This window comes from Amphibalanus amphitrite, unplaced genomic scaffold, assembly GCF_019059575.1.
Source record: "Amphibalanus amphitrite isolate SeventyFive unplaced genomic scaffold, NRLGWU_Aamphi_draft 000813F_arrow, whole genome shotgun sequence".
In the NCBI taxonomy this organism is placed as follows: Eukaryota; Metazoa; Arthropoda; class Thecostraca; order Balanomorpha; family Balanidae; genus Amphibalanus; species Amphibalanus amphitrite.
The window spans coordinates 47,154-191,332 of NW_024882307.1; the positions used below are offsets into that span (position 1 = coordinate 47,154).

The following is a 144,179-nucleotide window of genomic DNA, read 5'->3' on the forward strand; positions in this document are numbered from 1 at the left end:
GAGGCGCATCAGCGCCACCGGCCACTAGCAAAGCAACTGGCTTTGAATACGTAAGCGCCAGCCACAAGGATTGTGAATCAATAAGGGCAAAACTCCAACGCGACAGTTTGGGCCGCCGTTTCGTCAGCTGTGGACGGTATATAAGGCCTTGTTGCAGACACTCGTTACACTCGGTCCGCTCAGGAAAGTCAGCATGTCTCCCGCGCAGCTGTGTCTGCCACTGCTGCTGATGGCGCCACAGCTGATGACGAGCTCAGAGGCTCGGCTGGTACCGGTACTGCCTTGGGGCGACCACGGTAGCAGCACACTGGCCACCCCGGCCGCTGGCAGCTGCGTCCAATGCGGCATGCGTTGCTTGCTCGAGCCAGGCTGCCGTGCCGTTGCCTGCTCCGAACACACCGAGACAGGCACTTGTCAGTTGATTGGGGACAACAAGACCAAGATTTGCGACCCAGACTGGACAGAATTCGAATCGGGCAGAACCTGCTTCATTTTGCAAGCGGATAAGCTGGATTGGAACACATCGAAGACTGCCTGCCGCCAACTGCGCCCTGGCTCGAAGCTAGCCTCGATCCACTCGGAGGAGGAAAATGATTTTGTGAGGCACAATCTCCTGCACGAGAGCGCCTTCATCGGCCTGGAGCACACCGGACCGTCTACTACTCGGGACTTCCGCTGGCTGGACGGTACCCCGTTCGACTTCACCCACTGGCGCGACGATCAGCCCAACGACGTGGCAGAAAACCTCTGTGTGGTGGCTCTGCGAGAGACCGGGCTCTGGCTGGACTATACCGTTAGAGTTGGAATGTTCAACTATGGACGACTTTGCAAGTACACGCCCTAAGTGTAGTGTTAACCCGCGCGGGGCTGGGGGGGGGGGTAAATTTTACCCCCCCCTCGCGAATTTTTGCAATATCTCAAAACTTTCAGTACCTTTTCTTACATCAATTTGACACGTTCCCTGAAAATTTGAGCGAAATCCGTCGGAAAATTTTTGAGAAATTGGCGTTTTAGTGACGTCATGTTCGCCATTTTCGCCTCAAAAACGGCAAAAGTTCAAACGCCGCTAACATCTTCATTTTTAAAGGAATCAAGACGTAACAAAAAAGGATATACGTAATTTTACTTTGTCTATCAAATGGCTATCTCCGTTTTTTGAAAATTTTGGATTTTGGCCCACATTTTTTTCAAAAAACTGACTTTTTTGGGAAAATAATTATAAAATCCAAAATTTTGAGTGTATCGAAAAAACCGGAATACATTTCAGAGAAGTGGTCTATGTGCACATACATACCAAGTTTTAGAAGAATCGGTTCAAAAATGTGGGAGTTATTCAAAATTTTATGACGTAACGACACACAAATTTTTTGAAAAATGACTTTTCTGGAAGTTCTAGACCTCGTACGGAAACAAACATAGCACCATTCGATTCGCCGTGAAAAAACTGCATCAGATAGACACCTTTTTAGGCCTTAACAACCAACTTCAAAATTTGACCTCACTTGACCTGACCTTGACCTGACCTCGACCTGAAATTCATCCAGAGGTGGTCCATATCACTTATTGAATGTGCCTATTGAATTCTATGAGTAAAATGACCCATAAAACATGTATCGCACATGCCCTTTTCTATATTTTTTTTTTTGGTGACCTGACCTGACCTGACCTGACCTTGACCTTGACCTTGACCTCTGAATGATATTGTATGCAACGAATATTGTCTTGGTAGCCTAAGAACACGTTTTGGGCGATCAGTCTCAGTCCATGACTCCATTCTTCGGCAACTACGGTGCAAGGCCGATACTGTAGGAACTTGCAATTTGTACCCTTGACCTGACCTTGACCTTGACCTCAAACTTAAAATTATGTACATGTTTTTAGTTGTTCGTGATGAGATCTTTCGATTGGCGTTTGAATTTTCCAAATCTGACCATTAGTTCGGGAGATAACAGGGGGGTAAAATTTACCCCCCAGCCCCGCGTGTTCGGCTGGAGACCCCAGCCCCGCGCGGGTTAAAACATTACCTACGCATCTAACAAATTGACGAAACCAATTACTTCTTCGGGGATTAAATTTGATCGCCCGTATAGGGGGGGGGGGGTCGAACGGACCCCCCCAAATGGTTTTTCGCGAATAACTCACGTAAAAAGCGGCCGATCGCGACAAAACTTTCAGTACCCTCGCGTTCATCAATTTTACACCTACCCTGAACATTTCATGACCCTGACCCAAATGACCTTTGACCTGTGACCTACTTTTCGAGACCATGTTTGGCTGGAATCGCGATTCGGCGTGTGTCGGCTCGCATTAGCCGCGCGTTTGCAGTCTTTTCGTGGTTTCAAGCGTTCAAACATGTGATGTGATGTTGCCCCCATGCATTAGGGTGGGTGTCAAGGTCACCTGAAGGTCAGGTCAGGTCATTGACCTTTGATGACCTCGGTTCACTTTTTCGAGTTTTACATGTTTCTAGGCCAGTTTTTGGAGCTGAATTCGAATTTAGCAACCATATGAACATTTACGAAGTAGTTTTGGTGCCTTCGTAACATGTTGCGAAGCTGTCAGAGGCGGTTGCCACCTACTACGAATACCCTTACTGGTTGACCTGACCTGACCTGACCCGACCTGGCCTAAATACATGAAGACATCATATGTGATCAAAACCAACATGATATTCGTGATCAGCACCCCGAAAAACCCCATAGCAGCCACACTTTACGACGTTCTAACAGGTCCCGATTTTCCCGCCTTTGGGGTCATTGACCTGACCTGCAAGTTTAACCAATGACCTAGGACCTTAAAATGGGGTATCATCGGCTTCCTCTCGTCACGGGCAACACGCTCGTTTTTTCCGCGAAGCTCTAGCTCGATCAGGGGCGAAACGGCAAGGGGGGGGGGTCCGTTGGACCTCCCCCCCCCCTTATACGTTCGCGGCTGGAAAAACACCAATACGGGCGAGGGTTAACCCGCGCCCCAGTGGCGGTCTCAGCCAAGTTCGCCATAGTGGGGGTGGGGGGGGGGCATATGTTACCACCCACCTCTAACACGAAAACTAAGAGGGCTAGAAAGACGCGGTAAAAGCTGTCGATAGCACTCAACGCGTACGCTTGAAAGTATATCAGTCATTTTTCATCTTAGAGTAATATTGGGGTCACCAGAGGTCATCAAAGGTCAAAATTTGCCAATTTTCATTATATTTTTCAGAAAACATGGCGTTATCCCAGTAACTATGATAGCCAGAAAAACGCATAAAAAAGCAATCGATAGCTTTTAAACTCTTCTTTTGATAAGATTACTATCAAAATTGACGTCAGGTCAACGGTTTAGCCTCCAGAGGGCAAAAACTAAAAAATAGCTGTTTTTACGAAAAGTGTTTTTCGACAATTTTTGACTAAAAAGAGCCACGACATTTATATTTCCCGAATCGTGTTCCTCTCGCCGAAATGCGTCGAATGTTTGACCTTGAAAGGTCAACTTGAAAATTTAACCTCAGGTCAAGGTCATGACCTGACCGGAAAAGGTCATGTTGCATATCAGTCGATGCGTCTCAACAAGACAAACACAATGAGACCATCCCCAGCGTTCTATCTCTTTCCGATCAAGAGTTATTGGAAAAAAGTCTGTGTGTAGCCTCAAATGACCTCGGATGCCCTTTCTAGAGGCCATCAGCAAAAAAAAAGAAACACCTTGGTCGTCACTGGTGGTCCAAATCATTATGATTCTGCAATATTTGGACTGTTCCTATGCGTACGCACGGATCTAGAGGCATTTTCATTTTTCTCCATTGACTTATAATGGTAAGGTCACGCCACTGGCCTGACCTTAGGTCACGGATATTAAAAAAAAAATCCGAGAAATACAAAGTATAGGCGCCCATAACATCATGCAATCCACCACGTTTCTGACAAACACTGCAGGCTGGACATGATTGCAAACTTTTTAGGCTTGGCCAGTTAACTTGACCTGGTGACCTGACGTCCTGACATGCCCTGGGGTGAAAAATTTCACACATTGTCCAAAATTGATGTACAGAAAGCTACTCCAAGCGATGTGGGGCTACGCGCCGCGGTTTTTTATTCATACGCAAAAACGCGACAGGGTGGTAACATATGCCCCTCCCCCCACTGGGGCGAAGGTTACGCCGTTAACCGATATTGATGTAAGTAAAATGCACTTTGCAGCGGTCTTTGGATGAGTGAATACAGGGCTTTCGCAGTTACACGCTTTGGCGCAGCGCTTGTGGTGCGCCCAGGCATCGTGTAAAAATTAGAGTTGATATCCATAGTTGATACGCCTTGGTTGATGCCAGGCATTTGCAGGACGGCAAGTAAAATGATCTGGAATCTTTCCACCATGACTTTGGTTTTTCGTTCTATAAAATCATAGGTACCTACAGCTCTTCAAAGTTCTGTTTTGTCAGAGGTGTCTCTTTTATAGGTATGGCTAGCTAGTGACCACACCTTTTTTGTCAATGGATTAAAATATTTGTTTTTCATTGATTGTAAAGATTGCTTGTGCTTTCAAAATCCATTTGTAAGATATGCATTAGGTACATATATTTAGCAGCCAATACATGTAATAAGCTACTCGCACATTGATTTTTGCTTGAATTGCCGAACAAAACAGGCCACTCAGGCGGCTTCTGCCTCGGTTGCGGCCCCCGATGCTGTTGCCGGCGCCGCGGTAGGGAACTCCATGCTCCCTGTGAACGGCTGCGGCCCCGGCGCGGCGGCAGGCGGCAGCACAGCGGCGGCGAACGGCTGCAGCTCTGACCTCCAGAGCGTGCCGATCAGCACCGCCAACAGCACCATCAGCGCCACTGTGATGCTGAAGAACCAGCGCCACTCCTGCAGCGTCCCCTGGAGGCGGCAGGACGGGCAGACAGCGTGTAGGAGACGGCTGATCGGAGCGAATTCAGTTGAGATATGTGCTCACAGGCACTATGGGTATGCTGCCACGAAAAAACACGCTTTGCGAAAATAGAAATACTTTATAACTCTGAGACTACCAACAAAATACCATCAAATACCTAACATACGGCCTAACCGCGTTACCTAAGTGCTGCAATAAGAAAATATCAAATAAATATGCATCTCTGTTTCGATGCATTGGCCAAGGCCCTCACCTACCACAAACTACCATTCAACAATGTTCAAATGATAAAATCAACCCGTGGCCCACCGGTCGCTGCTCACTCACATTGGGCGTCATCGCGGCGGCGACCAGGGGCACCAGGAAGCCCGGTGTGTTGCCGATCGAGGCGGCGATTCCGCAGATGATGCCCGTGTACTGGGGAGCGAGGTCCCCGGCCGCAGTCACCGGACCTGCCCAACGGGGTCGCAAAACATTGACAGCCTTGTAAGAGCTGATTTTGATTAGGTGGTACGGAATACACTTGGTATGTACCTTCTGTCTCACGCTGACGTGGGTCATCGTGTATTGGTTTTGTGTGTTCCGATGATCATTTTAAGCAAAGCATTGAAGTCATCTAAGCATTCATTCAGTCATACATACAATCAAAAAGATGTCATTCATTCATTCATTCATTCATTCATTCATTCATTCATTCAGGAACGGTTTAGGCCACTTCTTGGTGGAGGTCAGGTCAAGGTCAGGTCAAATTGGGTCAAATTTCAAAGTTGATATTTTTGCATAAAATGTGTATCGATTCGATGCAGCTCGTCACGGGGAGTTCAATGGTGGTCTTTGTTTTGCGCTACGTGCTCTAGAATTGCCAAAATTGAGAAAAAAATTTGACGTCATCAATTTTGAACATTTTTTCCGCTATAACTTGGCCCAAAAAACAGGTTTTGATCTAAAAATTGGTATGTAGATAGAAGAGCGCAGGGACTATCACATATATTCCGGTTTTGTCGAAATTAAAAAAAAAACTTTGGGATTTTTTTTTTTGCGTTTTTCTAATAAAAATGAACTTTTTTAATTTTGGAGGGTCAAAACCTTTTTTTTGAAAATCCGAGATCCAGTTTTATAGCGCCTTTTTCTTCTACACGACCATATAAAGAACTCTGAAATTGCTTAGTAACTGTAGCTCTTGTGAGCGTTTCAAGATTTCATGTCTTTTGCTCATTTTTGCTCGAACATGACCTCAGTTTGACCTCAATAACTCCTGACCTAAGGTGACCTAAGACTTGAAATGTTGTGTGGAGGTGTCCACAGTCACACTGTCCAATTGATGCTCGGTAAGGTACTGAAAATTTGGCGGCGCTGCGCGCCGCCGTTTTCTTGCTATTCAGGAAAAACCACAGAGGGGGGGGGGGGTAAATTGGACCCCCCAGCGGGGCGAGAGTTAAGAAGAAATTACCTGGATGAGTGGTCCGACCTCACCCGACCCGGCCTGACCAAGCCCGTAACACTTTCCGCAGTCTTATGTAACCGCTCGGCCGGTTGATCTATTTGATGCAGCAGCATTCTGCCGTAAACAATAGCCATTAGCCACATCCTTTTAGTATGTTTGATGTGATTTCTTTTTCTTAATTAAGCTTTTTATGTGTATGGATAACTTCCACCGCACGTGACGCGTGCCAAATCGGAGGCATTAAACTTGTGCCACTTACAATAACACCGCAATTATTGGGCCAATTACGCTGAAGCCTGTGTCGCATAGATAGAACGACACCGGGCGATGCATTTTCATGTGCATTTTCATACTCGGTAGAAATGCTTCTGCACATTTGCACATGCTGGGGTCACTTCTTCGCTGTGAGAGTGGCTGGGCCGATTGTGCTCCAATTGGCAACACTCACCGTCACGCTTGACATTTCCAGCAAAAAAAGATTAAACAATGATAGCTAAAATCTAGGAGCTACACTTTTAGCCACTATTTGTCTTAGGATTTCTAAGTTATTCTAGAGTTGCGCAAAATGCTATTTAATTGTTTGATACGCTCGGGTTTAGTGGGTTTTATCAGGTCAAGAAGAATCTACGAGTTGAAAGGGGTTCAGAAATATGGCCAAAGACGATTTCGACTTTGTTGAGAGGATATCGGAAAAAATAAATTACCGTGCTTGTCAGTGTCGCATAAGCAAGAAAGGTTTTGGTTCGTGTTAAATACAACATGGCCATGAGGCTCGAACTCACGACATGACACTCAGCGCACGCAGACCACCCACCCAGAACGCTACGAGCACGTATTGCCCTCCGCGCGTATTTCGTTTTTGCAACCAAAGGAAGGCGCTACCCGGATAATGCTCGCGTGGTGCAGGGTGTTCCTTACCAGCACTGGTTACCAGACAAGAAGCCCCCACTGCCACGGAGGAAAGCAGCACACCAAGAATTCGCTGACTGGCCGGCAGAAGAATCAACACTGCCATACAACACGAGGGCAGCAGAAGGCCTGAAATTGGTCATGTTATTGTCAGTATATAATGCAAAACATTCCGGGGATCAAAAGAACAAGTTAAATGCCGAGTTTAGTTGATACCGATAAAATCAGTGCACTTCTTTTTTATTGTTCGTAATTGAACTTACTTATGCCCAGCTCCACACAAACTAGCGCAGTTTGGTTTAAAGCAGGGATGCGGAGCCGTGGAAATTTCAAACGGCTCCGGCTCCGGCTCCGGCTCCGGAGAAAAAAATCGGCTCCGGCTCCGGCTCCGGCTCCGGGTGAAATGTTATGGCGGCTCCGGCTCCGGCTCCGGCTCCGAGTAAAATGGTCCGGCTCCGGCGGCTCCGGCTCCGGCGGCTCCGGCTCCGACTCAGTACATCCCCTATGCAATCAATTAAATACGGGTGGAAGAAAAATTGGATTGGTTATACGCGTTATCCTACTCTTGCCATGACCGGCTCACCGCGTCCCCGCGCAAACGCACCTCGGAGAGAACTGGCAGAACAAAGGACTAGGAAGCGATGGCATTGGAAACGCAGTCGCCGCAAATCGGAGTTCACTGAACCATCGTAAGCTGACACCCATCTCGGCTGCATTGGGGGGTGGGGGGGGGGGATGGGAAGAGACGGTGCTGGGAGTCGCAGTCCACTGCACTGGCTTCAAAACAATGGCCGTCACCTGATGACCGGTCCTCATGTTCTGGGGATGCAATAGACGTGAGGGGGGGAGGAGCAGACAGGAAGTTGATTGCGTACTGTGGGATACTGGGGATATTCGGCTTTTTCATTCACTTGATGGCCCATGACGTACTATTGGTCTCAAGATAAGGGCCCAGGCGACCTGTAGTTTTGATGCGGTGAATATCCTTACCCTCGCCACAACTCGGGCCGAGTGCACCCCTCCTCCCAGCCAGCGCCACCCCCACTCGCATTGTGGCGAGGATGAGGGTATTCACCGCATCAAAACTACAGGTCGCCTGGGCACTTATATTGAGACCAATAGTACGATATGTTTTACTGCCTTGTACTTCTGTCAAACCGAACTAGGTCAATTATTTTTTCCTCTTCAAAAAATAAAAAGGAGCCGGAGTCGCCCCCTTTTTTGGCGGCTCCGGCTCCGGCTCCGGCTCCGGGCTATATTGTTTCACGGCTCCGGCTCCGGCTCCGGCTCCGGGCAAAATATGCCGGCTCCGGCGGCTCCGGCTCCGACTCCGGCTCCGGCTCCGCATCCCTGGTTTAAAGTTTAACATTTTATTTGATATTGACCGTGGGAGCCGAAAACAACACGTACATTTGGTAACAGAAAAACACTAGGGTGACCCACGTGCTCCGCAACGCGAAAAGGGATATTTTCGATCGGCGGGTGTTCGGTTGTTCTTGTGTCGGTTGGGTTATCTATCCATTTCGGTCGATTGCTTTTTGACGGCTAAACGTTTTGGTTTGTGGAAAAAATATCCACCGCATCAAGGTGCCTGTGTCTGATAAGCATGCTTTCCACTTCAGAATCTGTTAAATGTGCTTTATAATTTAGGCGCGTAGTTTTATGACAAATGAAAGGCGTAGATAATTTTCGCTAAAAATCGTTTTGCAGAGGTTTAAAACATTTATATTTTTAAGAATACTGTTGCTTGTCATGCAAACGTGATGATTGGATCTTGGAGAGAATTGAATGCTCTTTCCAATGATAGCATTTTCAATTGTCAAACGTATCAGGTTAACCCGCGCCCTGCTGGGGGGGGGGGTGTTTGAACACCCCCCTTGTGGTTTTTCGCAAATATCTCAAAAACGGCGGCGCGGAGCGCCGCCGTTTTTGGTACACCTTATCATACATCAATTCTACACATGTTGTAAAAATTTCAGACCAAGGTCATTCAAGGTCAGGTCACCAGGTCACTTGAAGTGACCTCACCTCATAAAAAGTTTCAATGTCTGTCATAGCTACACCGAGTGACCGATCGCTTTGAAACTTTCAGCGATTGCTAAGAGCAATAGCATGTACAAAATGTATATCTCAGAATTTTGATATCGATGACCTAAGGTCAGGTCAATTTTGCGACCTCCCCATTATAAGTCAATGGTAGAAAATTGAAATGCGCCTCCTTTGGACGAAAGACATTATAAACCCTCCCAAACACTGAATTACAAGTGGTTTAGACACACTGAACATGAAAATGGTGTCCGTGACCCCAGTTTATGCCCTGAGGTCATCTTAGGTCACGAATGGTATCTAACAGTTTTTCGCAAATAACTTTTGATAGAGGCATGCTAGAGCGATGAAAATGCCTTAGATGTGTTCAGCTCGACGATACGGATCGACTGATATGCAACATGACCCTTTCTGGTCAGGTCATGACCTTGACCTGAGGTCAAATTTTCAAGTTGACCTTTCAAGGTCAAGTTATAGTTCATTCGATGCGTCTTGACGAGAGGAACACGATGCCGGTAAAAGTAAGCTCGTACAATGCTTGGGTCAAAAGTTATTGCAGAAAAACTGTTTCCGAAAAAATCGGCTATTTTTGGAGTTTTTGCCCCCTGCAGGAAAAACCGTTGACGTTAGGTCAAATCTGAGAGAATTACTCAGAAAGGGCGTTAATAGGGCTATCGAATGCGCTTTTCCGCGGCGCTGTAGCTCTATTGGTTCCCGAGTTATGCGTTGGCTTCTTGGAAATTTTCGACATTCGACCTGGAAATCGGCGAAATTTTGCCTTCAATGACCTCTGGTGACCTGACCTTTGACCTGACCAAAAAATTGACCGAAGTGATTTCCTCATTATTTTTGACGCTCTTTCGAACGCCGCCTTCCGCGTATCGCTACGTGGCCCAGGAGCCGAGTTAGAAGGGGGGGTGTTCAAACACCCCCCCCCCCCCCCCAGCAGGGCGTGGAAATCCAGGACCCCCAGCAGGGCGCGGGTTAAGCAGCAAAATCCGTGTAATTATTTAGTGGCACATTTTGGACAAATACCATTTAATTCAGCGATTTTTTCCTCATTGTTTTTGATCAATTAGCTTTTCACAATTTTTCCATGAGAGACGGTACATTTTTATTGCTAATAGGCGCTGTTTCAACTCATTCCGTCTGACGATCACCTGAAATTAATATAAATTCCAAAATCCGTCCAAAACGTCCATTTTTCAAAAGAAAGTGTCCTCCCGGTGCACGTGACACGTGCCAACCCCTGCACCGCACATCATTCGATAGCCCGTTCGATTCTCTACACGATGCTGTTTTCCCCGTACCGGTCGGGCCCACGGTTACCGAGATATTGCACCGGGACCGGACCCGTGTCGGGCAAATTTGGCTGTTTTCGCCCGTTTTTGCCAGCCGATTAATACATGTAAAGTCTATGACGCGAATTTGCACTTTTTGGGCACGCGCCACGCGCTCGCTATCGATCCGATCGAGCTGAGACCCATCAAAGGCACGTTGTCCATCCTTGTTCTATGAGTTGCGCAAACTTCAGCGCGGTAGGTGCAACGGTGTGACCTGTAACCCGCGCTACGTAACACCATGTCGCGACCTTCGTAACGTCACCACAAATAGTAATATAGACAAGCGGCTGCGCCACTTGCTTCGCGGCGTAGCCAGAAAATGCGGCAGCAGCCAATTTGCTTCCGAATGGTGTTTGATTTAAATTGATCTGTCGTCTGGAAGCAGAGCTGTGGACGGAAACGTGCAGAGGAAAATTTTGAACATAATAATTATTCTGAGGGCTTAGGTGGATGAAATTTGGATCATACGGGGTCAATTCAGGTCAAGCTGGTTATCCCTGGTCACACTGGGTTAGGCCAGGTCACCTTCGGTGAGGCCAGGTCGTATAGGTCACCACGTCACATTGGATCGGCCTATACCACACTTCTACTACTTCTACTCATACCACTACTCCTACCACTACCCCTACCACTACTCCTACCACTATCCCTACCACTACCCCTACCACTACCCCTACCGCTACCCCTACCCCTACCACTACCCCAACCCCTACCCCTACCCCTACCACAACCCCTACCACTACCTCTACCACTACCCCTAACACTACCCCTACCACTACCCCTACCCTACCACTACCTCTACCACTACCCCTAACACTACCCCTACCACTACCCCTACCACTACTACTACCCCTACTACTACCCATACCACTACTACTACCCCTACCACTACTACTACTACCCCTACCAATACCCTACTACTACCCCTACTACTACCCCTACCACTACCCCTACCACTACCCCTACCACTACCCCTACCACTACCCCTACCACTACCCCTACCCTACAACTACCACTACCCCTACTAATACCCATACTACTACCACTACCCCTACCACTACCCCTACCAATACTACTACCACTACCACTACCACAACACCTACACCTACCACTACCACTGGGTCATGTGAGGTCACAAACTATCAGATTAACTGATTAACTAAAAAAGAGTTCCTAACCCTTCTCCTACTCGTGTCATTCCATTATTCTTAATCGTATTTGGTTGAAATGGCGCCTAGTGACAAATGTGGCGCATTGCGACAAAAGTGGTGCATTTATTCCTGTCGTTTTGCCATGCATCCTTCCACCGAATTGCACCTTTATCGGACCATATTTGACAAAGTTTTGCGATTTGCGGCAAAAATAGCGCATGTGGACAAATGTGGCGCACTGCGGCAAACGCGGTGCATTCGGTTAAGCGCATTGAAAACTGTCTTTATTTACCGAAAATCGACACCTTCATTCGCCTCTGTTTATCAAAATAAATAACTTGGCCAATCTGCAAATGAGAGGCACCCGCCGCCGATCGTCATGCATTTTATTGTCAAAGGCGATTGAACCCGGCTGCCGATGCCTTGAAGCAAGCTTGAGAGCCGAGCAAAATTTGGAGAAAAAACACCTTTTTCCAGCGCGTGCCACGTGCGACCCATCCACCCCCCGGGACTCGAACCTCGACACTGCACGTGCGCGTGACGTCATCAGAATCAGAATCAGAATCAGAATATATTTCATAACGAATCCATCGAATATGGTTTTTCATCGTCACACGTCAAAGGTTGAAAACATACGAGGTAAAATACATTCAGGCCAATACAATACACCGCGATACTTGATCAGGTCGGAGGGGAGGACGACTCCGGTAGCGTCTCAGGGTTGATTTGAAGTGGCGAGTGTTTGTGTCGAATGGCAGCTGGTTGTACTGCTGGACAGCACCGTAGCTGAGACGCCTGCGACCCGACTCAGAGTGTATCCTCGGTAGCGTGCGCTGAGAGGAGCCTCTCGTCTGATACACGTGGTCTCTACTGGGGCCGATGCACATAGCGATGCATTCGGGACTACCGGTCGTGATGGCAGCATGGGTGAGACACAGTCGGTGATACGTGACAAGGCCACGCGCGTCTAACCAGTTCAGGTCACGGAGAACGTCCGCTACATGGTCGTGCTTACGCCGGCCGCTAACCACTCTGGCACCAAAGTTTAGGAGCTTCTGTACTCTATGTAGCTGCGTTGCATTACATGTACCGTAAACTGAGATGCAGTATCTAATGATTGATGTCACAAGAGCCTGCACGATCGTCACGACAGCACTTTTCGGAACTACATGTTTGGCATGCATCATACCAAGAAGAATGCCCGTGCACTTTGATGTTACATGGTCCACATGCGACTGGAAGCTCAGATAATTGTCCATGATGACACCCAAGTTCTTCACTACTCTAGAGTCGGGTATGGTGGTTCCTAGGAAGTCTAGTGCCACTGGCGGTAAACCTCTCAGCATAGCAGGTGTACCGAGCACAAGTGCCTGGGTTTTGGACGCGTTTAGTTTCATCCCGTTTGAACAAAACCAGTCGTACACACTGACAAGGGCCTGCTCCATGCGGACAATTAAAGCAGGCAGCTCACTTTTCTTGCCGCTGACAAGCAACTGTGTGTCGTCCGCGTATTGTACCACTCGGACCCCGTCGGGCACAAACAAACTGAGCTCGTTCGTGAAGATGGTGTACAAGACACAGCTGAGCGATCCGCCCTGGAAGACCCCGATGGAGTTGGGCTTAGCAGCGGAACACATGGGAGTGCCGTCACCACCGATCACTTGCACTTGCTGAGTGTGGCCGCGCAAATAGTCTCCGAACCACTCTGTGTCTACGCCATACAGCGCCAGCTTATCGAGTAGTCTGGCGTGCGGTACCACATCGAAGCACTTCGATAGGTCAAGTAGCACGAGCACAGATATCTCGCGACAGTCCATAGCGCAGAGGACGTGTTCGGTGATGACGCTGAGAGCGGTCTCCGTGCTGTGACCCTTCCGATATCCGTGCTGGGCGCTGGAGAGCAGCTTTTGGTCTCCAGATACTGAGTGAGCTGGAGCTGCACTACTCTCTCAGTAATCTTCATCACTCCCGGCAGAATCGAGATTGGGCGGGTGTTGGCTGGAGCTGAAGGTCCTTTCCCCTTCGGGATTGGCGTGACAAGCGCGTGTTTCCACGCCGCCGGCACCTGACAGGTCACCAGGCTCGTGTTGATCATGTCGAGCAGAATCTGTCCAGTACCCCAGAAGTATCTCCTGAACATGTCGACACTGATCCCGTCAAGTCCGGTTGCTCTAGACGGCTTCATGGACCACAGGACCAGACACAGCGTGTCAAGATCGATGGGCTGTGGCCGGAACCCACTTGTCGTCACTCGTGGCAGGCGGACGGGCACCGGTGCAGCAGGTCTCGGGACGCTGGCGGCAGTGGCAGGGCCAATGCTGACATAATAGTCGTTGAGTGCATCAGGGGTAGCACTGGGCACGGCAGTTTCCTTCTTACTGCCAATGATAGGCCGCAGCACGCGCCAGACGCTGCCCGGCCCCGCCTTGTCCAGTTCGCGCTGATAGTGGGCAGTCTGGTCTCGCCGTATCGCTCCGCGGCACTGGCGGTTCAGCTCCTTGTAGCGGTCGCGCTGTCCGCCTGCCTGGAGCGCCTGTCTCCGCTCGGCTAGCAGCTGGCGGGTGTCAGCCGTCAGGGGCGGCGCGCCGGGTGGCGACAGCCGCACTCGGGTGACCGGGGCCACCCCGTCGAGCTGCGAGAGGAATATCGCGCGAAATTCCTCCCACTTGTCGGCAGGTCGCTCGCGCAAGAGCACAGGACTCCAGTCCGCTTCGGAGAGCTGCAGATTAAACTGCTCAGAGTCGACTTTCTGCAGGCATCTCCGCTGGACAGTCGGTCGGGACGGTCGCCCCGCTCCACCGCAGCGCAGCACCAGCCGTGTGAAGTCGTGCGGGGTGCCGTACTGGCAGCGGGTCACCCCAGCACGTGTCACCAGGTCGGGCCGGCTGGTTGCGATGACGTCAAGTAGTGAGTTGGCTGGTCGGTAAGTCGGGTGCTCGGTGTTGGCGATCCGCAGGCCGTACGTGGTCAGCAGGCGAGTCAGCCGGTGGCCGGGCGAGTCAGCAGCAGGCTTCAGCAGGCAGCAGTTCAGGTCACCGGCTAACACCAGTGTAGCGCCGGGGTGACTCGCAACCATATGCTGCACCTGACCTTCTATGTCCTCTAGGTCTGACGTCACTTGTGCTGCTGAATTCCGCGGCACACGGTACACGCTGGCGAACAAAATACCACGGTGGTTTCCTACGAACACTTTGGCCCACAGTATCTCGATATTAGAGTTCGGCACTCCGGTCACTGGCGTAGGTAAAACCTCCACCCGGTGCGCTTCACGGACCAACAGAGCTACACCACCGCGGCCGCTGGCTAGACCGCGACCGTCCTGTCGGTCACTCCTATACAGCCGGTAGCCACTGACCGTCAGGAGACGGTTCGGAACGTTAGGGGACAGCCAGGTTTCACATAGGACAAGCACATCAAAACCATACACGTCACATATGTCAGTGCGCAAGTCGGGCAGCTTAGGTTTAAGTGATTGAACGTTGAGCTGCCCCACCATCACAGAGCTTGCGGTGTAGTCACCGTGTCGGTGCCAGGTCACTCCTCCCCTCCTCCGCCGCGGTCGAGTCCTCTTCTGTCCTCCCCTCCGACCCCGGTATCGGGGTCGGGGTCATCAACACCCTGCGAAAATTTCAGCCCCATCGACCGCACCGTTTGACCTGTGCACGGCGTCAAAGCACCCCTCTGCACGGTGCAAACAGACAGAAACACATACCTACAGACAGAGTTTCATTTCACAAATAGTATAGTAGATAGACAAGCGGCTGCGCCACTTGCTTCGCGGCGTAGCGATAAAATACGGCAGCAGCCAATTTGCTTTCGAATGGTGTTTGATTTAAATTGATCAGTCGTCTGGAAGCAGAGATATGGACGGAAACGTGCAGAGGAAAATTTTGAACATAATAACTTAGTTGGATGAAATTTGGATCATATGGGGTCAAGTCAGGTCAAGTTGGCCATCCCTGGTCACACTGGGTCAGGCCAGGTCACCTTCGGTCAGGCCAGGTCGTATAGGTCACCATCGTCACATTGGATCGGCCTGTACCACACTTCTACTACTTCTACTCATACCACTACTCCTACCACTATCCCTACCACTACCCCTACCACTACCCCTACCACTACCCCTACCACTACCCCTACCCCTACCACTACCCCTACCACTACCCCTACCCCTACCCCTACCCCTACTACTACCCCAACCACTACTACTACCCCTACCACTACCCCTACCCCTACTACTACCCCTACTACTACCCCTACCACTACCCCTACCACTACCCCTACTACTACCCCTAACACTACCCCTACCACTACCCCTAATACTACCACTGCCCCTACCGCTACTCCTACCAATACTACTACCACAACACTACCACCACTATCGCTGGGTCATGTGAGGTCACAGACTATCATATAAACTGATGAACTAAAAAAAAGAGTTCCTAACCCTGCTCCTACTCGTGTCATTTCATTATTCTTATTCGTATTTGGTTGAAATGGCGCCTTGTGACAAATGTGGCGCATTGCGACAAAAGTGGTGCATTTATTCCTTTCGTTTTGCCATGCATCCTTCCACCGAATTGCACCTTTATCGGACCATATTTGACAAAGTTGTGCGATTTGCGGCAAAAATAGCGCATGTGGACAAATGTGGCGCACTGCGGCAAACGCGGTGCAGTCGGTTAAGCGCATTGAAAACTGTCTTTATTTACCGAAAATCAACACCTTCATTCGCCTCTGTTTATCAAAATAAATAACTTGGCCAATCTGTAAATGAGAGGCACCCACCGCCGATCGTCATGCATTTTATTGTCAAAGGCGATTGAACCCGGCTGCCGATGCCTTGAGATCCGAGCAAAATTTGGAGAAAAAACACCTTTTTCCAGCGCGCGCCACGCGCAAACCGTGCACCCCACCGACTGCAGACCTGCAGCAAAGGCACACGCCCGAAGCGTCGTCTACGCGGTGCGCAAGTTTCAGCCACCTCCTCGCAACCGTTTGACCTCCACGCACCGATAACTGACCCCATGTCACCGAAAATTTCACCAAAACTGCGAACTGCAATATATTGGGGAGACCAAGTGCGGACAGACAGAAAGACAGACAAACAGACGGACTGATCTCAAATAGTAATATAGACAAGCGGCTGCGCCACTTGCTTTGCTGCGTGGTAGGAAAAAAATGCGGCACCAGCCAATTTGCTTTCGAATGGTGTTCGTTTCAAATCGATGTGTTGGCTAGAAGCATAGATATGGACGGAAATGTGAAGAGAATTAAAAAAGAGCTGTTCTGGGGGCTTTGTTGGATGAAATTTGACTGATACGGGGTCAAGATGGGCCAAAGGGGTCAGCCCCGGTCACTTTGGGTCAGGCCAGGTCTCATAGGTCACCTCTCGTCCGATGGGATCAGCCCGGGCCACTGTTCTACTTTTGCCTCCACCACAACCCCTACCCCTACCCCTACCACTACCACTACCCCTACCACTACCCCTACCTCTACCCCTACCTCTACCACTACCCCTACCACTACCCCTACCTCTACCCCTACCTCTACCACTACCCCTACCACTACTCCTACCACTACCCCTACTACTACCCCTACCCTTACCACTACCACTACCCCTACCCCTACCCCTACTACTACCCATACTCCTACCCCTACCACTACCCCTACCACTACCTCTACTACTACCCCTACTACTACCCCTACCCCTACTACTACCCCTACCACTACCCCTACCCCTACCTCCTACCAGTACCACTACCACTACCCCTACCACTACCCTACCACTACCCCTACCACTACCCCTACCCCTACCCCTACCCCTACCCCTACCCCTACTCCTACCCCTACGAACACCGCTAGATCATGTCAGGTCACAGAATAATTGGATCCAATCAGTACTAAAATATCAGACTTAAAGTGTTCCCAGCCCTGCCCTTATTCGTACCATTCCATTGCGCTTAATCGTATTTGTCGGAAATGGCGCTTTGTGGCATATGTGGCGCATTGCGACAAACGCGGCGCATTTTCACCCGGCGATTGAGCATGCATCCTTGCACCAAATTGCACCCATATCGGACCATATTTGACAAAAACTGTGCGATTTGCTACAAAAATGACGCCCTAAGGTAATTGTGGCGCATTGCGGCAAACACGGTGCATTTGAAACTCGTATCACAAACTGTTGCCATTCAACGAAAATCTTCACATTCTCTCGCCACTTTTTATTCAAATTAAAACTTGCCCATCCGCCAATGCGAGGCACCCGCCACCGATCGGCATGGATTTAGTTCACAAAGTTTGTCGACCCCGGCTCTCAATGAAGATATACGAACCGATCAAAATTTCATTGGCGTTCTTCCAGCGCGCCCCACGCGCGAACCGTGCACCCCAGCGAGCCGAAACCCAGAAAAGGCGCTGACCCGTTACGTCACCTATAAGGTGTGCAAATTTCAACCCCCTACGATATACCGTCTGCCCTGTAGGCCGGCTAAATTGAACCCACTACACGGCGTGGCGGACAGACAAACAAACAAACAGATGGATCCTGTTCAAATAGTAGTATAGATGCTTACATAGCTTTCTGTATAAATAATGAGAGAAAAATTTAATATCAACGTACAATTTTGAGAAAGGGCATTATGTAAAGAAAACCTTTCTCCCGAAAAAAAATAGGGTTGCAGGCCTAGCTCAGAGTTCATTCCTGACTTAAAAATAATATTCCTTTTCGTAGCCTATTCAGTTTCCTGCGTTGCGATGTTCTTACCAATCATTGACATGATTTTTCTTCCGTTGGTTTTGGAGATGCCTCTGTTGACGTGTAGATAGGCAAACATTTTACCGCCGAGGACGACAAACAAACACATACACAGGCTAGGCAGCGCAGACAGAAAACCGTTCTGAAAAACAACAGCATGTGAGGATGACAGGAGCAGAATAGCAGGAAGTATCAATGAATTGAATCAGACCTTCATGAATCGATTGGGAGGAAATGAATGATGAAAATGGTACGCAGTGTCTGATCAAATGAAACCACACCTTTTCATAGAACAAAGTAGCCTCGTCATTAATATATGCGTATATTGCGTATGTGCTAAGTTCCGAAACTAGTTTTCTTTTCTTTTTTACGCATAGCTTCACAACTGAAATAACAACGCAACGCTCTTACTTCTTCAATGTCAAAATCGAACCCTTCTTTCATGAATGTTGGTAGTGTGATGTTCATTGCTGCGAAGAACCAAGCAACCACAAAGTAACTGAGGGATATGATCCACACTTGGAGATTTCTCATCAGGACACACAGCGATACTGGCAGCACCTGGAATAAAGCAGATACGTATTTAGCGTGTTGTTTTGTGGTTTTGAAAAAGGAAAGCAAAGGCACCGACCATTTATCGACCACCAATTCAACGATCAGAGCGCCTATTTACAATGGCGGCATGCCTACATAACATAACTTGCCCGTTCGGCAAATCCGTGTGGTAGTATGTGAACAAATAACGACAAGGTAGGGAATGTATCATACAATGGCGACGTTCATTTCGCTAAATGTAAGCACTAGTGGTGCCAATTTCATGAAATTTCAATTCCAATTCCGATCCAATTCCAAGAAATTGCCAAGTAAATTTCCAATTTTGTCCAAAGCGGGGGCTATTCCAATTTTTAACGATTTTTGCATTTTTTGCGTAAATTTTAAAAGTGTTTAAAAGCGTTTTAAAGGCCTCCGTTTTAAAATTTTAAATTTTAAAGGCCTTGTGTTCCGATTAATTTCCAAAAAATGTTAAGAATTCCGTCCAAATTCCGAATTGGAATTGGACAAAAATTGGAATTCCAAGAAAATAAATTCCGATTGGCACCAATAGTAAGCACGCAGATCGTGACCATGAATAGTTGCAACGTTTTCAAAAAAATTGGCAATGCCTTAAAATATCACCGAGCAATGATGATGCATTTTCTAAACCTGTTATCACCAACATCAATCACACTGAAGCCGTGCAATGGCAGTTGCATATTCTCACTGGAAAGGTAAAAGAGCGGTGCTGCCAAGTATATAGTTGCCCGATGATAATGAGTTGTAATATTCTACGGCGTAATAACCTTCATGCCTATGCTCTGGATCACTTGCTAGCTCTTTAATGATACTATTGAGGGCCATAAATTTAAAATATCGGAATAGTTGATATGGAGCTAGTGGGGCGGCACTCCTCCTTTCATTACGCGAACAGTCAACAGGGTCTTATAGTACCATTACACAGCGCGGTTTAGTGTATTATAACTATGATAACGCGGTACCTATTATAGTATATGGTACACCAGCACCAAGGGATATGCACACATGGGTTCCAACCCAATGTCCCTTAAAATTCCATTAGCTAACGAAGAAAAGAGAAAGTAATAAAGGTAGGATACGGGTAGTTTCAACGGCCTCCATTAGCGAGAAGTCACACATGCAAGTGACAATTACGCCATGCCGTAAAACTCACCTGCTCTTTGTTGGACCTAGAATCACCGTTGTGCGATGCCAGGAAGCTTTTCTCGACGCCAGAAATAAAACGCATATGTTGTGGCGTTTCATTTAGCATGACGCATGCTAATATGGCCCAGAGCGCTAATCCGAGCCCTGAAGACGAGCAAGATATTGCTTGTGAGTCTCTGGCATACGCAAAAGCTAAATCAGACTAAAGCGGGAACAAGTTCTCATATTAAATGTGCATGTATTTACATTAAATTATGCTTAATATTAGCGCAACGTAAGCAAATAAGGTGAACAAGATTATTGTTAGCCTGATAATTGGAATGGTTTTACTTCAGTTCGATGAGTCACCTGATCCATAGTAGATGGCGGTCCAGCCTCCCAGCTGGTGCTGCTGGCACAGCGTGCTGCTGAGAGGGAACGCGGCCGCACTGCCCAGGTAGGTGCCGCTCCAGGCCAGGCCGAACAGCAGTGGAAACTCGCCAGCACCGCTCCAGTTACGGATGACGACGTTGAACGCAGGAAAAAACACGGACTGGACGAGACACAGACACGTCGTCAACAAAATGTGATCGGAAGGGGCATGGACAAAATGCTACATATTTCACGACGGGATTTTCGGTAACTTTCCGATACTTTAGGGGGGAATTAAGCCTAAATGCCCCCCCCCCCTCCCCATACGGGTGGCGTGGCAGGGTCCGCCTGGCCACTATCCCCACGGGGCACGGGTTAATGGCTTTGAAGCACAGATGGCGAAAAATTGAATCAGATTGATCGCCTAAAATGTCTTATTTACATATAGGCTTCAAACGCTTCCCAATTTTCCCAAGAGAGTTGATACCATGCCCTACTACCGACCTCCTTCTCGTCCCCCGCCCCCCCCCCGAACTGCATCATTCTCACTCGTGCGCTGATCTTGGTTGCTGAATGTTAACCCTCGCCCATGTAGGGGGGGGTTGGTGCAACCCCCCCCCCCTGAGGTTTTTCGGAAATAGTGCAAAAACGGCGGCGCGCAGCGCCGCCAAATTTTGGGTACCTTATGGGGCAAACCTTGCGCATCTTTTGATAAAAAAAATTTGACCGGGTCATGTCAGGTCACGGAGTTATGACGTCACAAAGGGAACAGCCTCCGGCCGGATTTTCACAAACTGAGTGCCAACGCCCGAGGTTTCCTGCTGGTGGTACGGAGATCGGTTGATGGATCGTGATGAAACTTCCCATGCATGTTGGGGCAAGTATTGGCTATCATATGGTATAAGAAACTTGACCGGGTCAGGTCAGGTCACGGAGCTATGACGTCACAAGAGGAACAGCGTCCGGTACTATTTTTGAAAAGCGCCCGAACCACTATTTTGCTAATTCTTGTCACCTCAGTGGGAATATGCAGCAATATTAGCTTCTATAGGGAGCAAATGGACCTCCCAAATCCAAAAATACAATCAGATTTCAAAAATTTAAATTTTGATTTTTCGAATTTCTGCCGCCGACTGTGACCTTGCCGACCTCCGGCGCTCCCAACGCGCCATTTTTAGAGCTAGGGAAACGAAATACATACCAAACGATAGAGAATTGATCAAGGAACACGATAGTGAAGGTTTCAAGTCGATATCTCCCACCGTTTTGCCGCAATCGCCGCCGAAAGTTGAAAAAAGTCTATTTTTCCGAAAATTTGACCTTTGACCGGTCAAAAGTAGGTCAAATGTTGACCTAGGACCAAAAAATATACCACCAATCGCGAGATCTCGGCGAGAGCAATCCGTTGGTCTTTTCCGCTAAGCTCTACGACGCTCCGTTTTCAAACGCCAAGGGGGGGGGTCGCACCAACCCCCCCCCCCTGCATGGGCGAAGGTGGCAGATCGCCGTTTACGGGCGAGGGTTAACTTTAACCCTCGCATGTGTGCGGCGTTTGCCAGCTTGTAATGTGTAGGGGGGGGGTCGGTTGGACCCCCCCCCTTGCCGTTAGGCCCCTGATCGAGCTAGAGCTTCGCGGAAAAAACGAGCGTGTTGCCCGTGACGAGAGGAAGCCGATGATACCCAATTTTAAGGTCCTAGGTCATTGGGTGACCTTCCAGGTCAGGTCAATGACCCAAAGTCGGGAAAATCGGGACCTGTTAGAAAGTCGTAAAGTGTGTCTGCTAAGGGGTTTTTCGGGGTGCTGATCACGAATATCGTGTTGGTTTTGATCACAGATGATGTCTTTAAGCATTTAGACCAGGTCGGGTCAGGTCAGGTCAGGTCAACCAGTAGGCATCGTGACGGGTATTCGTAGTACGTGTAAACCGCCTCTGACAGCTTCGTAACATGTTACGAAGGCACCAAAAATACTTCGTAAATGTTCAAATGGCTGCTAAATTCGAATTCAGCTCCAAAAACTAGCCTAGAAACATGTACAGCTCGAAAAAGTGAGCCGAGGTCACCCGAGGTCACCAAAGGTCAATGACCTGACCTGACCTTCAGGTGACCTTGACACCCACCCTAATGCATGGAAGCAACATCAAATCACATGTTTGAACGTTTGAAACCACGAAAAGCTTGCAAACGCGCGGCTAATGCGAGCCGACATACGCAGAATCGCGATTCCGGCCAAACATGGTCTCGGAAAAGAGGTCACAGGTCAAAGGTCATTTGGGTCAGGGTCATGAAATTTTCAGGGTAGGTGTAAAATTGATCAATGTGAGGGTACTGAAAGTTTCGTCGCGATCAGCCGCTTTTTACGCGAGTAATTCGCGAAAAACCATGGGGGGGGTCCTCCCCCTATACATGCGAGGGTTAAATCCCGATTTTATGCAATGATTTTATCTAAGTTTATTTCAATATTCCATGCGATGCGATTGGAGTGCTTTTTAGTTAATGCATCATTATTTTTGTGTTCACATTCATATTGTGAATAATGTATCACAACGACCCAAACGTGCAACTAATCTGTTTGAAAGCATATCATAGGGTAAGGATTATCAAACAATATCACTAAGTAAACATGAGCGGTAGCAGCTCTGGGCTGAGGTTCTTCAAGTTGAGCAGTTCGAGCCGCCGTGTCGTCAGCTGCTGACGCTCTTTTGCTCGCTCCGCTTGGACATGTCTCCCGCGCCGCTGTGTCTGTCCCTGCTGCTGATGGTGCCACAGCTGGTGACGAGCTCAGAGGCTCGGCTGGTACCGGTACTGCCTTGGGCCGACCACGGCCGCGGCACGCTGGCCACCCCGACCGCCGGTAGCTGTGCCCAGTGCGGCGTGCTTTGCTTGCTCCAGCCAGGCTGCCGTGCTGTAGCGTGCTCCGAAAACACCGAGACAGGCACTTGTCAGTTGATTGGGGACAAGATCAGGATTTGCGACCCAGACTGGATAGAATTCGATTCGGGCAGAGCATGTTTTATTCTTCTGATGGATAAACTTGATTGTACCTCATCGAAAGCCGCCTGTCGTAATTTGCGCTCTGGCTCCGAGCTAGCATCAATCCACTCGGAGGAGGAAAATAACCTTGTCAAGTCGCTAATTCCGAGAGCAGGAGCCTACATCGGTCTGGAGCACACAGGTCCGTCTGCGACTCGGGAGTTTCGCTGGCTGGACGGCACCTCTTTGGACTTCACGTACTGGCGAGATGACCAGCCCAATGACAAGCCGACAAATGACCTCTGCGTGGCGGCCCAGACTGGGGATGCGTTTTGGCTGGATTTCCCCGTTACATCTGGAAAGTATCTTTACAGACAGATTTGTAAATACACCCCATAAACGCCGCAGCATCGTGCCCGTGGCCTGGTGACCGTATATGGCCGAAACAAGCCCAATGAGAAAGAGGATGCAAGAAAATAAGAAGAATAGAGGAATAAGCCCTGACAAAATGACAAAGCAAGGTCAAGTAACATCAATCTGTGATTGAACGATTTTGTTATACTGCCGTCACTTGTCTATTTCTGTTGAAAGAAAAGCAAGGATGGAGAAGGTACTTGAGCGAGGAACATGGCTAATGAAAATTGAAAATGTGTAATCATGACATTTTCCTCGGTAATTCACAAAAACTAAATATGTGCTGAAAAATATGCTTATGGTGATATTTCAGTCGCAAGCCTGTTTCAAACATTTATTGTATCGAAAGATCATCTTTCTGCGATCACCTTCGGCACATTTTTTTTAAAAAGGCCTGTGGCTGAAATATCCCAATACAGTATATTTTTGGCACAAATTTAGTCTTTTTTCGTTAATTATCAAGAAAAGGTCATTGGTGATGCCTACATTTTAAACTTATAAAGGAAGGATGCTTATAAAAATGCTATGAAAATGCCTCACATTGGACTTACCTGCACACTGCACAGTAAAAATCGATGTAGTAAATCGATCCAATTATCCCCAAATGTTTACTGGAAGAGGATGATAAAAGAAATGTATCTATTAACGTTTTCTTTATAAAAAAAAAAATTGCCGAATGGATGATTATGTGGCCTGTGGCCCCCGGTGCTAGCTAAGCAGTGCTTGCTGCGAACGACACCGGCACGGATCCACCACCCGACCTTGCCCGCGCCCAGTTTACCGGTAGTGTTTACCAGTTTACCGGTAGAGAAGTGATGTACTGTTTGTGGATGGCGGCACGGTCCTCCAGAGTCTATTGTGGCCCGTTCTGGCCAGTTGCCAGCTGGCGTAAAACATAGACATAGAAACGCGGGTCAAACCTTGTGGAGCTCCCCAGCCACGAACTCGCTGCCACCGAGTTAGGAGACGGTCGGCCATACGACAGACTTATGTGATTGGCAGCTAAGCCTGTTCTACGCACAGCTCCCTTTGCATTCTTGAAGCTGTTCGATCTTTTGGTTTGATTTGGAAGTGTATGTGTTTTTGTGTGGTTTGATTACTATTTCGTTCAACATGGTTGCTATACATCTGAATCAGATATGTATATCTGCGCCTGCTTACACATGCTGTTGGTTAAATACAATTAACCTTCGCCCCAGTGGGGGGGGGGGGGCATATGTTACCACCCTGTCGCGTTTTTTGCGTGTGAATAAAAACCGCGGCGCGTAGCGCCGCGCCGCTTGGGGTAGCTTTTGGTACGTACATCACTTTTGGACAATGTGTGAAATTTTTGACACCAGGTCATGTCAGGTCAGGTCACCAGATCAAGTTAACTGACCAAGCCTAAAAAAGTTTGCAATCATGTCCAGCCTGCAGTGTTTGTCAGAATGGTTTTAAACTTGGTGGATTGCATGCTGTTATGGGCGCCTACAATTTGTATATCTCGGATTTTTTTTTATATCCGTGACGAAGGTCAGGTCAGTGGCGTGACCTTTCCATTACAAGTCAATGGAGAAAAATGAAAATGCCTCTAGATCCGTGTGTGCGCATAGGAACAGTCCAAATATTTCAGAATCACAATGATTTAGTCCACTCGTTATGACCAAGGTGTCATTTTTGCTGATAGCCTCCAGAAAGGTCATCCGAGGTCATTTGAGGCTACAAACAGTTTTTTGCCAATAACTCGCGATTGGAAAGAGATAGAACGCTGGGGATGGTCTCATTGTGTTTGTCTTGTTGAGACGCATCGACTGATATGCAACATGACCTTTTCCGCTCAGGTCATGACCTTGACCTGAGGTCAAATTTTCAAGTTGACCTTTCAAGGTCAAATTATAGTTCATTCGACGCGTCTCGGCGAGGGGAACACGATTCTGGCAATAGAAATGTCGTGGCTTTTTGTAGTCGAAAGTTATAATCGAAAAACACTTTTCGTAAAAACAGCTATTTTTGGAGTTTTTGCCCTCTGGAGGCTAAACCGTTGACCTGAGGTCAATATTGATAATGACCTTTTCAAAAGAAGAGTTCAAAAGCTATCGATTGCTTCTTCATGCGTTTTTCTAGCTACCATAGTTCCTGAGATAGCGGCATGTTTTCTGAAAAATATAATGACAATTGGCAAATTTTGACCTTTGATGACCTCTGGTGACCCCAATATTGCTCTGACATGAAAAATGACGAAAATGCTTTCAAACGTACGCATTGAGAGCTATCGACTGCTTTTTACTGCGTCTTTCTAGCCCTCTTAGTTTTTGAGTTAGAGGTGGGTGGTAACATATGCCCCCCCCCCCCCCCCTAGGGCGAAGTTGGCTGAGACCGCCACTGGGGCGCGGGTTAATGCATACTTTGCGGTGCGTTATCGAATTCCGGAGAACCTGTACATACATTACTGACGCGAGCTTGCTCTAATCACCAATGCAATTGACCGTGGCTTAATCGAAAACCAATGCACATGTTTTCACGCTGGTTTATACCAGGGTATGATTTATACTCTAAGAATGTCATTCCCGAACGTACGTACGTACATACGTATGAAGTAAGTAGGCTGATAATGGTTGCCCAGTGTCCGTGTACAAGCCAGATTTTAGCAAATTGTTTTTCAGTTACCATTTCAATATTCCATGCTAAGCGATTGGAGTGCTTTTTAGTTATTGCATCATTATTCTTGTGTTCACACTCATATTGTGAATAATTTATTCCAACGACCGCAATATACAAACCAATATGTTTTAAAGTGTATCACAGGGTAAGGATTATCAAACAATAACTCAAAGTAAGCATGAGCAGTAGGGGCTCCGAGGTCCCTTCAGCGTGACAGTTCGAGCCGCCGTGCCGTCAGCAGCGGACGCTCTTTACACTCGCTCCGTCCAGACAAGTCAGCATGTCTCCCGTTCGGCTGTGTCTGTCCCTACTGCTGATGGTGCTATCCATGATGACATCATCAGGGATGGCCAGCTCAGAGGGTCGTCTGATACCGGTAGGGGAGAACGGGGCGATTTGGCCGCCCTTTTGTAAAAACGATATTTTGAGAAAACCAGTGCGCGTTTGGTCGATTTCTCCATGGAGGGGTGTGGGGCGTTCATTTGTTGTTCCGGCATATTACTTGCATCATGCCGGGACATCTCGTTTCGGTAGTAATTGACCGTTCTTTCAAAGATTGCACGGCGGCCAAATGACCCCGGTACCGGGGTCATTTGGCCGGGGGAGTGGGGTCATTTGGCCGGGCATGTGATTCAGAGATATACCCATTACAGAGCTGAGACAACCTGAAATATTGACGCCCAAGATTGTGCTTAACTCATGAATTCTGGATTGACTTGACGCATGACTGATGTGACGATCCAGATGCCCCAATGCTGACACAAATGATGAGCATCGTGACTCATCTTTGATTCGCCTGAAATCCTTAATTTTTCAAAAGACTAGGCTTACACTCGATTCATTTGAATCAGTGCAAGTGAGGAGCAACATTTGATTTACGAACTTACGACTCATGAGTTGAGCACTGCCCAGTGATAACAACAGCCAACTGTAATGGCTGCCAAATCGTAGATTGCTTTAGACGACAATCACACTGCAAAAAAAGTTATTTGTGTACGAGTTGTTTGTTTATTTCAAACTCTGTCGTAAACATGAAATATAAACGATTCCAGCAGGCCCCGTCTTCGACCCAGCATTTAAACACATCCACTGTAAAATACGGTCCCGACGGCATGGATGTCCAGTCATCACTGCGCTTCACTGTTTTTCACCTTTGCGCCCCTGTTTCTTCGACGGTCCAGCTCCCGACGTTCGATGGTTCGACGTCCAGCTCCCGACGTTCAACGGTTCGACGGTCCAGCTTGTGGACCCCGCTTTTTGCTCCTCGCCATACGTGCCTGTTGCTTGCCCTCCAAAGCCGTCCGCTCCGGGCTGTTAGTCATGATTTTAGAACGCCCTTTCTTCCGACCGGCTTTTTGAACGTTGATGCGCACCTGCGGAAGTGGTCGGATGGACTCTGGGCTTCCGACAAGCAACTAAGACACGGCGACAGCAGGCGGCTGGAGCACGGCCGCGGCAGGCAGCTGCAGCACGGCCGGCCCCGGGGCTGGCGGCTGGAGCACAGCCGCGGCAGGCGGCTGGAGCACGGCCGGGGCCGCGGCGTGCTTATCTGCCGTCACCATCTGCCGCCGGGTGCCGAAAGCCAATCAGCGGACACCTTGGTTAGGTCGTCCCTTGCATTTTAGACTCCGCCGCATTACCATCCTTAGTGGCAGAACTTAGCCAGCGCAGCGCGTCGCTCGCAGACTAGGCAAAAAATCAACTGAGTCGCTGGGCGGCCAATTCGCCCCGTATGGGGCGGCCAATTTACCCCAATATGACATTTTTAGGAAAAGAGGTCCGCAGACAAGCAAAAATTGTTACTTAAACTTGCAAAAGGGTCAGACAGCTCCTTGAATTACCAGATTGTTCTACCAATAGAGTTAAAATGTTGATGCCACCCAAATAAGGGACACCATGCAACTTTTCGTAAAGAAGAAAAAGTTACGTTTTTTAGCCAAAATTCAAATATCGTTGGCTTTACAAAAAACTGGGCGTCGCCGAGTTTCCTTAGTTTCTTTCCAAAGTAGTTCTTATGACGGCGGATGAAGTCATATTAAAAAATAATCGCTCGGGACCGTCAAAACGCGTAGGCATGGGGCGGCCAAAGTGACCCGGGCGGCCAAATGACCCCGCTCTCCCCTACTACACTGGAGCGACCACGGCCGCGGCACGCTGGCCACCCCGGCCGCCGGCAGCTGCGTCCAGTGCGGCATGCTTTGCTTACTGATGCCAGGCTGTCAAGCCATTGCCTGCTCTGAAATCGCTCAGACAGGCTTCTGCAAGCTGCTTGGAAACAGGACCAGTACTTGCGATACAAACTGGATAGAATACGCCATGGAAGGGACCTGTTTTTCCTTTTTATTAGAGAGACTGGATTTTAACGCATCAAAGGCAGCATGCCGCCAACTACGTTCTGGCTCTGAACTAGCCTCAATCCACTCGGAGGCGGAAAACAACTTTGTGAAGACGCTACTGAGAAAGACTGGAGCCTGGATCGGTTTGGAGCACACGGGACCGGCTATTTCTCGGGAGTTTCGCTGGCTGGATGGCACCCCGGTCAACTTCACCAACTGGCGCGACGATCAGCCCAACGACAACCCCCAGAACCACGTGGGAGTGGTGGCCGAGCAAGACACCGGCCTCTGGCTGGACTACACCATCCAAGAGGGAATGGCAGCTTACAAACAGGTGTGCAAGTATACCCCATAAGTCAGCAACAATTATTCGTGATTTGGTGACACCGGAAGAAGGAAAAAAGAAAGAAAAAGATGCTAAACATAATAAAGATTAACTTGTAGAAAGAAAGAGGGAGGGAAGAAACAGCACCTGCTAAGTTGGCTGGCAAGTCGTGGAAAGAAAAGAGGACGTGCGGAGCTGGTGCTGAACTTGATATCGAGCTGTGGACAGACACTAATAGATCAACATTTTTTTTTTGAATTTTGGATGATAAACACTTCTACAGAGCGATTTTTATGTCAAAACAATAAAAGAATTGTCATAATTGTGTCTTAAAGTACTAATTATGATATACTTCTGGTAATTTCATTCAAGTCAGGTTTTTACTTCATCAGCACCAACCTTTTTGATAGAAAAATCGCACTCATGTATGCCTAACCCGCGCCCCGTAGGGCCACCGGTGGACCCTACCACCCGTAGGGGGGGGGAGGGGGAAGTAGGGTCCGCCCCTAAGATCTCGGAAATTTACCGGCCGATTTTCAAAATTCAATCGGTGTTCGATAGCCCCATTGGGAAACTATCTTGTGACCAAATTTCATTGACCTAGGTCAAACCGATGACATCGCAGGTCAGGTCAAAGGTCGGATTTTCACCGTTCACAGGCATTTCAAGAAATGTGTTGTGAAATCGAGTAAATTTGTAAGTTATTGAAAACCATCGATGGTACATTGTTCGTTAAACATATACTTCGCTATCTGGGGTCACTGATACCAGGTCAGGTCACAGAGGTCAGGTCACTGGGGGTCACAATATGAAAGTGTCATGTGATGCATGTTTTATGGTCCATTTTACATGACAAATGCGATTATGTGGGTCAGGCAGCCTTTGGGGCCAGCTTAGGTCACATTTTTGGTGAAGGTCAGGTCAAGGTCAAGTCAAATCAGGTCAAATTTCAAAGTTAATATTTTTGCATACAATGGGTATCGATTCGATGCAGCGCGTCACGAAGAGTCCAATGGTGGTCTTTGGTTTGCCATACGTAGTCTAGAATTGCCATAAATTGAGTTTGAAAATTTGACGTCATCATTTTGGAACAGTTTTTTCGCTATAACTTGGCCAAATAACGAGATATCAGTCTGAAATTTGGTATGTAGATACAAAACGGTAGGTTCTATCACATATATTCCGGTTTTCCGAAACTCAAATTTTTGTGGATTTTTTGGCTAATATATCCAAAAAATCGCTTTTTTATTTTTGGGGGTCAAAACTCAAAATTTTTCAAAAATCCGAGATAAATTGTTGTAGCAGTATCAATTCTACACCTTTTATGTCCTGATCATTTTTCTCTATCTTTAAAGCTGTAGGCCTGATAGCTCTTCTCGCGAAGGTCTTTTTCGGTCGAAAATGGCAGAACCTGACGTCATTCCGACGTCATTTGTGGCCAACCTATCATAGCCTCAGAAAAAGTTGTTGGTCACAATGTGTAAAATTGATGCTCGTAGGGCCCTGAAAGTTTGGTGGCGATATCTCCAGCCGTTTAGGAGATATCGACGGAAAAGGACAGGGAGGGCCGTTTCGCCCCCCCCCCCTACGGGGCGCGGGTTAAGATGCATGACGATTCGTAACCTACGAGATATGGATATATTGCCATTTGTAAACTCGTACCTTCATTTTGTCCCACACCTCTCAGAATGTCATTGAAGGTGAAATATTTTTGTTTGGTATTGACGTGCATGTGTGCGTGTGTATTTTGATCTGACGGCTTGCTTTTATTATGACTTGGTTATCTGGTAATACATAAATCCATATCTTTCTGGCATGTTTTGGCATTGTTTTCCTAAGAAAAAAACAGTAGGTAGGTATATACAAGCTAACAAAGCAACACTGCGACTTCGTAGGATAGGATTATTATTTTTAATCAAGAACAAAATGATGTGTCAAAATGAAATGAAATGAAATGACCAACTGCTTAGCGTGGACTCTGGCTCCGTGATTCCGTCATTCAAACATTCGGGCCAAATTTATTTAAAAAAAAAAGATATTCGCATACAAAAATGTACGCTACTGCTCATGCAGCCTATTTAGGCAACTTAACCCTATTCCTGGCGGGCTCCGCCGGGACAAAAAACTGGCGGGGGGGGGGGCCGATTCGGCCCCCCCCCTCAGATCTTAAAAACTACACATCGCAGCGACAAACGGCGAACGGCATTTGATAGGTCGTTTAAAGATCTACAACTTTTACATAAAACATTTTCAGGTCAGGTCAATATTGAGGTCACCAGAGGTCATCAACGATAAAATGTTTTGGAATTAGTTACCTATATAACGTTTAAACAAGAAACATAGAGACATAAAACCAATACATTTTTTGTTGCTCTCGCCGAGGCGATGCGAAATAAGTATGTGATGACCTTCACAGGTCAATTTGAAATTTGACCTGAGGTCAGGGTCAGGTCATTCATCAATGAGGTTGTGGGGTATGGTCATGCTGCATACCAAACGACGCGCCTTGACCAGGCGAGCAGTTTGGTACCACTTACAAGTCTTTAGCACCATCATGTCGTGATTTATTGACAGAAAAACGATTTATGACGTCACATGACCTCAGATGACCTTTGCCGGTGCCCCTGTCAATTAGCGGCACCAGGATCATCACCGATGAGATAATCTTCCATAATACTGAAAGAATTGGGTGGTTTTGACTCGTTTACACGAAGCAGAAGGCGTTTCAATATTTTCCCATAGGCTTGCAATGGGAGTCACGAGTCTGGCCTGACCTCAGGTCACAGAATATGAGAATTCTGAGATATACAAATTGCACATACTGGTACCCTAATTAAAGCCTGAAGAGAAGAAATTGATCGGTCAAAAACTCTAGCTCTGGCGTGGTTGCAAACTTTTCTGAGGTAGGGTCACCGAAACCGCCTCTGGTGACCTTACCTGAGGTCAGATCAACTCAAAATTTTCAGCAATGTTGCGTAAAAGCCTTTTAGAAAAAGTCAGAAAATTTGAGCTCCCTAGCTCAAAGCGTTTGGGAGAAATAACCAAAAAACCTCAGGGGGGGGGGGGGCTCCTGAGGTCCCCCCCCCGCCAGGAATAGGGTTAAGTGGATTCCACTGTACACTGTTTTCAAATTCGACTGTTTATTTAGGAACTCCTGGTATTTTCAACACTAAACCAATCCGAAAATTTTCGTAAGCTTGAGCGTTAGATGTCAGGCAGTTGTCTATTGCAAATACAAATCTCAATACTTTGCCTAACTACATGCCAAATTGGAGCGCATTTTTTTTTTATAAATTTAGTCCGAACCTTTTGATGGGAAGGATTCACAAGGACAGAGCCACCGCTAAGCGAAGCTTGTTGCGATGACCCTGCCCTCTACCCTCCGATCGCGCAATTCCGATTCTATGGCAGAATTTAGAGTCCAAAGTTTAACGTGCGCACAAAGCCGCGCACGGCCGGTCCCCTCGCTGACTTCGCCTGGCTACGGCCTGCCACCAACCGCAACCATACCTGTCAGGAGGCCCATAAATGTCGAGCGCCCGTCGCGCTTCGAACCCGGACTGTCGTAACCGGGAACGCGTGCTCTCACCACGCGGAGTCCAACGCTCTAACCAACTGAGCTACGGGACCGGCTGGGCTAATCGGCTGGGTAATTGCCAAGTCATTGCGACAGTTACAAAAATGACACATATTCGTTTCACACGTGGCACGTGCATCAGGTGCCACCCATACGTATCAGGAAAAGTCCAATACTTGGTAAAAGGAATGAAGCTACCTATACCCAAAAAAGTACCGCAAATGAATCGGTCCAGTGCAGTGGTTGCGGAGATATAAGCCTCTTATAAACGTCCAGACGGCCGGTAGGCCGGCTTCACAACGTTCTGCTTTACGACGTAAGACTTCACTCGCGCTTCGCTCGCTCGTAACCACTCTGACTGTTGTTTGCTACTAAAAAGTGACCGTTACTACATCATAAACATTTAACCCTATTCCTGGCGGGGGGGCCTCAGGAGCCCCCCCTGATGTTTTTTGGTTATATCTCCCAAACGCTTTGAGCTAGGAAGCTCAAATTTTCTGACTTTTTCTAAAAGGCTTTTACGCAACATTTCTGAAAATTTTGAGTTGATCTGACCTCAGGTCAGGTCACCAGAGGCGGTTTGGTGACCCTACCTCAGAAAAGTTTGCAATCACGCCAGAGCTAGAGTTTTTGACCGATCAATTTCTTCTCTTGAGGCTTTAGTTAGGGTACCAGTATGTGCAATTTGTATATCTCAGAATTTTCATATCTGTGACCTGAGGTCAGGCCAGACTCGCGACCTTTACATTGCAAGCCTATGGGAAAATATTGAAACGCCTCCTGCTTCGTGTAAACGAGTCAAAACCACCCAGTTCTTTCAGTATTATGGAAGATTATCTCATCGGTGATGATCCTGGTGCCGCTAATTGACAGGGGCACCGGCAAAGGTCATCTGAGGTCATGTGACGTCATAAATCGTTTTTCTGTCAATAAATCACGACATGATGGTGCTAAAGACTTGTAAGTGGTACCAAACTGCTCGCCTGGTCAAGGCGCGTCGTTTGGTATGCAGCATGACCATACCCCACAATCTCATTGATGAATGACCTGACCTTGACCTCAGGTCAAATTTTAAATTGACCTGTGAATGCCATCACATACTTGTTTCGCATCGCCTCGGCGAGAGCAACAAAAAATGTATTGGTTTTATGTCTCTATGTTTCTTAGTTTAAACGTTATATTGGTAACTAATTCCAAAACATTTTATCGTTGATGACCTCTGGTGACCTCAGTATTGACCTGACCTGAAAATGTTTTTTTGTAAAAGTTGTAGATCTTTAAACGACCTATCAAACGCCGTTCGCCGTTTGTCGCTGCGATGTGTAGTTTTTGAGATCTGAAGCCAGTTTCTTGTCCCGGCGGAGCCCGCCAGGAATAGGGTTTAACTTGGTGGATTGCATGATTACGGAGCGAGCGAAGCGAGCGGAGTCTTTCCTTAGATTAACGGAAATTTCTGAGTATGAGCGGCCGGCCGGCCGTGGTCACGCTTTTACGAGGCTTATATCTCAGCAACCACTTGACCGATTTACACGCGGTAATTTTTGTAGGGTAGCTTCATTCCTTCTACCAAGTATTGGACTATTCCTGATGCATGTGGGTGACCCCTTATGCACGTGCCACGTGCAAAACGAAGAGGTGTCCGTTTTGTAATTGTTGCAATATCTCGGTAACTACTTGGCCGATTGCGCTGAAAGTTGGCATGTAGGTAGGCACCCACTAGGCACTACATATCCATGTGCCAGACATGGGGTGCTGCTGCGCGTGCGCACGTGCAGGGGTCGTTTCCAGATCTCGAGAACGGCTCGACCGATTGCGCTCAAATTTGGTACACAGTTAGGGACCGGTTAGTAGGGTGCCGTGCACAAGTCAGTTGGGACCCATTTTGCACGTGCGCACGTGCAGGGTGCCGCTTCCAGATCTCGAGAACGGCTGGGCCGATTGTGCCCAAATTTGGCACGTCGCTAGAGACCGGTTAGTAGGGTGCCGTGCACAAGTTAGTTGGAGGCACCCCCTCGCAATTTCGCACGTGCAAGGCCCACCCTCTCGCTCGCTCCGTTAGTCGCCCCAAAAGGCGTTATACTGGTGTTATGGGCGCCTACAATTTGTATATCTCGGATTTCTTATATCCGTGACCTAAGGTCAGGTCAGTGGCGTGACCTTTCCAGTACAAGTCAATGGAGAAAAATGAAAATGCCTCTAGATCCGTGTGTACGCATAGGAACAGTCCAAATATTTCAGAATCACAATGACTTGGACCACCCGTGATGACCAAGGTGTCATTTTTGCTGATAGCCTCTAGAGAGGTCATCCGAGGTCATTTGAGGCTACAAACAGATTTTTGCCAATAACTCGCGATTGGAAAGAGATAGAACGCTGGGGATGGTCTCATTGTGTTTGTCTTATTGAGACGCATCGACTGATATGCAACATGTCCTTTTCCGGTCAGGTCATGACATTGACCTGAGGTCAAATTTTCAAGTTGACCTTTCAAGTTCAAATTATAGTTCATTCGACGCGTCTCGGAGAGAGGAATACGATTCTGGCAATAGGCATGTCGTGGCTTTCAGAATCAGAATCAGAATGTATATTCACGAAGGTCCACTGCTCTCAGGGGCTTTTCACCATCGCACGTCAATAATACAAGCATACGGATATAGGGAGCATTTACACCGATACATTCAAAACAATGGGAAAATAAAATAAAATCAAATCAAACGTCACCACAACTCACTCGTCACGGCACGCAAACAGGTGTTGCTTGGTGGCTGTTTTGATAGACATGCCAGGCTTCCTAGGCACAGAGCTATATAACTTCACGGCACTGAAGCACAGCCGACTGCGTCCCGCTTCTGTGCGAATACGCGGCACTGTGAGGAGATCAGCAGTGCGAGTACTATGGCCAGGCGCGTAACCACCACTGGGGACACTGGGGACCGGTCCCCAGTAACTTTTGGGTTACTGGGGACCGTCCCCAGTAAAACCGACGACTTCCTCAATTTGTTTTAATAGCCAAATATTGTCCCTAAATCGACGTGAAGAGTAATATGTAGTCAGCGGAAGACAAAACTATGATGTTTTGTTAAGCCAACGCCCGGGTGGGTCTCTCAGCCAACTTCGCCATGGTGGGGTAAGGGGGGCTTTTTGGCCACACCAGATTATCTCGGAAAGTAAGCAAGCTAGAAAGACGCGATAAAAAGCAGCAGGTGGCTCGGTACAGTATCTTTCAGAACTGACTATGTCATTTTTGATCAGGTCATCGCTGAGGTCACTGGACGTCACCAAAGGCAAAATGTTCACGAACTTTTGCTCCCAAGTCCCAATTTTGATAACTATTTACAAATCGGCGCATAAGGCAGGAACCAATAGAGCTGCAGTGCTGCGGAAAAGCGCATTCGATAGCTCTTTCAAAGGCCTTTCTGAGTGATGTTCTCAGATTGGACCTAAAGTCAACGGCTTAGCTTCAAGGCTGGTGTTTTTGCGGAAAAGGTTTTTGTATCACAGCTTTTGACTCAAAACTTGTATGACGCTGATTTACCGGCATTGCGTTTGTCTCGTCGAGACGCCTCGAATGAACTTTAGGTTGACCTGTAAAGGTCAACTTGAAAATTTAACCTCTGGTCAAGGTCACGGAAACCTTGTCACGGATTCAAGGTCACATGACCTGAAATGGCCTCAGGGTCATAGAAGGGGCCACAGGTGCAATTTTCCGGTTCAGTGTGTTATGATTACCTGTGTCATGGTGTTTGAATGTGTTTTCGGCCAAAAGAAGAACATTTCAATTTTCTTCCAATGACTTATAATGGAGAGGTCGCGAAATTGACCGGACATTAGGTCACCGATGTGAAAACTTTGAGATATACGAATTGTTCATACTGATTTCCTCATGCAAAAGCTTGAGTTTCAAACTTCTGGGGTGCAAACTGTAGGAATGATCCGATAGTCACAAAGTTGTTTAGTGGCTTGGTTACTTTACTTGATCTGGTGACCTGACCTTAGGTGACCTGAGGTCAAAATTTTCACACATGATGCGATATTTAGGTATCAAAAGCTATACCAAGTTTCGCGGCGGTGCGCGCCGCGGTTTTCCGTTCACGCGCAAAAAAAAACAAACTAAGGTGTGGCCAAAAACGCCCTCCCCCACTTGAGCGAAGGCTGATCCTGAAATATAATATTCGGTCTTCGCGGCCCTCCATGTGGTCCCCAGTAACTTTAGACTCGTGGTTACGCGCCTGACTATGGCTGTGCTGCTCATGAGCGGGAGGGCGGATAGTCGCGACTACTGGCCTCGGTACATCATCGGTAAGCAGTCGGTGAATGGTGATGACTCTATGGTAAGTGATCAGTTCATCAGCATTTAGCCACCCGAGCGATCGCACAACATCTGATATGCTCTCATGCTTGCGGCGTCCACTGAGCACTCGTGCGGCAAAGTTAATCACCTTCTGAATGCGGTGGACTTGCGCCTTGTTACATATGCCGTAAACTGACATGCAATAGCGCAGCACGGGGAAGACTAGAGCTGTGATAAGATGTTTCAAGGTCGCGATCGGTATGACATGTTTGACATGGTTTAGGCCGAGGAGCATTCCTATACATTTCGGAACGAGTTGATCGACATGAGGTTGGAAGTCAAGGCTACGGTCGAAAATCACACCGAGGTTACGAACATGGTTTGACGATCTGATTGTTGCCTGGTTGAACTGAACGTTCACATGAGAAATACCTCTCAGCATCTGCTTCGTTCCCATGACCATCAGTTCAGTCTTTGCTTCGTTCACTTTCATACGGTGTGTGCAGAACCAGTTAAACATCGATTGGAGAGCTGTCTCGAGCCGGTTTATAAGTAACGGGAGGTCATGCTTTTTGCCAGTTGTCCAAATCTGGGTATCATCGGCGAACTGAACTATTTTTACATAATCGGGCACATGGAGACAGAGGTCGTTCGCGAAAATACACCAGAGTATGCAACTTAACGATCCGCCCTGATATACACCGATTGAGTTCGATCTCACGGACGATCGCACCAGCTGGCCCTCGTGACTTCTGACCTGGACCTGCTGTGTATGACCTCGGAGGTAGTCGTCAAGCCAGAAGGGATCGATACCATACACCGACAGCTTGTCGATCAGAAAATCGTGCGGCACCATGTCAAAACACTTGGACAAGTCCACCATTGCCCAGAGGGCAATCTCACTACTGTCCATCGCGCGCAATACATCATCTGAGACCACGTGCAGGGCAGTCTCACACGAGTGGCGCTTGCGGTAGCCATGCTGAGTCTCACTAAGAAGATAGTGCCTCTCCAGGTACTCGGTGAGCTGGAGCTGCACAGCTCTCTCGGCGATCTTGGTGATGGAAGGGAGAATGGAGATGGGCCGAGTGCGAGACGGGTCAGATGCAGTAAACTTCCCCTTGGGTATCGGGGTTATGATGGCATGTTTCCATGATGCTGGTACTCTGCCAGTCTCAAGGCTGGCATTCACCACATCCAGCACGATATGTCCAAGTCCATGGAAGTAGTCCTTTATCATGTTGACGCTGAGCCCGTCACTGCACTCTGCCCCAGATGGTTTCAGTCCCTGCACTATCGCCCACAGGGTCTCCATGCTAATCGGCTGAACTCTGAGCCCGTCAGCACAGACCCGGGGCAAACGCACATCGACTGGTCCGGCCGGTGCAGGAACAGCGGCGGCCAGGTCTGGCGCTATCGAGACGTAGTAGTCGTTTAAGGCGTCAGCCGTGATGCCGCTGATTGGAGACGAACTTTTTGTAGTCGAAAGTTATTGCCGAAAAACACTTTTCGTAAGAACAGCTATTTTTGGAGTTTTTGCCCTCTAGAGGCTAAACCGTTGACCTGAGGTCAATTTTGATGATGACCTTATCAAAAGAAGAGTTTAAAATCTATCGAGTGCTTCCCCATGCGTTTTTCTAGCTACCATAGTTCCTGAGATAATGGCATGTTTTCTGACAAATATAACGACCATTGGCAAATTTTGACCTTTGATGACTTCTGGTGACCCCAATATTGCTCAAAGATGAAAAACGACAGAAATACTTTCAAACGTACGCATTGAGAGCTATCGACTGCTTTTTACTGCGTCTTTCTAGCTCTCTTAGTTTTTGAGTTAGAGGTGGGTGGTATCATATGCCCCCCCCCCCCACACACACACACTAGGGCGAAGTTGGCTGAGACCGCCACTGGGGCGCGGGTTAACTTGTGCTATGGAAACATACCTAATAACCCAAAGTAAGCATGAGCAGTATAGGGGCTCCGAGGTCCCTTCACCGTGACAATTCGAGCCGCCGTGCCGTCAGCAGCGGACGCTCTTTACACTCGCTCCGTCCAGACATTAAGCCAGCATGTCTCCCACGCAGCTGTGTCTGTCCCTGCTGATGATGGTGCTATCCATGATGACATCGTCAGGGATGGCCAGCTCAGAGGCTCGTCTGATACCGGTACTACACTGGAGTGACCACGGCCGCGGCACGCTGGCCACCCCGGCCGCCGGCAGCTGCGTCCAGTGCGGCATGCTTTGCTTACTGATGCCAGGCTGTCAAGCCATTGCCTGCTCTGAAATCGCTCAGACAGGCTTCTGCAAGCTGCTTGGAAACAGGACCAGTACTTGCGATACAAACTGGATAGAATACGCCATGGAAGGGACCTGTTTTTCCTTTTTATTAGAGAGACTGGATTTTAACGCATCAAAGGCAGCATGCCGCCAACTACGTTCTGGCTCTGAACTAGCCTCAATCCACTCGGAGGCGGAAAACAACTTTGTGAAGACGCTACTGAGAAAGGCTGGAGCCTGGATCGGTTTGGAGCACACGGGACCGGCTATTTCTCGGGAGTTTCGCTGGCTGGATGGCACCCCGGTCAACTTCACCAACTGGCGCGACGATCAGCCCAACGACAACCCCCAGAACCACGTGGGAGTGGTGGCCGAGCAAGACACCGGCCTCTGGCTGGACTACACCATCCAAGAGGGAATGGCAGCTTACAAACAGGTGTGCAAGTATACCCCATAAGTCAGCAACAATTATTCGTGATTTGGTGACACCGGAAGAAGGAAAAAAGAAAGAAAAAGATGCTAAACATAATAAAGATTAACTTGTAGAAAGAAAGAGGGAGAGAAGAAAAAGCACCTGCTAAGTTGGCTGGCAAGTCGTGGAAAGAAAAGAGGACGTGCGGAGCTGGTGCTGAACTTGATATCGAGCTGCGGACAGACACTAATAGATGAACTTTTTTTTTGAATTTTGGATGATAAACACTTCTACAGAGCGATTTCTATGTCAAAACAATAAAAAATTGTCATAATTGTGTCTTAACAGTGTCCTAGAATTGGTTTTGAGCTAGGGTGTCGAGTGGAAAAATCAGACCAAAAACGAGCAAAATGAGTGGAAAATTAGGCATAACATAGAGCTTCATAACTGCCACCTACGGGCACAGCCGACAACAATTGACGCCTGAAGCTATGATTGCTGTCACCAATAACTTTGGTCTTCGTAACCAACTAAAAACCTTGAGGAGTGGACAATGTAAGGTTTAACTTAGTAGTATGGCATAGCACCTAATATTGGTGACGATGCCATTAAAAATGAAAACCTGCATTTCTCAGCAATTTGTTTTTCATCTACACAAGGCCAAAGGGCATTTACCCTGCAAAGGGGGCTAGAGAGTTCCAAGTGATGTGCCAATGCTGAATGGCTACATAAAATTCATACTAAATACAAAAAAGGTAATTCCTATTAGGTAGCTGCTAGCTGTGGGAACTGGTAGGTACCTACCTATTGTACAAAGACAATCAAATTGAAATGCCTATCAAATACCTCTGTCTCATATTGCCGGAACAACTGACCCTACTATCGAAGACTGATAATAATTTTAAAAGATGAAATAACACAAGCTTACACTCAGAATTATAAAGATATCAAGGCAGGGAACTGATTTTACGACTTATCTGTTGAAGCCGGCTTGCGATTTCACACCAACTTCAATCGACACAAATGCGCAAGAATTGTATGTTTGCGTTATTCAAGGTCATTCTTCCCTCCCTCCCTCTCCGGTAAGCCGCTCCGACCGTGGCGATCGTGTTCTTGCGTTTTTCGCAAAAAATAAGTCACGGAAGGCAACCAAATGACTCTAACAGATAGAAAAAAATGCGTTCTCTCACATTCAAGTGATCTTCTTACGAAAAAATTTGTTGTTTGAAGCTGATGGATTTTCCACTCCTGGGTGTCTTTTTGCGGTGTTTGGTATCCGGGCGTATTTCTTGTATATATCAACAATATTTCGAAGTATTAACCCTCAAAATTATAAAAAACGGTTTGCCGTTTCTGATGATGGTCATCAATAGACATTTGAATTCATCACAAACACGCCAAGTGCCTGCAATTTTGCTGCATGTGTTAACAGCAATTACCACACTTCCCTTCCGCAAATGCAAACTACACAATAGATTCTTTTCAAGCTTGACAGGGATATAGAAGATAGTAATCTGCATGAGCGAATAAGTCAAACTTTTGGATTCGTGGTGAAATTCAAGAGATATTGTTGTTTTTGTGAATAAACCACTCGGAACTATAGAATTTAGCAGCAGCTTCTCTTCTGTGATTCTTTTTTAAATAGTAGAGGTAACCTTCGTTGAATGACCCATATGTAAGGGAAAACTTCATATGGCAATCAAAATCTTTGACACTCAAACAACAGCTGGCAAATGCATGTAAACAATCCCTTGTGACTGTAAAATATGCAGCGTTTGGTTGTTGAGCAGTGTCAGTGTATGCGATCCAAAGTTGCTGATCTGATGAATGTTTAATAGTTTTGATTGCTTTTATGTATGTGAATGCTAGATTATGTGTTTTCTATTGGTATAGGTTACTGAGGATTGAGGAACATGTCATTCTAGTTCTTTTTTATCTGTTCAGTAGAAAGGCAGGTGAGTGCAACTGAGTGCAACCACATTCCACGGTTCATATACCTATATCATTACAATGACAATATTGCCTCATTTTCTCACCCTAACATGGATTTATTTAGCTCCAAATACACTTACAGGTTAAATGTCTGTCAACAGGTGCAGACTATTTCTGACAGTCTTATATCAATAGGCTGTCATAGCCAAAAAATAAGCAAGCACAAATTTATGGTTATATAAAAATTTGTTCTCTACAACACACATCACAGGAACAGTGATTTTGGCACAGCTTCCATCAGTAGTTTTCCCTCCATTCATAGTTGACATGATGACGATCTTGGACTTGAAGGATGGCCTTTGGCTGGGATGGAGTGCAGTAGGTAAGGATTGTCCTGAGGATCAAGGTTTCAAGAGACATGTCAACATGGGATGCACTTTTGTCTATATTTACACATGTTCTTTTCTTATTTTAAGTGCTGATGTATTGACAAAAGTTTTTTAGGGAGTGGAAAATTATCCTCAAATAAGCTAAAAAAGAGTGGAAAATTCATGGTGACTTGGGTGCTGCTTTGCACCCAAATTTTCCAATCCTAGGACACTGTGTCTTAAAGTACTAATTATGATATACTTCTGGTAATTTCATTCAAGTCAGGTTTTTACTTCATCAGCACCAACCTTTTTGATAGAAAAATCGCACTCATGTAAGCTTAACCCGCGCCCCGTAGGGTCACCCGTGGACCCTACCACCCGTAGGGGGGGGGGGGGGAGGTAGGGTCCGTCCCTAAGATCTCGGAAATTTACCGGCCGATTTTCAAAACTCAATCGGCGTTCGATAGCCCCATTGGGGAACTATCTTGTGACCAAATTTCATTGACCTAGGTCAAACCGATGACATCAGAGGTCAGGTCAAAGGTCGGATTTTCACCGTTCACAGGCATTTCAAGAAATGTGTTGTGAAATCGAGTAAATTGGTAAGTTATTGAAAACCATCGATGGTACATTGTTCGTCAAACATATACTTCGCTATCTGAGGTCACTGATACCAGGTCAGGTCACAGAGGTCAGGTCACTGGGGGTCACAATATGAAAGTGTCATGTGATACATGTTTTATGGTCCATTTTACATGACAAATGCGATTATGTGGGTCAGGCAGCCTTTGGGGCCAGCTTAAGTCACATTTTTGGTGAAGGTCAGGTCAAAGTCAGGTCAAATCAGGTCAAATTTCAAAGTTGATATTTTTGCATAAAATAGGTATCGATTCGATGCAGCTCGTCACGAGGAGTCCAGTGGTGGTCTTTGGTTTGCCATACGTATTCTAGAATTGCCATAAATTGAGTTTGAAAATTTGACGTCATCATTTTGGAAGTTTTTTTGCTATTACTTGGCCAAAAAAAACGAGATATCAATCTGAAATTTGGTATAGAGATAGAAGACTGTAGGTTCTATCACATATATTCCGGTTTTTCGAAACTCAAATTTTTGTGGATTTTTTGGCTAATATATCCAAAAAATCGCTTTTTTGATTTTTTTGGGGTCAAAACTTAAAAATTTTCAAAAATCCGAGATACATTTTTGTAGCCCTATCAATTCTACACCTTTTATGTCCTGATCATTTTTCTCTATCTTTAAAGCTGTAGGCCTGACAGCTCTCCTCGCGAAGGTCTTTTTTCGGTCGAAAATGGCAGAACATGACGTCATTCCGACGTCATTTGTGGCCAACCTATCATAGCCTCTGAAAAAAATTGTTGGTCACAATGTGTTAAATTGATGCTCGGAGGGCCCTGAAAGTTTGGTGGCGATATCTCCAGCCGTTTAGGAGATATCGACGGAAAAGGACAGGGAGGGCCGTTTCGCCCCCCCCCCCTACGGGGCGCGGGTTAAGATGCATGACGATTCGTAACCTACGAGATATTGATATATTGCCATTTGTAAACTCGTACCTTTATTTTGTCCCACACCTCTCAGAATGTCATTGAAGGTGAAATATTTTTGTTCGGTATATTGACGTGCATGTGTGCGTGTGTATTTTGATTTGATGGCTTACTTTTATTATGACTTGGTTATCTGATAATACATAAAACCATATCTTTCTGGCATGTTTTGGCATTGTTTTCCTAAGAAAAAAAACAGTAGGTAGGTATATACAAGCTAACAAAGCAACACTGCGACTTCGTAGGATAGGATTATTATTTTTAATCAAGAACAAAATGATGTGTCAAAATGAAATGAAATGAAATGACCAACATCTTAGCGTGGACTCTGGCTCCGTGATTCCGTCATTCAAACATTCGGGCCAAATTTATTAAAAAAAGATATTCGCATACAAAAATGTACGCTACTGCTCATGCAGCCTATTTAGGCAACTTAAATGTTTATAATATAGTAACGGTCACTTTTTAGTAGCAAACAACAGTCAGAGTGGTTACGAGCGAGCGAAGCGCGAGTGAAGTCTTACGTCGTATAGCAGAACGTTGTGAAGCCGGCCTACCGGCCGTGGGGACGTTTTTAAGAGGCTTATATCTCCGCAACCACTGCACTGGACCGATTCATTTGCGGTACTTTTTTGGGTATAGGTAGCTTCATTCCTTTTACCAAGTATTGGACTTTTCCTTATACGTATGGGTGGCACCTGATGCACGTGCCACGTGTGAAACGAATATGTGTCATTTTTGTAACTGTCGCAACGACTTGGCAATTACCCAGCCGATTGCGCTCAAATTTGGCATGTAGTTAGGCAAAGTATTGCGATTTGTATTTGCAATAGACAACTGCCTGACATCTAACGCTCAAGCTTGCGAAAATTTTCGGATTGGTTTAGTGGTGAAAATACCAGGAGTTCCTAAATAAACAGTCGAATTTGAAAACAGTGTACAGTGGAATCCACTTAAACCGCGCCCGGCTGGGGGTCCTGGATTTCCACGCCCTGCTGGGGGGGGGGGGGGTGTCTGAACACCCCCCTTCTAACTCGGCTCCTGGGCCACGTAGCGATACGCGGAAGGCGGCGCTAAAGAGCGCCAAAAATAATGACGAAAAGTCACTTCAGTCACTTTTTTGGTCAGGTCAAAGTTCAGGTCACCAAAGGTCATTGAAGGCAAAATTTCGCCGATTTCCAGGTCGAATGTCGACAATTTCCAAGAAGTCAACGCATAACTCGGGAACCAATAGAGCTACAGCGCCGCCAAAAAGCGCATTCGATAGCCCTATTAACGCCCTTTCTGAGTATTTCCCTCAGATTTGGCCTACCGTCAACGGTTTTGCCTGCAGGGGCAAAAACTGCAAAATAGCCGATTTTTCTCGGAAACAGTTTTTCTGCAATAACTTTTGACCCAAGCCTTGTACGAGTTTACTTTTACCGGCTTCGTGTTCCTCTCGTCAAGACGGATCGAATGAACTATAACTTGACCTTGAAAGGTCAACTCGAAAATTTGACCTCAGGTCAAGGTCATGACCTGACCGGAAAGGGTCATGCTGCTTACCAGTCGATGCGTATCGTCAATCTGAACACATCTAAGGCGTTTTCATCGCTCTAGCATGCCTCTATCAAAAGTTATTTGCGAAAAACTGTTAGATACCATTCGTGACCTGAGATGACCTCAGGGGCATAAACATTGGTAATGGACACCATTTCATGTTCAGTGTGTCTAAACCACTTTTATTTCAGTGTTTGGGAGCGTATATAATGTCTTTCGTCCAAAAGAGGCGCATTTCAATTTTCTTCCATTGACTTATAGGTAATGACCCAGCCAGCAATTCGCTTGGGCTAAACTATGGCAAACGTCGGGCAGCTTGGGCTTAGCTTGGGTTTGCCCACTTCGATCAAAACCAATGCATTTTCTACTTGGGCTGAGCTTGGGCATGCCGCAGTTATGCCCGAGTGTGGCCAGCTGCAGTTCAGCCCGACATCTGCCCGCGCATCCAAAGCAGGCTCAACTTGGGCGGAGCGCGGGCTGATCAAGCTGGCTGTCTCCTTTGGCTAACTGGAGTAAAGCCTGAGTTTAGCCATACTTGATCGGCTGTTCACGCATGCGCACTCCTGCGAGAGTCACGTTATGCTCGGGCTTACATCGGGCTACCGCCAATCGTCACACAGCTAGGGTTTAACTACGGCTGTCCGGAGCTCGCAGAGTGGGCATACCTCCGGCGGAGCATGGGCTTTAGTCGGCGTTTTTGTGTCATACGCCGACTTTAGCCCAAGCCCTAACCGACTTTAGCCCGACTAAAATCTCGGGCAAGCCGCACTTTAGCCTGCTTGGGCCCGGAGTAAAATTGCTGGCTGGGGAGGAGGTCGCAAAATTGACCTGACCTTAGGTCATCGATAGCACAATTCTGAGATAAATATTTTGTTCAGACTATTGCTCTTAGCCATCGCTGAAAGTTTCAAAGCGATCGGTCACTCGTTGTAGCTATGGCAGACATTGAAACTTTTTATTAGGTAAGGTCACTTCAAGTGACCTGGTGACCTGATCTTGAAGGACCTTGGTCTGAAATTTTCACAACATGGATAGAATTGATGTATGATAGGGCTTACCAAAAACGGTGGTGCTCTGCGCCACCGTTTTTGAGATATTTGCGAAAAACCACAAGGTGGGTATTCAAACACCCATCAGGGCGCGGGCTAATAAATTCTCGGATAATACATAAATCCAGCCGCCTATTGTGGCCACTTGAGCTGTTCACGGATTTTCTCCATAGACGACCGTTCATAATCACCCCGTCACACCCCGTAGTTTTTTTCTGCTCTGCACTAAACATGTTTAAAGCTAGAAGCCTGATTTTTCGCATAGCAGCTTTTTTATCTTTTGAAAGATAAGCAAGTAATAGCCTTTGGCTCATTGTATAATAGACAAAAGAAATGGAAAAGAATATATGTGCGATATTTCGCGTTCGACACTTTTTCATGCACTGATGTTTAAAAAATATTTTTGTTGACAAGCAAACACACAAAACGAGCACAGTTGAATATTCCTCCTCTGATAAAGAAACATTGGATTACATAATAATTTCAGAAATGTCGACAAAATCATTCAAAGTCCAACAAGCACAGAGTTATACGGGCATAAATGATACCTCATGCCCAGCATGCCCACCACAAAACACACATATCCCCTAAAACATTCCCTAAACACATTGCATGAGTGAGGCAGGCCAAAATATTTTCTACACACATTGCGCGAGTGAGAGAGGCAGAAAGAAAAGTAAGGCAGGCAGGAAGGAGGCGGCGTTGGAGAACGGCGGGCACCAGACCGGTCTGCATCAGCTTCAAGTGTAAAAAACAACGTTGGACAGGACTGCAAGAAGGTGAATAAAATGGCACACAAAAAGGGTAGACAGGGTAGGCAAGACTTTTACTGGTGGGTCTGTCCTGGATGAGACGTGCTCTATCTTGTTATTGAGTTCTACTGTATTTGCATGGGAGCAATCAGTTTCCAGGATGTGGCATTTTTATTTATAGTCAGGGGAAGGAGGCCCAATTTTGGGCCGAATAACGCAAAATTGGGTAGAGCTTAGCAAAGGGTGGTTTCTGGGACAAAAATGACCGCTGAACCCGAATCTGACCGGTGCGCACCTCTAACTAATGTTGCACCACTTCCAGAGCACGTGCAACTGCGTGGCCCATCTTTTTTGGAGAATGGTACCTTTTTAATGAATTGCAGTGTAACCTCGTTGATATTTGAGATATTGTTTTGAGATTTTGTCCCTGTGCTAAAAACACATGGCGTAATTGAAAGCTGAAGTTTTGCAATGTTCGGGCAACCGATGACGTCACTGTGACGTCATTTACCTATAAATGAGTTGAAAAAGTCGTCTTGCCCTTAAAGCATTTAACTTTATTCCCGTCGTATGCAAATCAGAGAAGGGAAAATAATCAAACATGATCTATGAACATTTCTGAGTCGGATTATGCTAAAATCGTTTTTGTAGAGGTACATGTGAGTCACGTTGAGAACGTGACAATCCAAGTCACCACCTGACAGATTTGGTCAAACTGGATGAAGTAGTACAGCAGATTGATAAATCACGTGAAACCGGATATTTTTATATCATTTTTACCGTGTTCTGGCGCTGCGACGGCATTTAAATAAGAATGCTGTTGGCGTTGAATTGACTAAATATCGTTCCTTTGGTCTTATTTATAGTTCAAATTGTATATTTTTTATCTATTTCAAGTAAATATCCATTCCTATGAATAACGGAAAGTCAGCGTGGGTTCAGCCTAGTCGTTACGCGCGTTTGGGTAGCGATAAAAAATGATCCAGAACTGTGCTTGTCATGAAGACTGGGAAAGAAAATAAACAGCTGTGGTTTATCAAAAAGGGCAAAAATCACCTTTGTAGGAAAGTGAAATATCTTGGATATTTGAGGAAAACAATCTAAGATCGAAGCGAGACCACACGATAGACGATGCAGGAACAAAACAGTACCTACAAAAAAAAAAAGATCTGACAACCGAGTGCCTCCTCGTAAACCTGTTTTGTGTGAAGTGCATTTTCTTGGGACTACATTGCAAGTGAAAATTCATTTCTATCAAAGAAGCATGAATTCGTGATTGCCCTATAAAGTTGAAGCTTGGTGACACCTTCAACATGCATGCGGCTCGACACTATCAGATGCTCTTGGAACACACATGGAACCGTTTTAGACAAAGCTGCAGATTGATGATGACGGGCACGACGAGCTGAATATGGAGCTCTCCCGACTCACCCGTCTGAGTCCAAAAGAGATTGAATAGTACCAGCATGCGGCTGCTGGAGAAGGGAGAGCCGGAGCTGGCAGTACGGGCCAAGGAGCTGGCAGGCCGGGAGTATGGACGCCTGACGCGACTCCCTCCGGACGATTCCGCTCGGAAGCTCATTGATAAGACACCGCCACCTAGACTGCAGTACAGAGCCCACCTCCATTGGATGCGGAAGAAACAGGAAGCCCAGAAGGTGGAAGTGCCGGCGCCGTCGCCGCCAGATGAGGACGTTGCTGGCCTCCAGCATCGACCCTGTTTCCGACGAGTGGGGAAGTGGGTGTGCGAGGAAGCTGGACTGGATGGAGTACCCGTAGCCCCACTAACACTGCACCAGGGAGAACCGCCGTAGAAGCAATACAACACCAACGTCCACTTCGGCTTGAAGCTTCCGAAACCTACCAAGAGGACTGACCCACCAGAATTACGGAAGGCTGCAACCCTGGAGGCCCTGGCCGCTTACTCAAATCCAGACCTCACAATCTGGTCTGATGGCTCTGCCCTAGACGGTACCAAGAAAGGCGGCGGAGGAGCCCTCCTCGAACTGCACCGTGAGGGGCGCAAGATCGAATGTACCGTACCGGCAGAAGTCGTATGCAGCAGCATGCAGGCGGAGCTGGCGGCGATGGCGGAGGCGTTAAAATGTTTCCTGGGACTGCCGGAGCCATCCCTCGCTGCCATTCGGTCTGTCCTGCTCTGCTCGGACTCCCTGTCCGGCCTCCAACTGCTCAGCCGAAGCCCGGCAGCGCAGAAATCGGCCCTGACACAGGGCATCTTGGCTCTCCTGCACTCTGCCGCGGCCGGGGGCAGAGCTCCAGTGGATCCCGGGCCACGCGGGGGTCAAGGGTAATGAAGAAGCGGACCGCCTAGCAAACATCGCGGCGACGTCAGGCGACCAGCGTCGGATCCCAGTTGACCTGGCCTGTGCGCGCACCGCCATCAGACACTGAACCGGCCTGCTCACCCTCGATCGCTCCAAGCACCACCCACATCTGGAGAACACCCCTGGCCACGACGACCTCGACCGATGGGGACAGACCACTGTCTCGCAGATCCGCAGCGGCTGCTCACCCCTGGTCCGGGCCACACTCTTCCAGGGCCCAGTTTGGATTGGCCTGGCCTCCAGCTCTCCCTGCGGACAGTGCGGCGAAGAAGACACGGTCGCGCACCTGCTATGCGAGTGCCCGGCCGCGCAAGAACGCGAACCCGGCTCTGAGGGCCGCTCCCCACCCTCTAGGATGTGCTATCGGGGCCGGCTAAATACGTCACGGAGTTCCTCGACCGAGTGGGGCGGACCACGCCACCTGTGGGTCAGCCCCGGTCTGCCGCGCCCTAGGGCACGGCCGGCAGTGGGCGGAAGAAGAAGAAGGGAGAGCCGGCTGACGCATCGGAACAGGCGCATCTATCCGAGTCCTGCGTCGAGAACGACGAGTCGCTCTGCTCCGTCGACCTGGCCGGCGACTTCACGTACCGGCTGGTTGGCGTCGTACAATTTATCGGCTGTTCCAAGCACTCGGGATACTACCTATGTGCGTGTGCCATGTACTGTACAGGATGGGACGGTCCGCTAGATGGACGAGGCAGACGTCCTGGGCGAAGGCCGCCGCCCAGTGTGCACAGAGTCACCGTGCCTGCATCCGGCAACCAAACGCCTCCTGATAGTAGCCGTGCTACATTATGTGTGTTCGCCTGTGCGTGTGTGTGTATATTTACCAGAAGTAAATACAACCAACCAGAATCAAATTCTCTCCGGTTAGTTGTTACGTGTTCTTCAATGCTCGGGTATGTGACGTCTAAGAACATGAATAACCACAAGACATTGATAAGAACTTGGGACATAACACATGTGAAACCCTCTGTGACGAAATTTACACCCACCTTATTAGGTACAACCTTATTAGGGCATATTTAGTTTATTACGGTGTACGTATGCCAACGTAATAAACTAAAACTACGCCTGTTAAGCACACATCTAATTCTACAATCTCGCAAGCATACTGCATGCTTTACGAATGCTTTGCGGCGCCAATACATATATGAACGACTTCTATACCTACCTTTGAATTTTGTCATGTTACGTCCTGAAAACGTTATCAGCAATTGTTCAGCTATAACTTCTGATCAAACCACATAAGAACCATAGAGATCTTATATACAACCATAGAACCATAGAGATCTTATATACCTATATGTATATAAGATCTCTATGATAAGAACAACGAAAGCATTTTCCATGCGGTTATCTTGATAATCCAAAGCGATTGGTAAACTACATGACCATTTCCAGTCAGGTCATAACCTTCACTGGCATGATAATCGACCTGAGGCCATGAACTGCGGTAAAATATAATCTTAACCAATCGAAGCCAATTTGCATACCATTCGATGCGTCTCGGTGAGAGAATCACAACGATGGTAAAATGGACGACATGCAAGCATTGTATCAAAAGTTATTGTACAAAAACTATTTGGGGTAAAAACGCACACTCCGCGGATCTCGCTCCCTGTAGGCCAAAATGGCACCTCCATCCAGACGATTTTTACTTTTTGCAACGGTGAGATATTTTCTGAGCATGCTCAATGCATTTTAAACCCGCCAATGAGCGTATCCTGTGAATAAATTTAAATGTTTTGTTGTCACACCTCATTTTCCCGTCAGTTTACGAATAAATGACGTCACAGTGACGTCACAGATTGTGTGCGATATGCGTTAACCAGAATTTTCATTAATGCATTGAATTTTGACTATAATATTAAAGTTTTGAAATACATCACAACTACGCGACTTATTTTATTTTAAAATATATAAAAAGGGTACCATTCTTCAAAAAAGAAGAACCACGCAGTTGCACGTGCTCTGGAAGTGGTGCAACATCAGTTGGAGGTGCGCACCGGTCAGATTCGGGTTCAGCGGTCATTTTTGTCCCAGAAACCACCCTTTGCTAAGCTCTACCCAATTTTGCGTTATTCGGCCCAAAATTGGGCCTCCTTCCCCTGACTATTATTGATGGTTTACGGATTCTGATCTCTAAAGACTCTGTGATTTTCATCTGTGCTGCATCCTTTAAGTTTGTGTGCAGTAGTTTGAGTTTGAGCATGTCGTTTGTTATCTCAGTGTCTGGGTGAGCATCTCTCATGTGTTCCCCGAAATGTGTGCCAGGTCGTTTGTGTCTAGCGTCCCCTTAATGTTCCATAAATCTGGTTCTGATACGTCTTCGTGTTTCTCCAATGTAGATGGCTGAACATAATGTGCATGTGATGTGGTATACTACGTTTTTAAGGTGACATTTCCCAACTGCACCTGCTTGACAAGCGTGACAGGTTGTACGATTTCCCCTTGGGCATGGTGGTTGATCCAATCCTGATCTAATGAGCGTGTTGGCTAGTGTTTTGCCCCCCTTTCATGCTATTTTGACATTTAGTTCAGATTTCTTTGTTATGTTGTTGATTTTTATCGATAGGTCTTCGTCAATGTATGGAAGGGATATGTAATTTACTTTCGGTTTGGTCCGTGGGTGCTGTGTTTGGTTTCGAGTTTTCCTTTGGATGTTAGTGGTCATTTTCTCTGGATATCCATTCGAGAGGAAAATATATTTTATTTTCTTGATGCCTCTGTTCTTTGCTGACGTGTTTGAACCCAAACGTAGGGCTCGAATGGTTTGTGAGAGGATAACTACGCGTTTAGTTTGCATGGGATGTGCTGACTTGAAGTGAACGATAATAGGAGCGGCCATGGGCTTGACATAAAGCTCTGTTGTGAAGTTCCCAGCTCCGTCTAAGGTAAGTAACGTATCCAGAAAAGGAATGTGTTGCTCTGGTGATTGATAAGATCTTTCAATGCTGGATTTCAGGGAGGGGTGAAAATCGTTGATGAATTCAAAATAATCGTCAAGAGCCTTTGGTCCGTGGGTCCATATGCCTAATATATCATCTATATAACGCATGTACATGACTGGCTGTGGTCTGTTTACTGATAACATTGCAGTTTCTACTGAATGCATAAATAATATAGCTAAGGGTGGAGCCATTCTATTGCCCATGGCTATGACATTGGTCTGTCTGTAGAATTTAGCTCCAAATCTGACGAAGTTGTTTTTGAGGCAGTGCTCCAACAATGATTTGATGTCAGCTATGTTCAAGTCAAAGAGGTTTACTTTGTTTCTATGCAGTTGAATCATTTTGATGGTAGCTTCTATGTATCGCCTCCGCTGTAGGTATATTACCGTATAAGTTGTTCACGTCGACAGTAAACGCGATGGTGCCCGGAGGAAAACGAAAGTTCGGAAATGTGCTGTTAAGCCGTTCAAGATATTCATACGTGTTTTTCAGATGGGTTGGTACAAATATCAACAGCTGGGTGATGATGCGCTCTAAGACCCAGGAGAGCTTGTCCAGCGGGTCTCCGCACGCCGACACTATGGGCCTTAATGGGATTCCTGGTTTGTGTGTCTTGGGCAATCCGTAAAGCTCGGCGGTACGGGATTCTGCTGGTTTTATGGCGTCTATGAAAGTATCAGAGAATTTTTCATTCATTGTTTTCTGTATAACGGTGGAGGTGGTTTTGTCCAGAGCACCTGAGGGGTTGCACTTTACTGACTCATACTCACCTACAACTTTTTCTGCTTTCTCTATATAGTCATCCCGTGACATGATTACGAGCCCCTTACACTTATCGGATTTTTTCACTATGATGGATTTGTCTTCTTGAATAGTTTTCAAATTGGTGATGTCTTTCGTTGAGTGGTTGGGTTTTGTAGATGGCCTATGATTTTTATACACTTTCATCACCTTGTGTTTGAATTCTTTGATGGAGTGCTCTGTTACGGGACCCGCTGTTGGAGCTTGTCTTGTGGGAGTGTCGCTAAATCGGGGTCTGAGTTTTACTTTTTCCCCTACGTCTTCAGCATTCTCTGGCACACGACTACTATTTTTTTTTTGCTTTCTATCTCTTCCTGCCAGCGTATAGCGAAAGCTCCTCTTTCTAGGTTACCTTCAACTTCTAGCATGGTACGAGAATCAATAGAGCGTGATAAAGCGAAGTTGGGGCCCTTTTCAAGTAATGAGTTCAGATCTTTGCCTAGAGCTTTATTGCTTAGATTTACAAACTTTAAAGGCAAAGCGTTGTCCACTGATACAGACCCGCCTGGTGGCCGCCGCCCTTCCCCGCCAGCTCCTTCCCGCCTCACCTCTGCGACGCTGATGTCATCCGGCCTCCCAGTCCCTTCCTGTCCCAAGCAGGCGCTGCTTTCCTGTGGCTCGTCAGCCAGCGCTCTGTGTTGCCGCTGTTCTGGAGTGTCTAGTGCATCATGCCAATCATCCGTCTGGTCGTTTTCTTTAGGTGCTTGACAAAATGATTGTATACTTCTTTGCCTGTGCTGAATTTGATATGCTGTTATATCGGTAGCGTCATACCAAATGTCACTAGCGACGACGTTGTCTTTTTTTATCTTTTCTCAGCGTCCACTGAAATTTCAAGCTTCTGTGGTTTTGGTTTCGGAGATATGACCTTATTCTTCAGGTCATGTCATGACCCAATTGACCAATACCAATATCTTGCGTTGGCTCAGGGTCTTGTGAGCTTTTGATACCTTGATTTCGGCTTTTTGCCAGTCTTACCTCCCACCTATCATGGAACATATTGCTCGACGATGTACAGATGTCAGGGTCAGGGTCAAAATCAACCTAGGTCATCCAAAATATTGCGTTTTTTGCAAGCTGAATTTACTTTTCGTGAAGTTTCTTGGACTGCATTTTTGGTAAAAGCTTCTCAGTTCATGATCTCATATAATAGAGAAACACAGACCAGTCGGTGCACACATCAGTTTACACACAGACACACACAGACATACAAAAACACATTTTTAAAATAAATTTAGATCGAATGTTTGAATGGACGGATTGACAGAGCCGGGACCCATGCTAAGCAGAGCTTGTTGCATAGACACCGACCCCTTCCGATCGTGCAATTCCAGGTAACGAGAGAATTTAGATGCCAAAGTTAAACGTGCCCTTCAAAGCTGAGCACGGGCTGTCCCACTCAACTGACTTCAACTGGCTGCGGCTGCTCCCACCAACCGCAGACCGATATGTGTGACACATATTGTATAGGGCAGTTTCCTCGTAGATCTCCATGGGCATACTCAATTTGTTACATGGACCATACTTATATGAAGTTTAGCTCAAGGTCCGGTCAAGCCCAGGTGATGTGATGCCAAATTTTGAAGCTGGTTTGAAAGACAAAAAATTCGTCCATCTAATGTACTTTTTAACGCAGCTTAACCCTCGCCGGCCGAGGGGGGCGGCTACGACCCCCCCCCTCGCCGTTTCGCCCCTGGTAGAGCTAGCGCGTCGCGGAAAAACGAGCGTGTGCGCCGTTACGAGACGCAGAGATTGGTACCCAATTTTAAGGTCCTAGGTCAACCGGTGACCTCTGAGGTCAGGTCAAGTGCCTCAGGGTACGGTTCAGTTTTTGGTGAATAACTTCGCATGTGGCCCAAGAGCCGAGTTTGAAGGGGAGTGTTCAATAAACACCTCCCGGCCCGGCGCGTTTGACGCCGAGCACCGGTCCGGCGCGGGTTGATGTTTGGCTGCTACATCCAAAGTCGCAAAAAGTCGCAAAAAATGACTGTTGGATCTTGTAGTGCAATGAATCATTGACATGTAGCGAGATTTTCGAAGCGGTACTCTGCGGTACTTTTTTTTTAAAGTCTATTTGTGTGTGACATCAATTATGTGAAATTATATTTTCGTCTTTCAATCTTTGCGGTGCGAATACATCATAACCAAGTAAGAGTTCGCCATTTTGATGTGGTTATGTGTGTTCTGCAGATCCAGAGCTATCGTTTGATGTATATAAATGTGGAATTCCTCCTCAAATTGTGATTGTTTTCGTGGATCAAAGATACGTTGTCGAAGAGTGCGGGGGACGAGTTCGGTCCAAACGATTCCGAAGTTCGTGTTTAAGCTGAGTTTTCGCCATGAAATAGCAATTGTGTTGGAAAACAAAGACCACAGCAATGTAGTATGATCATTTTTGAACAAATTGGTATAGGTTTCATTGCACATCCACAAAGTTCGATTTTTTACCCATGTCGTGCTAGACCTGGCGATCGGCCCAGTGTGCGGCGGCCGCAGTGGCCCGGCCGGCGGTGCCGAGGGAGGGTCGCGGCCTGGACTGTCCGGTCGGGAGGGGGCGCGGTCAGGCCTTTCCAGTCGACCGCTCGGAAGAGGACCAGTCACAGCGGACAACAGGCACCAGAAAGGAGGAAGATCCGGTGGACGAGAGGTCCATCAGACTGGAGAACTGGAAGAGGACTCTGGAGATGAGTATTCGGTGCTCCACACCCATCAACCCCGAGGCGGTAAGTTGATTACGACTCTGATAATCAACGATAAGCCGCTAGAGATGGAGATAGATACGGGTGCAGAAATCACTACGATTCCAGAGCATGTATTCGAGAGAGTGTTTGGGTACGACTCAGAGCCACTGGTAGCCACAAAAAAGAGACTGTCACAGTATGATGGCACGCCATTGACCGTGTGTGGAGAGATGCGTGCTCATGTTCAGCACGATGACCAGCAGTTCACAGGTACAGCTTTGGTGGTGAACGTGCGTAGCAAGTACCCGCTACTAGGCCGTGATTGGCTGTTCCGTGTAAAGCTGGACTGGAATAGAATATTTCACGGACGTGACGTTCACACAGTGTGCATGTCTGCTTCCCAGTTGCAGGAGAAATATGAAGATGTGTTCTCCGATCAGCTGGGGGAGATCAGAGGCATCGACGCTGACATCGAGCTGGACGACAATGCCAGACCACGGTTCTTCCGGAGCCGGCCGGTACCGTTTCCACTGAGGGAGAAGGTGAACCAGGAGCTCGACAGGCAGCTGGAGGAAGGTGAGCTCTACCCGGTACAGGAGAGCGAGTGGGCCGCACCCTTGGTAATTGTCAAGAAGCCGGGAGGAAATGTGCGGATCTGTGCCGACTTTAAAGTCACAGTTAACAGATATGTCAAACAGCAGTCGTATCCGCTACCGACTACGGAGGAGATGTTTAGCTGCCTCTCGGGGGGAGAGTCGTACACAAAACTGGACTTAGCAAACGCATATAAACAGCTACGCGTCTCGGAAAAAGTCAGGAACTGCTTACGGTCAATACGCCACGAGGGCTGATGCGTCACCGGAGGCTGCCATTTGGCCTGAATATTGCTCCCAATATTTGGCAAAGAACGATGGATAGCATTTTGCAAGGTCTGAAGGGTGTCGCGTGCTATCTTGATGATATTTTGGTGACCGGATCCTCTCGCCAGGAGCACGTGGACAACCTCGAACAACTGCTCAGTCGCCTTCAGCAGTACGGTGTGCGGCTGCGCCGCGAGAAGTGCCGCTTCTTCCAGAGGTCTGTGGAGTTCTTGGGATACACTCTCACCACCGAGGGAGTGCGACCGAGCGAAAAGAAGGTGAGAGACATGCTGGCTATGCCGGCACCAAAGAACGCCAAGGAGCTGCTGACATTCCTGGGTATGGTCACATACAACGCAAAGTTCCTTCCTCATCTGTCCACCGTCCTTAGACCGTTGTACGATCTCACCAAGAGAGATACCGTGTGGAACTGGTCCCCAAAATGCCAGGAGGCATTCTCTGAGGTAAAGTCCATGCTCGCAGACGCTGGCTGCTTGACTCACTACGATCTGGGTAAGCGAGTCAAGGTGTATTGTGATGCCTCGGCGTACGGCCTGGGAGCGTGTATGGTGCACGTGGACGGGTCGGGGGAGCGTCCGATCGCGTTTGCGTCTCGTACACTGACAGAGGCCGAGAGAAAGTATGCGCAAATAGAAAGGGAGGCACTGGCCATAATCTTTGCCGTCAAGCGGTGGCATCAGTACTTGTGTGGCCGTTCCTTCACGCTAGTCACCGACCACAAGCCGCTGTGTCACATTTTCGGACCACACACACAAGTTCCGTCTGTGGCTGCAGCGCGTCTTCAGCGGTGGGCACTCATTCTGAGCATGTACCAGTACGATGTAGAATATCTGCCGGGCAGTCGGAACGTAGCTGCTGATGCCCTCAGCCGACTGCCGGGGCCAGATACATGTGATCGAACCGTGCATGTGTTGGAGGACGTTGAGGAGGGCTGTTGTGCCGTTGATGACGTCTTGCCTGTCACTGCAGCCCAGGTGGCGTCTGCCACCGCCAAGGATCCGGTGCTCAGCGTGGTGCTCGGCTGGGCTCGAACCGGCGCCTGGCCCGGGCACGCGAACGACAGCCGGTTGAAGCCGTACCTGCAGCGGAGAGAGCAGCTCACCGTAATCGACGGCTGCGTACAGCTCGGTGAGAAGGTAGTCATACCTGACAGATACAGAGCTCAGCTACTGAAGGAGCTTCATGAAGGCCATGTTGGCATTCATAAGATGAAGTCACTGGCTAGGGTGTTCCTCTGGTGGCCAGGGCTAGATGGAGATATTGAAAAAGTATGCCGTTCGTGTCCGTCCTGTGTCGAGAACGCGAACATGCCCAAACCAGAGAATGTACACCCGTGGAAATACCCAGTTCAGCCTTGGGACAGAGTCCACATTGATTTTGCCACTTTTGAAGGAAAAACCTACCTTTTGCTCGTTGATGCTTACTCAAAATGGCCAGAAGTGCGATACATGTCTAGCACAACGGCTACTAAGACCATCGAAGTGTTGACGGACATTTTTGCAACGCATGGTTTTCCGGTGACGTTGGTGTCAGACAATGGCCCGCCGTTTACCTCTGGAGAGTTTCAGAGCTACCTGGCAGCGCGAGGTATTCATCACCGTCTGACACCGCCGTACCACCCAGCGTCAAACGGGCAGGCGGAGTCTCTGGTACGTACCTTCAAAGCTTTCCTCAAGAGGTATGCAGGACCCAGAACCACAGCAGTAGCACAATTTCTGGCAAAATACAGAACGACTCCATGCGTCACAACAGCCCGGGCACCCGCCGAATTGCTTTTTGGGAGACTGCCTCGGACAAAGCTCTCGCTCCTCAAGCCCAGTGTTGCAGCGCGGATGCGACATGAGCCTGTCGACACTGTCTCACGATCATTTCTTGCAGGTCAACCTGTCTTGGTTCGAGATCTGCGGCCAGCAGCGACCGAGAAATGGCAGCGCGCTGTCGTCGTCGCCATTGGAGGCCCACTGACGTACAGCGTGCGGCTGCCGGACGGTCGCATACGTCTCGCCCACGTGGATCATCTGCTGGCCGACGGCTCTGCTTCTGTGACGGCTGAGCGTGGGCCCCTCGATGCGCGGGTGACGGTGCCGCCTCCGACGGAGCCGGGAAAGCTTCGCGGTCCAGCAGTGCCATGTGTGATGGACGCTAGGGGGCGTTTTCTGTATATCAGTGATTATAATAAGCGAGCAACATGCGAGGGCAATCGTGGCGCGCGTGCATCAGAGCCGGTAGAAGCGGCGCCGGCCTTGCGGCGCTCTGCTCGGCTGGCTAAAAAAACTTGTTAAAGGGGGAGGAGTGCTGTGAGTGAACGCCGTCTATTTGCTGCATGTGCTGGTCGTGTGACCGCTCGTGTGACCGCTCGTGTGACCGCCCGATTCGTGCGGCTGGGCTGCCGCTCGGCGCAGCTGACCGACCGACTGCCTGGGGGCGGGGTCGAAGGTCGGGGAGCTGCGCGGTCGAGACGAACCGCCGCTGACCGACTGATGGTCACTCTCTGACCGGCCGTGATCCAATACAGTCCGTCTGATGAAGAAGTGCTTGTGAGTGAGACGGCGGCAACATAACATTGTCGTATATTTCTTTCTTTGGTTGCACAAAATGAGGGTATTTGTGTATTTGTGTGATACAGAATTACTGGCTCTGAGATACTACCTACCTTATCCAAAAGTCTATGAAAAAGTATTGAACACCCTCTGACGTCCACGTCTGTCGGCCATTTCAGTATTTCAAACGTCGGTAGTGCTAGATCTGGCACATGAATAAGACTATACATTTTAAAGCGCTTCGGGAAGTTACTATCACAGCAGAAAAGTAGTATTGGCGGCATGACGTCAGCAGAACACGGTTATGATGGCATCACGACGCCATGGTTGTTTCCGGACTGAACTATACGTAGACAGCAACAGCTTCACCTACGCACGACGAGATCTCGAAGCATCAGGCATCAGATGGGTCATGAGATAGCTGTTTAGATGTAATTCGTAGGACAAAAACTGAGTGACGTCACATTTACTAAAACACCTGCCTGTCTTACAAATTTTCTAAAAGGAAATAAAACGATATCTGTCCTTTTAGCTGACAATTATTTGACAAATATTTTTATTTATCTTTGATGGGCGTTTTAGATTGGGCCATAGCTTTTCGAGACGCAATGCAAAATACGAATTCAAATACAATAGGTATAGGTGTGGGAAATTGATCAGGGTTTTCCAACCCTTGCTACCACGGAAGGTTGAGGAAAGAGGAGTCGCTTGGAGGCCATTATCAATGCTGATTTATGAAAGTGAACTCGGTGAATGGAAGGACAAGAGCAAAGAGAACAATATAGCATCGAAAGCAAAGTTCTGATGCGAATTTTCCAAAGAAAATGGCGCTGCGCACTATAATACTGACCCCTCCTCCCCCTGCTGCACATATCAACAGCTCTTATGTGCTGATAATGGTTGCCCGATGTCAGTGTACTAACCGGATTTTAGCAAATTGTTTTTAAAATGTCATTTCAATATTCCATGCTAAGCGATTGGAGTGCTTTTTAGTTATTGCATCATTATTCTTGTGTTCACATTATATTGTGAATAATTTATTCCAACGACCGCAATATACAACCAATATGTTTTAAAGGAAAAGGGCCACCTTTAACATGGGGACTGAAACTGAGATAGCCATCTTGTAGCCCGTGTCCGAAAACCTATCTGTCTACATCCTTACGGCCGATTTCGGCCTCCATTCGTAGTTATCGGCAATTTTAAAAGAAAATACGCCAGGAATGCGTCCTTATCCCAGGAATGCGTTCTTATCCGACAATACAGCCACCCGCGGCGAGGCTTTGGTTTTTACCAATCAGCTCCAACCAGCTCAGCTTTAACCAATCAGCTTATCTGACACAATCCGACGAGTCTGTCTTCTGAACGCTGATTGGCTTGAGTGTGACGTCATCGCTATGCCATCATACAGTAGGTGCCGTAGAGAGTATCAACATAGTACCAATATGTTAAATAGTTTTAAATACTTTTTCGCGAATTGTGCACTTCTGGCACCAGTTTTAAAAAGAAAATGAAAAATAATAATGTCAAAATGAAAAACAACGATATCTTCATATGTATTTCACGAAGGTGGCCCTTTTCCTTTAACGTGGCAGGGGGGTTGTTTTTATCCACCCCTCAGGTTTTTCGGGAATATCTCCAAAACCGCTGAAGCTACGATGCTGAAATTTTCTGACTTTTCCTAAAACTAAATTGGGCACATTCCCTGAAAATTTCAAGTTCATAACTTTACCAGGGGCGGCTCCAGAGCACTGGGAATTGGGGGTCCTATTCGTGAAGCGAGTCATTTGGGCGAAGATCACGATGCTGCACCAGTTTTACGAACAGTGAATGAAAGGTATCATGTGATAACATATACAAAGTTATTGTGCATCCTCTTTTGACACGTTTTTGCTATAATAGGCGGATCCAGGCGTCCAAAAAGGGGGGTTATTTTTACCTCCCAACATAGGTGCCCTGACACCGCCTATGCATGACCAATACAATTTTAGTCGTTCTCTCATAAGTAAATTGTAACATAACAAGACCATTGCCACCCTTTTTAGAAACAGTACCAACAAAAACCTTATTTACTATACTTTTTGTGTACCCCCAATCTCAATGATCTGTATCCGCCTATGATTTTTGAAAATGCATATTTTTAGGATCCATGTGAATTCCTGGTTCATTCTCTATCGATCGGTAAAAGTTGCGTTAAGATTGATTCAGAAACCTGGCCGTGATAAACAGTCTAAAATGTATCTGCAATTTGCCCGTTTTTACCCCCCTCTACCCCCCTATTGACATTTTTTAATTTTTTTTTTTAGAAATGTAGATCTCGTTGAGCCAAATCGAATGCCGTTTGAATTTTGAAAATCGGCCGGTTAGATCTCGAGATATCAAGGGGGGTCGTAAACAGCCCCCCCCCCTGCCACTAATATAGGGTAGCCAGGAGCCTGCCACTAATAGGGTTAAAGTGTATCACAGGGTGAGGATTATCAAACAATCACTACGTTTCCATGACACGTCTAAATCGATTTAGCGAAATTTCACGTGCGTTTTTCTCGGAAACTATTTATCTTATGCAAAAAATAAGCGTATATATGGTTTTAGCTAGCAGCTAATCCTATATTTACATTTTTACATTATGCCTAAATGCTATGATGGAGCAAATCCATGTTTCAAAATCAGCTTAACCCACGCCCCACTGGGGGGCTATTCATAGCCCCCTCCCGTTTTTCTGCAATAACTTCCAAACAACTTGACGTATCGACGCCAAACTTTCAGTACCTTCGGCTGCATTAATTTGACACCTTGTGTCAAAATTTGAAATTCGTAGCTACCATAGGTCGACCGGAAATGACGTCAGAGTGACGTCATGTTCGGCCGATTTCGACGCAAAACATTGAACCACGGCATTTGCTCTCAAGAACTCAGTTTTTAACCCGCGCCCCACTGGGGTCTGTGTATAACACGCCCTACTGGGGGGGGGGCTATTCATAGCCCCCCTCCTAACTCCAAAACTACTGGGCCGATCGTCAAAATTCAAACGGCGTCTGATAGCCCCGGAAAAACTGTCGAGCGAAACCTAATTTCATTGACCTCAAGGTCACCGATGACGTCACAGGTCAGGTCAAAGTAAAATTTATTAGCATTTTGGCTTGTTCACATTTTGGGTTCTGGCCGCCGTCTTACAAGTCAGATCAGGCTCATTTCTGGTTTCCACACTCGTGACCAGATGCTCTAGATACTTTGAGGGTACCAAACTTGTAATTTGATTTTCAGGTCAGGGTCAGGTCATCACAGGTCACGGAAATATTCTATCATGCGTCGGTCACGTTACACATGTTTTATGGTCCATTTAGGCCATAAATTTCGAATTTGATGTCGTCTGTGTCATTCGAGGTCATTTTGAGTCGAATTTAGCTTAGGTCAGGTCACTTTCAGGTCAAAAAAGGTCAAATTTTGAAGTTAAAATTTTTCAACAAAAAGGTGTCAATTGGATGCAGTTTGAGCTCAGAAACAAGGTGGTGCCATTTATATTGGTGTACGATGTCAAATACGTACTGAAAAATTGATTTGAAAAATTAATAATTGTGAATTTTTTGCAATAATGCGTATAACTTGGCCATTTTTGAAGATATTTAGCTAAAACTTGCTAGAGTTAGTCATAATCATGCGTTCTGTCACATATATTCCGGTTTTTTTCGAAAAGTCAAAAACGTTTTGAAATAAATATAAAAATATAAATTTTGAATATTATTATATAAAATTTTCGAAATTTTCAAAATTTGAAAATCCGAGATAGCAGTTTGATAGCGGGGTCAATTCTGAGTCCTTTCATGCAAAGAAATTGGATCTAGCTTAAAAACTGAGCTCTTGGGAGCGATTACCGTGGTTCAATGTTTTGCGTCGAAATCGGACGAACATGACGTCACTTTGACGTCATTTCCGCCCGACCTATGGTAGCTACAAAGTTCAAATTTTGACACAAGGTGTCAAATTGATGCAGCCGAAGGTACTGAAAGTTTGGCGTCGATCCGTCAAGCGGTTTGGAAGTTATTGCAGAAAAACGGTAGGGGGCTATAAATAGCCCCCCCCCAGTGGGGCGCGGGTTAACCCGCGAGTTGCTGGGGGGGGGGGGGGCGTTAAACGCCCCCACTTTTTTCGCCGGGCCATAGCATAAAAACGGCGCGCCAAATTTTGGGTACCTGTAGGGAATTGATTGAAGTTTATTGTGACAAAGTGTCAAAAAAATCGGTCGGAAAATTTTTGAGATATCGAGGTGTTAGTGACGTCATGATTTCTGAGTTTTCGACCAAAAACGGCATATGTTTAAAAAATCATATAAAATCACAGAATAGACATACAGACATGCCGTAAACGCCATTAGACTGTTAATACCATGAACAATCAAATGGCTATCTTCGATTATTGATTATCGTTACGCATTTTCCAAAATCGTGAACTGAATCTTGGCAATTTCTCGTGACTACTTCAGGACCATGATACATGCATTTCTTAAATTGAACTTTTTTAGCCAAACACGTACACATATGATAAAATGAATGTCACCATCGTGTTCTACGCCTCAAATTACCCATAAAACATGTGTCACAGGCTGCGAATATCAGTTTTGATTTTCGGGGATATGTGCCTGCCCGGTTGACCTGACCTTGACCCTGACCTATGCTTGACTGGCCCCTACATGGAGCTGACACTCTTGTAGGCCTTATATGATGGATTGTGCACCGTTTTGACAGAGTTTATGACGAGAGGCGCCCATTGCGAAGTCCTGAAGTCCATGCTACTGAAAGCCCGATTTCAGGTGTTTGACCTGACCTTGACCCGACCTGTGACCTCAAAATTCAACTTTAACCCTATTCCTGGCGGGCTCCGCCGGGACAAGAAACTGGCGGGGGGGCCGATTCGGCCCCCCCTGAGATCTCGAGAACGAAGCAAGATAGCGACAAGCAGTAAACGGCATCGGATACGCACGGTCAAGATCTACAATTTTTACCAAGGTCATTTTCAGGTCAGGTCAAAGATGACGTCACAGGGGTCGAAAAAGTCAAAATGGCGGCGCTGGATATGGAGAGAGTTTTTCTCGAATAACTTTCGAATTAGTCAAGATAGGAACAAACTAAGGGCAGCATCGTGATCCTCTCGTCAATCCGCATCGAATGATATATATGTTGACCTCGAAAGGTCAAGGTCAAAGGTTGACCTCAGGTCACGTGACCTCGAGGTCATCATGTATATCATTCGATGCGTCTTGACGAGCTGAACACAATGAGACCATCCACGCGTCTGTATCTTGTTCCTGTACGGAGTTATAAACCTTTGGTGACCTTTGATGACGTCACATGACCTCACAGCTGCCCAACAGCAAAACAGACCTCAAGGTAGTGAAGGTTGATCGTATATGAAGTCATGTATGTTATATGGGGCCATTCCGACCCGTTTTAGTGGTAAAAACAGGGAGTTGATTTTTCCCCCATTGACTTATAATGGGGAGGTAGCGAAACTGACCTGACCTTAGGTCACCGATATCAAAATTCCGAGATATACAAATTGCACATACTGGTACCCTAACTAAAGCCTGAAGAGAAGAAATTGATCGGTCAAAAACTCTAGCTCTGGCGTGATTGCAAACTTTTCTGAGGTAGGGTCACCAAACCGCCTCTGGTGACCTGACCTGAGGTCAGATCAACTCAAAATTTTCAGACATGTTGCGTAGAAGCCTTTTAGGAAAAGTCAGAAAATTTGAGCTTCCTAGCTCAACGCGTTTGGGAGAAATAACCAAAAAACCTCAGGGGGGGCTCCTGAGGCCCCCCCCCCGCCAGGAATAGGGTTAAAGTACTCATCTGAAGCGTCTCGTCGCGTTCTTTCGTTTGCCGCCTCGTGCGTTTCGCTGCGCCTATCGTTTCTCGAGTTATCGGCTGGGGGCGTTTAACGCCCCCCCCCCCCCAGCAAACGGTGGGTGGCGAAATACCCCAGCAACTGCCGGGTTAAGCTACATCCAATTTCTTTGCATGAAAGGACTCAGAATTGACTGCGCTATCAAACTGCTATCTCGGATTTTCAAAAGTTTGAAAATCTCGAAAAGTTCATATAATAATAATCAAAATTTATATTTTTATACTTTTTTTCAAAAAGTTTTTAACTTTTCGAGAAAAAAAAAACGGAATATATGTAACAGAACGCATGCTTATGACTAACTCAAGCAAGTTTTAGCTACATATCTTTAAAAATGGCCAAGTTATACGCATTATTGCAAAAAAATTCACGATTATTAATTTTTCAAATCAATTTTTCAGTACATATTTGACATCATACACCAATATAAATAGCACCATCGTGTTCCTGAGCTAAAATTGCATCGAATAGACACTTTTGTTGTTGAAAAATTTAAACTTCAAAATTTGACCTTTTTTGACCTGAAAGTGACCTGAGTCACTCAAAACATTTAGCTGGAAGCCCATTTTAACAGCATATTATGGTAACGTTAGAGCAATTCTCGAGTATTGATGTGCTTTTTGGGGAGGTGCCGCAAAAACGTACCTGGACAGAATAGAAAGGGTGCAGCAACGTTTCTTATATTGGCTATATTGTTATACTCGATGTCAAGACTCATCATCAGCTATCGATTACAGTGACTTGCTGCGATTATTTGGCGTCGCATGTCTAGAGAATAGGCGTCGACAATATAAAATTATGTTTGTTGCCAAATTGTATAAAAATGATACTGATTGTGCACTGTGCAGCCCTTTTAGCCCATTTCCCTCTATTTATCGCGCCAAGGGCAACGAGAAACACCGAACAAGCACGTGGTGTCTTTCATGTTCCATTTGCGAGAGTAGACGAGGTGCAGAGGTCACTTTTGTTAGAGCACCATCGTTTGTTAATAAGTTTTTGTTTCAGTGTACTGATGCTGATGTATTCCATGACTCTTAAACCCGCGCCCCGTTGGGCTCTGCCGAGCAGCGCGCCCCGTTGGGGGTGGGGCATTTTGGCCCCCCTAAGATCTCGAGAACCACGCAACCTAGCGACAAGCGGCAAACGGTGTTGGATAGCCCTATCAGGGAACTACCTTGTGACCCAATTTTATTGACCTAGGTCAAACCGATGACGTCACAGGTCAGGTCAAAGGTCCAATTTTCACCGTTTACAGGCATTTCAAGAAATGCGTTGTAAAATCGAGTAAAATGCATTTCATTGAAAATCATCGATGGGGAAATGTTTTTCAAACACATATTTTGCTATTTGAGGTCACTGATACCAGGTCAGGTCACAGAGGTCAGGTCACTGGGGGGTCACAATATGAAAGTGTCGTGTGATACATGTTTTATGGTCCATTTTACATGACAAATGCGATTATGTGGGTCAGGCAGCCTTTGGGGCCAGCTTAGGTCACGTTTTGGTCAAGGTCAGGTCAAGGTCAGGTCAAGGTCAGGTCAATTTAGGTCAAATTTCAAAATTGATATTTTTGCATAAAATGGTTATCGAATCGATGCAGCTCGTCACGGGGAGTTCAATAGTGGTCTTTGGTTTGTCGTACGTGGTCTAGAATCGCTAAAAATTGAGTTCAAAAATTTGACGTCATCATTTTTGAACAGTTTTTTCGCTATAACTTGGCCAAAAAACGAGATACCGATCTGAAATTTGGTATGTATATAGAAGAGCACAGGGACTATCACATTTATTCCGTTTTTTTCGAAATTCGGAAAAATTTTTATTTTTTTAGTTTTTCTAAAAAAATCAGTTTTTTGAAATTTTGAGGGTCAAAAACCCAAAGTTTTGAAAATCCGAGATAGCAGTTTTGTAGCGCCACTTTTTGTCTACCAGATCATATAAAGAACTTTGAAATTGCTTGATAACTGTAGATTTGGTGAGCGTTTCAAGATTGCATGTTTTTTGCTCATTTTTGCTCAAACATGACCTCAGTTTGACCTCAATAACTCCTGACCTAAGGTGACCTAAGACTTGAAATTTGGTGTGAAGGTGTCAAATTGATGCCCGGGAAGGTACTGAAAATTTGGCGGCGTTTTCTTGCTATTCAGGAAAAACCACAGGGGGGGGGCCAAAATGGCCCCCCTAACGGGGCGAGGGTTTTAACCCTCGCCCTCACATGCCATTTTCCCATCCTAGAACGCACATGGGGGGGGGGGGTGGTTGCCACCACCCCCGCGCCGTTTCGTTCCTGTTGGAGATAGAGCTTAGCGGTAAAAACCAAAAAGATTCTTTGGGAAGAGACGAATCCAATGATACCCGATTTTACCTTCTCAGGTCAGTCATTGACCTTCCAGGTCAGGTCAAACTAAAAAATGTTGCTGTTTTGGGTCACCGTTGGATATCAAGTGCGCTGCTTAGCATATACCGATGACGATGCCGTTTTCTGGTACCAAGCCAGCTAGAACCTCTTTGTCACACTACCCGACCAGATTTTTGCTGCTGAGGTCATTTCAGGTCAAGTTAGGTCAAGGTCAGTTATATGTGTTTGTATGTCTGTGTGTGTCTGTGTGTATACTGATGTGTGCACAGATTGTTTTTGTGTCCATATGACATGAAATCATGATCTGAGAAGCTTTTACCAAAAATGCAGTCAAAAAAACTTCACAAAAAGTAAATTCAGCTTGCCTAAAACGCAATTATCTTAGATGACCTAGGTTGACCTTGACCCTGACCTTGACACCTGTACATCGTCGAACATGTTCCATGATAGGAGGGAGGTAAGACTGGCAAAAAAGACCGAAATCAAGGTGTCAAAAGCTCACAAGGCCTATAGCAAACGCAAGATGTTGAGAATTGGCCATTTGGGTCATGACACGACCTGAAAAACAAGGTCATATCTCCGAAACCAAAAATCACAGAAACTTGAAATTTTCAGTGGACATCAAGAAAGGATAGAGGAGCAGCTATACCAAAAATCAGCCCTCTAGCTCTAAAAATGTTGAGTGCAGAGCAGAAAGACTACCTGGGGGTGGTGGCAACCACCCCCCCCCCCCCATGTGCGGGCGAGGGTTACTGGGAACTTAGGGCCAGTGTGTCAACATATATAAAAGAATTGTAAAATTGTATCGTAGTTGCAATGTTTTTGTCCCAGTGTTTGTGTGTAACATTTGACTGGTTTTGAGTGCTTGGACATTAAATGGGCCCACGTATGCCTGTTGTCCTTGATCCCAAATAAATACATAATAAATAAATAAATAAACATTGTGAATAATGTATTACAACGACCCAAACGTGCGACTAATCTATTTGAAAGCCTATCATAGGGTAAGGATTATCACACAAGTAAACATGAGCGGTAGCAGTTCTGTGCTGTGGCTCTTCAAGTTGAACAGTTCGAGCCGCCGTGCCGTCAGCAGCGGACGCTCTTTACACTCGCTCCGTCCAGACAAGCCAGCATGTCTCCCGCGCAGCTGTGTCTGTCCCTGCTGATGATGGTGCTATCCATGATGACATCAGGGATGGCCAGCTCAGAGGCTCGTCTGATACCGGTACTACACTGGAGCGACCACGGCCGCGGCACGCTGGCCACGCCGGCCGCTGGCAGCTGCGTCCAATGCGGCATGCGTTGCTTGCTGATGCCAGGCTGTGAAGCCATTGCCTGCTCCGAAATCGCTCAAACAGGCGTCTGCAAGCTGCTTGGAAACAGGACCAGTACCTGCGATACAAACTGGATAGAGTACGCAATGGAAGGGACCTGTTTTTCCTTTTTATTAGGGAGACTGGATTTTAACGCATCGAAGGCAGCATGCCGCCAACTACGCTCTGGCTCTGAACTAGCCTCAATCCACTCGGAGGCGGAAAACAACTTTGTGAAGACGCTACTGAGAAAGGCTGGAGCCTGGATCGGTCTGGAGCACACGGGACCGGCTATTTCTCAGGAGTTCCGCTGGCTGGATGGCACCCCGGTCAACTTCGACCACTGGCGCGAAGGTCAGCCCAACGACAACACACAGAACCAGCTGGGCGTGCTGGCCGAGCGCGACACCGGCCTCTGGCTGGACTACACCGTCCAAGAGGGAATGGTCACTTACGGACAGCTGTGCAAGTATACCCCATAAGTCAGCAGCAATTATTCGTGATTTGGTAACACTGGGAGAAGGAAAAAAGAAAGAAAAAGATATTAAATAAAATATAGATTACGTTGTAGAGAGAAAGAGGGAGAGAGAACAAGCATCTGCTAAATTGGCTGGCAAGTCGGGGAAAGAGGAGTGCGGAGCTGGTGCTGAACTTGATATCGAGCTGTGCACAATAACTAATAGATCAACATTTTTTGGCTTTTGAATTTCGGATGACAAACACTTCTACATAACTACATAACGATTTTTCATGTCAAAACAATGAAAAATTGTGTCATAATTGTGTCTTAAAGTACTAATTATGATATACTTCTGGTAATTTCACACAAGTCAGGTTTTTACTTCATCAGCACCAAACTTTTTGATTGAGAAAAATCGCATTGTATGTCTAGTTATATATATCTTATGCATGGCGATTCGTAACCTACCTACGAGATATTGATATATTGGGATTTGTAAACTCGTACCTTCATTTTGTCCCACACCTCTCAAAATGTCATTGAAGGTGAAATATTTTTGTTTGCTATTGACGTGCATGTGTGCGTGTGTATTTTGATTTGATGGCTTGCTTTTATTATGACTTGTTTATCTGGTAAATACATAAATCCATATCTTTCTGGCATGTTTTGGCCACGGTGACTATAAACAGTTTTGGCATTGTTTTTCAAAGAAAAACAGTACGTAAGTGTATACAAGCCAACAAAGCAGCACTGTGACTTCGTAAGATAGGATTAAATTATTTTTAATAAAGAACAAAATGATGTGTCAAAATGAAATGAAATGAAATGACCAACTGCTTAGCGTGGACTCTGGCTCCGTGATTCCGTCATTTAAACATTCGACCCAAATTTATAAAAAAAAAATATTCGCTTATAAAAATGTAGGCTACTGCTCATGCAGCCTATTTAGGCAACTTGAGTGTTCATAATTTAGTAACGGTCACTTTTTAGTAGCAAACAGCAGTCAGAGTGGTTACGAGCGAGCGAAGTGCGAGTGAAGTCTTACGTTGTATAGCAGAACGTTGTGAAGCCGGCCTACCGGCCGTGGGGACGTTTTTAATTTGAATGTGAAGCACTACAATAATGGCAACAACAAATTATTATCCATGGTATTATGCCAGCGGAACAAGACGACTCATTTTATCTGCATTGCCAATCCATGCGTCTGCCACACAATTTCACTCGCCAGTCGCAATGGCAGAGCAGCATTAGCTCGGTACCGACTTACCGCCGCGGCGCCCTGCAGTATCCTGAGCACGATGAAGCTGTACCGGTGCAGCCGCGTCAGTTCGGGCATCAGGGCCAGGATGCCGGCCTGAACCACCGCGCTGACAGCCAGCACCCGGTGGTTACGGAGTCTGCGGGGGTGACAGGAGCTCCTGTTATCACAGTGCCAGCCGAACGGGGCGCTGACAGTTGCAGTGCACAGTGTGTTGACTGTTGCGGTGCATCGGAAAAACAAATTGTATCGTCTAGGGCAGCGCTCAGAGCCTGATACACAGAAAACGTGAGTGAAATGAACAATCTATTTACTTGTATTTACTTATTCTTTTTCATACATTTTTCCCTCTAAAAGGCAATATCGCCCAATTCCCGGCTGGGCTCTTTCTCCTTCTTTGGCTACCTCTGTTGCGAGAAAGTACCTCGCTGCTGCTGTGGCGCAACTATTATAGGGACGCGTCCAGGGGCCGGGCGGCACCAGCAGGGGCCAATCTTACCAAATGCCGTGAATGCGCATTCACGGCATTTGGTAACATTCAGAACTATTCCGCATTCGTTTATTCATTCGTTCAGGCAACATAAATAATCATTCACGTTGTCAAAATCATTGGACAAGATTAGCTGGATGTAAATAAAAAGGATATCTTTGATATCAGTGCCGTAAACTCCGGCCAGTGCTGCCAAATCCTATTCACGGCATTGGTAAGATTGGGCCAGGAATCGTACCCGGGTCTTCCCGAACCCTTATCAAATGGCAAATGCCCTACCAACTGCGCCATCAGGGACACCATGGCAACGTAAAACAAACTGCACACATAATACTGGTGGCCTCGACTGTTTTTCTGACCTGTCCGTTAGCCAGCCGGCGGGAATGAGTGTAGCCACGTATCCATAGAAGTAGGCAGACAGCACCAGACCCTGGAATGGCTTGTCCCACAAGAACTCTCCCTGTAAGAATGTGATAACGTCATTATGCGTCATTAAATACCTACCTATGCTTGTTATCGCAGACATACAAGCAACGTTAGAAGATTTTACGTGCATATTATGTTGCGAAAAAAAACAATCGGCAATAAGAAAAAAAACGAATGAATGCTGGTTGAATTTAGCAAGAGAACACGTTTATGATAGTCCGGAAGTAAAATATCAATTGAAATATATCTGGCACAACTCAGGAAATATTGAACAGCAGACAACTCCCAGCCTTTCCTCTGAATCTAATATTTAAACAGGGAGTTGTTGGGTAAAGTTCCTTCACGTCATTTGACCGTGCAGCCACTGCACCTCCCTTCCCCGTCTCCGCCCCCATCAGACATTACCCACCTGATACGAGCTCACGGTCTCGTCGAGCTGCCCGCTCTGTCGAGCCGAGTCGTTGGAGGTTTTCACATCTCCTTCGGAGGGCAGCTCGTCTTGGACCATGCACAGGATGGCGAAGCTGGTCTGTGCACGTGCAATCATCAGCACCATTCCTCCCAGTGTGCAGAATAAGGTAATCCGCAGTCTCCAGGAAGTCAGAAGGCTGCCTGTGACGTCAGCGGACATCTATGTTATCGAGCATCTCCGAGAAAAATAGTTATAGCAGCTAAGCATCGTGCAAACATAATCCATCGTTTTGAGTTACAAACGTTCAGTTGCTTTTTTATTGAACAGGCACAGCCAAAATTAGTTTATCTAATCCACACAATAAAATAGAAGTACGGTGCAAAATCCGACGTCATTGAGGGGCGCTAAAATCCGAAAAAAAAATCCCCTCGAAAAGTGACTGTGTCTCTGCGATGTATCTATCTCAATGGATTAAGGAAAAGTTTTTTTTTAAGAAACATGCGTCAAGTATTTTCTTGTTTGGTCTATCAATGTAAATGTAACTTAGAAATGTCCTCTATTGGCCAGAAACATGTCTTTATGCACGTAGAAAGAGAGCGGGAGAGGAGACGAAGAAATGAAAAAGCCAACGATAGAAATGGTGAGAGCGAGAAAGAGGGAGAGAGATATAGGGGGTTTAAGTTCAAGAATTGTAGGCATGGTGTTTGAATTGTGTTTTATTTTCTTATGTATCACTTTGCCACTGTGTTTCACAATCCGTTGAAGTTAGCTTTGAGTGTTTTTAATAATTAAATTAACAGAAGGTAGCGTTACCTACGTTGATATTCATCGTATCTTCGTAAACATCAAATGCCTACCCACTTCAAACTGCGTTCTAAAAACCCGAATGCATTCCGAGCTAGTGTAAAATGGGCGTTATCGCCAACGGGGTCGGCGTGTCGCCTCAGTCGCCGCCGCGGCAGCCCGCCGCACACAGCCGCTATTTGAGTTCGGAAGTGGCCAAAATGCGATAACTCGTTAACCAGTTGACATTTTGCCAAGCAATTTTTATTGTATGTGAAGTCAACCGTAAGGTCACATATGGGAACGTATGAGCATCCATGCTGATACATCATTGCCGTAAAAAAATATTTTTGCTTGTAATCCGCGGATGACGGGTATATCCCATAAAGTGGGTGACTCGGGAGGGGATTCTGCATAGCTTCCCTGCTGTCTTCGAAACTACTCGTTCAATACTAAAAGTTCAAACGGCTTCTGATAGGAATAGCTGACAAACGAAACCTAACTTTGTCACAAAAGGTCATGGAAAGGTCATGGGTCACAAAAGGTCATGGAAAAGGTCATGGAAGGAAATGTATACATTTTTAAGGCCATGCGACACATCTTTAATGGTCCATTTCGGCAAAAGCATCTAAAAATGATGTCATCTGGGTCGTCCGATTCGAAACTATTTCCATTCGACAAATGACGGTCAGGTCACGGCGAGGTCAGAAAGGCCAAATTTTGAAGTTGAACATTCTCAACAAAAGAAAAGATGTGCATCGGATGCAATTTGAGCTCTGGAACACGATGATGCCATTCGTTTTGGTTTTCGATGTCAAGAACGTACTGAAATTGCCTTTGCAATATCGAAAATTGTGATTAACCGACTACGGTAAAATGCAAAAGCCGATAACATTGCCATTTCTGAAGATATCTGACTGAAACTTTCCAAAAGCAATGCAAATGTTAGGGGAGAGTGGGGTAATTTGGCCGCTTTTTTTTTACAAAACGATATAACTAAAAATCGACAGCACATTTCTGCATTTTCTCAACGCTGACAGGTGTGGCATACAGTTTACTTTCTTGGACAGTAAACTTGAAATGATAGACTAGCTACTTACAGGGTGTCCCAAAAGTAAGGTCATCATTTGTTTTGGCCACACTGCCAAAAATACGCGATGGATAGATATAAATAGGACATCATATAAAAGAGCATTTTATAAAATTTTATTCTGACATACATATGAGTCAATACATTGGCTCGTAGCTCCACATTTGCTGCTTTTCTACATGGCTGCCATTTCGGGCCGCGTGCATGAATAGACTACGTTTGACTTCCTCCACTATTCTGTAGCGATTCTCTGGTGAGATGCCGCCTATGTTTGCTCGAAGGGATCATCCTTTAGTTCTTCCCGGCTCGTTGGGTTGTCCTAAAAGACAATCTTTCTGTTGTGTATCCAGAGAATAAAAATATGAAGGTGTAACGTCAGGTGACCGCGGAGGCCATTCAATGGCGTTGCCATGACTGAAAATTACGGGATCTCACATCCACTCTCGGAGACAATGCATGATCTTCAGGACGGTGCAAGCATAGTCTCCATCCTGCTGAAACCACTGCTGGCTGATGGTGTCGGCACAGCTGCGTTGCGACGAGCGGAAGAACCACTGGGAGGACTCTCGGCCACCTCTCTTGATTTATTGTCACCCGATTCCCGCTGTCGTCCTCAGGACCTCGAAGCACAGGTGGCTAAGTATACATGCCCTGTGCGTACATTATACCTTTTTTCTGACGTTTTACCGGTTGAGGCGAAACTATGCATGAGTTCAGAGATAGGGCGAGCTGATAGGGTCTGCTTAGGGCCGAAAACTGGGCGGCATTTACCCTTTGTTTTAATGACGGACCCTCTCTAAGAGTTGAATTTCGACCTTCTCAGTTTTATGCCTACTGCTCGGTGTAGTTATGATCAAAAATGGTTTAAGCATGCAAGAAAATAATTTTATGGATGTACCTTGCACGTGTTAAAATTGGAAGTGATTCGGACTCTTACTTCTCGAGATATTTAAGTTTTAAATCATGACCTTACTTTTGGGACACCCGGTATATTGAAATTGTGACGTATTACAAAGGTCTGCAAAGCGGCCAAATTGCCCCACTAGCAGGGTTATTTGGCCGGGGGTGTGGTGCAATTTGGCCGGTGTTAGTTTGAGGCCATGATTTTTGTTATAGGCGAGTCAGCTTCACATTCAGCAATGACGCGTGTCCTACGACGCATTTGAAGCATTTTGGAGGTTGACTCAGCCGTCACAGGGGTCGAAAATAGTCAAAATAGCGGCTCTAGATGCGATGACAGTTTTTACGAATAACTTTTGAAGTAATCAAGCTAGGCCAAAACTAAAAGTACCATCGTAATTCTCTCGTCATTCCGCATCGAAACATGTATGTGTTGACCTCGAGAGGTCAAGGTCAAAGGTTGACTTCAGGTCACGTTACCTCAGGTCGCTTGACCTCAAGGTTACGTGAGTTCAAGGTCATCATGTATATCATTCGATTCGCCTTGACGAGCTGAACACAATGACACCATTTGCGCGGCTGTATCTTTTTTCTGTAAGTATTTATTAGCAAAAAAGCGTTAGGTAACCTTTGATGACGTCACATGCCCTTACAGCTGTCCAATAGGAAATATGGCATCAAGGTAGTCAAAGTTGGTCATGAACTATGTCCTTTATGGCATAATTGACCATGACAACTCGGCCGTCCCAGCATAGTGACTCTGAGCGCACCGGCCAAGTTGCCCCACTAGTCCCGGCCAAAAAACCCCACATTGCCATTCTGAAAATTGTTGTCTATAAAGTCGTCATGGCTGTACAGAACTAGATGAAATTGTTCTTGGAACCGCTGAACACCATAGGCGTCGCCAGAGATTTTCGGTTGGGGGGGCAAAATCAACTTTTGTGTTAAAACTTGCCTTTCCCCAGTCTTTACTCATTCGTTTTACATATCATTCGACGCGCAATGGTGCGAGGAATCCGATGGTGACCAAGGTTTTCGTCTAGCTATGACGTGTAATTTTTTACAGAAAAAATCGAAATTTTTAAATTTTATGACAAAAACGACTGGTAGAATTATAGTATATATAGTGGCTGCGATTGTCGACGCACTGCAGAGGGGCCCTGTGTAGACGCTCGACGCTCATGATCATTACCCAGAAAAAGGTGAAAAACGCTCCATTTAATCGGATCACCCTGCTAAAACCACCATTCACGCATGCATGCAGAGGTATTACGTGAAATGCATAGGACTTACCCCAGCCACCGATCGTAGCTAAGTTGGGCATTCGACGGAGAGTGAATGTCGGAAGTGTGAATCGGAAGTAATTCATCTTTGCTCAAGTGAGAGGAAGTGTTTTGTTCACTCGAGTGTGAACAAAAGTTTCTCGTTTTTCGTGTGAAGGGAAGCGCTGCAAACGCGAACAAAAACTGTTAAACGGAACCAAAAGTTACGCACGGCATAGCGGCAAGGGATCCCTTAGAGATAGGTTTGGGACTTCCAGGCCATTTCAGGCCACTCAGGGTCAGTGCTGACTCTCAGAAGCATGCTTAGTATCCCGGAGATCGGCGTGGGTCACCTCAAATATTTACGTGTACGTGGTGCTTTAGGGCTTTCCGAGCCAAAGGTGAGGCCATCAGAAGCCAGTGTGGGCGGCGGGCGCTAAGAAACTAGGCCCAGGGTGAGCCTGGAGCCCTCGGATAACAGTGTGAACCCTCGGGGTCTGTGTCGAATCCCTAAAAACCTTACGCAGGGACATAATAAACATGTGTTGCGGACCTCAGAGGGACACGTGAGCTGCGACCCCTCAGATGCCGGCTTGGGGTTAGCAAAGTCTGTCGCCTCAAAAGTTTGGCTGAACTATCAGAGGCCAGTTAAAGGTAGACTGCCACCTTTTTTCCACAAAACGGTTTTCACTAGAGCTGAGCCACCTATGTCCCAGACTGAAGTCGGTTTTCCGAAATTCGAACCCGTTTGCGAGAAATCGGAGACCAAAGTTCAGTTTGATGCCATTTTTGTAGTCCAAGAAAACCGACATCTCTACTGTTTATCGATAACTTTGAAACATGAATTTTCTTATCTTTTGGTAAATATATGTCAAAACTTTGATTGTTTCGAGATCAGAGAAGAATTTTGGGGTGTCAAAATAAAAGTTAAACTTATATATTCAGTAGTTCATTTTTTCCAAAAAGTGTGGGAAATGGGGTTTAACATGGGCCAGACCCATTCCAAATGAGCCATGATTTTTAAATGTTTTACGAACTTAAATGCAAAATAAATTAAACATGGCCAATTTCTTATGAAATCATATATTAGTAAATCATAAAATACCTTACTTTTTCAAATAAAATGTAATAATCTTATGACCTTGAAGTCTAGTGATGTGTAAACATTGTCGCTAGACATTAACCGATTGATAATTGTATGATAATCGACATTTTTTTCGCGATTCACGTGATGATACTTTGTCAGGTGAATTCTAAAATTTTGTTTTGTCCAGGGAATAAATCATAGGCCGATCTGAGAAAACTTTTTGAAGGTGGCAGTCTTCCTTTAAGGTTCTCAGAAATGTTCGAAGGCTCAAAGATCCCTGTATGGGCCCTCAGAGAACATGGACACCAGTGGGACTTTCAGAGGCCCGTTTGGGCCCTCTGAAAGCTTCTTTAGGGCTCAGTGGAGCTCCTTAGGAGCCTTTGTTTAAAGCAAGCTCATGAGCCCTGCGACACTTGCACGGTAATTGAGCCTGTCGCAGACATTTGGCGAGAGTTGAGAAAGGCCCCGAAGATTTCGTTTCACGCTTTGAACGAAAATTGTGTCAGCACTCCAAAACTTATGAAAATCAGCTGTAAAATGTAATAAAGAACGAACTAGGAACATGGAATGAATCACAGCATTGACATTTCCGAGTCTGGACTCGGAGTCTTGAAGATTTTGGCGACTGCGAGTCAGACTCTGGTTTAAACTGCACGCTCCAACCGAGTCTGACCTCACGGACATTCTCAGAAAGGTACCCCCATTTTTCCCGACTCCAAAATCTCATCGGATCTGTATCGATCTCAGGGGGTGCCCGGTCCGAGGTTGGGGGGCAAGCTGCCCCGCTTGCCCCCCCCCCGTGGCGACGCTAATGCTGAACACCCTCAAAAATGGCGCTATAATGTTGGAATTCGTTTACAGCCCAAATACTACATGTTATACAAATTTTTAAACGGAAGTAAAAGTTACCATTTTCTAACGAAATTCACCTTTTATTAATTTTGAATAAAACTAAGAGGGGGAAAGTTTTGACATTTGTTCTCGAGTTAGTTCTGCCGATGACAAATGAATAGAGACTAAAAATATTTCATTCACTTTTATCGGCTTTCGTACTGGTGGGGGCGGCCAATTTACACCACCGGCCAAATTACCCCACTCTCACCTACATACAAAAGTCAATAAGGTTCACTCTGGTCGATGGCTGCTCCCCAAAACTCTGAATGTTATCAACCATATCGGACATTCTTACAATGTTCTGTTGGCTGGATGTCTTTTTGCTTTATTGCATTTGATCAGACTACAATCAGTTAAGACGACGTATGTACATTTATTGGTCACCAGAAAGTAGGGTAGTGTGGGGTAATTTGAACATATTTTTACGTCTTCTCCGTTGTACCAAATTCCAGCTCAACCCTGGATGAAGAAAAACTGTTTCAGTAGCGCATGTGTCACTTGCTTTTACCATGCAAGCCTCATTTTTGGACGAGCCGAGCATACCTTGAATAGCATAGCATCACTTCTCCACCAAGTCACGGTGTGTTCAAATTGCCCCACCGTGGGGTAATTTGAACATACTACCTTTACCTGCCATAAAAACGATAGTCTCGCCAGCACCGATGTTGTTTGACCCATAAACGAATAGGCAGAGCAATTCTAAACATACCTTCATTTGAAAAATCAACACAACAACAAAAATAACAGTTGCAGAATATCAATAACTGCACGCTGCACACCGGTCAGTTGACAGAATTTGCCTCTCTTCAATTAACAGAACGTCTATCATCTCCGTTCGATACAAACTCTACTAAACCTTACTTCATCTGTTATAATGGTGCCAATCGGAACCTGGACATTCGGAGTTCCGATTCTTTATAATGTCCAATGCGGAATTGATTGCACAAAGGTATACCTAGTAGTCTGGACAACATTGGACTATGGTCTGCCACACTTAAGCATTTTTATCAAGTAATCGTGCGTAGCATTGATTGGCGAATGGAAAGCTTGTTAAGCTCTCAATAAACACTTTTTGGCTGGTAAAATTACATGATAAGCAACATAAATGACGGTTTTGAGTGTTGATAGCTGCATAATTTTCGGACATATTTGGACAAATAGTTGACTTTAACATTTTTGGACGGAAAATCAACGAAAATGCCGGACATTAGACGGATATTAGACGTAAATTTTCTAAAACTGGCATCACTTACCTGCAACTGCTCTGGGTCGAAAATAATGGCAACAAAAAAACTGGGAGCGTTGTTTTTTCGGAGCTATCCCCGTCTTCATTGAAATTCTCACACTATGTTCAAATTACCCCACGTTAAAAGTTATTTTGCTATTTTTAAAAACAGGGTTCAAAAGCAAATTTCTTGGATTGAAGGCACTGATTAGGTCATTATACAACAAAAGCCGTTGCGTATTAGGCGCTAGCAATGCAAGATTTTGCGCTGCAATGAAGTTGCAATGACGTGTTGTTAGGCGTTTATCCTTGCGACATTGATTTTTTACACTGTGCGTCAACATCTTAATTCCCTGAAACTGTAAACCCCTTTCATATGATAGCCTTTTTAGTTAGGATAATTTCTCTCATTGATCTTATTGTCATGCCGCTTATGGATTTTCCGTAATTTTGTGTTATTCACACTATGTTCAAATTGCCCCACATGTTCAAATTACCCCACCCTACCCTATACCCACAAGTCAATCGATAATCGACAATCGACAACCAACAAATGCAATCAACACGAGCGTCGAGCACCCCTCAGCACAAACAACTGCCGGGAGCGATTAGACCAGCGGTCGGCAGGTCCTCCGGGGTCGTGCCCCCTTTTTTGGCGCCAGGCAGGGCCATTACCCCCACCTACCATGGACCCCATTGGTGATGCAACCAAGGTTACTGAAATTTTATATTTTTCCGTGACTCTTTGGGTACCATACCTGCGAGAAACTGCAGGGAGCCCCGCCCCTCCCCCTGCGCTTTCTCGCAAATATCTCAAAATAACGTTGCCACGGAGCGCCACCATTTTGACACATTTTATCTACATCTTTTCTGCACAATGTTGTGAAAATTTTAGACCAAAGTAACCCAAGGTCAGGTCACCAGATCACGTCAAGTGACCTCACCTCAGTAGAGACTGTAACGCCTGCCGTAGCTACAAAGAGTCACAGCTCTTTTAAACTTTCAGGAATTGATAAGGCAATAGCATGTACAAAATTTGTATCTCGGAGATTTGATGTCGGTGACCAATGGTCAGGTCAATTTAACGCCCTCTCCCATTATCAATGGGAGAGGGCGCAAAGTCAATGGAAGAGCAATGAAAGGCGCCGTTTTTGGACGAGTGTCATTCCTAACACTGTGAAACACTGAATTACAAGTAAACATGACCACTGAACCGGAAAAGTGCACCCGTAACACCGCTGTATGTCCCTGAGGTCATTTCAGGTCGTGAATGGTATCTAACAGTTTTTTTGCTAATAACTTTTGATAAAGGCATACCAGAGCGATGAAAATGCCTTAGATGTGTTCAGCTCGACGATACGGATCGACTGATGTGCAACAAAACCTTCGATGCTTCTCGACGGGAGGATCACGATGCTGATAAAAGTGAGCTCTTGCAAGTTTTGAGTGAAAAGTTACTGAAGAAAAACTATCTGTAAACAACGTACATTTTGGCAGTTTTTGTCTCTTGCAGGCTAAACCGTTAATCTTAGGTTGAATCTGAGGGCACGCATCAGAAAGAACGTAACTTTTTTCTTCATAATTTCTTACGCTATTTCGAATGCCGACTACGGCGTTTCTCTTGTGACCCAGGAGCCAAGTTAGTTGGGGGTGTTCAACCTCCACCTCCAGCAGGGCGTGGAAATCCAGGAGACCCAGCGGGGCGGAGGCTAACCCCCATACGTATAAGGGTAACGGATATTTTTCGGGAATAGGTCACGTTAAAAGGGTCGGATCACGAAAATACCGTAGGTACCCTGAGCCGATCATTTTTAATCTGTCCTGAAAATGGCATCGTTGATTTGTGAGATATTTATTGAGATCATGGCAGGCCACAAAATCTCACTTCAAGAAGCTACAGCTTACTCGATAATTAATAAAAATAATGTATACTCGATAAAAATACTCGATAAAAAGAGGACCCGATTTACTCGATAATTGTCATTGACTTCTGGAAGGTCACCCAATGACCAAGGACCTTTAAATTGGGTAGCAGCGGCTGCCTATCTTCACTGGCAACACGCTCAATTTTTCTGCGAAGCTCCAGCTCAGAGGCCGAGATGCTCGGGTCAGGGTGCAATGGACGACTCCTCTTCCTTGCGTTAGTGACTGTGAAAACGCCAATAGACGAGCGCCGGTTAATACATGACAGTTACTTTTGCACGACTGTACGGAATGGTGAGCAGCTATCATGAAAATTGGCATGCGCCAGCTAATCAGTTCATGCTTTGTGCGTTTGACCTTAACTAATCTTTGAATCCTGGGGCACAACAGTTGCGATGTCTGTCCCAGTGTCCCATCAAGGGAGCGGCAATTAATTCTAAAAAGATGAGGTTTTCTCAGAGGCCCTCATTACCCCCAGCCGAAGGGCGCCATTACCCCCAAAGGGGGCATGCCCCACCATTTGCCGACCCCTGGATTAGACGGACCGCGCTCCTCTCTCGCAGCTGATTGGTCAGCTGCCGAACCGCAAGGACGTCAGCTGCACGGCCGCCGCCCGGCCGACCTGATCGCGGTCGGCCGGGCGGCGACCTAGCGTCACTAAAACTGCAATAACTTTTGCCGGCAGTGTGATGCCGACCTAATTTTTTTTTCAACAAATGAATCACAAGTGTACGGTATATGCTATGGACGTTGTCTCGATGTGAAGCACGCTGTGCGTTTTTTGGTAGGCCTATGTAAATATTGAAATCCTCAAGCCCTTCTGCTTTGTGCAAGTGTGCAACAATTAGCTTACAATAGCTGAGTGGGAAGTTGTTTAGATGCACTTTTGTTACCAATGGATTCCGCACATTTTCCCCTTTCGGCTGATATCTTACCTACGCATGTTCAAGCAAAGAATATGACAGGAGACTCGTCAACATTTACATGAAAATCGCAGCACAAGTTCGGTTTCACGGAGCAAAACAAAACGGTGTAGGTACTTTGGGAGCCCACCAATTTGTGCCAGTATGCATAGGCGTAGGAACGTTTTCGAAAGTGGGGGGGGCCAGGCTCCCAGAGGTCTAAAACCTAACCTACCCCCAAAATCCAATTTCTCCTCGGATTTCGGCCACTTTGTTTTCGCAAACATGCTCATAGGTAAAAAAAAAATATAGACAAACACAAAAACAAAATTGGTTAAATTTCAGGGAGACACTCCCGTCCATAAACTCAAACTGATGGACGCGTTCCCCTGTCCTCCGCAGCCGTTGGCACCCATGCAAATTCCAGAGGCATCCAACAACTTTTTCATTACGAGCAAGCGTGAAACGTGCAAAGCGAGTCTTTTCAATATACCTATAAAAATCAGCAGGAACGGCCCAGCTAGGCTCAGCCAGGCCTGTAACGTTTTTAAGAGGTTTTATATCAGCGACCACTGCAACTGGGCTGATTGACTTTCAGAGGCCGCCGGCCGGTGTGGGACTTTTAGAGGCCGGTCTGGGCCCTCAGAGGCCAGTTTAACCCTCGCCGGCCCGGACCTATAGGTTTTCTACATACGCGCCGGCCGAGGGGGCGGGGGGCGGGCACGACCCCCTTGCTATTTCGCCCCAGGTGGAGCTAGCGCGTCGCGGAAAAAACGAGCGTGTGCGCCGTTACGAGACGCAGAGATCGATTCTCGATTTTAAGGTCCTAGGTCAACCGGTGACCTCTTAGGTCAGGTCAAGTGTCTCAATGCACGGTTCCGTTTTTGGTGAATAACTTCGCAAAAAAACGGCCGCAGAGCCGCGATTTTGGCAGCTCGTGTTCGCCTCGCTCAGGCACGTCGAATGATATAATTTTTGTGGGTCAGGTCAACTTAGGGTGTTGATCTCAGGTCAAGATCAGGTCAGCACCCCCAGGTCACGAAGTTGGTCGAAAGAGGTCATGTCGCATATCATTTGATTCGGCAGGTCTTTCTGAGTCCATTGGTGGCTTTCCCGAATCGCTAGCTCAATTTGATCGGTAGATAACGTCATAAATGACGTCGCGCAAGGTCAACATTGCAAAAGTGACGCATCGAACATCGCAAGGAGTGCGTGAAATCACGATTCGGTGTGCTTGAGATAGTTGGAGATCGTTTCCGGCGCCAGAAAAAGTTTTCATTTTATCTCCAGTGACTTATACCTAATGGTGAGGTCACGGAAATGACCTGACCTTATATGACCTTTAGGAAAAATCCGAGATGTGCAAGTTGTGAGACTCCTAATGGATACTAGGTCCTGCAAGGTTCATTTCCCTGTGAAATCTCCTCTGGCAGTGAGGGCGTTGCGAAGTTGCGACATCTGAAGACCGTGCAGAGGTTCACTTATGACCTCATAGGTCAGTGACCTGATCTGATCCGAAAATGCGGTTGGTGTCAAAAGATCTGGCTTTATTCAACGGTCAGGTATGCCAAGCTTCAGCTCTCTATCGCCGGCGTGTTCGGAGCTATCGCGAAAAAAAACTATGGAGGGGCGGCACCCGCCCCCCCCCCCCCCCCTCGGCCGGCGAAGGTTAAGGCCCTCGGAGAACAGTACAGGGCCTGCAAAGAGCAGTTTGAGACCTTAAGATGCCGACTTGGGCCATCAGAGGCTAATGTGGGTCCTTACAGGCCAGCATGGGCCCTCAGAGGTCAATGTGGGACCCTAAAATATCGGCATGGGCCGGTGTTGGACCCCAGACTCCAGAGACCAGCAAAAGGCCCTCAAAAACCAAGATGGGCCTCAGAGGCCGGTATCAGGTCTTCAGATTCCCGTGCAAGGCCCTCATAGGCTAGTGTGGGTCCTTACAGGCCAGCATGGGCCCTTAGAGGTCAGTGTGGGGCCCTAAAAGACCGTCATGGGCTAGCGTTGGACCTCTAAGGCCAAGATGGACCCTCAGAGGCCGAAGTGGACCCTTACAGGCCGGCATCGGGTCTTCAGAATTCAGTGCGGGGCCCTCAGAGGCACCTAAAGGTTTATCTTGGGGCCCCAGAGACAGAAATGAGGCCACCAGAGGCCGGTGTGAGGCCCTCAGACGCCGGCTGGGCCCTTGAGGCCGGTTAGGGGCCCTCAAATGCTAGGAGGGCCCTAAGAGGTCAATGTGGGCGCTTGACCGCCACTGAAGGGCCCTCCGAGATCAGTGTAGGACCCTCAAAGACTGGTTTGGGAGTTATTTATAGCTGGCGTGGGATTCTTGAGCCTCCTGACAATCGAATAAGGGCCAGAGCCCCATACGCCCATGGGGGCCCATTGGTTGTTTGGGGGGGGCAAATGATATGATGGCCCCCTGATTAGCCTTTGGAGGGGGAAGGGCATGGCCCTGATCCCCCTTCTGCGACCGCCACTGTACTGAAAGTGGAAAGGGGAGGGGCAGATACAGACATTGCTGGCCCCCAGCCTGTTTGAACCGAGGCGGGGGCACGGTCACCCTGGCCCCCAGCTAGTACCTACGCCTTTGACGAACTATGCCGACCCCAAGCAGATCTGGTCAAGCGTTGGTCGTTTGTATACGCATTCTCCTGCACCGTGCTAGTATTGTCTTATACCTTTTCAGTGCTCGCTGTCCTGCGCCTTGCAATCAACAAAATGCTGCGGCACCAGGACTCACAGTCTTGTCTCTGATATGGTTTCCTTCATGTGAAGGAAATTGCGGTCAATAACGCTGTAGGAACAAAAGGGAATCTTCATTAAAGGGCAAGCTGAATAGTTGTCAAGTTCTGGTGTTTAGGGTACCGGGTGGTAGGTACAGAGTAGACAGACACTTAAGTCAGCAAAAAGTGGGGGGGCCAGTTAACATTGCTGGCCCCCCCCCCCCCACCTCCGAAAGTGGGGGGGCCATGGCCCCCCGCCCCCCCCTGTTCCTACGCCTATGCCAGTATGAGTAATATTTTTTTCTGGATGATATTTTATTTAGTCTGATCAATTTACGACCAGAAAATATGAGAAAATCACGCTTTAAAATTTGTCGAAAATTAGGGTATTGGCCACTTTTGAACCCAGATAGCGGCTGTGTGCGCCGGTCAGCTAACATTTCGACCTCTTCGGCTGTTCGCGACAAGTTTCCATGGTGACGGAAGATAAGTAGCGGAGCTTGTTAGTATTAATTGACCAGTACCTAAAAGTAGGTAGATCATAAAGTTACAGATTAAATTGCATTTGCTTTCTTCAATTAAAGCTCAAAACTCATATGGTCAAACACTTGAAATAATATCATTAATTACAGGCTTTATACTGCTCGTCCACGCACTGCCCCTAGCGGCAGGATGACAAACTAATCATTTACAGCAGAAACCGCCCGGTATAGGTGCAAGGGTTGTTGCGTGAGCGCTACGCGGTCCATTCGTGCTAGTGAGGAAGGCTTTGGTGAGTTGGTGACATTGGTGTAGTGTGATTTCCGTTGACGAAGAGTTAGATAGTCAAGGAAGTGCGCTATGGTGGACATCGGAGCGGCCGTAAAAAGTGCATGATGCAATTTATGTAAACCACGTGATCTGACCGGCGAGTTCATGCTAAGAGTAACGGCGCTGCGAGTTATCGAACTATCAGTGAGTTTGTGAGTGAGATGATCGGGTGGGTGAGGTTTGGTGAAAATATGGCCAGCGTCAACCGCTGGGGAGGAGCACCTTGGACCAAAACCACTGCTCGCTTCCAGAACTTTCTACAAGTTACAACAGACCGGAGCTTCGGATCCTGAACGGTAAGTCCGTTCCCGACTGGAGCGGTGTTTCATTTTTTTATCGTGGGTGATTTGCCTCGCATTCGTATTGACATGTCCGGACGAGTACCCACATTATTTTGGACGGCTGCCAACCTATGCTCGCGGCTCCCGACACCGACCGGTCGCCGCGGGCGCCGCTCGTCGGGGTCGGGTCAGCCAGCTGACCTCGGACCCGGGGCCGGCAGAGGTCAGCGGTGGAATCTGAAAACAGGGTGCCGGAGGATATTTCTAGTCACATGACTATTAACCCGCGCCCCGTAGGGCTGTAGGCGAACCCTACCACCGTATAGGGGGGGGGGCGTTTCGGCCCCTAAGATCTCGGAAATTTACTGGCCGATTTTCAAAATTCAAACGGCGTTCGATAGCTCCATCGGGGAACTATCTTGTGATCAAATTTCATTGACCTAGGTCAAACCGATGACGTCACAGGTCAGGTCGAAGGTCGGATTTTCACCGTTCACAGGCTTTTCAAGAAATGTGTTGTTAAGTCGAGTAAATTGGTAAGTTATTGAAAACCATCGATGGTACATTGTTCGTCAAACACATACTTTGCTATCTGAGGTCACTGATACCAGATCAGGTCACAGAAGTCAGGTCACTGGGGGTCACAATATGAAAAAGTCGTGTGATACATGTTTTATGGTCCATTTTACATGACAAATGCGATTATGTGGGTCAGGCAGCACTTTGGGGCCACCTTAGGTTAGGTTCTGGTGAATTTCAGGTCAAGGTCAGGTCAAATTAGGTCAAATTTCAAAGTTGATATTTTTGCATAAAATGGGCATCGATTCGATGCAGCTCGTCACGGGGAGCCTAATGGTGTTCTTTGTTTTGCCCTACGTGGTCTAGAATTCCCAAATATTGAATTTGAAAATTTGACGTCAACATTTTTGAAGTTTTTTTTTCGCTATAACTATCGATCTGAAATCGATCGATCGATCGAAAATATAACTATCGATCTGAAATTTTGTATGGAGATAGAAGACGGTAGGTACTATCATATATATATTCCGTTTTTCGAAAAAAAAACTGTCAGATTTTTGCTAATATATAAAAAAATGCTTTTTTGATTTTGGGGAGTCAAAACTCAAAAAATTCAAAAATCTGAGATAGCAGTTTTGTAGACCTGTTAATTCTTCACCTTTTATTTATTGATCATTTTTATGTATCTTCAAAGCTGTAGGCCTGAGAGCTCTTCCCGCGAAGGTCTTTTTCGGTCGAAAATGGCAGAATATGACGTCATGCTTACGTTATTTGTGGCCAACCTATCATAGCCTTTGGACAAAATTTTGGTCACAATGTGTAAAATTGATGCCCGCAGGGGTCTTGAAAGTTTTGTGGCGATAGCTCTAGTCGTTTAGGAGATATCGAAGGAAAAGGACAGGGGGGCGTTTCGCCCCCCCCCTCCCCCTACGGGGCGCGGGATAAGAGTTTCTCACGCAATCGGTGCCTTTTACTGGCTAATTGTCATGTGCCTGAGGCGAGCGAATTTCAAGAGCCTTGATCAAATCGCCCAAGTTTTCAGATTCCACCAGGTTAGCTACCCAGGGTCGGCAATCGCAATTATACGATACGCACTGCTGTAGGGATGACGGCAATTTTCGGTCATTGACTATGACAATCTACAAGAAATTCTTGCTCGTATAACGTTACGTGTGAGGGCTGGAAGTTTGAGGAAGTAGGTATATGCTTCTTGGACAAGTCAGTCAAATCGGTTAGCTTTTGAGTGTCTACATAGCTCTTCCGACTTTGACAGTCACATGACGGAAAATACCTGTAGGTAATACTTATCAGACCTTTCATCTTCCACCGGTTTTCGCTGGGCTATCATTTTACTTAACTCTGACGGTTCTTCACAAGCTCTGTGTTATTTTGTTCATCTGTATGATGCTATTATATTTAAAATATTTTTTGTTAAGATTATTTCAGCGATGTCCGTCAAGACAACCCATATTCAGTCCGGATTCGGGAAGCCTCTGATGCACTTATGCACTTATGAGCACCGGCCCAGCGCGGGACGAAGAGGAATAACTGCAATCGAAATTCGAAAGCACATCATTGGTAGCCCATAGACTGTGCAGTAGCCCCCCCCCCCCCCCCCTGCAAACCCATAGTGAATATGTGACCTCATGTAAGCTGGACAGCGATAAAAATTAGATTAATCGACGCACCCTAGGCCTTATACATAGCTTTTGGGGTAAAAGCAATGACTGGAAAGTGGCTCCAGGTCCTGGCGAGTCGTTTGGTGCCCCTATCAGCGTTCTATAGATCTCATTCGGGTAGAACACAATATGCTGTTCAAATTTGGATGTCACATGACCTTTGTTGACCTCTGTAGGTCAAACGGCTATAAGCTAGGCTAGGCTAGGGGTGACGGCGAATGGTTATAGGCCTTGTATTCTAGCTACACTCAAAGGGCTCTGCTGTGTGTGAGTTTGAAGTGGATCCGAGGCGTCCCGAATCTGGGCTGAATCCGGGCTGAGTCCGCGGGCTGAATATGGGCTGTCGTGACTTGCATATTTCAACGGGTCTGGTAAGGTTAAACCTGCAAGGTTATCTGTTAAAGTGTTTCATGTAACTCATGTTTACTATACATTTAATATCCATTCGCAGACATATTAGACAGAAACTAACATGATATTTTCCAACAGTTCTAAGAACTCATTACTCACATGGTTGCTGGAAACCAACTTCTTCTTTTTTCATTTGTTGTGGGGCTGCCATTCCACATAAAAATGCTTTGTTGCACTGCTAATATACCTAATGGCTCGTCGAGTCGTTCTCTAACAAATCGATATCATTAGACTTGAGTCGTTTGTAAGCACCAAACAGACCCTCCTTTGTTTCTTCGGACTCAGCAACCTTTCAACTTGACAAAGAAATTCAACGAGCAGCACTTACTAAAGCCATTATTCTTTCTGCAGCAGCGATGACCTGCAAACCTGTACTTCTTTCAATTAGCACAACACCACTAATGAACTCCCTTTGTAAATGAATCCACTGCCCAGAAAGTCCTCTCGATAACGAGCTTCAGTTGCGACTGTGGACACCCACTGCCGCTGCCTACTGCGACCACATACTGGGGCCAAAGGTCAGGGCCACAGTGCGTCCCGCCGGAGCACTGTTGTCCCCAGACTCCAAGGCATGGTCTGGACTGGATTCAATCTTAGACTGGGATGCATTAACGCCCAACAGTCTGAGACTGTTGTTCGTTTTCATAACATAATTGCTCTTACCAAGGTGACATAGGGGAACTGTTTTCAGGCAGCGCTGTCACATCTGGAATATCGTCTGCTTGTAGCGAGAGCAGACGCGTTGCGGCCGGCGTTTGTTTATTGTTAGTATGAGGCGCGGAATGGATGATGAGCAAGGACAGTGAGCTTTAGCAAAGTGCGGCTTTGAATAGCCTCAACGCCTCGACCGTAAAAGTCTATACGAAAAAAGCATTGATAAGTTTAGAAGTATGCATTTGTAGTGTCCTATACATGCTGTGAAGCATTAAGTTATGTGGCGTAGCTAATACAACAACATTCCTGCATAAACATAGGTACCCAATACCCATGGTCAGTCTGCACTTTGCACTCCACTGCAGGTCGATGGTTTCAAGAATCTGCATACAATTATGTGCCTGTTCAAGCTCTTGGCATGAATAAAACAGTGCTATTCGTCAATGATAAGGTCAATCTGAAACCAAATATCTGGCGCTATATAACTATACAGCATATACTTTACAGCACTTAACTAGTTATTAAACATATCATTAAGCCCCTACACTGAAATGCCACACTGCTTTGATTGCTTCAGGAAAATAAACGCAGTGGATTTCAGTCTCTAGTGACCCATTATCTAGGAATAATGTACAGAACCTTTGCCAGGCAAGAATGTATATGCCACAGCACCACAGAAACCCTTTTGAAATAACAATGAAGCAATGCGATGAACAATGAGGATCCGCTTTTGGTGGTCGTTCGTTTTATTTGTTTGTTTATTTATTTTGTTAGGCTGGTTCGTTTCGTTGTTTGTTGGACATCGACATCCTCCCTTTCGGTCCAGCAAGACAAGGTCAGAACTGGAAGAGATCTGGAATTAGGGGGAGATATTGCTCTGCAGACAGTGGGCACTGGGCGGCCACCCTGTTGGTGCGCTGCCGAGGCTGAGCCCGACAGGCCACTCGGCCTCCCTAACTACCGGTCACCCCTCTGCACGTGAGCCTGCTCCTGAGGAGCTACTCACATCGGATGAAAGCTTCGGTGACCGTCCAGCCCGTAGCACGATGTTTGATGCGTGAAGGAGTCAGGAGAAGGATCTTCTTCCCTGAGGATTGATCAGAGGGATTGGAGAATCGGATAGGTGGTCGGTGATTATCCTTATTTGCATCCTAGGAACCTTGGCTGCTGGACTTCCACACGACATCTACGTAGCGCCATGGTTTTGGTAGACTGCGATAGATGACGCTGCTGTGTCCGGGACTGTCGTTTGTCGATCACTTTCCACGAGAATCATACCATGATTCTCGCTTTCACCAGCAGCACTTTCCATGTGACTCGATATTTGATGAAATCATAGCATGGCATGCTTTCAAACTATATGTAGGCGTTGTTAAATAGGTAAATAAAATAGCATATTATAGGTGCTTAATTAGGTGCTTAACCCTATTAGTGGCAGGGGGTTGTTTTCATCCACCCCTCAGGTTTTTCGGAAATATCTCCGAAACCGCTGAAGCTACGATGCTGAAATTTTCTGACTTTTCCTAAAACTAAATTGGGCACATTCCCTAAAAATTTCAAGTTCATAACTTTACCAGGGGCGGCTCCAGAGCACTGGGAATTGGGGGGTCCTATTCGTGAAGCGAGTCATTTGGGCGAAGATCACGATGCTGATGTATTATAACTGTATGCACCAGTTTTACGAACAGTGAATGAAAGGTATCATGTGATAACATATACAAAGTTATTGTGCATCCTCTTTTGACACGTTTTTGCTATAATAGGCGGATCCAGGCGTCCAAAAAGGGGGGTTATGTTTTACCTCCCAACATAGGTGCCCTGACACCGCCTATGCATGACCAATACAATTGTAGTCGTTCTCTCATAAGAAAATTGTAACATAACAAGACCATTACCACCCTTTTTAGAAACAGTACCAACAAAAACCTTATTTACTATACTTTTTGTGTACCCCCAATTTCAATGACCTGTATCCGCCCATGATTGTTGAAAATGCATATTTTTAGGATCCATGTGAATTCCTGGTTCATTCTCTATCGATCGGCAAAAGTTGCGTTAAGATTGGTTCAGAAACCTGGCCGTGATAAACAGTCTAAAATGTATATGCAATTTGCCGGTTTTTACCCCCCTGTTGGTGCAGCAAAACCAAGAGTCACAATTGCATAAAATCCAGGGCCCGACGGCTTTGCAGCGATAACCGCTCGTGAAAATTTAAATGACAAGTTTAACGAATTTAGGTAGACTCGAGAGACAAAAAGGAGAGAAAGAAAATTTTTGAAATGGCTTGAATGGCAAACCTCGAAACGATAAATATAATATAGGAAACGAAACAAATGAAGAAACACTAAGAACCGCGAAGTAAAACGAAGAAATCAGAAGAATAACGAAACGAAATGAAAAGTGATTAGTAAATCATGACGGTGTATTGACATGGAAATCACTTGCGAGGTTAAAATACATGTTAAATTACGATTAAGTTGATATCGTATCGAATCACCAAAGCCATTTGATGCCAACAGGCACTAACAGTTTCGAGGTGTCTATATCAACAATAGTGCAATGCAAGAATAAATGTTATCAAGAACTGAAAGTCGAATATTCACAGTTTTAGGCTCAGCTGAGTCTACATTGAAGCTATCATTACTCCCGATATTATTTGAGCCTGGTGTTGTTCCGTCAAGAAGAATTGTTTGAAGAATTGTCAAGAAGATTAATAGCACGCTGCTATTGCTAATTCGAATTCATACAAAAGTTGTCAAACCTGCTATCGAGGTAAGGTCTACACAGCAATTATAATCCCTGGCAACTAAATCAACGGCATCAACTGCATAACTTGGACACCCGTTGGCCTGTGCTTCACCCTAGTTTCTTAGCGTACCGTTACGAGACAATGGAGAATTTGAAAGTGTCTGAACTTAAAATGATGCTGAAGGCACGCGGTCTTAGCTGTAAAGGAAACAAGGCCACGCTTGTAAATAGATTGGTAAATGTGCTAGGAGCGCGGAATACGTTAGATGCCGAGCCATGTTTGGAAAATAGTGCAGTTCATCCCGATGACAGTGTGTCCCGTGTTGAGTCCCCGTCTGCTTCTGTGTCTCCTTCCAATGTTAAGTCTGAGTTAAGGCGCGCAGAGGAGGCAGCCGATAGAGCCGCTCTCATCGAAAGATTAAAGTCCTTAAAAGAAAAACAGCTCATTGAGAGTCAAATCGCTGAACTTAGACGTGGACAGGAGCTGCTGGAAATTCAGGCGACTTTAAATGAATTAACTGCTAGAGAGCAGGCGTTAAAGACGTATAGAAATGATGATGATGTAAGCCCATTACCAGCGAGCTTTCATTCGTTACCCTCACATGAGACGGAAACTCCTCGCATCTCTCACTCTCACGCTAACCCTACACTCCAGTACGTCCCAAACTTGCGGCCGGATATATCTCAGCAAGCACCACCCGCGTTTAGTCGCCGCGCTCATGAAGGCACATCTGCTGCTTTAATAACCGAAAGAGAAAGGACGGCAGCGTTGATGCGTCTGCCTCCGATCGAAATCAAGAAATTTGGGGGTGATACCACTCAGTTCGCTCAGTTTATTCGATGTTTCGAAATGAAGATCGCTTCTAAATTGGATGATGACAGTGAAAAGTTATATTACCTGGAACAAAACATAATTCCGGGAAGTAAGCCGCACAGTATTGTTGAGAGCTGCATGTATCTTGAAGACGGGTATCAACATGCGATGCAGATTTTGCACAAGAGGTATGGCCAGCCTAGCACAATCGCAGCTGCCTTTATTGATAGAATAAGTAGCCAGGAACAGCTCAATGCAGAAAATGGAGAAGAGCTGGACCAGTTCTCGTTGTTGCTCCTCAGTTGTAAGAATGCACTAGGAAGCTCGTGCAGCTTCATGAATGATCCTCGAACCCTGCGTACTATTACAAGGAAGCTACCGGTACCACTCCTGAGTAGATGGCGACGTCGTGTAGACGATTTGGAAGAGTATCAGGGGCGGCCAGCAGTCTTCGAAGACCTGGTTGAATTTGTAGCACGAGAAGCCAGAATAGCCACAAACGCTTCGTTTGGACAACATATGTATAGCAGCCGTGAAGGAGCAAGTGCAAAGCAGAACGAAGGGGAATTATTTTCCCAAAGTTATCAGAAACCTTTAGTTGCGGCGACGCGCACCCAGTCTCAGAATGACAGCGGGTGTCTGTTTTGCGGGGAGAAAACGCATAATGTTACGGAGTGTAACAGGCTGAACAGCGTCCCATTTGAAGAGAGAAAACAATTTGAAAAACATTTGAAGATGAAAAATGCTTTATGCTTTGGGTGCCTCCGTAGAGGCCATAGACGTTCATTTTGTCGCAGACCAGTGAGCTGCCAGCTATGTAACCGAAATCATCCGACGGCGCTGCATGATCGCACTTTAGAAGATCGGCAAACGCTGCTTAAACAGCCGCCTTTGCCAGAGGATACAAACACAGCCAATGCGACCACTTGCCGTGTCGCAGCAGACGAACTCAAAAGGGGTGCTATGCTGCCGTTGGTGGCTGTGAAGATCAAAAGCTCTTCGGGACAATACACTACATACGCCTTCCTAGACAGTGGTTCAACGCATTCGTTTATAGCGACGTCATTATTGCGCCTGCTCGGTATGGAGCACCGTCCCGGTCGGCAGCTGTCGCTGACCACGGTGCATGGTGCCGCTTCTATCCCGACTCAGATAGCAGAGGGGTTGTCCATTACTGACCTCCAGGGCTTCAATACTTTGCAGCTGCCACCCCTCTACACTCTGCCAAGTATTCCCGTTGACTCTGGTCATTTCCCTAAGGTTGCAGATGTTGAAAGGTGGGAACACTTACGAGGCATTGATCTCCCAGATTCTAATGTATCAGAAGTCGGTTTGTTATTGGGAGCCAATGCATATTTAGCAATGGAACCACTGAGGGTTATACCAAGCATAAATAACAGTCCGTATGCAATACTCACAAGATTTGGATGGATAGTATGTGGAATAAATCAGACGGAAGGTCAGACGGCAAACACCGCGATCTTCAAGACAAACGTAACCGCGAGCACAACGCTAGAAGAAATGGTAAAATCTCTATACAACCACGAATATGAAGAAAGCCTTCACTGTACCAGGAGAGGTTTGTCTGCAGAAGATCGGTTGTGGCTCCAAAGAGTCAATACTTCGATTGAACATGACGGCCATCACTACAGTATTACTTTACCACTGACTGAAGAAAGTTTGGTTTTACCGAACAATATCTCAATTGCAAGATCGCGGTTAAACAAGTTAAAATTCAGATTGGAAAGAAACAAACTGTTCGCTTTCGATTACATGTCGTATGTGGACACAATGATACAGAAAGGATTTGCAGAACGTGTTCCAGAAGGAAGTGAAAATAGAAACGATGGTAGGGTGTGGTACCTGCCTCACCATGCCGTTTATCACTCGCACAAACCCGACAAAATACGGGTGGTTTTTGACTGTGCCGCTCAATTTCAGGGCATATCACTGAACGATTGCTTGCTTCAGGGCCCAGACCAAACCAACACACTTCTAGATGTGCTTCTACGTTTCCGATTAGAGCCAATCGCCTTTATAGCTGACATAGAGGGCATGTTTAATCAAGTAAATGTTCACGAGTCAGACAGAGATTTACTCAGGTTCCTCTGGTGGCGAGATGGAAACACGTCAAACGAATTACAACAGTTCAGAATGAAGGTGCATATTTTTGGCGCCAAGTCGTCTCCTGCCGTTGCTTGCTATGCACTCAGGCGAACAGCCGAAGATAACAAAACTCATTTTTCCGAAGAAGTCGTAAGCACAATACGACACAATTTTTATGTTGATGATGTACTGAAGTCATCTCCCGACGAGCAGACAGCTATTGGTCTAGCTCATGAGCTCAAGGAGTTATGTAGCAAGGGTGGCTTTAATCTTACAAAATTCTCGAGCAACAGCCGGACGGTGGTCAATTCTATCGCATCGGATGACAGGTCCAAGAAACTTAGAAAAGCTTTGATTGAAAATGAGCATCACCCCGATGAACTGGCACTTGGTATAATATGGAAAACTGAGGAAGATGATTTGTCTGTTTCCTTAGACATGTCGAGTCTCACTTCAAGGTCAAAGACCAGGCGAGGCCTATTGTCCGCTGTCAGCTCACTCTATGATCCGTTGGGCATGATTGCCCCGACTATTCTACAAGGAAAAAGAATCCTCCAAGATCTTGCCAGAAAACAGGTTAACTGGGATGGGGAAATCCCGGAAGAAGAGCAGAAAAGGTGGGTAGCATGGCTGATGAATGTTTCTAAAACAAGTCTCATATCGATCCCGCGCTGCATTAAGCCAACAACTTTTGGAAGCATCGTATCGTGCGAGCTGCATCACTTCGCTGATGCCAGCGAGTGGGCATATGGCACTGTCTCTTACGTCCGTATTGTTGATACAGCGGGGAATATCCATTGCTCATTTCTGAAGGGAAAGGCACATTTAGCTCCACTGAAGACTGTGACCATCCCCCGTCTCGAGTTGATGGCGGCCGTCACGGCTGTAAGAATCAGTGCATTACTCTCTGATGCGATTATTTATGCAGGGTCACCTTGTAAGGTCACTCAGGAGCTATTCTGGACGGATAGCACGACAGTCTTGCGCTATATCTCGAACAGGAAAACACGATTCCACACCTTCGTGGCTAACAGGTTAGCTATTATCCACGACGGGTCTACTCAAGAGCAGTGGATGTTCGTACCAAGTGCTCTAAACCCCGCCGATGATGTTTCAAGGGGTGAACAAAGTGATCGGTGGTTGACAGGACCAGAATTCTTGTGGAAGTCGAGAAAGGACTGGCCCAAAAAACCTTCAGCTCTACTGGAGTTAAAGGAAGACGACCCAGAACTTAAAGTTTTAGTGAGTTCTATTGGTGTGAGCAATGATCTTCTGAGGGACGAAACAAACGTGAAACATACATTAAGTGACCCGATTGAAAAGCTTCTCAAGCATTACAGCGATCGAAGAAGGCTCATTCGTGCGGTAGCTTGGATCCTCAAGGTAAAGAAGCTTCTAAAATCGCGCATTGTACACGGGGAGGGCCCCTCCTCACGCTTAACGAACTCGGATCTTACGATAGCTGAGGAAGAAATCATCAGATATGTTCAGACTAACGCATTTGTTCAAGACTTTACTCAACTTCGCGCGGGAAATCATGTCCGTGCATCAAGCACCCTGCACAAGTTGGATCCATTCCTCAAAAATGGATTGTTGCGAGTTGGAGGACGTTTGCAGAACGCTGACCTGACCTACAACGCTAAACACCCGGTCATTTTGCCTTCTCGCAGCAGTTACACTGAGATGCTTGTGCACGACACTCATAGACTTTCTGGGCACGCTGGTAGGCAGCATGTTCTTGCTGATTTGCGGAAGAACTTTTGGATTCTCAAAGCGAATGCCACGGTTAGAAGGATGTTGAAATCGTGCGTATTCTGCCAGAAGAAATTTCATCCAGTTGAAGTGCAAAAATGCGCAAACTTGCCAGAAGACAGGGTAATGGCTTTGGAAAAGGCATTCACAAGAACGGGTGTCGACTACTTTGGGCCATTTTATGTGCGACATGGTCGGGGCCAGATTAAGCGTTATGGCGTGCTCTTTACCTGTTTATCCATACGAGCCGTGCACCTTGAAGTAGCTGATGATCTGTCTGCCGACTCTTTTATTTGCGCCCTAAAAAGATTTGTTTGCAGGAGAGGTCACGTCAAGGTTTTACGTTCGGATAGGGGCACAAACTTTGTGGGAGCCAATAATGAGTTACAGCGAGAACTGCACAGACAAGAGCAAAACGAAGACTGGATCCACTACAAGGCGCTGACAATGGAAATCGACTGGATATACAATGTGGGAGGAGCGTCCCATCATGGAGGTGCGTGGGAAAGGCAAATTAGAACGATCCGGAGACTTCTCGAGACCGTGATCAATGGAGCGATGAAGGATGAAACGTTGCAGACGATTATGTGCGAGGTCGAATCCATCATAAACAACAGACCATTGACGCCAGTTTCAGCCGACTCATGTGACATTCCACCACTTACCCCTAACCACATTCTGCTCGCTGGCAATGGGTATGATTTAGTCCCCACCAACTTATTTGATAGGTCTGACTGCGATAGTCGTAAACGGTGGAAACAGGCTGCGTATTACGCTAGTATGTTTTGGACACGCTGGCGAACAGAGTACTTGCCGTTACTACAAGAAAGACCCAGTGAGACAGCTAAAGATAGGCCAAATGTTGGAGTGGGCGATGTGGTGCTGCTTGTAGATGATGATGTACCTCGAGGCCAGTGGCCGCTAGGTAGAGTGTTAGGGGTGAAGCACAGCGCCGATGGGCTGGTTCGTACCGTCAAGCTGAAGGTCAGGGGCACGACCTTCGAGCGCCCAGTGACGAAGCTTGTGAAGATACAAACAAGAAGTTGTTGAAACCTCATAGATGTTTCAAGGGGAGGGTGTTGGTGCAGCAAAACCAAGAGTCACAATTGCATAAAATCCAGGGCCCGACGGCTTTGCAGCGATAACCGCTCGTGAAAATTTAAATGACAAGTTTAACGAATTTAGGTAGACTCGAGAGACAAAAAGGAGAGAAAGAAAATTTTTGAAATGGCTTGAATGGCAAACCTCGAAACGATAAATATAATATAGGAAACGAAACAAATGAAGAAACACTAAGAACCGCGAAGTAAAACGAAGAAATCAGAAGAATAACGAAACGAAATGAAAAGTGATTAGTAAATCATGACGGTGTATTGACATGGAAATCACTTGCGAGGTTAAAATACATGTTAAATTACGATTAAGTTGATATCGTATCGAATCACCAAAGCCATTTGATGCCAACAGGCACTAACACCCCCTCTACCCCCCTATTGACATTTTTTAATTTTTATTTTTTTAGAAATGTAGATCACGTTGAGCGAAATCGAATGCCGTTTGAATTTTGAAAATCGGCCCGTTAGATCTCGAGATATCAAGGGGGGTCGTAAACAGCCCCCCCCCCCCTGCCACTAATAGGGGTAGCCAGGAGCCTGCCACTAATAGGGTTAATGCTATTTCAAAAAATGAAAACCCTAACCGATGTGTGTGAACGGGGAGAGGTGAATGGTTGGACTCTCGTTGCCTCGGAAGTCGGAAATTACTGGATTGATTTAAAAATTCAAACGGCAATCATCCGATAACTACCAGGTTAACACATATGCTTATTGACATCGATGACGTCATTTACCAGGTAAAAGAGATTAGTTTACCTTTTGCAAGACTTCTACCGACAAAAATTTATGACGGTGATGAAAACCAATTTATTATTTTCTGTTGATAGTGTGCTTTTTCTAATCCTCGCCAGGCCAGAACTATCGCTTTCTGTAAGTGGCCCAAGCCTTGGGGGGGGGGGATCTTACCACCGTTTGGCCTCTATAGCCGTCGCCCCGTTGGGGGGGGGGCAATTTGGCCCCCCTGTGGTTTTTCCTGAAAAGCAAAAAACGGCGGCGCGCAGCGCCGCCAAATTTTCAGTACCTTCCCAGGCATCAATTTGACACCTTCACAACAAATTTCAAGTCTTAGGTCACCTTAGGTCAGGAGTTATTGATTTCAAACTGAGGTCATGTTCGAGCAAAAATGAGCAAAATACGTGCAATCTTGAAACGCTCACCAAATCTACAGTTACCAAGCAATTTCAAAGTTCTTTATATGGTCCAGTAGGTAGACAAAAAGCGGCGCTACAAAACTGTCTTCTCGGATTTTCAAAATTATGGGTTTTTACCCCCAAATATTCAAAAACATTATTTTTTTAGAAAAATTAAAAATTCCAAATTCCAAATAAAATTCCGAATTTCGAAAAAAAAGGAGTATATGTGATAGTCCCTGCGCTCTTCTATATACCTAACAAATTTCAGATCGATATCTCGTTTTTTGGCCAAGTTATAGCGAAAAAACTGTTCAAAAATGATGACGTCAAATTTTTGAACTCAATTTTTAGCGATTCTAGACCACATACGGCAAAACAAAGACCACCATGACGAGCTGCATCGAATCGATACCCGTTTTATGCAAACATATCAACTTGGAAATTTGACCTAATTTGACCTGGCCTTGACCTGACCTTCACCAGAACATAATCTGAACTGACCCCAAAGGCTGCCTGACCCACATAATCGTATTTGACATAAAATTGACCATAATACATGCATCACATGATATTTTCAAATTGTGGCCCTCAGTGACCTGACCTCTGTGACCTGACCTGGTATCAGTGACCCCAAATAGCAAAATATCTCTTTGAAGAACATTTCCCCATCGATTATTTTCAATGAAATGAATTTTACTCGATTTTACAACGCATTTCTTCAAATGCCTGTAAACGGTGAAAATTCGACCTTTGACCTAACCTGTGACGTCATCGGTTTGACCTAGGTCAATAAAATTGGGTCACAAGGTAGTTAGTTCCCTGATAAGGCTATCCAACACCGTTTGCCGCTTGTCGCTAGGTTGCGTGGTTCTCGAGATCTTAGGGGGGGGGCAAATTGCCCCCCCCCCCCCCAACAGGGCGCGTTGCTCGGCAGAGCCCAACGGGGCGAACACGATGCTGCCAAAATCGCGGCTCTGCGGCCGTTTTTTGCGAAGTTATTCACCAAAAACTGAACCGTACCTTGGGGCACTTGACCTGACCTCAGAGGTCACCGGTTGACCTAGGACCTTAAAATCGGCTACCAATCTCTGCGTCTCGTAACGGCGCACACGCTCGTTTTTTCCGCGACGCGCTAGCTCCACCAGGGGCGAAACGGCGAGGGGGGTCGTACCAGCCCCCCCCCCTCGGCCGGCGCGTATGTAGAAAACCAATAGGTCCGGCGAGGGTTAAGGTGACCTTGTGGTGTTTAGCTTAGATAAAGGTCAGGTCGCAGCCGTTCAGGTCGCGAAGTTTGTTGAATGGGGTCATGTTACATATCATTTGATCTGGCAGCTCATTATGAGTCCAGATCAGTTCATTCTTTTCCTGTAGGCCTTTTTGTGGTCCACTCACTGGTGACCAGTAACCGCTGAAACACTGGTCTACAGTTCACTCAAACACAGGTCTACAGGTGTACAGACATGGGTGGAGAATGTTTGAAAAAGTTACCCCGGCCGGCGACCGATAGTCGGAAAGACGATATATGCTCACGTTGTTGTCAACGGTCATCATAAACAAACCCCTATTCTGACTCATGGGAATGGAATAATGGATGTAGTGTTTGTTCAAGGATGAGCGTCGTATCCGACATAGTACCATTCATAACTTTGTTGGCGATGACTGAAAAGGCGATTTTCTCTTAAGTGATTTTTTTACAATAGACTTATGCAATATCGCACCACATACAAACCATATCATAAGCCATTATGAGTAAATGTTGCGTTTTCAGCTTTTATTGTCTCAAAATAGCTACAAAAAATGACATCTCACCTCGTACGAGCTTTACAGAGACAATTGAACGTTCGAACCAAAACACTAAAATGGGTGCCCATGCCCAGTACTGCCCACGTATCCCGGTTACAAAATTCCGAGCTCGAAGCGTGACGGACGCTCGGTGTTTATGAGCATCCTGACGGCTACGCCGTAGTGACGGTATGGTTGCGATTGGTGGCAGGCCAGTCGAAGACACTGAGGTCAAGCAGTGGGTCTGATAAAGTGCGCCGAAGGCGCGCGCCAAATTTTCGAAGCTGAACACGGTTTGAGAGCAATCTTGGCATTAGCGACCACACACGGGTCCTAGGGTTGGAGATTATGGTAAGTTAAGGAAATGCCTACCTGATTTGCAATAATACGCCCATGGCCGTCAACATCCGAAGAACGACGGTTTTCTTTCCTCGTATGGCGACAGCTTTTAGGATTTATAAGAGTGAAAAAGTTACCCCGGCCGCGCCGGGGTAGGCTGAAAGTTACCCCGGCCACGGCCGGGGTGGCCGGGGCAGGTTCTCCACCCATGTGTACAGTTCAAGAAAATGATGTTGGTGTAGCATCACGTCTGGCCGGTCTGCCAATACCTTTGAACCGTTTATTCTTTGCGTGCAAAGAATGATGTGCAGCATTAGGCATGCTCCAGGTTTAGTGACTTAACTTTTGTTGTCGTTTTGTGTCATTGTTTTTTGTAGGCATCGGAGAGGATGGAGAAAGGGTGTTTCGGCTTTTCTCCACTATGACGCTTGTCAAAGCCGAAATGACGACCATATGTACGTGTGACGGTGTGGTAAAGTGTAGGGCGTGCTGAAACAAACTAAACCGAATATTGAGAAACAATGGAGCAGGCTGAAGCGAGACGAAACGAACTGACATGAACTGAAGCAAAGCAAAACCATCTCAACGTCCTGAAATGAATTAAAACGAACAAATACGAACTGAAACAAACTACATCAAACTGAAGCGAACTCCAAGGAACTGAAACCACGAATTGAAACGAACTGAAACATTGAAACGAGCTGAATGGAGACATAATTAAGTGCAACGAATTAAAAACACTAACACCAACCGAAGCTAACTGGGCGTGTCGAAAGAAGACACGAATGGAGCGTTCTTTGCGCGTATACATAGGATGCGGGGCTGGACATCAGGCTAGAGGCGCGTTTTCTATACCGCGCGGCCCACCGTGCGGCCCTCTCTGTGCGGCTAGTTATCGGGCCTGGCTGGAACGTTTCTCTGACGGCGGTGCTAAAAAATAGAAACTGTCTCGGCGCTGGCCGCCGGCAGTATTGGCCAATTAGCTCGACTAGAGAGTGGTATCGGCGGGCAGCTGGCCGCCCAGCGGCTGTCTGAGACGATTGGCCGCCGCGCGGCGCCGACGCGACTCCTGACTGCGGTTTGCCTGAGAGCCCGACGCCGGCGACGCGTCGCTGGAAGCAGGGAAAGGCGGCAGTGTGAGGAGAAACCGACACCGGGCTGGGCTCGGCTCCGTGACGGCGCCGCGGACAGGGCTCTGTGCCGTGACGGTGCCCGTGACTCGTGAGCCGAGTCCGGTAGCGGGGCTGGTGGTCCGGCGGTCCGGAGACTGTGATTGGGAAGGGAAAGGTGGGAAATGGAGTGTCTGAAGCTTTGTTTGTAATGATGTGTTTCGATTTAGTTATCGGTGCTCGGCCAGCTACCAGTCAAATAAAATTATCCTCCTTTCAAATAATGGTCTTTTTTGTTAAAAACATATCTTTCGTCATCTGAAGGATACATTTCAAAGGATGAGTCTCTATTTTCCTTGAAATCTATTCGGTTTTAATAAAACATCAACCATGTTTCAACAGCTAGTCAGTTGAGTGGGGCCACTAGACGCTCTCTCTCCTCGTCGACCGTCTGCCCTGCTGCAGTGCGAGTGTGGGCCGCTGCTCTGCAGTGTTCAGGGGGCGTGACACGATGTGTGACCGGCACGGCGGCCGGCGGGGCGGGGCGGGGCGGCGGCCCGGGTCGGCCGGGAAAGTGGGTGGGCGCGGCGGAGAAGGCGGCGAGGGGAGAGAGAAACCCGGATCTGGTGTGGAGCGATCCATCAGGCGCCATGGGAGGCGGCCGGGGTACCGCAGGGAAGCGTCTCCTCCGTCTGGCCGCTGACGCAACGCGACGGCAAAGAGAAACCGACCGCTGTTACGACGCCACATGGAAAGGGCGGAACTGGCGGGCGGGACACCGATTTCTTTTCGGCTAAAATTTCTGACGATTAGGTAGTACACATTCGCTCGAAAGTATAGTGATCAAGTTATTCTTTTTCTTTTTGTTTTTGTAGTAAAATAAACTCAGAAACACATAAGCGAGGAATAAATGTCAAACAGTGTTGCGATCACAAATGTATCATCATAATGTGTTTAGTTCTTCCAAGCCATTCTAGTGATTGTAGCGTTTTCATCATTCCTTCCTGTCTCCTGTCTATATGTTGTCTACTTTGTAACATCCTTAGCTAGTGATACCAAGTTCGTATTTGGGATTATGCTGAGCAGTTGTAACAGTGAATATTGTTCACCTCATTGTGTGATCGTCTTCTGGCTTTCGCGTTTTTGCTCATCTGTGAAGTTTGCTCCATGTTGAAAACGCCAATGATCGTATATATGAAGAGGAATTTATTGCCATCCTTCTCGTCTCATTGCGATATCACGTCAATTGTGGTCGAGACGATGCAATAAATAACACACAGTAATATCCGAGTCGTCACTTAGCGTCACACGCGTCCGAGAAAACAGTAACAACAGGCAACAACAAACAATCCCTGTCAGAACGTGAGCAAGAACCACCAAATACTGGTCAACAACTAGTCGGTCACAGTCGCACGTCACGTGGGAGTCGGTGGCGCGTGGATACCCTCCTCTCACTGAGGAGAGCCACGCGCCGGTCCGCGCGGCCGTCGGCGTCCCGGTCCGACCGCCGCGCCGCCCGTCAGAGCTAGTAGCTAATGAGGACTACCTGTTACGAATGCATGAATGCTGCATGACGCGACTGCTACGTCCCTACCGCACACCGCACGGAATGGGTATGAGAATTCGAATGTGTCAGACTACCCGAGTCACACGTCGTATGCGTCCCACCGTCGCTTATGTACACTGTCGCTCGCGGTCACTTGTCCCGTCATTTGTCAACAGCTCAACACACAATGTCTTGTGTCATTTGGCATTCTGTCACTGGTGTCGTATTGTCACATGCGTCAATAAATAACTATCAATAAGTTAACAACAGGCTGGTCAACAGACGTTGGTCGTCGTTCCGCAGGCTCTAGATGGCGTTCGAGCCGTTGTACTTGGTGATGAGGTTCTTGATGCTGAACTGGCAGCCGCTGAACATCTCCTCGCAGGTCTTCTGGCTAGTCCGGCCCTTGTTGGCGGCATCCATGTACTCGTCCAGGAGCATGCGCATCTCCGAGGGCAGGTTCAGCAGCTCCAGGTACTGCAGGTAGCTGTAAAACCAAACACACACCGAGTTAGTACAGATGGCAGAACAGGCGAGCCGACAGATGTCGCCGCCGGCAGTGTGGCAGCTGCCGCCTGCGGCTCTAGACTGCACCGCTATGCACCGTGTAACGGTAGTCCGATTGTGGGCCAGAGGGACAGGCCCGTTGACCCGGTTCGAGGTGCACTAAGTGGACCAGAGGCGCGCGCGGGAAAGCGAGCCAGGCGCGGCCATTAGCCAGCGGCTACCGAGACGGACACTGGGCCGAGCCTATTAGGCCAACCGTGAGCCGTGACCGGTGGTCTGATCGAAATCAGCCCGACTCGCGCCGCCGCACGGGAAACTGACCTCCTTGTGAATGAGGCTGGCGACAACAGCGGCGACACGCTTCCAACAGTTACGCTACTTTACAGATCTCTCGCATTCAAAGAGCGCAGCCATGTGTGGAGCTCTGGCTGGACCGCTGAGGACGGCACGCGACGGGCTGAGGCTCACCTGAAGGCATCGTTCATCTTGCGGGCGGTGGTGCCCCAGGTGTTCTCGTTCTGGTGCAGCTCGCACACGATGCGCTGCTGGCACTCCATCTTGGTGGCGTCGAAGTTGCGGTAGACCTGCGCAGAAGAGGAGAGTGGCGGCGTCAAATCGGCGCGAAATTCGCCAGAAAACCGCGCGAACAAGGCTAAAGCGCGCCAGTCATGTCATGGTCAGATGAGGACTACACGCAGATAGTAACCTTGGCAGTGAAGCGCGCGTGCGTGACGTTGTCTTACCTCCTCCATCATGGCGATCCAGTCCAGGATGGACAGCTTGTCGAAGACGGCCGAGTACGGGTCAGAGGCAGACCTGCAGTGGAACGGGGGCGTCATCAGACGGTGACACGCGTGCTTTGGGAGGTGTTCGTTACGTTACTTTACTGCAGCTAGGAACATAAGAACTTTGAACTTAGCACTTTTTTAAAGCGAAGGATCAAATTTTATCGATTAGCTGAACTGAAACGCACTTCATTGAATAGCTGCCGGTCATGAATGTGTCACCAATAACAGCGAAAAACAAAACGAGGAATTAACACAAAGCAGCTACAACACACAAACAGCAAAAGCAAACTATCGTTAGAAGCAGCCGAAAGCAGAAGCGCTAGGCCGTTGACCAGGTCGCCTTCGGTACAGTGATGTACCAGCCATGCATCCCTCCACCGAGCTAGCTACTGGTACTTCGGATACCACATCGGGTACCTCGTTACCTCGCTGTACTGCTGAAACACAAGGTGTTAGAATATGTCACTCCATGACAAAGGCGTCTTCAGAGGATGGCTGGGGTATGGTACAGGCGGGTCAGGTCAGGCCAGGTCTCGTAGACCTGTCGAGTGCTCTATGGTACACAGAGATGCGACGTCTCCGATGTGCGTCGGTTAGAGTCGCTTGTCCTCTTCAGAGCCCGTCCGGTCGCTGGTTAGCGGTGCATCTTCCGCCGGGTGGCGGTCAGTGATTCGGCGGCAGCCCGAGCTAGCCGAGCTGGCCGAGCTGGCCGAGCTAGCCGAGCGGCGCGAGCGTCCGCTTACCTGCCGATGCCGTTGCCCAGCTTTCCCGTCACCAGGGCGTAGACCAAGTACACTGCCAGCCCGATACCGGCCAGGACGAACACGGCGGCGGCAATCTTAGTGATGACGCAGCCGATGTTTCCCGACGGACAGGTGAAGAGGTGGGCCGGGTTCAGCGTGTGGCCGATGCTCCCAAACAGCCGGGAGGTGTCGTCGGGAGAGGCCGAGGGCGGGGTCGTGGAGTAGATCAGCTGCGGGTACGGGTAGGGGTACGGATACGGGTAAGGAGTCGGGCTGTACGGAGGGTAGGAAGAGTAGACATCGCTGGAGGACAGGGTGGCTGGATCGGCGGGAGGCTGCGAGACGAAGGAGCCTGAAGCGGACGCGGTGCGCCGGTCGGCCGCAGGCTGGGGAAGATCAGGACGCGGGAGCACCCCGGCGCTGGTACCGGACCGAGCCCCCGCCACCGCGCCGACGGCGTCTCCGGCAGTGAACGGTACAGAGGATCCACCGACCGCTGCAGCCATCAGCAGGAGCAGCATCTGTACAACGGCGATCTGGCGGGACATGCTAAGAACAGAAGGCAGACAATCAACGTCGGGCGCCGGGCGAGGCGGCCCCGATCGACGGCAGACCGGCAGAGCAGTCCCCAGGTGCTCAGTTGGTGGGTTAGCTGACAAACAGTAGCTAGCTACTGGAACCAAGCATATGTGCAAGTCGGAGTTTGTACAGCAGATTGCTCTGCAGGGGTTTGTTTGTACAACATGTCAAACTACTTCTGCTGGTCAGCTTCATTTACAGCTGGTCGGTATTGTACAGCGCGTCTCGCCAGCGGGTATGTACAGCATCTGGTCGCTGTACCTGGCCTGGCCGTAGCTCGAGTAGGAGCTGCCACCCGAGTAGCCGCCATCGTAGCCGCCGTGGCCGTGGCCGTAGCCGCCGCCGTAGCCGCCGTAGCCGCCTCCGTAGCCGCCACCGAAGCCGCCGGAGAACTTGCTGCCGATGGAGCTGAGCAGCAGCCAGAAGCCGATACCCAGCAGTGCCAGGGTGGCCAGCAGTCCGAGCGAGGCTAGCACCGAGGAGGCGCTCAACGGGATCAGCGAGCCCGTGGCGTTGAAGAAGAGGAAACGCGGATCGAGCTCGTCGTCGATCGAGTTGGACTCCAGCTCGTACTCGTCATAGGCCCGCGCGGCCGAGACACAGAGCAGGAAAAGGATCGGTAGCCGGTACATGATGCCTGAAAATGAACGGGCTCGTGAGATGTGGTGATCAAGAGTGCGGGAGGGTAGGTATTCACATTGGGGAGGCCTTTGTACATGGGTGCATATTCAAACACACTTGGTTAGTGAGTAGCAAAGCGTTAAACCGACACCAAAGCACTCACCTTGCCCGGCTGCTGCCTGAGATGTAGTCGTAGTCATACTCATACTCATCAGCCCTATCGTAAGCTCCTCGATTGCTGCTGAGTCGTCGGAACAACTCGACTAGGAAGGCGATTACGGCAGGAATAATAAACAGGATGAATGCCGCTGAGAGCAGCGCGAGGATCAGTGAGGGAACGTCGAGAGAGACGTCTGTGAGAGACTGACGAGGTGAGACAGAACTGAGAGACGTGTGACGGGAGAGGTCCACAGGTGAAGAGACCGTCGCCAAGGCAGTGTGAGAGAGATAGCCGGAGGCAACTGAGAGGAAGGTAGATAATGCCCTCATGTTGTGTTGTTTGTCTGTAAGGGTGAAGATAGGTGCTTGTTAGTAAGTGAAGGTTTATGGTGCGCACAAGCGCGGAGAATGAACCGACTCTTGACGTGGTGGTAGAGTGTCTGGAGGTGCAAAACATTGATAGATTTACTTATTAGTTGTTAGTTTTGTTGACAACACTTATTAGCGCAATGAGGCGCTCTGAGGCATGCGGGCAGGATGGATGGAAGAATGAAGGATGTAACCGCTTCTCCTCCGAGCTGACCTGTGGAGTGCTTACCTGTTCCACCTGCGCCCTCTTCGCCCTCCGTCTTTCCCAGGTGCCGCCGGGCCAGAGGGGCGCCGGCGTGTGACAACCATCAGAGTGTGTGTGTGTGCCGCGGGGCGCCTGCCCCGGTACGTACGAGGCGGAACGAGCCGAGTAGCCGGCTGAGCCACCCGAGTAGCCACCCGAGTAGCCACCCGAGTAGCCCGAGTAGCCCGAGTAGCCTGTGTCGACGTCCCCACTCAGAAGGAAAATCAGATATGCGAGCGCAGCTAGCAGCAGGAGACCGGCCAGGCCGGCCAGCAGGGCAGCATATAGCGAGTTCAGGCTGATTGTCAGGCCTGACGTGTTGCCGAGGAAGAACAGCCGCGACTGCACAGTCGGCAGCGTCTCCTCGGCCAGCGCAGCAGCCACAAGCGCACACAGCCACACGCAAACCAACATGCTGTTTGCCATCATCATCTGCAACAGCGCGGGCGGCATGCCGGCGGTGAGGGGACTGGGGCGCGGGCACGTACCGGGCGCTGTAGCCGCTGCTACCGCCGGACCCGTACGACGAGAGGCTACTGTAGCCCGTGTCAGTGTCGCCAGACAGCAGGTAAAGGAGGTAGGCGAGACCGGCCAGCAGGGCCAGGCCTCCCAGAATGGCCAGCAGGCCAGCGTATACTGAGTTGAGGCTGACACTCAGGTTGGAGGTGTTGAAGAGGAACCGCGCGTCTGAGGGGTCCTCCACCTCATAGGGGTCGAGTGCGAACGCCGATGTGCACAGCACAGCGAGGAGCAGGTGGGTCAGCATCTTGCCTTCCTGAAAATAGTGCAGGGCGTTGAGCTTAAGGGCTCTTTACTCTGGTTAACGCCGTAAGGAGGACAAATAGTGAACTTTACGATTAATTGGGGAACTATACCGACAAGGCAAAAAGGATCGATGACCGAGGTCAATCGATGCTCGCCATGTGAAACGTATGATCCTCGTGTAATCTTCATGTAATCTTCGTGTAATCTTCGTGTCAGCTCTTGTCGTAATACTGATGGATATATTTTGCGAATGTGAGTCTGCAGGCCATCACCATGTTGTCGGAAATCTCGTGTATGTACGTGTCTTTCGACCGCAGGGGCCGTCTTACCTGCATGTCAATGTAATCATGTTGTAAAATCTGTAGCATGCACGGCGCGGCGGCCGGGTGCGATGCCGCCGCACCCTGTCCATATTCCCGCCACCACCATGTCGATCTGTATACGTACGCAGCCCTGGCGGAGCCGTAGGAGCTGTAGGACGAGCCGGCGGTGGCGTAGCCCGTCTCCTCAGCCGAGCCGAACAGGAAGAACGAGAGGACGGCCATGAGGAGGCCAACGACCAGCAGGGCCAACAGGCCAGCGGCCAGCGAGGAGAAGGACACGGCCAGGGAGGTGGTGGCGTTCTCGTCAAACAAGAAGCGGGAATCAGCCTCGTCGTAAACATTGGCTACGTCGCTGGCCTGAGCGGCGGCAGCCAGGAGCAACACTCCCACAGCGTAAAGGGTGCGGTTCATTCTGGCGGCCTGCAAGTGCACAACAGATGTTGAGCGGCGCGGCGCTATATACAGTGGCCGATTAGCGGGAGGCCGGCGGCGCCGAGCGGCTCCGCTCGTGGCCAACGGCCGACCGCCGCGACCGACACCGCTAACGGGACGGCGCGCCGGCCGGCCGGCCGGCCGGTGATCGGTTACTGACCCCAGCGCGCTGCCTGACGGCAGGCCGGGGCCGCAGCCGAGCACCGGGCCACCGCCAACCCACTGACTCATTTCTACACACTCCCGAGAGGCGTTCCCGGCGCGGCAGAGGCGGCGGCGAGCGCGACACGACCCGAATCGGGCACGCGCCACGCGTCACTGTCTGCCGCCGCCGCGCCGAAAGTGGAAACGCATGCTCTGAGTGACGTGAAATGGTTCGGTGGATCGGTGAGCGGAGCCGATAGCACGCGCCGGCGGGGTGCTTTGGTGCCTTTACAGCTTTGTACAGCTCTGCACAGCCATGGTACACACAAATAAATAAACACTTATAGAATGAGGAGGCGACACCGTGAAGCGATGTCACGCTCGTGATTTGAATTGAGAATGAAACCAAATACGATACTTTGTAAACTTTTGTAGAATTCAATCAATGACAAAGAACAGAATACCAATAATAATAATCAAGTGCGTTAATTTAAATCAAAGATAAGATGGACTTTATGATATCGAGCTTATAATGAACATTGAGTAAAAATGTAAATGACTAAAAATATCGAAAAGAGCGAGACATTTAGCAGCGAAGCGAGGCGGGCGGCAGCGTGCGCCAGACCAGACAGACCAGACCAGACCAGCAGCAGACCATCGGTCCCAGGCGGTCCTTGACAGTCCCGCCGTGGTCCCTGATGGTCCGGCGGTCGATGGCCGGCCAGAGCGTGACCTCAGGTCAGGTCACCTCCCGGACTGGGTTAGGTCAGGTGACAGTGGGCGCGCCAGGCAGGGCGACGGCTCCGGCGTAAGTACAGAGCGACTGATCAATGACTGCTGCTGGATTACAGAAAAACCGGCCCAACCGGCCCACTGGAGTAGTACGTTAACCAGCTCCCGAGAAACGTCAAGTTCAACCGGTACCGGTATTACAGGCTAGACCAGTTATAAATGACATTGAACTTCTATGCATCAATATTTACGTTGCAACGGTTTTTTGAACCAAAGCAACTGGTAGGAAATGACAGAATTATATAATGCTCTAACATCTTTATTGTTAGAAAATTGATGATATCGCAAGCTTCTGAGATAAGTACAAATTTGACACCAGAGCAAAATTGAATGAATTCTAGGGTTTGAATGGCAAACTGCTGTCAGCAGGCAGTGCAAAACAGATATAAATCAACAGCAAATGATAATATCCATATAGCAGAAGATGCGCAGCACTGATCGGTCCATTCTGAGCTCTCGCCTTCGCCGCTGCCGCCAGCACGTGCCACACCGAGCACCTGAGGTCACCTCACAGTCCGGGCCGGTCACACCACGGTCTCACACCGGTCTTAGCGCCGCCGCCGCCGCTGCCGCTGCCGCTTCCTCGAGACTTGTCGCTCTCACAGTCACCACCGGGCACGTACCTGGTCGGACTAGCCTACTACAGATGGCAAGTGAACTGATGGACTGCTGGAGTCACACTGTGCCTCTCGGTGGCGTGGCGGCCGTTTTATAAGAGGCTGTCGAGCGGCCCGATTCGGCGCAACGGCACCGCCCCCGGCGCGGCGCGCCGACGGCCCGGAGACGCACGCTAACCTACAATCTCACCGCCACGGCCGGCCCTCCGCTCGGCGGCGGCGGTGGCAGAGGCAAAGCTGCCGCCACCGCGACAGGAGCCACTTGGGCAGCTGCCGGACGCTGCAGCCAGGAGCTGACCGATGATATGCTAGAACGGCCGGAGATGCAGGCCTGGCGATTAGGCCTATTGAAGCTTGAAGCCTGCGTCGCTTGAAAATTTGAGAAAATGGGTTACATTTTCGTCGTTATACAAAGAAACTGTCGCCATACATACATATGTACATATATAAAAACGTTGCTATACGTATAAAAACTCTGTACACTAAGATAAGTGTGTGCGTATAGACGGTATCACAACTTCTTGTGTACGATTGAAGCATTTGCAGTTGTCTCGTAACCTTTGATAAGCATAGTACTTTTAATTTTCGTCCCCTTCGGGCACAATGGAGGGTTATGCATGTTGGTTATTACTTAGCTACTTCTTCGTGCTTGTCAGGGCTAATTTCGCTAGCTACTTCATCATTTAAATTTCTAATTTTCACCCTCTAATTGTCATTGAAAATACATGCAAAACATTTTTATGCATTTGTGCTTCTTCCAAATCTTTGGTGGTTGTACTATTTTTTTCTAATGTACATAGATCGTAACGGTGCTGATGCTCGTAATAAATCATATATCGTGCGCCTGGAAAATACTTATTTACGGAAGCCACAACTTCAATGACTCATTCCATTGACACTCCCTGCGTGGAGCCCCTGTTGCTATTCATGAAGTCCTACCTCAACAAAAACCAGCTTGGTCAGCATGCTTAACATCGTTTTTGGAAACCGGATGAGCCGGATTTGCGCTGTGTCCGAGCCGGATTTACACATAGGACCGGTCTGGCCGGCCCTGCAACCTTGAGCTCGCTAAATAATACATCAGCACTCAGTGCGTCGCACCTGGATGGGGCCAGTCTGGGTGGGGCCTGACGACGCCGGCGACACTGGGGTCCTGGCTGAGAGGTGCCTGTTGCTGCTCAGATTGAGCAGAGCGAGAGGGAGGGAGAGGGGAGAGGGAAAGAAGGACAGAGGGACAGAGGGAGAGAGATAAAGATAGAGAAAAAGAGACAGAGAAAGAGAGAGAGAGAAAGAGGATGGAGAGAGAGGGAGAGAGAGAGAAAGAAAGAGAGAGAGAGAGAGAGAGAGAGAGAGAGAGAGAGAGAGAGAGAGAGAGAGAGAGAGAGAGAGAGAGAGAGAGAGAGAGAGAAGAGGGGATGCGACAGGGAGAGGCAGAGACAGATAGAAACGAATTAACCCGCGCCCCTCAGGGGGGGGGGGGCGCTATTCATAGCCCCCTCCCGTTTTTCTGCGATAACTTCTAAACCGCTTGACGTATCGACGCCAAACCTCTAGTACCTTCAGCTGCATTAATTTGACACCTTGTGTCAAAATATGAACCTCGTACCTACCATAGGTCGGCCGGAAATGACGTCACAGTGACGTCATGTTCGCCCGATTTCGACGCAAAACATTGAACCACGGCAATCGCTCCCAAGAGCTCAGTAATTAACCCGGCACCGCCTGGGCTATTTCCGTACCCACGACAGCCTGGGGGGGGTCGGATCCGACCCCCCCCCCCTGTTATCTCGAGAACCAATGGTCGCATCGAGCCCCGCGAGGCGGCGTTCGAAAGGTCTCTACGAGACCTTTCCAAAGCACTCTTAAGATTTTAAGATTGAGGTCAACTTTCGGGTCAAGGTCAGGTCAAAGGTCAAATTCTGGGGTTTTGCATGATTAGGCTTACGGACAGCGGAATCGATAGCTGCTGCTCGAAACTCACCAAAAATGACCTCAAAGGCCTAGTGAAGGTACCATGTGCGTATAGGGGTCATACTTAGTACGGGTCGAGGTCAGGTCAGGTCACGAAAGGTCACGGTTTTCACTTTCTGCTACATGGGCGTGCGACACATGTTTTATGGCTTATTTTTCACGCCGAATCCGATGGTAATGGTTATATGTGACCCCAAGTCACTGTGCTGGTGATAAGTGTGCATTGAAAGCATAAAAAATCGTTTATACCATACGAGGGCTGAGAAAAAAGGTCAATTTTTCAATTTTTTATTTTTGACATAAAAATGCACTTTTCTAGACGAGCTTTGTCCTAGGAATCTAGTGGTGCCATTTGTTTTCACATGCGATGTTCAGAAGTGCCTCTAATTCACGAAAATGCTTATGACGTCACCATGCCCTATGCATGTTGGAGCTATTTTTCACAATTTGGGGGTCAAAAATCAAGATAGAAAGTTGAAATTTGTGACATATAATTTTCTAATAGAGCTCTATAACATTTATTCGGATTTTTTGGAAATTCTCAAAATTTTGGATTTTATTAGCTGTTTTCCAAAAAATGTAGTTTTTGAATTTTTAGGGGTGAAAAACGCATTTTAAGGAAAATCCGAGATACCCATTTTAAAGAACTCGTTGAGCTACGTCTTTTTATGCCCTAATTTGCAATTTGCTTTAAACCCTGATTTTTGGCGATTTTTTAAACATTTACCACTTTCTGACCAAAAACGCCGTGTAGTTACATCACTAAAATCGATATATCTAAAAAAAATTGGATTTTTTTTCTTAAAAATTACACATAAGACGTCAAATTGATGGGGGAGAAGATATGCTAAGTTTCAAGTTGATAGCGTAAGCGGTTCTTGAGTTATTCAAGAAAAACGGAGGGGGGGTCGGATCCGACCCCCCCCCCCAGGCGGTCGCGGGTTAAGTTAGATCCAATTTCTTTGCATGAGAGGACTCAGAATAGACAGTGCTATCAAATGAATGTCACAGATTTTCAAACTTTTAAAAATTTCGAAAATTATTCATTTATATATTTTTATCCTTTTTCAAAAGTTTTTACCTTTTCGAGAAAACCGGAATTCAAGTGATAGAACACATGCTTATGACTTACTCTAGCAAGTTTCAGCCAGATATCCTAAAAGAAACAGCTAAGCTATACGCAATGTAGCAAAAGATTCACAATTATACATGTTTTCAAGTCAATTTTTTCAGTACGCATTTGACATCGTTCACCAATATAAATAGCACCATCGTGTTCCTGAGCTCAAACTGCATCCGATAGACACCCTTTCTGTTGAAAAAGTTCAACTTTCAAATTTGACCTTTTGTTTATTTGTTTATTTGTTTATTTGTGATTATCACCAACAGAGAAATTCTCCACTAACAGGTGAAGTCAGGAAAATAAAATGCATCAACACACACAACGGTATGAGGGAACCGCACGAGTATGAACATTCATTCAGACTGAAAACAAAATCCACAGTTCGAAGTATAAATGTGAGAATGAAGGTAAGAGTGAGAATACGTGTATAAGTAAATATGGAAGTAAAAATAAAGAAAAAAACTTTGATATTAAAAACTACAATAAAAACCACAATAAAAACCATCAGATGAGCTGAACAGCGAGTGTAACATGAGCAATGAGATGACTATGTGGATAAAACATGATGGATCAAACGAGCCCTAAAAACTCCAAAGCTGTCAGAGAAGATGTCTGCGCTCGCATTACTTGCCAAAAAGGCGTTCATGTGTTTTGGGATCCTGCAGAACATCCCAGTTCCTATCGTGCTCACGCGTGCTCGTGGTACATTGAACAGTGTGAGGGTGCGGGTCGATCGGGGTGGCACATGTAGATGGAATGAGTCGAGTAAGACTAGCGCATCGATTTTTCCTCGCACAATGTTTCTAAGAAAAATGATGTCGTGCTGAATTCTACGTTTTGCTAGGGTTGGCAATTTGAAGTGGGACAGAAGACTGTCATAAGAAAGTGAGGCTGTCTGTCCAGAAGTGCTATGAGATATGAGCCAGATGAGGAACTTGTGCTGCACCCGATCGACCCGCACCGTGTGGGACTTGGCCGCCCCCGCCCAGACCACGCTGCCGTACTCTAAAATGGAACGCACGTTAGCGTAGTAGGCAGCGAGCGCCGCTCCGCGGTTGAATTTTGACTCGCCGACACCGACCTGGAACGAACGGATCAGAAGACCGAGCGCACGGTTTGCTCTACTGACAATGTCGGACACATGCGGCTCAAATGTCAGCTTCGTGTCCAGTGTTACACCTAAGTCTTTAATTTTTGCAACATATTCCAGCTCGGTGTCGGCGACACAATACTTGGTCCGGACGGGGGCACGCCTGAGAGTCATCGTGAAAGATTTGCATTTTGCTGGATTTAGGGTCAGTCCCCACCTGACGGACCACGCCGACAGACGGTCAAGGTCCCGCTGCAGTTGTAGTCCGTCAGATGGGGAGAGGATTTTCCGGTAAATTTTGACGTCATCCGCATACATAAGGCAGCCAGATTTCAGTTCGCAAGGCAAATCGTTGATAAACATTGAAAAGAGAAGGGGGGCCAAAAGTGAACCTTCGGGGACTCCGGAGGTCACTGATTTCCAATTGGAAGTTTTTCCGTCCACGATGACTCTCTGGCGTCTGTCGGACAGATACGAGATGAACCAGTTCAGTGCTCTACCGTTTAAATGATAGGAATGTTTGAGCTTTTGAATCAGTAAGGCGTGGTTCACGCTTTGAAAAGCCGCTGAAGTCGGTGTATATAACGTCCATCTGGTATCCGTCCGACATGGTCTCCCAGGCATGTTTCAGGTACACGCTGAGATTCGTGTTACACGAGCGCCTTGGCACAAAGCCGTGCTGCTGAGGGCTCAAGACGGGCGCTACGTGCCGGTACTCATTGTATACGACGCGTTCTAGTACCTTCCCGAAGAGAGGAAGCAGCGACACAGATCTGTAGTTGGATGGATCTTTTTTATCACCCTTCTTGAAAAGTGGAATGATATTTGCATGCTTCCATCTGTCCGGGAAGACACCAGATTTCACCGACAGGGTGCATATTTTTGTGAGGGGCACAGCTAATTCGTCGGCACACTCCACGACTATTCGTGCACTTATGTTGTCAGGCCCACAGGCCTTATTTGGACTGACCATAGCCAGTGCAGCGCGCACTGCTGCCCCAGATACATGCAGCTGGCTTTTCGACCTGAAAGTGGCCTGACCTAAGCTAAATTCAACTCAAAATGACCTCGAATGACATAAACGACATGGAAATTGGAATTCGAAATCTTTGGCCTAAATCAGTGGTCGTCAGGTCATTCGGGGTTGTGCCCCCTTTTAAGTCGCCAGGCAGGGCCATTACCCCCACCTACCAGACCCATTGCTGAAACAACCAAGTTTACTGAAATTCCATACCTTTCTGGAACTCTTTGGGTATTTCTGCATTTCCAATGCATCAGATTTAAAACATGACACTTTCTCCAAAAAACGTTTAATATATTCCATTTAACCCTCGAACATATAGGGGCGGCGGGTGGTTTTTCGTTAAAAGCTCACGTAAAAGCCGTTGGATCACGACCAAATTGTACCCTCGAGCCAATCATTTTTTTTCTTTGCCTGCCCGGTAAAACCTGAGGCCAGTTTTAACAACAGAAAAATAGCCACCTGCCACCTGCCGGAGTTTTTGCTTAAAAACCGCTTCACATACGGAGCGTAAGCGGCGTAAGCGCGATGAGCATGTAAGTGGATAGGGCTTTACCGTTTACGCTCCGTTTACCGTTTACGTTTACTGTATGTGAAGCGGTCTTTAGGCGAAAAATTCCGGCAGGCGGCTATTTTTCTGTCGGTAAAACTGGCCTCTGGACCCATAATGATCATTGGCTTATGAGCTTTTTCTGGAGATTATCTTGAGCCATAAAATCTCACTTCAAGAAGTTATAGCGGGTCCCGATTTTCTCTACACTTGTCTTTGACCTCCTGAATGAGACGGAATGACCAAGGACATTAAAAATGGGGAGCAGCGGCTTCCTATAGTCACGGGTAATACGCTCGTTTTTTATGCACAGCTCCATCTCAGAGTCCGAGAGGCCGCAGGGGTCCGATCGACTCCTCTCCCTTACGTTAGCGGCTGTGGAAACGCCAACAGACGGGCGACGGTTAAAAATTGCAGCTGCTTTTGTACGACTGTACGGAGCCGCGGTGAGATGGTGAGGCGAGCAGCTACGTGAAAATTTGTATCTAATCAATGTGTGCTGTGCCTTTGACTTGGGCTAATCTTTGAACCCTGGTATGCAACAGTCACGATCACGATGGCTCCAGCAATGGAGCCACTAACTCTAAAAAGATAGGTTTTCTCAGAATCCCTCATTACCCCCACCGAAAGGGCTCCATTACCGCCAAAGGGGGCATGCCCCACCATTTGCCGACCCCTGGCCTAAATGGACTATAAAACATGTGTCACGTGACCCACGCATGATATAAGATTTTTGTGACCTGTGATGACCTGACCCTGGCCTAAAAATCAAAGAACACGTTTGGTACCCTCAGCGTATTTAAAGCATCTGTTCACGAGTGTGTAAACCAAAAATGAGCCTGATCTTACTTGTAAGACGGCGGCCAGAGCCCAAAATGTGAACAAGCCAAACATCGATAGTTTTTACTTTGACCTGACCTGTAACGTCATCGGTGACCTCGACGTCAATGAAATTGGGTTCCGCTCTCGACAGTTTTCCGGGGCTATCAGACACTTTTTAAATTTTGACGATCGGCCCAGTAGTTTCGGCGTTAGGAGGGGATGGGGCTATGAATAGCCCCCCCCCCCCAGTAGGGCGCGGTATACACAGACCCCAGGGACCCGGGTTAACCCTCGCCGGACCTATTGGTTTTCTACATACGCGCCGGCCGAGGGGGGGGGGTACGACCCCCCCTCGCCGTTTCGCCCCTGGTAGAGCTAGCGCGTCGCGGAAAAAACGAGCGTGTGCGCCGTTACGAGACGCAGAGATTGGTACCCGATTTTAAGGTCCTAGGTCAACCGGTGACCTCTGAGGTCAGGTCAAGTGCCCCAGGGTACGGTTCAGTTTTTGGTGAATAACTTCGCAAAAAAACGGCCGCAGAGCCGCGATTTTGGCAGCATCGTGTTCGCCTCGCTCAGGCGCGTCGAATGATATACTTTTTGTTCGGGTCAGGTCAACTTGGGGTGTTGACCTCAGGTCAAGGTCAGGTCAGCACCCCCAGGTCACGAAGTTGGTCGAAAGAGGTCATGTCGCATATCATTCGATTCGGCAGGTCTTCCTGAGTCCATTGGTGGCTTTCTCGACTCGCTAGCTCAATTTGATCGGGAGTTATTGACGAAAAACTAATATGACCTTGATGACGTCATAAATGACGTCACGGAAGGTCAACATTGCAAAATTGACGCATCTAACCTTGCAAGGAGTGCATCAAATCACGATTCTGTGTGCTTGAGATAGTTGGAGATCGTTCCCGGCGCCAGAATAGCAGTTTTCATTTTCCCCCATTGACTTATAATGGTGAGGTCACGAAAATGACCTGACCTCATATGACCTTTAGGAAAAATCCGAGATATACAAGTTGTGAGACTCATAATGGATACTAGATCCTGCAAGTTTCATTTCCCTGTGACATCTCCTCTGGCAGTGAGGGCGTTGCGAAGTTGCGACATCTGAAGACCGTGCAGAGGTTCACTTATGACGTCATAGGTCAGTGACCTGACCTGACCCAAAAATGCGGTTGGTGTCAAAAGATGCGGCTTGGATCAAAGGTCAGGTATGCCAAGTTTCAGCTCTCTATCGCCAGCGTGTTCGGAGCTATCGCGAAAAAACCCTATGGGGGGCGGCACCCACCCCCCCCCCTTCGGCCGGCGAGGGTTAATACAAATTGGGTAGATTAGGGGAAGATGTGAGTCAGAATAAATGTTGCAGGTCGTTAAGAAATCGGTACAGCGAATGCCTTCGCGTTTTTTTTTGCGGAGGGGAAATTATCGGTCTAGGAGGTATTACTACAAATGTAATTAAATAGTCGATGTGCTAAACCAAGGTCTGGCCATTTACATACATATGTATAGAAGGAGCAATAGGTTCTTGTAAGCAGGGCTCCGGGGTCGATTGATTTTCGGTGACTCCGACTCCGACACCGACTCCGGCTTTCAAAAACCAACTCCGACTCCAACTCCGGGCAGAACTGTCGACTCCGACCGACTCCAACTCAGACTCCGACTCCGCAGGCCTGGCAGGGCTGCGATTTCTAAGGTTCTGAGATTATCATCCCATATACCTACAACCGCCTATACGAGTTGGCATTTGGAAGAGATGTCGCCCATCTCAAGAACATGAATATGACGGTAACTAGCACCCATCACTGATGTATAAGTCAAGCCAACTGGTTATCAGAAGCAACTGTCGTTGAGAGCCGAAGTTTAGCAAAAACACCCTCCCAATAAACTGACCCTGGAGACTCTTCTGCGCAATAAGGGAACTAAAAATGTTTGCACAATATTTCCAATGAATATGCAGGAAAGGTCGAAGCCTAAAGTAAGACTTTACTTCGCCAGCTCAAGCCGTTATCTCCTCGTAAAGAACAGAACATTGACGGGAGGAATCACCCTACCCCAACGGTCTAAAAAAGGAGAAAAGTTAATGTCTAATTCATTCAATCCCACAAGTATTGTGAAATCTTCCATTCTTCTCTCATAATGCGACCAGCACGGCAGCCGCTCATCACAGCGGCTGCCATATGCCACCAGCATTGGTTTCATCTATTCCTCTGCGTGCCAGCTGCCGCCATTGAATGGGAAAGCCGGTCACAATGCTCTCAACGACTGCCGCTAGCCATCTGACTGTGCCGCTGTCACAGCCGGGAGTTATGTGCAAGGATATTCATCAATTAGTCAGCTGCTTTAACTGCCAAAGGTGCAAGGCTTTATTCCCCGACGGCTTTCATGTAGATCTTAGCTGGTTTTACCTTTTATTCGAATGGAGACGTGTTACGGGTCTAAATCTGAGTAGAAATTGTATGCCTATAAAAAATCACCAAATTAGCACATAAGAAAATAAAATATTTGCATGTTTTTTTCGCATAACCCTTCAGCTTTATTGCCATAAAAAGAGACAGGAGTCCTGTACCCCAATAGCCTTACCTTAGAATTTATTCCAAAGTTTTCGTCTACCAGGGTAACAACCAGTCAACCCTCAGGGCTCAGCGACTTAGTACCGCTGCTCACGTGTGTCGTGTGACTTCCGGGGGGCGGCGACCGGCCCTCTCGCCCCACCCCTCCGGCGCCGGCCGGCCGGGCCCACTGGCGGTCACAGCAGTACCCTTGACCGCGGCCGGCCGGTCGGTCGGAGGGCACTTTTTCGTCGGGGCCGCCGCGCTGTCTGGTGGAACGGCGCGGCCGAAAGTTTCTCGCCGGCGGCTGCGTCTGTCTGGCGGCGTATGTACATCCGGTTATGTGCCCCGCACCTTACGACATCCCATGGCGCCGGCGGGCCTCACTTTCACTGTCGGTAGATGAGACGCCCGTGCCACCTCCTCGCGCCCGTCCCCGGCGCAGGACACCGCCCGTGGACTGGTGACCGCAGCACTGAATAGGGGCGCCCGCCCCACCCCCGCCCCACCCCAACGTGAGGCTAAAGCTTTCGAGGAGCTTTCATGTGCAGGAGGCTGACCGCTCAATTGGCTTGCGTTTGAAATTAGAAGGAACGGACACTATATGGTTGCTTGAGACCTGCTGTTGAACGTTCCGTCAAATAACCAGGAAGCGGTCTCAAGTGCAACCGTTACAGACGAAGGCATAGAGACTGGCGCCGAAAACCGTTTGTGTAGCTACCTTCCACCACTTTCATATCGGAAAAACTACAAATGTTAATGAATGAAACCTTCATATTCTGCTCGGCTTTTTTAGCATGACGAATTGCTTTTTCATAAACAACGAAACACGAATTCAGATTTTGGTTACAAGTTTTTTTCGGTCAATGCATTGATGAGGTCATTTATAAAGTCAATCCTATGGGTTACATTGAACATTTTTGCCACGTGCTTCAATGCGCCAACTCTTCATCTCGATGCTTGTAACGTGGCGGGTCAACGCACGATTGGAAACAGAATACAAATCACCACATAAATAATGCATGTCGGATGCAATGCGCCGCATTCCACTCGTGTTGCGTGTAGGTGCACCGAGTCACCCGAGCCACCGAGTGCTGCTATAGGGTACTCGGTGACGGGTCCAGTGACCTGCAGAGGCAGAGGCTATTGACCTGGTACGCTCGCACCGCTCTGGTGTGGATTGATTGATGGATGCAATATGCTTTGTGATTAGCTGACATACCTGACTGGCGGCTTTTTCTGATGACAGTTAGGCCGTTTCAAACAAGAATATACAATACATACAAAGATTTAATATCATACCCGTTAAAGCCAGTAAATATAAAGCTCAATCTGATTCATCTTTGCGTATATTCATGTGCAGGGGATTTTACTACAGTTAACGAAAAAAAATGCTCGCATAACTACATATTGCGTCACAGTGTTCCGTCACTACGAGCTCGTGCTCGAAAGTAACGAAAACTTTCAGTTTGTATTACGGCAGTATCGCTTGTATAAATAGAAATGTTTAACGCATTTTTCTGTTATCACTGATATGATTATTTCTAAAAGAAAAAAAATAAAGCTTATGCTGTAATATTTTTAAGATGGTTTTTAAATGAACAAGTGCCAATTGCGATAGAATTCGCACACGCCTGTGTGTTTCTCTGCGCGTAGCGCCGGCTAATATGCGGCGAGTCGAGCTGCAGCAGATCAGTCGCCGCCGCTGCGGAGTGACAGCCTCATCTCGGGCGCACCGGGCGGCCGCCGGGGTGGGCGCCATGCGCGCGCGACCGCCCCTCTCGCCCTGCGCTCCGACCCTGCGCGCCGCTCCGTGTGAAAGTCCGCGCCGTCTCTTCGTGCTCGGCTTGCAGTCGAAGGTATTCGCAGCAGCGTCCCCGGGCCGATCGGCGCGATTTCACCGAGCGTCGGGCCGGGCCCGTGCCCCTGGGCCACGGTTTCACTGGCGCTCCGCCGCTGCCCCCGGCCATCCGTGGCTGATCCCGGGTTACATCACAGGCCTTCAGTCGCCATGGGACGCCCTGGGGCGGGCGGGCCCGTCTGGCAGGCCGGCGAGACGGCGGAGAGGTTTGACCGGTCAGAGCCGGTCGGAGAGAGGGAGGAAGTTCGCGGAGGTGGTCAGAGTTTGGGAGAAGTGGACATGTTCTGTGTGCTCGTGTGAGCCGTGTGTAGGCAGCTCCCCTTGTGCCGTGTCATCGCCAGCTGCCAGACCGAAGAGAACGCTGAGAGTAATTTCGGCCGACGTTGCAGCGCGCACGTCATCGTGACAGTCACGGAAAGCAAATGAGCATGTGCCTCTTCATATTTTTACTTCAGGGTCGCTGAACCGGCTTTCACTTTGCATCGTTAGTTTTCGGCAAATACTTAAGCATAGACATCCTATTGCTTCACTCAGCACAAATAAATAACTGCCACTCGCTATCCTTCCCTACCCAAAACCATCAAACGTAATCTACAGTTGTCAATCGATGGACTTTTGGACGAAAGTAGCCGCTCGAAACCGATTCTCTCATCAATTTAGTCGTTCCCAGGCCCGGAAACGGAACACGTGGTCCACTATCGATAACGCAACCCGGTGCCGTGTCGACACCGTCTGGCGTTCTGACCGCGGGCCACTGTCGGGGCACCGGCACTAGTTCCGTGTCGGAATGGTTGAATGATGGCCCGGTATCGCGGGAACCAAGCTTCAACCATCCCGCGGGATGGTTGATGGTTGGCGATCCGGCCTAGGAATGGTGGAATGGTGGCTCAGCGTCCATAATATTATGAAATGATGATGGGTCATAGAGCGTCGAAACGACGACCGCCACAACGCCAAGGGATGAAAAGCCCTGCGTAGTGCATATCCTTCCAGAACGAGGCCCGCAGCCTGCAAAGAATTAGTAGGTAAACCCTTCGGCGGGTTGATTCATGGAGGTGCCGAAAAGCATGGAGGCGCCATATCTTCGCACAGGTCATGTCGGAAGTGCCAGCTGAAAGCCTCTGCTCTCCAGTGGTTTTATGGCTACTAAAGGGCGTTGTCGCTGGGAATAGAATGCTCAGGCGTCTAATGAGTGCACTGAACCTGCGCGACGTTAAAACTTGGTCTGTCAGTCTGGACAGCTTGACAGGCTTGCCAGTTATTTAAAAGACATAGTACACGTTTTGCGGTTGAGCAGAAATCCAAAATTTCAAGGTAGGACAGAGTGAATATGGTCTAAATCGAACCGCTTTCACTGCTAATAGTCACCTGCTATCCCTTAATCTGAAACTTTTCCCACTCTTGGCCACATCAGACGACAGTTTACCAAAAAGCCATCAGCGCATATCAAAATAGATTCAAAGCAAATGGAAGCATTAAATGGAAAGCTTTACTACTGGCTCTACTTCCTGTCTGGTACGCGTTTCGCCTGATATCGATGAGATAACTTCGCAGTGTAAATGATACAATCAACATGTTATGTTCATTCGCAACCAAATTATCAAACAAAAATTAATGACGCTTGAAGAAGTGATGACCAATGAGAATTGATCGTATCCCATCAATGTTCATGAAGTTATTAGATTCTTGCTTATTTTTTGTCTAGGATGGTCTAGGATAAAAACTGAGATTAAAAAACACTTTTTGCATAGCAAATGAAGATTCCGATACTCGCAGATAACGTTACTGAATGGGATGGTATATGACATTACAAGTGCGATAACACTCAACAACAGCTCAACAGAGTAAGAAAGCGTGAATAACGCTGTTAAAACGTCCTATCTTAGCACCATAATGAAGTTTGATAACCATCACGCTCTATTTACATCATGCAGACAGTGTCGCAACATGCTGTCTGTTGATAAGCGGCGTCTCTTGACCCAAGGAATGCACAGTTGCCTCATTATCTGAGTCGCTCGGGGAGCGGCTGCAAGTCCGGTGCAGATTGTGCTGCCTCGGGTGAGACACTTTCATCCGGCATGCAGGCAGGCAAGCGGAGCCCCGTTGCTATGCGCGGCTGCGCCCCCGGCTCGCGGCAGCTCGACTTATACTCTCTGAACTCTGCCGGTGCGGCCAAGCGCGATTATGGTGTCGTGTCGACGAGTGTGGCGCATGGAACGACGTACGCGCGCCGCGGCGAACAGTGACGCAGTGCCGGCGCCTTATTCTAATTCGGCGCGGGCGCACCATTCATCGGAGCGGTGTGGGGGCGCGCTTTCTCCTGGCGCGCGCGCGCGCTCGCTCGCGCCGTTTTCCCCGGTCATGTGTGCGGAGATTGTCATCAGCCGGTAATGCCTCCCGTGGCGACCCCGTGAGACTCGGCCAGCCACGGTGCCGCCGGCACGTGCTGTCACGTGCCACGTGGCCGACCAGTGCAGTAACTGGAGGCAGCTTTGGAAGATGAAGGCGATAAACTACCTCGATAAACATGCGTCAAGTGATATGCGTATGGGTTGTTTATGAGCTTTGGATTTCTGCAACTCAATTTCAAGTTGCCAACATTCAAGGTATGGCTATGTGATAGTTAGGCGGGTACCTAAGCCGTTCACACAATTTTTGGCATCTACAACAGTGAAAAAAAAAAAAACAGATCAAAAGAGCTCAGAGATCAAGGACTTTGACGTTAAATATCTCAAAGCTCTTCATTTCTACCCAAATGTTTCGCTGCACCCAGTGACCGGGGCCCCGGTCGTTCCATTCGCTGTCCCTGAGTCCACCGGCCGGCCGGCCGGCCGGTCGGTGCGTAAGCACCGTGGCGGCCACCCCGGGAAACCGTGTCACCCCACATGGCCAGCCAAGGGGCGAGGGTGAGACGCACAACAGCCGGTGGCCGCCGGAAAGCGAGAGCCGACACTGGCCTGTTTACTGGCGCTGACCACGGCGGGGAAGGGGAGCGAGACGCCACGACAGTGATCGGGGCCGCGCCGCCCTACTCAGCTGTCCGCTCCTTCCTGTTGTGTTCAGTACAGAGGCGACGGAACGCCTTCAATTAATCGGGGGCACCGCCAACTTTTGGTCCCATTCTTTCCATGCAGCGCCCGTAGGACTAGTGTTGAAATACCAAAACCAAAGGGGGCACGTTGCCCCAGTGCCCCCCCCCCCCCCCGTTCCGCCGCCTATGGTTGTGTTCGTTGACAATCATTAGCTTGATGATCATCACACAAGTTTCTCACCTTGCCGTGTAACTGTGAGAAGCCAACTGTCAAATAGTGAGTTTTGCTCCTATTTTAGTCAAAACATCCAATATAGGTACCTGTGCCCTCTGCCCAACGTACGCGTGTCGATGCCATCTAATCAGAGGCCTCTTGCACCAACAGGTGTCTGTTTTTCTTTGTACCTAACTTTTATCAGGCTTGTCATCAGAAAATCATGTTCGATAGCAGCTTAACGGTCGCCTGTCCTGACTCCATCGGCCGTGACCGCTATCCCATCCCATCAAGGCACAATTCGTCCGTCAGGGAACACTGACTAGCGCGGTTAGTGACCGAAGTACCGGCCCATACCCAGTCCAATGCACTCCCACTCTCAGTCCCAATCCAGTGCAGTCCCAGCTCCAGTCCCAATTAGTGCGATGATTACGACCAAGTCCCAGTCCCAGTATCCTTCTATTCCAGTCCAGTCTAGTCCCAGTCCACGTCGCAGTCCGAAGCCCAAGTCCCAGTCTCGGTCCCATTTCCCGACCCCGACCCAGTCCCAGTCCCAGTCCCACTCACACGCCAGTCACAGTTCAGATCAGTCCATTCCTAGTCCCAGTCCCAGTCCAGTTCAGGCTCTCTTTCACCACACCTCACTCAGCCAATCACGGCCAGCAGGTATGCGTTTTTACGAGAGACTGCAGCGCAACACAGAACAATAGCACTCCACAATGGAGACTGCATGAACGCATAAAACAGTATCATCACTTGATGAGCCAAGCATGAGTACCAGTCTAAAAAAGACGAGAAAAGCAGCATTTATAGTATACTCACATGCCTCAAATGCCGCATCACTAGCTTCATTAATGTAGACCAAGAGCCGGAAATGGTTGCTGAATTCAAACGATATTCAGGTCCATTCCAGCTCTGCCAACTGTTTCCTTTTCAAAGCAAGAGTTTGCAACATCACGTTTGTAAGTTGCACGTCCCATGCATTAGCGATCGTAACAGCGGAAGACTCCGCCCTGCTATAACCATACAAAGATCTCGCTCTGGCCCTGGCTCGTGGTCTGGCAGCCGGAACACAGCACAAAGGGCCGGACACAGTCGGCGCCGGCCGACCTGTGCCGCAACCCCCGGCCAGCGCGGCGCCCGGGCCCGGCCCGCGGCGTGTTTCCGCAGTACGCAACAGCTCACCGCCTCGGGCGCCGCCTTCCGCGCGATGGGAGAGGGGAGAGAGAGCGAGGGAGCGCTCGCCGAGAGGAGCCGTCGTCGTCACCGCGGCCGCCGCCATCGACGCGCCGCAAACGCCTCCAGCCAGCCAGGAGAAAACTGTTCACTGGGGGCCCACGGCGGATGGCGCACTATTTTCACTTTCATTCGCCGTGGCGTCTCCCTGAGGCGCCCGCCGAACAGAGTTCGCCATGGGCTCGCGGAGCCTCTAGTGGGGTGGTGATCGGCTGATGAAAGGCACAAAAATGCTGCCGAGTCTGGCATGCAGTATCTTTTATTTATCTTGCATTTGGTAAAGTAAGTAACTATGTTTGAATGTAGGATTAATTCTGCAGAATGATTATTTGTTCTGAATTTGTTAAGATATAAATTAGGTCTTAGCAAAAATAGAACTTACATCAAAGCCAAACGTAAAACAGTGATGATACATGAAAACGTAAACGGTGATAGCTTTTGCGGGCATTGAATATCAGACGTATTAGATTACCACCTTTCAATTTCTGAGGAGAAGAGAAACTTGCCACATCAAATGCCTAAATGCCTAAATGCCTAAACATGATGCCTGAACATGATAACAAAAAAAAAATGATGTTAGCAGTTTAGTACAATTGAAAACATTTCCGGTCAAACTTGAACATTCTGATCATACTGGGAAGCTCAGCGATTGAAAACTCAGACTCAGCAGACTTGAACTTATTTTCCGCTTCCCCTTCGAGCTGCCAGCAAACATAGAGACAATTAGCTATGCTATGCGTTACCAATCTCAGCGCAAACCTCACAACCAAGTCCCTCCAGGAAAACACTGTAGCTGTACAAAAAGGGGCTATTGGTATATTCAGCCCAAATGAACACGACACAAACATACTAGCAAGTATACATGTCTCAACCGAGACTGCCCTGCCAACGGGCCGCCACCCCTCCCCCCGCGCGGCGCAATGGTGTCCCCACCCAAACTAGAAACCCTGTCGTGTGTGTCCTCCCCCGGAAAAAGTCCTAACTAGAAAAAAACCGGGGGACCTAGTTGGGGAAAAAACCACATTTTGTGGAAAAACCCATCTTTATTTAAGAGTGTGGTGCGTGTAAAAAAAAGCCCCAAAAATAGTGGTGGGTGGGTGGGAAACGCAACATTACAGAGCGAGAACACTGCTGACTTGCGTCAGACCGGGCGGCTTAGAACAGAGTGACCGCGCAAATGCACTCAAACCCCGCGCCGTCACCGTCACGTGACACGAGTCGCTCCGCCAATCAGAGGAGGCCGCCGCCTTAGCGGCCTTGCCGCCCGGGGGCGCAGGCGGCCGCCCGCCTGCCGCCGAACGCTGCTCGCAGATGCCGGCCCGGCTCCGGGGCCGACCCAGAGAAGACGCTCGTAGTGTCGCGGAAAAACCGGTTATATCTTGTCATATATAACCGGGCGTATTTTCCGCTTCCCCTTCGAGCTGCCAGCAAACATAGAGACAATTAGCTATGCTATGCGTTACCAATCTCAGCGCAAACCTCACAACCAAGTCCCTCCAGGAAAACACTGTAGCTGTACAAAAAGGGGCTATTGGTATATTCAGCCCAAATGAACACGACACAAACATACTAGCAAGTATACATGTCTCAACCGAGACTGCCCTGCCAACGGGCCGCCACCCCTCCCCCCGCGCGGCGCAATGGTGTCCCCACCCATTCAATACATCCACCCAGACACCAATGCGCCAAAATAAAACACCCCCTTCCCGAGACCAGCAGACCGAATGGGGGATACAAATTAACACAAAAGACCTGTAGTCGCCGCCAGTGTCGAGACCAGCGGCGGAACCCACTCAAATACGTACTTGGTTGAAGGTAGGTAATTATTTCCTCAACCTGGCCCGAAGCTTACCAGAAACGCCACGATCCCTAAAACCTGCCAACATGAATGTGAGCGACACAGCGGTAACCACTGAAGAACAATATTACGGCATTTATACCGAAGCCCTTTCAGCAGGACTAACAACCAGTAGCATTAGCCACTACCGCGATGATAGCCTCCATCAACTAAAGGCCCTCGATATAACCGCCGAAAAAACAACCATCCATGAGTTCTGAGGCATCTGACAACAGAAGCCGTATTTTCCTTTACCTTGAACCCTATGCACCACATGCCTATCAGCGCGACCATTAATTTTCCCAGAACTTTGGAAGGGGTTAGAACAGTATCAACGAAGGTCGTTGACAGCCGCCCAGCAAAAAAGGGGAGGGCTCTCGGCCCGCTCCAGGAATCAGCACTCTAAGCCGCCGTAAGGTTACCCGCGCTACCGGGCGTCCTAGCGGCAGCCACCTCCAAGCAGACAAGCAAGCCGCCCCGAAGCCGTTGTAGAAAAGTACATCCTCGGCAGACTAGACAGCTGCCCCGAGGCCGTTGTAGAATGGGACATCCCCGGGTAGACTAGCGAGCTGCCCCGAGGCCGCTGTAGAAGGAGACACCCCGGGCAGACTAGCGGGCTGTCCCGAGGCCGTTGCAGGAGAGGATACCCCCGGGCAGACTAGCGAGCTGCCCCGCGGGGTCGTTGTGGAAGGGGACACTCTGGGGCAGACTAGCGAGCTGCCCCGAGGCCGTTGTAGAAGGGGGCACCCCAGGCAGACTAGCGAGCTGCCCCGAGGCCGTTGTAGGCGAGGACCCCCCCCCCCCCCCCGGGCAGACTAGCGAGCTGCCTCGGGGTCGTTGTAGAAGGGGATACCCCCGGGGCAGACTAGCGAGCTGCCCCGAGGTCGTTGTAGAAGGGGACACCCCGGGGCAGACTAGCGAGCTGCCCCGGGGTCGTTGTAGAAGGGGACACCCCCCCCCCCCGGGCAGACTAGCGAGCTGCCCCGGGGTCGTTGTAGAAGGGGACATCCCCGGGCAGACTAGCGAGCTTCACCCGGGACTTGCAGAATTGGGCATCCCAAGATTCTCCGAATGTTCAAGGCAATTACCCGACCTGAATACCAAAAATACCCGTTTTTGAAATCTGATAGTATCCGCATCACCCGCCACGGGCAACAAGCTTGCCTTTCCGCGAAGCTCCGGATTTATCAGGGACCAAATGACCGGCATACAGACAACCCCTACGCTGTAAACAGGCCAATATGGGTTTAAAGGTTGCCGTTGCTTCCTAGCTAGACACGTTTTGGAGGTGTTTACTGCCTCCAAACGCAGAGCTGGCTCAATGTCACCCATAGAAGGTACAGTAACTCACCCACCAACCAACCAGGCAGGTCCTGAGTGACGTGAACCCTGATGCTGGCGAGGGGTACCCCGTACCAGTGCTCCAAAGTTTGTTGATTCAGGTGGGAAACGACATCCAAATGAAAATCATTTTTCACTCGCCTCCATTATTTAAGCCCATTTTCCACTCCCAATTTTGCCAAGAAAAAGCATTTGCATGGACCGATAGCCATTTTACTTCCCACATACCAGCCTTGTATTAAATTTTGCTGTACATTCTTTTTCCACTCTTTAGGCCTTATCTGACCATCAATTTTCCACCCTTTTCCCTTATTTGGTGAGTAATTTTCATAGACCCGGGAAACAGGGGGGGGCAGCGGGGGCGCTTGCCCCCCCCCCAACCTGAGAGCCGAGGGGGCGGCGCCCCCTCAACATTGAGGCAGCGAGAAAGGATCTTCCCTCCCTTTTCCTGACTTCGTTTCCTTTATGTATCTAAACATAAGCACACGGCCATTTCCTTGCCATCTGAATGGTTTCTGCTGTTACAGTGTCGATTTGACATCTGCTGTTGTCATCCCGCTCTTGTTTGGGCCTGGCCTTGGCCATAAGTTTGGCAGGCCAGCTTTTACATTGGACCATTTTGAGTCAACCTTGAGAAATACCTAACGTACAACTGTGGTTAAATCGTTGCTATAGGTATGACAGTTTACCCGCTCCGGGTGTAAGGGAGGGGTGTGGGGCAATGAGTGCACTGACGTGGTGCCCTTGGAAGGCCGGTATGGGATTAAAAGCTCAGCGACACTAAGCGCTTGTATGGTGCCTTCGGATATCGTTAGCATCCTCAGAATCACCGGCGTAGGGCCCTCAGAGCCGCCGGTAAGGGGCCTTTAGAGGCACTGGTGTGGGAATGTCATGCAGGTGCCGGTGTGGGCGCTCAGAGGTGCTAGTGTGATTCTCTCAGAGGCGCCGGTGAGGGTCCTTACAGGCGTTGCTGTGGGCCCTCATAGACGCTGGTGTGGAGCCGTTACAGACGGGTGTGGGGCCTGAGCTGCGGACGCGAACCCTCTACAAGCCGGCAGGGGGTTCTCAGTGACCGGCAAGAGGCCCTTAGGCCAGCAGAAGAAGTTCTGCGGGGTCCTTAGAGACCGGCATGGTACTATCAGACGCCGGTGGGGCCCTGAGAGTCACCGGACCGGCGTGGGGCCCTCAGAAGTCACCAGTGGGTGGCCTTTAGATGCGCCGGTGTTGGGTAGGGATTCGGGTCCCCACTCAGAGTCGCCGATATAGGGCATTAATAGGCACTAGTGTAGGCACTCAGAATTGGGGGTGTGAAACCTTCAGAGACACCGGTGTGGGCCCCCATAGGCGCCGACGAGGGCCCCCACAGTTGCCGTTATAGGGCTCTCAGAAAAATAATTGTGGGACCATCACAGGCGGGAAATGCCCCTAGAACTGGGCCCTCATAGGCCGGTAAGAACTTTCAGAGGCCAGTAAGGGTCCTGTGGGGACCACTGAAGGGCCCTTAAAAGGCACAAGAGGCCCTCAGAATCCGGCGTGGGGCCCTTAAAGAGATCTTAGTGTGGCAATTTAGGGTCCATGAGGTGCTCTAATGAGCCCCATGGGGCCCTTCGATATGGCCATTGTTAACCACCAGTGGTCAAATGGCGCCGCAGGGCCCCTCGGACCCGAGGCTCCCTTTGAACCCGATGGGGAGGTGGGGTACGTGTCCCCTTAGACCCCTAGCTACGCCACCGTTTCATATGCATCATGTCAGGTATTTTATATGCTCGCCCCCCTTGAAAATCGTTCCCGGGCCCCTAGGAATTTTCCTTTGACACCCAAGCCAAAATACAATTTTGGGACACTGAGGGGAACTCCCAGTCCTAACAACGCATACTGACTTACTTCATTTTAGCTATTAATGATAGTAACTGACCTGTATGTTCGATGTTCATTCGCTGTTTTTGCAGGAGAAAGGTCATATTATATTCTATAGCGACAAGTAGAAATAATTTGCTAAGAAATAGACCGCTTTGAAGATAGTTACAGACGATTTAAAAACCCTCAGCAGCAGCAGCAGCAGCAGCAGCAAACCAATGTTGAAAACACGTCTAACGTTAGAGTTGACAAGATTTCATTTTTTCTCTTCGGGCTTCGCCTAACGATTCTATCACAATGTTATTACTATCTTAGCATCTTACTTTCCACCAGCATTGCCCTTATGTCCCTATTGGTGGAACCAGATATCCCCTCAAAAATGCCGATATCGCCATGCCCAAGCGTTCACTATCCACCCTATCGGGTCCCCTAGAACCTCCATTAACAGATATGTTCCGGGCCCCGTACATGGAATAACGTACCTTTCAAAACCCCGGCCACCTTGGCCTATACCTGACGATGTCCCGTAAGACCTGCTAGGCAGCACCACTGGAGCAAGATGAGCTGGGAGGGGTCGGACTCCCTCAGCTGACGTGGGAGCTGTGAAGGAATCCTCCAGCGGCCGAAGAAGACTCTGGCAAAGCGGGCCGGCCCCGCCGAGTGTGCCGATCCGTCGCCGTTCAGAGTCTGATGCCAACCATCAAGCCATGGAAGAAAAAAAATAGATTGTGTCACATAACCATTTTTAGCCGAAATCTCGTATCAAAAAGGGGCTATATACGAGTATACTGGCGCCATTTATCTGACAATGCGTGTGATGACATATCGGCAGGATATGCATATTGCAGATGTCGCTTATGCATGCCTTGGCAATGCCCTATTGACCAACGACAAGGAAGGCACCTCACTCTGGCAAAAAAAAAAACTATTTACAAACGCCACTACCATAAAAAACGAAACACAGTTAACTCGTACCTCAATGCAGATTGAGAGCCACACAATCACGGGCTATCCTAAACCTGCATCCTAGAAAATGGCATACCTACTGCAGCCTTTAAACATGGGTGTGAAAACTTCCTCTGGGTAATAGCCTGTAACTTACTAGGCTATCGCTAATGCATCCCAAAACCACCTTACATAATTCCCCATCTAATCCATAATATCTTAGTCCGCCGAGACTTATCACACCCAAACTGGGTTCCACTGTATCATCACCTCTGTACCTCTGTATCAACCACTAAACCTTTCATCCCAACCTAACACCAGATAACAATGCCATCTTAGACCAATACCATTGCATTGGTTATCCTTACAATGAACTCCATTTACCCTCTCAAGTCTCACCCGGCAGTTGGTACCCTTGTTATCAACAATCCCTAACCCACTAATGAAAACCCCGCTCGGACACGCTCGGACAGAGCCAACATCACCAGCAGCTCATTCTCCACGGGGTACGCCCACCTGGCACACCTTACGCCAGTAACCGTTCACCTGTATGGGAACCACAGTTCAACCAACACCAGGCACCACAAAACGGCAATTCTACCAACTCTCTGCACAACCACCGGCCAACACCACGTGGCCACCAAACCCTACGCCGGCCAGGCCGTGCACTCTGAGCTGCTACACCGAGAAAGCATGAGCTGATTTCACTCACACGGAGTGTAGAATGGCAAAGTCCGGGCGTTCCGTTCCAGGGAAGAAAAAAAAACCAGTTACAGCTATGTTTCACCTAGCAAATACCTACACTCAATCTCCCAAAATCTGAAAAAAAAACACACCAAGACTATTCCTACCAGCAGTCCAAGTTTCGTTGTTTTATCTAACCTTCAAAGAACCTATAATACCGGGCATTTGCCGACCCATTGCTCATCGACCCTTTTCTTACCGTGATAGCATAACATTAGCACAAAATAACCAAACCTCATGCCGAAAATGAAAAAAATCAGATAGAAACAACAAACCAGTAAAAAATAAACAAAAACCCCGAAAGAAAAAAAAAACATCCTCGTCAATCCATATAGCATTTATATAAAAACTGAACCTATACTCTCCTTGATGTCTTCCAGTTTCCACTGAACACGACCGCAGTAAACGCAAAAACATTACAGAGCGAGAACACTGCTGACTTGCGTCAGACCGGGCGGCTTAGAACAGAGTGACCGCGCAAATGCACTCAAACCCCGCGCCGTCACCGTCACGTGACACGAGTCGCTCCGCCAATCAGAGGAGGCCGCCGCCTTAGCGGCCTTGCCGCCCGGGGGCGCAGGCGGCCGCCCGCCTGCCGCCGAACGCTGCTCGCAGATGCCGGCCCGGCTCCGGGGCCGACCCAGAGAAGACGCTCGTAGTGTCGCGGAAAAACCGGTTATATCTTGTCATATATAACCGGGCGTATTTCCAGCGTAACCAAATATTCCTCAATGAATGTGTAGCAAATTAAGAACGTCCAGAAAAATATATCTTCTCATGTGTGAAACAGACCTGTCACTCGTCTCGTGGCGCCATTTTCGTCGACTGTGGGTGCTGAATGGCGCGGCGGTGCGCCGGGCTCGTACGCACGGTGACAGCCAGTTTCGCCGCTCGCGTAATCTCGTCGTAACCGGTGGCGCGGCGTATATCGCTCCTTTATTTGTGTCCAGTCATGTCACAGTCGACCGAAGTGCGCCGTCGTGTGCTCTCAGCTCTCGGTCGGCTCATAGCACAACTCCCACGAACGTCTAGTCATCCACGCGACCGTAAACAAGTGTACCAAAACAATAACACGCCTCTCGAGTCGAATGTTGTGACACAGGGGCGAGTGACGGAACTCTCAGCCGTGCCGGTGCCCCGCTCGCGGTCCGTCTCTCCGCGCCACGGAGGCAGAACGGCCGGGTTTTTGCCGGGCACATTGCCGGTGTCGCGGGGCAGAGAGCGAACTGTCGGTCCATGAGGCGCTCCGGGAGAAAGTCGGGCCGCGGCGGCCGGCGGCCCAGCCATCCGACAGGGTGACCCGCAGGGTGTCGGGCGCGCCGGCCGACCCGGAACCGCCCGCCGCTGCCGACGGGGCATTTCTCTCTCTCTCTCTCTCTCTCTCTCTCTCTCTCTCGGAGGGCCTTTCGCAGGACAGCCCGGTACTGCGGGAGGTCAGAGGGGACGCGGAGGTCAGAAAGAATCAGCGACCGTCAGATGGGGAGGTAAAGGTCAGTAGGAACACATCGGGCCGAGAAGATCTTTGAGATGTCAGAAAAGTGTTGCTGATGTGTCTGAAGAACAAAAAAAGGCAAAAAAGCTTAAAGTTTAAGAAAATCAATCCTTGTGGTCATTAGGAATGCACTCACCTTTATAGATCACCGACACAATCATAGTTATTGTCGCCCAGCTCATTGCCACAATAAACATCAAATTAACCCTCTGTATTACAATGTTAGCCCGTAACTGCCAAGTACACAATCAAACTATTTACAACTGTAACAAGCCATCAGGCCGGTGGAATCGGGCCAAAGGAATCGTGTCAACCATACGGGGTAGGAAGCGGGTCGCTCGCTGGACGTCTCGCCAGGCCGACCGCGGTATACGCATGACGGAAACAGGCGTCATTTGGGCCCGTGAACGGTCACAGTGGTCGAAGTCGACCGGCCGACCGACAGACTGTCCGAGCGCTGGCTGAGAGCTGTCTGAGCGACTGTTCGAATGACCGACCGAGCGGCTTTAGCGAGTGGCGACCGAACTCTGCGGCCGGATGCCGGTGCCGCCGACTGCCGGCCCCAGCACCGCATGTGAGCCATTTTCTCTTTAATTGTGGCTGAGTGAGGAGCAGTATAGGCTGGGTCTACCCGTCGGTCTGGTACCGTAAATTTCTCTGACTGCCGCTGTGAGCTGGGGACATCGACTTTTCATTAGCTAGCACCTATTTGTATTGAAAGCTAACGATTATCTAAATGATACTTAATTCATGCTTCATGATTTCCTGGCAGTACACATCTGGGTGCGGTGAAGTATGCATAGTTATTCCAGGACGCACACCTTTTGCTAGCATGAATGCACGCACTTGCACCATCCACACTTGAAAACACTGTTGGTGATGAGTATAGGCCAGGGCGTAGCTTTTTCGTGCTTACTGCTTGCATATGGGATTTCGTTGACGCACCATTATGAGTATGTAATACTCCTGTTCTTCTTTGCAGTTTCAGTCATTGATCATGGGTAACTGAATCGGCGAAAGTTTGTGTGTGAATTCAAAGTGATAAGGAATAGTGGGGACGGAAGTGTATCATCGGCTTCAGCATCAGTACCATGACCCTCCGTTATCTTCCTTTCCTCCCTGTTGTCGCCACTCTGTACCCGGCCTCCTTTAGCGACTCCATTACCTTCCTGGTGTCCGCTGGTGCGTCTCTCTCAATCATTGTGTCCTGCCTGGCTCGGTGGACATGGATGCCAGCCGCGGAGCGAGGCGGGCCGCCGCAGCTCTCAAAGTAGGCGCGTCACGCCAGGCCAGCGGACAGACAGGCCGTCCGGACGCCGTGGGAGCGCCACAGAAATTGGACCGAGCCGAACAAACAACAAGCCACAAATGGAACAACGGTTGGCTGGACCATACCGAAAACGCTTCTGAGGCGGATATTATCCAAACAATTAACGCCGGAAGAGTAGAAAATGAACTAGAAATCGCATTGGCGTTGCTTGTGGTATTGGATAAGCTTCTGTACCCGTCACGTAGTTTTTATGTTACTAATAACACTTTTTATCCACCTTAGGCTTGAACATATATAAGATAGCATGATTATGGTTGGTGCTGATGATTGATAACCTTTCTTCGAGTAACTTTTTTTGGATAAGCATCAACATAACTTCGTTTCTACCTTCTCTATGTATATATTGAGTGTGCTTACTTGTGCCCATAGCATATCATTGCCGCACATAGAGCATTTCCAATGCAAGGTTCTCACTGGTGATGTTCCACCTTGTGACTATAGTCTGGCAGAATTGCGACATCTTTTGTATAAACATGTAATTCGTCGAAAGTCTTCTTTTCTTTGGTCAATATTCACTCAGGCGAAAGTATACCGATCGCTTCCTAGAAAAGCGAACACCATTGTTCAAATATCGGATCGACGTTTCGTCCTGAGATTGGTGTTCCGATAGCTATAGTTACGATTTATGTTTGCTCTGCTCCCTGCGTTTTATGGTTATCGACAACAAATCGTCCTGCCTCGGCCTTACGCGTTTAAGGGGCGAAAGTAACTGCGACACGTAACACCCGTCGCTTTCTCTAATTTTGTTAAACGCAGCGTAAAATAATCATGATCCCCGGAAGGTGAATACCACGGAAGCTAGCATGGAAGCACGCCGGTCGTCGTGGCGAAAGATACGATTCATGTCAAGTTCAGCAAACCAGATAGTTAAGTGACGTTTGGTTCCCCTAATCATATTATCCATATACCTAACATACCGATTATTGGGCTTTCTGGAAAAGAGGCATGTGTAGAAGAATACCGGAGCCTATCATTTTTGGTATTTAACTCACTGACTTGACGTGCTGCTTTTGTTTTCGTCAGTGGCACTTGGAATACACGTTATACGTTAATTGTACATATAAAAAATGCTCCCATTTGTGACCAATAGCTAGCTATTGGTCACAAATTGTCACACAAATCACACAAAGGTCACAAATCACAAACACAGACAGCAGCTACCCATCTCGATAGAAGGGATGTTTGGTAAAGTAAAGAAATGGTAGTGCAACATTGCTATCTTTAGCTTGATAATGTTTGCAGACTCGGCCGCGTGAAAGGTGGCACGTCGAATTTAGAATCAGGCACGTGACACTCTGAGGCATTTGTTAGTATAATTGCAAGATAAGACACCTGCTGTTAATTTTTACGACAAATATTCCTGCTAGATAAGCCGAAGGTCGCAGGGTATATGAATGCATTTAATTCGAAAGTGAGGACAGAGTCATCTTATAGCTACTTAGAATGGGACTGCATGCATGTGATGTCATGCTACATGCCATTGTGACATTTACATACATCTGTGTGCTTATAGGTTTTTCGCGAAAGTTATATGAGTTTAGCACAATAACGTAAAGTAGGTTTATGCTCCCAATGACATAACATTTCACCTTCATTTTCTGATATACCAGCATAATAACTTTTTTTTTTAATTTTTTCATGGCTATAGTAAACACAGGTATAAAAATTGCCCGTGGGGGGAGGGGTCATGGGGGTGCTTTGGTCTATTGAGAGCATTGTAGACTCACCCATCCTATCTTCCTATCTTCCAAACGGTCGCCCAACCACACAGGAGCATGTCCTTGAAGAGCAGGGAGCTACTCACGTTGAATAAGGTGAATATCCAGTTCTGGTAAAGGGGTTTGAGGCGTGGAGGAGAAGGATTGGGGCGTTCTGAGGAGATATCAAATGGATTGGAGGACTGCAACAGATATAAAGGATTGGGGGAAATAACCCGTTCCAAATACGCTCACTTAATTTAATATCTTTATATACATCTGTGAGTCATCTGTGGGTCATCTGAGGGTTAATGCAATGCAACGCATTTGCACTTTCTAGCTAAAATATTGTTCGTGAATTGTTTCGGTACCTTCATACCAACCAATGCATTCTTACCAGTCGGATTCATCGCTGTTCTATGCACCGAATCAATGCGGGTGTATGCACATCCGACAGGGATACAGCCGCTTTTCGGAACAGTTGGCAGCGTAGAAGGCTCGTATATTGCAATACCAGCATTTCGCCTTTCGGTCACCGTTTCGAGCCCATGACACCGGACCGTTCTAGTTCAAGTTGCTGTCGCTTGGTGGCAGCACCTGCCTACCCAGGTCGGCCCGAGCTCTACAACTGTTCACTGAGCGGTTTTCGACGCCAGACAGCACGGTCTCGTGATGCGGCCAATAAATCCACTCTCGAATGGAAGCGCACTGAGCATGGCCGCCAAGCAACTGCTCTCTACTCTCCACAGTCAATGACAAAGTGGCTGTGTAGGTAAAATGCCACACCGAAAAGACGGAGGAGTAGTCTGGTGCATTTGGGATGAGGGGAAAACGACGGCACGTAGCAAAGAGATAACGTCACGACGATGCAAATTTTTGATAAAATATGGAAAGCGTTTCGCTCTCCTTAGAGGTGACATAGCGAGACGGAAATGCAAAGCAGCACGTTACCAGAGCACCCCGTTTTAGAACCTACTAGCTATTTGTTTGTCACTTCTTAGTTTTTATTGAAGTTTAGTTAGTTATTATGCTAACGAGATCAACTGTTAACCCTGTTGATTGAGATAGTTTTATTTCCTTCTCTTTTTGGGAAAATGTAATTGCTGGTTGAAATCAGTTGAACACATTTGCGATGCCACATCAGATAAAATACCTAAAGCACTGAAAGGGCAGGATAAACAGCTGAACGTGTGCGTTTGCCATCCAGTTAGTTAGCATATTTCAGACATTTCGTCACTTTTGCACCATTTTTTATGTCAAGCTCCCTGCCCGTACAGCAACCTATATTCCTCTACCCGGCACCGCTGATCCGTACCATCAGTCCGTAGTCCGTACACCCGTTCATCATCAGTCCGTACAGCTGACCCGTACCACCATCCTGTACGGCCGTCCCGTACACACAGCAGGTGGTCGTGTCACGCCGGCCCGCGCCGTGCCGTGCCGTGCGGTCAGCCCAGACCTGCAGCAGATGGTGGCGGTCGGGCGTGCACGGGAAGCAGGTCGCTGTTTACCGACGTCGGCCGCTATCCACCCGCGCCGGCCCCACTAGGTCGCGACGTACCACAGCGGGCTGTACTGGTGTCGGACGGTGTCTTACTGTGTCGTTCTCTGTCGCACTGTTCTGAGCGGGGGTGTCCCGCGTCGAACTCAGCCATCTATACTGTTTGAACTGTGCCATTTATAATTTGGTTGTGCTGTTTCGAAATAGGTCATCCTGTGTTTTACTGGGTCGTTCTGGGTCAAGCTGTACCCGATACTGCAATCGGAGATGGAATCGAGACGAGACTGAGACTGGACAGAAACGGTCACAGACGGACAGAGATGGACAGAGACGAAGCGGTGGAGGAGGCGGAACAGAGACGGAGAGGAGACGGTCAGAGACGGAGAGGGAGACGGAGACGGAATTGAGAGGGAGGAGGGACGGAGACATAAAATATAAACCAGACGAAGGGATGAGAGAAAGCTTAGATGAACTACTGAATAAGAATCCATAAATGAGACTCAGCCAGCTGGTCCGGATGAGTTTGCTCTCCGCAGCCGCGCTGATCTGAGACGCCTCGGAGGCGGAGAGCGTCGGCCTCTGCCCCGGGCCGACGCCGACCCGCCGGTTAGTCGGTTAGTTGGACATGGGGCCGGCGGGTCACCGGGAGCCGATGGGCCGGCTGACGGGGCAGATTTGCCGTGCGGATTAGTCCCACAGCTGACTGCATGACTGGATTGTTCAGCCACTCAGCGATGTTCGTGTGATAACAAAGGCCGTGTTAAAAAGTGAGCCGACATTATCTGATGAGGTTTTGTGACCAGATTAGAAGGCAGCGGTGGCGAGGCGCATCAGGGTGTCTAAGGATCGGCGTCAATTGTTACCCGTTCGGAGTTGGCCAACGTTGTTGCTCTTCGTTGGAACAATGCAGAAAACTGAGCGCTGGTGATATAAGTCTTCGTATGACGTTCCTGATTTGACATGGCACGATCAATAATAGCCGAACTGTCAAAAGCAAACAAACAGTTAACAGTAAAACAGTGCCTGGGTATCCTGAGTTTTTATTGTTGTAGACAATGAACGCCAATTTCGTATGTCTGCTAAATTCTTCTGTAAATCATATCGTCACCGATCAAAATAACAATCTAACAGTGCAGTAACCTTCGGTATCGTGTAATCAGGATCACCTCATGTAACGGTTTGATACGATTTAGAATGTTCTTCAACCATTCGTTGAGCATAGTGAAAGCGCTAAAAAGAAAAAATAACCTCGTCTTTGATATTAATGTTCGTTAATCACTATCAAAAAGCTGCATGTTCTGTAGCAGCTTGTGGCTATCATACGAAGGCATCTGCTTTATGCAAGGTCTGATACATCACCATCCCAATAACAGTATCACAATGTACGCCGTGACGTACGGTCAGCGTGACAAACATGCTGTCACATGGACACCGTGACGGTGGACGGAATTCAAGGCGCCACCATCTCGCCGTCACGAATTGTTGTCACGCGTCACAGCCGTGAGCTTCACACGAGGCGTCACGATGAGGGTGACATCGGACGACCGCTGCAACATTGCAGGCACGACGGCGATCATCGGCGGGGTTCGGCCGACGTCGTGCGGAGGTGACCGGCGAGGCGGTGAACCTTGTGTCTGTCCGGAGGGTGGGAAGAGGGGTGAACAAATAGGGGGAGGGCTGAAGGGTGTGGGAGCCGGGAGGTGACGGTGTAAATACAAAGGAAGGAGACGGAAGGGTCGGTTCGATGGGGAATGGAACATTGGTGGGTGTGGCTGTAGTGAAGATAACGGAATGCGTTGCGCTATACGAATAATTGGGGAGAAAGACGGACAGTGTGAGAGGAATGGATGGAAGGGTTGGGATAAGTGAGAAAAATGACGTGTACAAGAGAAAAGGTGCCTGCAGTCAGAAGAGAGGAGAGGCGCTGCAGTTACACGGGTCAGAGCTGTGTGACTGCACGGGCCGCTGCTGCCGAGAGTGTGACGCTCGGCCGCACGGCCCTCTCCTCTCCCTCTCCCTCTCCCTCTCCCTCTCCCCTCCCCTCCCCAACTGGCAGGTCACTGCATTCCACGTGCTGCGACACACGCAAAACGGGTACACTTCCTCTACTTGGGTTCACTGTCCTACTGAAGAATAAATGGGCATTCATTCAAGCTTCAACAGTAAAGAAGTTTGTGCCAAATAATGCTCAGTTGCTGAATTCAGCTGAAATGTCCTTTTTCTTTACTCACCATATTCAGTTACAGAGAGAATGCATATGCGATTGCTTGTTGCACCATTTCTACACCATCGGATTCGTTTTGAATGCTGTATCTAATTCCTACCGACATGCGTGCTGGATTCGATCACGGACGAATGATCCGGTGTGACCCGAACGTGCCGGTATGCGGCCATCCCGGCACCGTCTCCTCCCGGATCTCGATCGCATCTGACCCTGTTTCTCGGCCACAAAAAGCTCAAGTCCACGGTTTTTGCCCATCGGCTAAAAAGTGACAACTTTGCTCCGGTCTCTTCTTTCGTCTCTCTGCGCAGAGCGAATGAGCCTCAGTCCACGCTGCTGGTGTGCTCGTCCATCCAGCTCACTATAGCTCAATCCAGGATGGAACCCAGTTGAGTTTAACTCCGAATGAGTGACTTGAGCAACACAATGGCAATTTTTGTCGATAGAAACTCCGTTTAGTGCGGTTGAATGAGCTAAAACAGTGTGAAAAATGGGATTAGAGGCAATTTTGTCATAAAAATACGACAAGCATTAGTTGTTACTGATTGGGCTAACAGTGCTGTGTGTTGTAGCACAAGTCATGGTTTTCGCCGATTTCTTGTAAATGATAACCAAACGAGCTATGCTACGCGTATGTACAACGCAACTCACTATGTGCGATCGCCGCTCCGGTGGCCCCATGTAAGAAATCGCAATGCACCATTCATGATAGAAGAAAATTATCTTGCTCGAAACACTGCATTTGAATGGCCCTACCGTCTATACTCGGCTGGCGGCTGTTTAAAGACGATTATGACCGTTTCACCGTTTGGTACTTACGAGCTGAATTTCTCCCGTTACTGGTCAGCCTTTCTACTAGTCGATATATTACAGAGTGTATGATTTATCTCAGGTGATCGCGACCCTCTTCATCAATATGAAGTGGAGAAGCGGTACTGGCAAAAAGTGCCCCGTCATGGACGCGCCGGACGCAGGAATGTTTGACACAGAGGCGTCACGTGCGCCTAAGACGAGACCTGTACGAGTATACTGGATCCATATCAGACCAGTTTTTGAAATGGGTGACCAAGTTCTCTGCTAGGCATGGGATGGAAAGAATGGCGTTTTTCATGTCTAAATTAACTTCTTTTATTTATCTATATTTTCCCTGTAATGCACTTTTGGATCCAAAGGGGGGAGGGCAATTGGGGATGACCCTCCCCGCAACGTCCGAAATCGATGAAAGCTCGTCGTATTTCTAGTTGAGAAGAAAACAAAACAATCTTCAAAAACTTGGCTGTCGATTGCACAGTAGCGCAAGAAAGAGTGGGATCTAATAAGTTTTTGGTGTGAACCTTTTCACTCAATGGGGGGACCTACTGTCTGAAATCTTATACCGTCAGTGATTGTAGTGTGTGAGATCTGATGACGTCACTGATTGTAGTGTGTCGGTTCGCTGCCTCTGTCTGTTAGTCGGCTCAGGCTGACCTAGAAGGCGACCGGGCTCCGTCGACGGCCGGCTGCTCCTCCCACCCGGGCACCGTTAGCGGCGACTCTGCATACGCTCTCAGTCAAATCGGCCGGTGACTCACGCCGAGTCCGGTGAGAGTCGACTCGGCTGAGTCGAGGACTGAGAACAGTTATCGCCAACAGCCAGGAACCGACGGACAGCGGCCATCGACAACGGTTATCCAATCATGGAGGCAGTTCCTAATGACAGCCTCGAAAGGACTGAGGCGGTGTCTGAGCTGAAAGGTTATTTGAATGTTTTTTTTTAAATGAAACACCTCCCAAAACAACATTTTTGTGTAAACAGCTCAAAAATGAATCCTCGCTTTTGTTTCTACAGAAAACATTTCACTTTTCCTGATAACAATTCATGTTATAACTACAAGAATACACTCGAATTCGATCACGAACATATCAACTCGTGCCTTTCTCGCGCCGATTAGGGGAGGGTTAATTTTATATTACCCCAGAAATATTAGCCTCGCAATATAAGCATTTTTTCTAATCGCGCTTTAAAGTCTGGCACATAAAGGACGAAGCTCCATCATAAGGTATTTAGCAGTTTTGATCGCTGACATGAGTAAGATGTCATGAATAAAGTGTCGCTGATATTTTTTTTTTTATTGTCGCGTCCCATGCCATTAGGCGACCAACGTTAGGAGAGGGGCAACATGTGCCTACCCAGTTGTGCAGCCGCTGGGCCATTATTTAGGCTGTTTCCGGAACGCTGCTCAAAGTTCCTTTGCTAAAGCGCAGGAGCTATCCTCGACCTCAAAGTTCGTCACGAAAACTTGTATTCGGCACACCTGGCGAACTGACTTACTAAGCATTGCCCCGAACTTCATTTCTCCTACTAAGTCTACTCCGCAAACCCCCCACTCCCTCCACAACAGCCTCCTCGCTCCATCGTTCACTGTGACCGCTCCGGCTGTGACCAGAGCGCCGCCGCCCGCTCCCGAACGGACGCAGCGGCGAGCGGGCCGAGTGGCCACGCTGACCCATATCGAACGCCGAATCGGGCCGCCGGTAACGGTGAGCCGAACCGCAGGCCGGCCACGTGCCGCGGGCTCCACGGGCCGGGCCGAGGCGCGCGCCGAGGGCCGCCTCCGAGCTTATTCCCAGCCGCATGGAGATTAGATCGCCGGCCGAGTTTGATTGTCGGGGATGTGATTTATGTGGCTTGTTGGTGGGGGTTCATCGTAAAGATTATCCAACTGCTTGGGCGTTGTTAGGCTGGTCGTGTGTTCTTCCTAGCTTGCTCGAGCTCTTTGACACTGTTCGAGGCTGTTCGAAGCTGTTCGTTTTACAGTCATATCGGTATACGGCTCATTAATTAACAGTGTTACAGGTACTCATGTGGTAAAAGCCTGCATTCGTCACCTGAGCTGAGGTTTACGTGGACTTTTCTTGTATTCTTGTATTCTTGTATTGCATAATATCACCAACAGGCATGATCCCTATGATAGGTGAAGTCAAAAGATAAAATACGAAAAAAAACATGCACAATAAACTATCATAATAAAAACAGTATTCTCATGTACATTGCCCTAGAGTCTCACGGATCCGGTATAGAGGACGAGGCGCCTCTTGATGCTTCCAACAGGATCACATAACACATCAGTTTGAGGCTGGGCTTCCAGAAATTTGTTGGTGGCACGAGGACAGCGCGTAAACAGGCCATTTGCAATGCAGTTCACTCGCCCACGCGGCACATGGAACAATG

The 144,179-nt window shown here is 47.9% G+C and overlaps 3 protein-coding genes across 7 annotated transcripts; 1 reads left to right on the plus strand and 2 right to left on the minus strand.

Moving 5' to 3' along the window:
- Positions 1-4,527: 4,527 nt before the first annotated feature.
- On the minus strand, positions 4,528-88,846 carry LOC122366520 (sialin-like). Its single transcript, XM_043338868.1, has 11 exons — positions 88,454-88,846; positions 71,860-72,062; positions 71,384-71,484; positions 70,544-70,673; positions 20,590-20,773; positions 20,249-20,385; positions 18,934-19,083; positions 18,532-18,664; positions 7,232-7,351; positions 5,197-5,321; positions 4,528-4,856 (listed from the first exon to the last, which is right to left on the minus strand). The coding sequence occupies exons 1-11, from the start codon at positions 88,503-88,505 to the stop codon at positions 4,629-4,631; spliced, it is 1,563 nt and encodes a 520-aa protein (XP_043194803.1). The 5' UTR covers positions 88,506-88,846; the 3' UTR covers positions 4,528-4,628.
- LOC122366519 (uncharacterized protein K02A2.6-like) lies at positions 55,608-59,234 on the plus strand. 3 transcript variants are annotated; one of them, XM_043338866.1, is made up of 3 exons: positions 55,608-55,867; positions 56,230-56,401; positions 56,814-59,234. In XM_043338866.1, the coding sequence occupies exon 3, from the start codon at positions 56,973-56,975 to the stop codon at positions 58,986-58,988; it is 2,016 nt and encodes a 671-aa protein (XP_043194801.1). In that variant the 5' UTR covers positions 55,608-55,867; positions 56,230-56,401; positions 56,814-56,972; the 3' UTR covers positions 58,989-59,234. The 3 variants fall into 3 exon arrangements, with proteins under 3 accessions (XP_043194801.1, XP_043194802.1, XP_043194800.1); XM_043338867.1 differs by having other exon boundaries at positions 56,230-58,355; positions 58,585-58,692; XM_043338865.1 differs by having other exon boundaries at positions 56,230-59,234.
- Positions 88,847-103,092: 14,246 nt separating the features above from the next.
- LOC122366521 (keratin, type II cytoskeletal 1b-like) lies at positions 103,093-110,847 on the minus strand. Of its 3 annotated transcripts, none has more exons than XM_043338870.1 (5): positions 110,542-110,847; positions 108,675-108,970; positions 104,703-104,775; positions 104,428-104,543; positions 103,093-103,939 (listed from the first exon to the last, which is right to left on the minus strand). In XM_043338870.1, the coding sequence occupies exons 2-5, from the start codon at positions 108,959-108,961 to the stop codon at positions 103,759-103,761; spliced, it is 657 nt and encodes a 218-aa protein (XP_043194805.1). In that variant the 5' UTR covers positions 108,962-108,970; positions 110,542-110,847; the 3' UTR covers positions 103,093-103,758. The 3 variants fall into 3 exon arrangements, with proteins under 3 accessions (XP_043194805.1, XP_043194804.1, XP_043194806.1); XM_043338869.1 differs by lacking the exon at positions 108,675-108,970 and adding an exon at positions 106,331-106,706 and having other exon boundaries at positions 110,542-110,610; XM_043338871.1 differs by lacking the exon at positions 108,675-108,970 and adding an exon at positions 107,951-108,237 and having other exon boundaries at positions 110,542-110,605.
- Between the last annotated feature and the right edge of the window lie 33,332 nt (positions 110,848-144,179).

Excerpts from the sequence above, each read along its gene's own strand:
- LOC122366519 (XM_043338865.1), top strand. The coding sequence starts at position 56,676 with ATGCGTCACCGGAGGCTGCCATTTGGCCTGAATATTGCTCCCAATATT.
- LOC122366520 (XM_043338868.1), bottom strand. The coding sequence starts at position 88,505 with ATGGCAGCCCCACAACAAATGAAAAAAGAAGAAGTTGGTTTCCAGCAA. Across the intron at positions 20,774-70,543 it reads TACTGCAGGGCGCCGCGGCG|TCCGTGTTTTTTCCTGCGTT; the intron begins GTAAGTCGGTAC and ends TGTCTCGTCCAG. Across the intron at positions 5,322-7,231 it reads TTGTCTGGTAACCAGTGCTG|GTCCGGTGACTGCGGCCGGG; the intron begins GTAAGGAACACC and ends CCCGTTGGGCAG.
- LOC122366521 (XM_043338869.1), bottom strand. The coding sequence starts at position 106,701 with ATGTACCGGCTACCGATCCTTTTCCTGCTCTGTGTCTCGGCCGCGCGG. Across the intron at positions 104,776-106,330 it reads TCGAGCTACGGCCAGGCCAG|GTCTGCCTCTGACCCGTACT; the intron begins GTACAGCGACCA and ends GTTCCACTGCAG. Across the intron at positions 104,544-104,702 it reads GGATCGCCATGATGGAGGAG|GTCTACCGCAACTTCGACGC; the intron begins GTAAGACAACGT and ends TCTTCTGCGCAG.